Genomic DNA, 144,179 nt, shown 5'->3' with positions numbered 1-144,179 from the left:
ATTGTCTGAGACTCATCATTTATTCTAGGGAAAGAGGGCCCCTTCTCCCCAAAGAATTTGTCGATGGACCCCTACGCTTGACTGCTAGTTAGGCAGCCAAGTGCTCCCGGTAAGCCCGGGTGTGTCCATCATTCACTGGCATGTTTTCCTGAACCAAACCGAGCTCCCCGCCACTTCCCACTCGGTTTTGCAGCTCCAAGCCTTCGTTATTGGATGTTCTCGAAGCACTCACCCATTTATCGAGTCAGGCTGCACCCTCATTGCCTCCTGGCTTGAGTTTCGGAGCCCTGAGTTCCCCACTGCCACCTGGCCTTGTGCTGGCAGCCCAACAAACAGAGCAGTAATGCTTATTGAGGAAAAATCTTTTCTCCCCAACTTCTGGCTGAACTGAAGATCTACTGGCTTGAAGCTCGATTCGGTGTTCTATCCTTCTCAGTTCCTGGGAAAGGCAGAACCTTTGACCCTCAGCTTCACCTCTTTCCACCCGAAAGCCAGCAGCACTTGGACCTTCCTTGGTAGAAGCACACACCTCCAGTTGGGTGGTGCCAGGGCCTCCTCCCTGGAGACGCACAACCATAATTACATGTCTATTACATTCTACAAACTGGACCAATGGGACCTGACAACCATCTCCCAGAAACGGATCCAAATTTTCTAGAACAGCCTTCTTAGCCATGTAGTCAACAGATTTGTTTCACGTTACCTGCTTGCTGATTACTTTTTGTGTTTATGTATTTGTAATTCCAAGTCTAGGCTATAGATTTTTACTCCTGTCAATTTCTTCCTGCTGTCTGGCTCTGACATTTTTGCCTTGAATTTAAGCAGAGTTGCAAAATAAAGGTTTGAATCTTGAGTCTCCTTTTGCCAAGCTTTAAAGATCCAGTAATTTGAGGGTAAAGACATAATTTAATAGCGGAGTACTTAGGTAGCATATGTGAGGCCCTGGGCTTGACTCATGGTGTAATTTAAACCAAAATCAAATAAAGTTACTGTCTTAGTTAGGGTTACCATTGCTGTGATGAAACACCATGACCAAAAGCAACTGGGAAGGAGGGTGGTTCATTTCATTTACACTTCTAGGTAGTCCATTGTTGAAGTCAGAGCAGGAAACTGGAGGCCAGAGGTGATGCAGAGGCCATGGAGGGGTGCTGCTTACCGCCTTGTTCCTTGTGGCTTGATCATCTTGTTCCTTATAGAACCAATGACCATCAGCCCAAGGATGAGCTAGGCCCTCCCCCATCATTTCATAATTAATAAAATGCCTTACGGCCATATCTTATGGAGACATTTTCTCATTTGAAGTTCCCTCCTTTCAGATAACTGTAGCCTGTGTCAACTCAACATAAAACTAGCTAGCACACCGAGGAATGTAGTGCAGGTGGTACAGTACTTACCTAGCATGCATGAAGGCCCAAGTTCATTTTATACCATCACACAAAACTGGCCGTGGTGGTGTGTACCGGCACCTGAGATGTGGAGAAAAGTGGATCAAATATTGAAGGTCATACTTGGCGACATACCTAATTTTAGACCTTCCTCAAAAAGAAAAAAAATAGATATCAAACCCCAGATCTACTAATTGCATCTTTTACTTTCATTTATGTAACTGTTGATAAAAATAGATTCAGGGAGGTAACTTTTTAATCATCTGTGGTTGCTTGCATTGTAGATTGAAACAGAGATCTGGATAATATCCTTATCTTTCATTTTATGCCTGAATACTCATTTCAAAGCCTATCAAACAACTCTCTTATTTAAACCTCAAAACTACCTATGAGACTGACTTACAGTAACTGTTGTCTTTGTGTTATGGATGGTGATAATTGAAAGAGCATATAGATTTCCAGTGGTGCAGCTAAACCTAAATGTAGCCCCAACGGTCTCTTTGTATATTATTACACCTTCCAGTTAGGATTGTACTTGCTTTGAAGAAAAGATCACAGACACACTCAGTTGTTAATTCAATGTGTCATTGAGGGTCATGTAGTATTGGGAAGAAAGCAAGGTCCTCGAGGCCTTTCAATTGATGAATTTGTTTAAATCAATGCCTCTGTGTTTTCTTTTTTTAATTTTATTTACTTATTTATTATGTATACAGTGTTCTAACTACACGTACACCTGAACACCAGAAAAGGGCACCAGATCTCATTATAGATGGCTGTGAGCCACCATGTGGTTGCTGGGAATTGAACTCAGAACCTTTGGAAGAGCAGGCAATGCCCTTAACCACTGAGCCATCTCTACAGCCCCCTCTGTGTTCTCTTATTCTGTTAGATATTTCATTTATTCAAATATTTTAATAAATCTCTACCAGTAACTTTTTCAATCTCATGCCCTATCCCACTTTAGAACCCCTAAGTCACACGTATGTCTAGCTTTTCACAGAAATTTTTGGGATCTGCTTTACTACTTTATTACTTTCTTTTTATTTTCTAGCAAGAACAGGCCAGCCAAGAAAATGGACATAAATAGCACAAGCTATGGAAAAACAGTTGTGATGAATGAGGTTGACCAGATGTCTTCCTTTCTGATATAAGCAGGAAAAGTAGGAAACTATGTTTCTAACCCGCATATTTCTGATGGGTAAAGCATTGGAAGCTGGGATGGGAGAGGGATGGGCTTTCTAAAAGTAAAGCATTATTCAGTGAAGTGGGGTTACTACTATCCCTGACGTGTGTGCTACAGTGGTGGACATTTTGACGAGGTATATGCAAATGCCAAATTCTCATGATAGCTTTAGGTTAGCACGCCTTATATCTATCAACACGTATGTGACAGGGATTATAAGAAAACTGAAGCCTTACATGTAAACAATAAGCTCTTAGTTGGTCAACAATAACAGTGATTGCAAACAAGTGACAAAGTAGCCACAACAAAAGCCACTTTCCCCAGAGACACTTACATCAGTAGGAGTTAAAAGTAACTTGCCTCTTGGCAAGAGAAATTTTCTTTTTTGAGTCTATCTTTCTTTAATGTACACAGTGTGGTAATGTCGTATGAACATGTTAGAAGATTTTGATCCTTTCATTTGTTTCGTCACTCATTCTCTTCCCGAAATAGAATATTTTACTCACAAGAAAGTGGTTAGGAAAGCATCATATTGGAGTTTCATAATATCTCCTGTTATTTCTCATATTCTGGAATCAATATCTTGTGGGAAATGTGTATTACTAACACATCCTGGAGTGACAACAGCAACTTCAAAGACTATGTTTTCTCCTGTTGGTTTTATGACTCACCTTACATGTGTTATCTAATTCCACTCTCTCATAGCAATTGTGTGAGACAACTGATAAGAAAGATAAGAAAATTGGGGTTCTCAAAGAGTCAATTACTGCCGTAAGTGAAGAGACTGGGTAGAGACATCAGTGGTCACAGACATCACCAACACAGATCTTCCTCAACTCAGAACACTCTAGTCTTTTTACTGCATAACAGCCCTGAGGAAAATTATAGTTTCTCTAAAATTTCCATCAGAAGGATACAAAGGAGAATTAGAGGCAGAGGTTAATGATAGTATAAGTCTGAATAAGTGATGGTAGAAAGACCTAAATGACAAGGTCTTCCCCTGGAAAAATAGCTTACAGGACTGTTGTACAGAAGGCTTGGGACATAAGAACTCTCCAATAACAAGAATGTCAATGGACCAGCCTTCAAAAATTGCCCTTTCTCTCAATTGATATGGACCCTATGATGAATTTCATGGCCATATAGGACCTTTAGTTTCTCAGAAATATTTCAATGGCTACTGTAAGTCAAGTAGAAAGTGGCCTTAGGTAATGATAAAAAGGTTATTACCCAACCTTACTTCTTAAAGTCTTAAGAACACTACGTTTGTATTTGTCAAATCCCTACCATTGGAAAGATTACCCATCTCTTCCTGTTACACTTAAAAATCATGAGGCCTAGTTTGACCAAAGAGCAGAAGTGATTGCCTAAGCACTGGGCACGCATACTTTGTCTTCTCTCTCTCTCTCTCTCTCTCTCTCTCTCTCTCTCTCTCTCTCTCTCTCTCTCTCTCTCTCTCCAGAACAGAGCATGTTGAATGTATAAAGTTCCTTCAACCTGTTTACCTGAGATAAGAAAGCACTGGAAAGTGCTACTGCAAAACCTGTAGTAAGTATAAGCCATTGTGGGGGAAATGTGTGTGGTTTAAACCAACATGCTGGGTTGTTCTTGACTACAAAATAACATAACTCTCCCTTCTTCTATGTGCCTTCCCTATGGAACCAGAAAGATGCACACACGAACTCTTACAAAATTTCCCTTTTAAACGCAATACAGAAAAAATGAGGAGATGACTCCATGGGTGGTGTGCTCACTGGGCAAGAATAAGGGCCTGCGTTTGAACCCCAGGACTCATAAAGCACAGTACCCTACAGCTGTGTTCCTACACCTCTTTGTCTCTTTTCCCGCTGCTGTGATAAAGTGCTCTAACAAAATCACCTTGAGCAGAACAGGGTTTATTCGGTCTTACAGTCAAGGGCACAGTGCACTGTGGCGGAGATGTCACTGCAAGAAGAACCTAAAGCAATCACTCACCACACAGCCACAATCAAAAAGGAAAGAGCAGTGAATGCAGACAGGTTCTCAGCCATCTTCCTCCATTTACAAGGTCTGCGATCTCAGCTAGAGAAGGTCATTGGCTTGGTGTTTTTGTACAATTCCTGGCAGGGGCAGTGTGGGTGTCTCTAAGCTTTTTGCTTGCTCCTGGGACTGTTTACCTCCTACTGGGTTGCCTGGTCCATGTCTGATGTGAGGATTTGTGCCTGATATTGTTGTATCTTGTTGTGCTGTGTTCTCTTGATATCCTTGGGAGGTCTCCTCTTTTCTGGGTGAAGAGAAGAGTAGGAGTGGATCTGAGGGAGAGGAGGATGGAGCAGGGAACTGGGAGAGGAGTGGAAGAAGGGGAAATTGTGGTTGGAATGTATTTTATGAGAGAGAGAGAGAGAGAGAGAGAGAGAGAGAGAGAGAGAGAGAGAGAGAGAATGGTGCCACTCATAGTGGGTGGGTCTTCCTACCATAATTGACATAATCAAGATAATCCCCAGAGTCAGGCCCTGCCCGTCTCTTTTTTCCAGTGACTCTAAACTCTGAGAAGCTGACGAAAGACAGGGATTGTCACATACAGCAAGATACAAGGCAGAAATAGAACATTTAGAAGCTCATGAAGCAGGTGGCCTGACCCAAACACATGCAAACAACAGGATAGTCTGTGTTCAAGTGTAGGGCAAGATCAAACACCGATGTTGTCCACTGATTTCCACAAGCATTCCAAAGCATGCTCATGTCCACACTGACACATAAACACGCACACATGGTAAAGACATGTAAACCATTTAAAAGACAATGGTTTAATTTTAAGATTATATAGCAATACCTTGGAAACTAAGAACTTGAATGCTGAAATGGATTAAAAATAGTTACCTACATGTAGCACAAATAAGGATAAAATGTAATAGAAATTTGTACACATTTGATGCTTAATTATTACTGCCCAATACAGTAGCAATGGTATTCTCTGAGAACAAAGCATGCCACAAAGCAAGCACACATGGAAACATATATTCACACACACATACACACACACATATGTTTTAACTGAAATTGAATTTTTCCTTCCAATTTCCCTTAGTTCTAAGGATCTATAACTACTTCTATTACTTTGGAGAGTAGTTGAAGACTGACGAAGCTGTAGGCTTCCTGAGAGCTAATGAGCCTATTTCCCTTAAAATTTAATCTGTAATTTTTTTTGCAGGAAAAGTTTTTGTATGCCTAAGCAAATGCCTTTGCTAATGGTCATTAACTACAGCTCTGTACTTGAAGACATGCACATCTGTGTTCTCTGCTTAAGGAATAGCTTTTGGTATTTTAATCTTATTACTTCAATTGAAAACCTTCATTTCTTTACTTATGAATATGAGGCGAGGGGTTAGAGAGTTGGCTCAAAGATTGAGAACATTTGCTGCTCTTCCAGAGTACCCCAGTTGGGTTCCCAACAAGCACACTGGGGAGCTGACAACCAATTTGTACTCCAACTCTAGGCGACGCTCTTCTGACCTCTGCACGCATTCACAGGTATGTGGCATATGCACACACAAACACACAGACACACACACAGACACACACACACACACACACACACAAATAGAAATAAAAATAAATGTTAAGAAAAAATTACAAGATCACTAGACAGCACATATATCTCTTTTAGAACTAACTTCAGCAGTATGTATTTGGAGATTCTTAGACTTATCCATATACAGAAAATATGTGAATCAACCTGCATATTACAAACTACAAAACATGGTTTCCTCTAGTCTATCATGTCACTTTCTATAGTTTAAAAGTATTCCATTCTGGGCACTGCAGGGCTCCTGTCAAAATACTAATATTTCAGGCAATAGTCGATGCTATTAATACCAGGACGATTTAGTTTGCTATACAAAGTGTGTCCTGAAGGGGTAGTTTTCAAATGGCTAGACATGCAGAAAAAAGCAAACCAAACTAAGAACACGCCTGGTTGCTAGCTTATTGTACACATACACACACATACACTCACACACACACACATACACACTCACACACACATACACACACACTCACACACATACACACATACATATACACACTCACACACACATATACACACTCACACACATACACACACATATACACACACTCACAAACACATGCACACGCACATACACACACACACTCATACACACATACATATACACACTCACACACACATACACACTCACACACATACACACACATATACACACACTCACAAACACATGCACACGCACATACACACACACACACTCACACACACATACATATACACACTCACACACACATACACACACACTCACACACATACACACATACATATATACACTCACACACACATATACACATTCACACACATACACACACACATATACACACACTCACAAACACATGCACACGCACATACACACACACACACTCATACACACATACATATACACACTCACACACACATACACACTCACACACATACACACACATATACACACACTCACAAACACATGCACACGCACATACACACACACACTCATACACACATACATATACACACTCACACACACATACACACACACTCACACTCATACACACATACATATATACACTCACACACATACACACACATATACACACACTCACAAACACATGCACACATGCACACGCACATACACACACACACACACTCACACACACATACATATATACACTCACACACACATACACACTCACACACATATACACACACTCACAAACACATGCACACGCACATACACACACACACACTCACACACACATACATATACACACTCACACACACATACACACACACTCACACACATACACACACATATACACACACTCACAAACACATGCACACGCACATACACACACACACACTCACACACACATACATATACACACTCACACACACATACACACTCACACACATACACACACATATACACACACTCACAAACACATGCACACGCACATACACACACACACACACTCACACACACATACATATACACACTCACACACACAGACACACACACTCACACACACCACTCCTGAATCCTAAGAACCCCCATTACAAGATCATCTTCTAGAGTTCCTGGCAGGTCACCCCTGAGCCAGTCCTGGATTCCGTTCTTCTATAGCTGTAACCCACAGGTTGAATCATATCTCCTGATGACTTGCTAGGCAAAACCATTCTACCTCAAGGGTAGTGTTTATAAATGAGCAGTCCCTAGATATTTCTCTCCACTCCCATTTCTTCTCTAAACTCTAGGCTCTTACACTTAAATATGACACAAACTTACATAATTTTCCTCTCAGGAATTATCTTCCCCATCTCTTTTTTGTGTCTTGAAATAGCACTTCCCTTTCCTTCAATAAAAATGAGGTTCATAATAAAACCTCAAAAGTATCTGTGCCTCATCTCTGCCTCTCCTCTATTACACAAATGAGGTCTATCAGCTGTGACAACGTCACCTCCATCTTTATCTCTATGACCTAGATTACTCCCTTCTCTCACATGCATTGCTGCCACAGTCTCCTACTCAAACCCCTTCCTCTCCTGGCCTCGCCATACTTGTCTGCTCTGGACCTGGGAGCTAAATGGGATTTCAAAGTAGAAATCAATTCATCTCACTCATCGGATCCTCCTCAGTGCAGCCCTCGTGTCTTAGCTTGGCCAGAGCTCTTGCCCCTTCGCACCTTATCCTCCTTCTAAGGTCTTGTCTCTCAGTCACATTGCCCTCAGTCACTTCTCTCCACACAGGCTCCGCCTGGTCTCCAGTTAGTGAGCACACTGCTGTCTCAGGACATTCACTGTGCCTTTCTTGCCTCGAAGGGTCTGTTTTCTGAATCAATCTTCAAGTTTAAATCAGATTCCACTCCATAAGAATATCATACAAAAAGTCACCCAACTCTGCAGGATAAGCATGCCCACTTGCATCATGTGACATAGATTGGGCCATGTCACTACACAGTAAGCCTACGATGGCATAAAAACTGTCCTGCAGCTCCTATAGAAATCAGGAGTAGACAAATAGATGCAAAATACATCCCAGAGGTATCTACTCAGCCTCCTTGGTCATATATTAAGTTTTCCCAGTTAAATTAAAATAAAATCTAAACAAGAAAGCATTTAATTGATACTAAATAAAACAAACAAAACTGACAACATTTGAGACAATTATCACAGATTAGTGAGTTATAATACTAGATTTTGACTGATGTACAGAAATACTTAAAATGTTCACTTTATTTCTTATTCCAGCCACAAGTTGAAAAAATGGGTTAGTATATGCTAATTTTCATTGTCAACCTGACTGGAGACGTAACTGAGGATGAAAACCCACCCTGGTGTGAGCAGAATGTTCCCGTGGCCGTGGGCTCTGCATTAAACAAGAAGGAGACTAGGGGAAGACATGAGCATCAGTAGTTACCACTCTCTCCTTCTGGCCAGTGGGTGAAATGTGACCTCCATTTCTCCCATGCTGTGAGTAACTGAACCCCCTCAAACCATAAGCCAAGTATTTTTCCCACAGCAACAGTAAAATTGTATATTAAAGTATGAAAACTCCCAGAGTTTTAAATTTTTCTGCTTGATAAGTATTACCAAATGTCCATTAATTTTATCTTTCTTCTTGGAAAATACCCTATATATTAAACTTTCTTCCACACCAATGTAATAGACCATGGTATTCCATGGTATGTGTTCTCTAAGTATTATGCATTAGATTTCTTCATTTGTTCCTGATAAGTGGACAAAAAGCAGAATAATCTCTTGATTCCTGGGCTAAAAAAAGTAGAGTAAGATGGACCACCAAGATGGACCAGAAACTAGGAATGTGTTTTAAAGATGATTGGGAGAAATCAAAAGGACGTAGTTGCTAGCTTGCAAAAGGCCCCATAAGTACAGTTAGAGTACCCACACATGAAGAGTATTTCTTTGTTTTGTTTTGGGTTTTTTTTTCCTTGTTTGTTTTTGAGACAGGGTCTCTCTGTGTAGCCTTGGCTGTCCTGGACTCGTTTTGTAGACCAGGCTGGCCTTGAACTCACATTGATCCTCCTGCCTCTGCCTCCTAAGTGCTGGGATTAAAGGTGTGCACCACCATGCCCAGAAGAGTATTTCTTAATATAAATTATGTTGACAATATTGGATTTTAAGAAATATCTATACATATTATTTTATTGAGTAATATTAAATTTTATTATTGCATTCTGATATAAAAATAAATGAAGAATAAATTAAATTAAAACCTCTTCCAGACAGTGTAAAACAGACTAAGAGATGTGAAGAGATAATGAAATTAGAAAAATAATCACTTATTAAGCAACATTAAGAACTGATTTAGGGATCAGTCATTGTAGATGGGTCAAAAGTAAGGATTATCCAAATATTAGTGTAATACAAAAAAACATGCATTGAGAAAATACTTTCAAATTATAAAGAGAAAAATGACATTATTAGAAAACTTTAACCAGCTGATCAGATATGATGTTACCATTCAGGGGACAGGACTGCGTAAATAACCTGTGGCATGACGGACCGAGAAAGAATTCACGAGATCTTGGGGTGTTTCTGTAAACAGTATCTGTCATGAAAATAATTGTGAGACAGCACCAAGGTAACACAAATGGGGAGAATTCCACCTTGCCACCCCCAAAATGTAAACACCATAGAATCTACAGAAAGATAGAAAAGCTATTTCAAGACTGACCTAGAAGGACAAAATAATGAATATAACCAAAAACTTTATTTTTGCTATAAAACACATTATTGGTAACATTGACAAAATAGGAATAGTTCTCTCAACAATAGGACTTTCAATTTAATTTCTTAATTGTGACAAATATGTAGAAATTATACACACAATAAAGTTCTACTTTTTTGTAAATACAAAATGGTAAATTAAAGGATAAAGACATGCCTTGTTTTTTAATGGAATGTGTGTGGTAAGCAAACCAAATGTGATTAAATATTAATATTTAGAGAATCTAATTGAAGGTGTATCTGGGGTCAATTTAAAAATCCCATCCATGTCAGGTTAGATGAACAGTAGATTCATAAATCTGTAACATTCTAAATCTGTTATCACAAGGAGTAGAATCGACAAATCAAAGATACACAGTTTAGATTTTGAAAGGCGCTATTTTCTCTTTTATCCTCAGAAGCCATTGAGAGTCACAAATGACACAGGAGATGATGTGTTTCCTGACTCCTCAGCATCATTGCACACTGTTGCTTTTGACTATGACTGTGATTGTTTAAGAAATGAGATTTCACTGTTGTTCTGGTTTGCATTCCTTTGATTGGTTGGGAGGTTGAGCACCAATTTACAAAAAGCAATAGCCATTTGAATTTCATCCCTTTTAAATTTCCTGTTCATACACTTTGCTATTCCAAGCATTGTTTTTCTAAATAATTTACAACAGGTATTATGCAAAAGGCAGTGGCCAATGCCACAATCATTTTGAATATTGTTTTCAGCATCTTAGGTTTCCTCTTTAACTTTTGTTACATTTTACAATTTCAAGGATTCAAATAAGTTTTTGGTGTGAGTCAGGAGTCCATGTTATCCCTAAATGCTCCCCCACAGCCCAAGAATATAAAAGTTTTTCTTATGGCTTCCCCTCCCCCAAAAAAACTTTGACTGCCTAATGCAGAACCTTTAATTTCCCAAAGTTACTCTGCTTCTAAGACACTTAAGGAACCCCCTCCTTGGTGAGTGATGACATTACTAGGTTTAACTCTTTACTTAAAGGTGTTGCACAGAGATGAGGTCAGCTAAACATAACTTGTAAGACAAATGCTTGGCACAGTCTAGGCTCACAGTTATGTCCCACAATAGTTCAGTGCCTCTAGCTTTGACTGGTGTGAAACCCAGGAACAGGTTTGTAGAATCTCTCCCCATCCTGGTTCTGCTCTCTCGGATGCAGGAAAAAGGTGCTGTCATCTTCCCAAATGAGCTATCTTTTCCTAGAAATAATAATCTTAGAACACATATGTGCCTAGAGAAAAATCTGGCTGCTTTCCACTTAGCTGAGACTGCAAGCATGTCAGTCCCTCTGGTCCACTAAAACATGTGCGCCTGTGGGCTGTCATCCTACTGAAGAATCCTGCCACTCCTTGTCAGTCCACATTAGACAACGGTACTGTTTTGTAACAATTTGTCTCCTACAAGGTGATTTACTCATTTTCTGCTAAGATTATTCTAGAAGATGTCATTGCTTTTGTCCTGTAGATCTTGTTATATTTTTATTGCTAGAGAAGAGTGTCATTTATTTTCACTAATAATCCATCTCTCTGGGAAAAATTGTTTTAATGTTTTCATGCTGGGTAAAAGCATCGGTTTAGAATTAAAGAACACAGATGTAAGATTGCTGCCATAAATAAACAATCAGCCCTAAGAAGAAAGGATGACAAACTTAACACCACATTGTACATAGTATATTTTAAAAAGAAAAGGCTTAAGGATTTAATACCATGCAAACTGACACCTTTGGATCATAGAATACTGGCTAAGAGGGACACTTTGGGCTGAGACATTATCACATGGATGGTATTGGATGTGTGTTATATACTCCTGAGTGTCTCCTCTCTCATCTCTAAAGTAGAAAGAGTAACCTTACTAAATCTTAGCATTGCTATTATTTATTTACGTTAGACCCATATAAACAAGGTGAATGCTATTAGACACCGTTTAAGAATTCAAGAGGCATTAGCCACCACCATCACTACCATCAAGTAATAAGATTCTAAAATAACATACCATCTTTAGTCCTGAATGGCATCACATGCAATGCACAAACGCCCTTGACCTGAGTACTGAAAGATGTTTGCGGTACCAAACTCACAGTAGAGTTTCTCTGGTAATTTGGGGACAAATTATTTCACCAAAAATTGGTATATTTTCAGGATTTTTCCCCTACACTGTTGATCTGCCTGTCTTTGTTTTCACCAATACCATACTGGTGGGATCACTGCAGTGTCTTTACGTAAGTAAGCAGTCCTGGCATTCCCCTTTCTAGTCTTATTCTGGGTGTTGCGCTTCTTTGACTTTGTCATGTCCCTTTGTAAAATGATGTCTCGGTTTCTACCAATCCCTTGCAGCTATCTTTGCTGAGACAGAACTGCCTATACAGATCCAATTAGGAAGCATTTCCATCCTTCATTGAGTTTCCCTTCCAAAAACAAGGTGTCTGGGTTTTTTGTTTGTTTGTTTTTGTTTTTGTTTTTTTGTCCATTTGCTTTTAGTTGTCCTCAGCCACATTTAGCTGCTTTTCCTGTACCAGGCATTCCGTGAATTCATTTCTAGGGATTGTATGTTTCCAGGATGTTGATTTAAATGATTCTTTTTGTAAAGTTTCTTTTTGAGTTGTACATTGCTAGTGTAGAGGCAAGGTAGCTGCCTTTTATATGCTAACTTGAGGCTCTCTATTGATTACATTGCTTACCTATAGTATGTTTTGGGACTAATTTTGGATTTTCTGTATACAATTATATAACATGAAACCAGGTTTTAAAATATTTCCTCTCCAGCCTTAAGCTTTTGTTCCTCATTAAATAGGCTAGAATACCTTCCTACAACAATGCTGATCAAAAGGGGCTCTAATACTTCAGCACTAAGCAGTCACCTTCTACCTGCATCACGTCTATTGTTACAAGCAAGGGTTCATATATATCTAACTCAAATTCTCTAATTCTTGAAATCATTGTAGGTTTTCCTCCTTAGTTTGTTGCAATGCAATCTGAATTGTTTATTATTTATTGTTATTTATGGCGAAGCTAGAGATTGAACCTGTACGTGCTAGGCCAGCATTCTATCCCTGAGCGATAGCCTCGGCATATACTGATTTTTGATACTTGAGATGGTTTTGTTGGGCATCCTAGTGCATGCCTGTAGGCCCATCACTCTGCAGGTTGAGGCAAGAAAAGCTCACCTGGCTGCGGAGTGAGACCCGATGTCTATAAAACAAAACAATATTTTGCAGCTATGTCCTAAATGTAATGCAATTGAAATCTGGCATGGTTTTAATATATTACTCAATTTGATGTACCAATGTTTTGTTAAGATTGTTTGTATCTATGATTAGGAGATATAATTGGTTTACAATTTTTCTTTGTAATAATGTTGTCTAGTTTGGGTAATAGCATTATACTGATCTCATAAAATTAACTGTGACTTGTCTGTTCTCCTCTCCTGAAAGAGTTTCTGTAAGTCTCATCTTATTTCTTAATTACATATCTGATAAAAACTTACCTGTGGAACCATCTGGACTCCACAGTGTAGAATGTTCTTATTAAAACCTCAATCTCTGTTACAGTATTGGGAGTATCAGATTTCTATTGCTGAGTGAAAAATCATCTCAAAAAGTTAACATCTTAAGAGAACAAACATGTATTGACTCTTAATTTCTGTGAGTTGGGAATCTTGTAGTAGCTTCCCAGGTGCTGGATCTCCAAAGTGTCTTGGGAGGTTGTAGTCAAGCTGCCAGTAGAGGCTACAGTTCTTTTTTTGGGGGGGGGGAAGGGATCGAGACAGGGTTTCTCTGTGTAGCCTTGCCTGTCCTGGAGTCACTTTGTAGACTAGGCTGGCCTCGAACTCAGAGATGCGCCTGCCTCTGCCTCCCGAGTGCTGGGATTAAAGGCGTGCCCCACCACGCCCGGCGAGGCTACAGCTCTTTAAAGCTAAACTGGAAAGGAATCCACCTGAAACTTGTTCACACTGATCTTGGAAGTTCTTAGTAACTTTACTTGTTGACTAAAAACATTAATTCCTTTCCTGTAAATGATTGTCTTATAATATGGTAAATGGCTTCCAACAGAGTAGATGAGGTGAGAGAGAGGGGGACATCAGAAACCTCAATGTCGCTTCTACCAGACTCTCCAAAGTGGCAGGGTGTACTTCCTTGTTGTATTGTTCTGATCACTCAGATGACCTTTAGTGACAAAAGAAGTGACAACACACAGGTGTGACCCCCAGGATGGCTTAAGATGCTAACAGCACAATGTGAAGCAGTAAGCAAAGTTGGGGCAAACTTTGCTGCACGAAGAAACAAAACACTAACACCAGCAACATAGTCATGTGTATTAGGAATTCTATGTCTCTTCCTGCTAATCCTAAAGGATCCCAAGCAATGACGGGCAGATTAGCAGGAAGAAGCTCGGAGTGACCACTGACTGGCAAGCGAGGCATGGCTGAGAGTCCTGAAATCAACCGCACTGTTTGTCCTAAGCGTCTACCTTTACACATTTATCCTAAGAAAAACACCTGTATGAGGGAGTTATGTGTAAGAAAACTAACTCCTCATGCCTTGATGTTTCGTTCACTTGGGGCTGGTACAGAGAACAGCGCCTGTGTACACCATATTCTAAAGCCACGGCTTGCGTCCCCAGCAACACAAGAAGATGAAAACAGAAAACTGTTAAATGAAATGGGTACTTTGTGTCCATCAAAATGATTTCCTAAAGGAATAATCATTGGCATGGAAAGACTTTTAATGCTGGTTTTAGATAAATTGGGGGAAAGTTATAGGGTAGCTTTTGAGGAATAAAATCTATTCATGTAAAAAATGTTTAAAAAGTCAAAATATTGACAGACACTCAGGTGTGAACATAAGGCTTAACTCAGGCATGAGGCTGAGAGTCAAGTCTCAAACATTGGTTTGAATGAAACCTAGAGCTAAAATAGCCAGGTTACCAACACTGGAAAGGCTTAGAGGCCTGATGCCATAATGGGACACACACCTCCAACAGTCCAGAGTGTCCTCATATCACTTTCACACCCATACTGGGGCACGTGTGTCCACACCTCTCAACACACCTCTGTCTTTAGTAGCTTAATTCTGTAGCATTGGGGCTGAACTAAAGGAAAATACAGGAAGAGGAAAAGACAAGGAATTGATAGGTAAAAAGAAAGAAAGGTAAGCTCTCTTTCATTTTTTTTTTTTTTAAAGATAGATATGGGGTCTGGGAAGATGGCTCAGCAGACAAGAGTGCTTTATTATCCACAGATGGAGACCTGGCTTAAATCTGCAGAGCCCTCTTAGAATGCCAGGTGCAGTCCAATATGCCTATGACTCCAGGGCAGAAACAGGAAGATCGCTGGGGCTTGCTGGTTTCCAGTCCAGCTCCTGGTTCTGTGAGGTAGCCTATCTCAGGAGAATAAGGTGCAGAGCTATAGAGCATATCACATATGTGAATATCACACACACATGTACACACACACACACATACACACACACACACACACACACACACACACACACACACACAAATGGGTGGACTCTGCAGGAAATTAAGAAACGTTTGAACTAATCAAGACATAAAAAGGGAACTCCCGCTGTTTCCAATAGGTTAGGAAGTCACCTAGTAAAGGAAATGCTTTACATTCAATAGTGTGAATTAGGAAAAGGCATGGTTTTTCCCGATATAAGAAACATAGCATGTTAACAGCTCAAGGTGGATAAAAGTGAAATGGGATTCTTTGTGAGGTAGAGACTGTACTGGGAAACCGTCAGGCAGAGCTGTAAGGCACTCTCATTAGAAGAGACAGACCGACATGACAACTAAGTTCCTTAGCTCAGGTAGATAGCTAATTGGGAACCCTAAGCTTTATCTTATCATTTTATTTGTTAATATAATAACTTGGTTTTCATAAGTAATATCTTCTAATACAGTTTAGAAATATTCAAAAGAGAGGTTGGGTGAGAGGCTTTATTTATAATTTTCCCTACCCAAAATAATTAACTTCTGATCTTTCTATGACTCTGAATAACCCATAGTCAATATTTCACATAAAAGTAAGCTACCAGGATGAATAGCTCCCTCATGAAAAAAGAGACTTACTCTAAATTACAGACAAAGGAAAGATTTCCTATGGATAAAATGTAAAACATTACACAGTATAACAAAAAAGAAAAATACTGTTTCTATCAACATGGGACTTTTATACAAGCCTGACAATGTAAATAACCAAAGAAATATCAATAAATTTCTGAACATTTTAAATTCAGCTAATGGAGCAAAGTCCTATGTCCTTTTGAGAAAAAATAGACGTGCTCATTCCTTTAAATAAGAAAAATGTTCACATTTGCCACTTTCTTATCTGATTAAGCAGACACTATAAAATGATTTTTTTACTCACACAATTGTAATACAGTCAATTAAAGAGTCTTAAAGCTCATATGATTATCAATGGACACTCAAGCCCCATAGATGTCCTTGGTATCTGGAGAAGCACACATCCCAGGTGAGCATCCTCTTGGTGTGTTTTGAATAGCAGGCTTCTCTTCAGGTTTTTCTGTTTTGTTTTTGTAACTGTCAAACTCTAAGATACTTTTTCTCCTGACACTAAGTTTGCTGCCTTTGTTCTGTTGCCATTTCCCCCAGTCTCATTAAAACATAATTGAAAATTAAAATGTATATAATTAAGGTATGGAATGTGATATATTGCATTACAAAACAAAGTCAAACTCAGCAGCTTATGTGTCACTCACTTCATATAGTTTCCATTTGTTTGTCTGTGGAGGGCACTTACAATCTACTTGCAGCAACCTTCAAGTATATTAAATTCATATAGTTTTCAAAAAGGAGACATTTTTATTATTTGAACATTATGTTAAATGAAATAAGCTTGACACAGAAATAGAGGCATGGCATGATGTCACTTATATATGGAACCAAAGTTAAACTCATAGAACCGGAGATTAAAGTGTTTTTATCAGGGGCTAAAGGGCCAAGGAGGCTCACTCACGTTTTTGTAGTTTTGTTTTTAATGTAACGCTGCCTTCAATATTGTTTCTGTTGCTGTGATAAAACATCATGACCAAGGAAGAAATGGCTTTAGTTTGCTTTTAGTTTCAGTTCACAGTCCATCATAGAAGAATTAGGATAGGAAGTCAAGGCAGGAGCCTGGAAGCAGGAACTGAGGCAAGAGCCATGGAGGAGCTATGCTTCCTGGATTGCTCCCTGTGGCTCGCCCAGCCTGCCTTCTTACATGTGCTCAGGGGTGGCACCAGCTGCAGTGGATTGGCCTCCCACACAAGTCAGTAAGAGAACTCCCTACAGCCCTGCCCGCTGTCCGATAGAGCCATTTCTCAGTTGAGAGTCTTTCTTCTCAAATGACTCTACCTTGTGTTGTTGACATAAAACTTATGAGGACAGTTGGTTTTCATGTTCACAGCACCAAATATACTCAGGTGCGTTTCCTTCCCCGAGTGTTGGGGTCCAGCCTAGGCCCTCACTCATTGTAAACAGGTATTCCTGGTCCTGTTACATTGAGCTACGTTCCCAGTTTTTGAAACTTTCATTCATTTTATTAGCAATCCACTGGCAAAAACAGATACATAGCCTAGCTCAAATCGAAAGCACAAAAATAAACTACACTCCATTTTTTATGGGAAAAAAACTACAAAAGCCATACAGTTATTGTTTGCAGTTTACCAGACATGACTAGACTTCATCCATCTTCTATGTTTTGTATTCTAAGTGTTGTTTTTACTGCCAATGGTTCTTATTGGTTTTTTGTATCTATGTATTTTATACATATTTTGGTCCCTGTCATTGTATTCCTTATAATGAAAATCATGTTCGTTTCCTTTATTGAAAAAGAAAAAAAAACCCTACCTGGTACCTTAAAACTGATCTCATGTGGGGTGAATTTATATGGTTTGGTGACTTGATTAGTGTGGAAAGTGCTAAGGACACACTAATTGCTACAGTAATGCTTGTTATTATTATTTTATGTTCGTTACTGTCATTATTTTCCCCTAAGTTCTTTTTGCTCTCTTCAGTTAGCTGTAATTTCACCATTGCTTTTCACATAAAGTTCATTTAGAGATTGAGCCAGGTGTGGTGGCACATGTCTTTCATCTCAGCATTGGGAAGGCAGAGGCAGATCTGTGAGTTCGAGGCCAGCCTGGTGTACAGAACAAGTTCCTGAACAACCAGAGTCACACAGAGAAATCCTCTCTCAAAACGCTTCTAATCTGTCGGTCCCATACATTTCCCCAATGAGTGTCTACCATTTCTCCCCAGGACTTCAGTCTCTTGTCCTTGTCCTTCTCCCTTTAAAGCCTTTCCCTCACAACCCCCCCCCCCCACCTCACCCCTACCCTTGCCACTCACAGGCCTTCTTTTTGTCAGGCAGTGATTTCAGCTGGAACTTCCTGCCCCCAGGCAAGAGTGGAGCATTTTTTTACTGAAGCAAGAATGCCTTACCAGAGGCTACCCCAATGAAGAAAGTGACATCCTCCCTAGGCGACTATTAGCAGCTAGTGGGATTTAAAGATAGCTTCTAGTTTGACTGGCTTTTTTCTTTTTTTCAGTTCATGCTTCTGTTTGTTGAAATTACTGACTCCTTTCAGTTTTCAAGTCCAGAACCGAGTTTATGATGCATTTTAATATTTCCCATCGCCATGACCAGTGTGCTCATGAAGCACCTTGGGGCCTGAGAGCAGTCAGTCTCAGCCCCTCATGAGCCCTCTGGCTTCCTTCCCTCTCATCTTCCAGAGGGCCCCAGGCAGGAAGTCATCCGCGAAGAGGAAGGCTGCCAAAAGCTTTCTTTTTGGTGTCCTCAAGTGTCCATCACTAACAGGAGCAGGCGTCATAGTTTGGAGTTTTCAGGACAAAATGCTCTGATCATCAGCTTCACAGATTCGCTCACATTTCTGCCTGTCAATGAGCCGTGGAGATGCTTATGGTCTGTGCTCTACACGTATTATCCTTGTTTTGCCTGCGAATTTACACTAGAAGAAGTACATTATGCATGAATTTATCACCTGACTGACCAAAATCCCATACTAATTTAGCAAAGCATCTTATATTAAATCAGAAGTTCATGTTATAAATACACAAAAGAGGTTTAATCTCATCAGTCATTTGGGAAAATATAAGTTCAATTTATAACAAGATACAATGACAGGACTGTTAGATTAGTCAAATCAAAGCTGGCCCTAGGAAGAAAAGATGCTAACATGGAGCAGTTAGAGACCGTAACCTGATGGCAAGAGTGAAAAATGACACGGTTTGGAAACTAGACTGCCCATCTCCTGGAAACGTTAAAATATACCTACTTCTGAACCAGTAATTCCACTGCGCAAGCAAAATGAATGCATTTGGCTGTGCAGATACTTGTCTATGAACATTTATGATATCTTTACTTGTAACACTTAACAATGGAAAGTAGCCAAAATATCTAACAAGGGATAAATTGAAGAGAAGGGGCCTGTATAGAAACGGTAGAATTCTACTTTGCAGTAGGAAAGAGCAGAGTAGTAAGTGTTATCCAAAATAAATATAGCTCAGAATATTAGTGATGAATGAAATAAACCAGGCAAAAAAGATGTACACTGTATCCTCCATACACTTCCTAAAACCCCTAAGTTATAGGAATAAAATAGCTCTTGAGCTATGAGTACAAAAAATAGGGAGAGATCACAGCATCTTGGGAACTTTTAGGGGTGATGTGCCTGTTCATTATAGGCATGGTTTCACAATACATGTCTACAACTTCCCAAATAGTGTGCTGTACCAAATTTATTAGATGCCAGGTATACCTCAGTCTTGCTATATAAAGAAATAATTTGATGCTGTTACACACTTAGGAGCGGACTTCACTTTAACATACCAGTTTCATTTAAAAGACAATTGTAATATTGATAAAATGTTAATGATGACAATTAACATTTAATTGTCACTTTGCAAAGCCAGTGATTATGCAAAGCATCCTACTTAGGTCATCACATTCTATCCCCTTCAACAAGCACATCAATTTGGTACTACTAATGACCTCATTATACAGATAAATAAATTGAGGTTTGGAAAGACTAAATATAGCTTATTCAGAAGGCACACACAGGGTCAGCGACAAACGTGTTGTGGCTCTAGAGTCCAACCTCTCAACATCTTTCTGAGTGAGATGGGAAAGGATATTTTGCCTTGCTGGCTTTTCTTCATCCAGGTTTTGACCTTTCCAGTTTTTAACTGCTTCCTGTGGCAAAGGTCATTAAGCTAGTTCTCACATAAAGCCGGTTCTGAGCCTGGGGATTAGAAAAGTACACAACCTTTTGGTCATACTTTGCGAGGTTACAGAGATGGAAAAATTGTGAACAACTTTGGGATGCCCTGACTGAGTGAAAAAAAAATCTAAAAATCATATTTGCTATAGGAAATAAACAATAATGTAAGTGTCTCCTGTCTACATAACTATGCATTATCTTTGGTGGGATGTAGTTGGTCATTTCCCTACAAATAAAGGCATGCCCCCTTCCCCTGTCCTTTGACAGCTGTCCATCCACACATCTCTTGATATCAGCTTCTCTTATCTGGCTATAAGTTGTCTATGGAAATGGTTGTAACAACCACTGGCTCTCTCATAATGGGTTTTAAGTCCTTGAATTCTATATTTTATATTTTATGAGCACCATGATTTATCTTTTCATAGCAAGTTCTGCTCTTCAACATACGTACATTATAATATGATACAAATAAAATTTTAATAACTTGCTTTTTAGTGAACAGAGCAGTTTGTTCTTCCCAGCTTTGTCCCTTCTGTGTCTGTATAAAAATTTCATTAATAGAAGATAATGGCTTCCTTGTTGGATTTTATTAGAAAAAAAATAAAGTCCAGGGGTAAATACGGGTAAAGGTTTCTTTCTTTCTGTTTTTTTAAAGCAGTTCTTTTTCTCTAACCATAAACCTTTGTATGTTTAATAGAAGAACAGGAAAGACAGTGAGTGCAGGTCTTCGGTCTGCCTTCTCAGGACATCTGCCAAGAAAAAGAAAGGCAGCCAAATGTTCCCTGACTAAACTTACCATAGAAAGATCTGAGTTAGAATAATAGATACCTGCCTTTCCAGATCAGGTCTCCAAGTCTCCATCACAAACTAAGACAGTGGATTCCAAAAAGGAAAGCTAGGGGGGCTCCCAGTGGACATGCGGGTCACTGGAGATTGGAATTAAATAGCTTTGGACTCCAAACCAGAAAGGCTTTGATGGCGTGTGGTATTTTTACAGGGTTTCTCTTGTAGTCCTGGCTCTCCTAGACTCGCTTTGTAGACCAGGCTGGCTGGCCTCAAACTCACAGAGATCTGCCTGCCTCTGCCTCCCAAGTGCTAGGATTAAAGTTGTGTGCCACCACGCCTGGCCCCATAAAACAATATATATGTGTGAAGATTTTTATAATAAAAAGACGTAAGATTAAGCACTCAGTGTATATCGGAATAGTTACACTTATATGAAAGCACTGTTCATCTAAACAGATAGGGATACGCAGTTGGTAAGACTTGAGGTCACCATGATCATAGAAACAGCACAATAGAAAACTGCCATTGCAGCTTAAACATGGCAGGTGTTTTGTGTCCTGTGCACGTCAAAGTTTAGACAACTGCATGGTGACATCATCAAAGACCTAAGGTCCTTCCATCTGGAGCCATTTTTATTATGCTTTTCATCCTTGATTGTCAGGCAGTACTTGCAAGTGCTGCCCGCACAGTACATGTCTGAATGTTGGTAAAGGATGGAAGAAGAAAGGAGTTTGCGGCATCTTAGGACATCTAAAGATTTTGACAGTTAGGCCTCCAGTTGTCCCCTTTGTAGTCTGTGTTACGTTGCTAACTCAAATGGCAGGTAACATTAGGAAATAAGTATTTTCAATAATACTTTTCTTCCCTGAAGAAAATGAGAATTTGTTTGTAAAGGTGATGAAGAAAATAAAAATTTCTTGGGTGAAAGCAGTGAATGCTTGCCGAATATGTTACATTTGTGCTCCTATAAAAATCTTCTTTAGTCCTATTTTACTCAGTGTGTGTGTGTGTGTGTGTGTGTGTGTGTGTGTGTGTGTGTAGGTATGCTGTGGAGGTCAGAGAATAACTTTCAGCAGTTGCTTCTCTCCATCCACCATGGATTCTGGGCACTGAGCTCAGGTCATTAGGCTTGTGTGACTTAAGACTTTCACTTAAGCTGTCTTGTCAACCTCACCATGCCTACAATTCTTCTGCTGGAATTTACCTCCGTTCTGATAACCTTGATGAGGGATTTTTGGGAACTACAATCAATGCATTTGTATGAAAAGACCAAAAAGTGAGCCTGCTGTCTTTCTCCCATGGATGAGTCTAGGGAGAAGGCAACAGCCTGCAGCTTGGGAGAAGTTCATGGCTGAACCTGGCCCTGGACTCACAGAAGCCAGAACTCTGAGAGCAAATATCCGTGTTAGAAGTCACCAGGTTACATTGTTGTGTTACGGTAACCCAAACTGAGTCAGACAACACCACACTCAAAACTGACTTTACCATTGAGTGTTTAATCTTTATTTTTTTTAAAAAAAAATCCCAACAATCTTAAAATAGAAAAAATATAAGTTCAGTCTGCTTTGGGTTAAAATATAATTTTCTACATCTGCAAAGTTGTATGTAATCACAACCTCGTGTTTGAGAGGAAACCATTGTGCTACTTACAAACCATTTCCAAACATGTTTAACTAACAAAATCTCTAAGCCAAATTTTTCCATCAATGGAAAAATAAATAAATAAAAACACTTGTCATTGGTGATCACACAAAAGCTTCCCTGAAGGCAAAATTAGCTTTGGCAGCATTCAGAGAGAGGAAAAGGGCATGATTTTCTTCAAAACTTAAAACTATTTGGATGAGGCAAATATTATAAGGAGACTTTAACCTTAAAATTTTCACTTTTCTGTCACTTTAAGAATAGTCTTCTTTTTCTTCCTGAGTCTGCTTCTTTTCGAGGCAGTTTTCACCCTCCCTTCTGTCTTCATTATTTTTAGTCGTTGTTCCTTCTATCCAGAACACGGTTTTAATAAGGACTTCAGAGAGCTTGCCCTCTGTTCAGACTCCTATTCCAGAAGACGGGATACTCGGCAGTCTGAGGAGAGGCTTCTTGTAAGTTCCCATGCAACAAACGCAAAGCAATACACTCTGCTCCAGACTTAAACAAACAAAAAACCCCAGCTGTGCTGAAGCAATACGTAAGAGGTCACTGGGAACATCACTTGTGCATGTCATGCCTGCGCACTGGCTCGTTTCATCTGAATCCCAGGACTGGGAAAGAACCGCACGGAGCGTAGCTTCCTTGCGGTGACAGCTGCGGCCTCCGATTTTCTCGTCTCAGCGCTGCAGAGTGGAGAGGAACCAGGCAGAGACCACACAGCTGATGCACCCAGAGCACCCTAATGCCTCAACAAAAACAAAACAGTTCTCTGGCGAGGGGAGTGGGGGTGGGAGGATAACAAGGCAAATGTAGGGCGGATGAGAGTTCTATATTTAGGTGCTAACATGAGCTTTTCAGATGAACTCAGTGTAAGTAGACTGGAATGCTTAGTACACAAGTTTAAGTCCATATACCCTGCAATTTATGTCACTAATGACAGGTGTGTGGTCTCGACCTCTTTTCTTCTTTTCTCCAAATCAAGACAAATGCCTGTCTGATATTGATCAAACCCTGTAAGTCACATAGGTCTAATCTGAGATAGATTTAAAATTGGGCAAATTTGGTGATATTATAAAATGCTATGTCCTGCTAATGAGAATACAAATTGTTTTAACTGTGTGAAAGATCATTTGGGGCTGTATTAAGAACCTTACAAAAGCATAGCATTTCCAATCCATGCCTACATCTGATTACCCTGTTTGGATAAAGTAGCTTTATGTTGAGATATCTCATAGCATATTTATAAAAAATGAAAGTAACCTAATTAATGTATTTTGGGATATTGTGTAATATATGTTTAAGGTCAAAGATGGGGTACAAAAAAATAAATATAATGTTACCTGAGTTTTGAAATTATAAGATCCAACACAATAAATTCTACCACAAAGTAGTCATAGATACATAAAGAACAATACAGCCTTCTAAGCACACCCTGACCAAATCTCGGATTCCTCGCTTTGAATGCATTCCTAAGTACATGCATGATCCAGCACAAGGCATGTTGTGATTCTAGTGTTTTCTAACACATTTTCAAAGAGTCACCCAGCCAGGGGCTGTGACACATGCTTTAGTCCCAGATACTCAGAAGGCTGAAGCAGGAGGATCCCTCCAGGTCGGGAGTTCAGGAACATCCTGAACAATATACAGAGTCCCTGTCTCAAAGAAACAAACTAAGCCAAGCAAAGCCAAGCAAATAGTCACCCAGGAGCAGTGCATGAATCCGTCAGCCGCGAAATGACTTCTCCCCTGTGTACACCTCGCTTGCTAAGTCTTCTTTATGTTTCCATCCAAATAGATACATTATATGTGAGTATTATAAAACTAAACATGTATGTTGAGTGTCTGAATATAGAGTATCAGCAATGCTAGCACATAACATGAGTCATCCCTTCCCTCAACAGGGAAGTTTCTAGAACCAATGTGAGAGGTGAGACGTATCCCATACACAAAGAAGTGCTGCTGCTTGCCCTCCCTTCGGCTGATTGGAAGATGTTTCTAAGTGTGGCAGCATCTACCTCACAGGAGAAGTGCCCTGAATCCTAGTCGCTCTCGTTCATCATTTCTCCTGGGGATCGAAATCTTTCCTCACACTTGAGACCCCTTGGCCCATCTCTGGAAGGCTCCTTTCTTGAGCACCGCATTAGGTCCCCTCAGTTTGTCCTCATGTTTCCACTCCTACAGCTCTCACCCTAGTGTGGGATTTTACTTGCCTCTTATTTAACATACATACTTTTCTGCCCAAAGCGTCGCATTATGATCATGGTATTAGAAAGATGCTATCTGATCATCATGAAGTTGGGAGTCTAAAAAGGCCGACGGAGAGCACATGACAGATTGTGTGGTTAATCACGTAATGACAGCTACCATGAAGTTTCACACTTGCACGACTAAGAGCTGTTACAGAAAATACCTGGAGAGACAGATCTAGTCTAGAGAGCTCAAGTGAAGGGTTTATTAAGCACATTTACCTGGAGCTCGGAATCTGTGGCATTAGCTAAAGGGGAGCAGGTGGGGTGGGGTGGAGAAATCTAGACACAAAGAGCAATATGTTTATAGAAACAGAAGAAGATAAAAAATTGGGCATTTAAGACACTGAGGCAAAACCAGATTGGCTACAAGGCAGAAAATGATAGTGGTTTCTCTGGAGCCGGCAAGGCAGGTCTGACCAAGCACCTCTTACAGCACTAGACTACAGCCCACAGCTAATGTGAAATTGGCTTTTGCAGCTCTAGGGCATGCCCTCCCGTCTCTCTTACTTGCTCCAAGGGGATTTATTTTTTCTGAAAGAACTGATGGTAAACATTGGCTTCCTGGCTAAAAGAAAATGGGTAACAGCAACAAAACCCAAAACTGACCTCATGGTATTAACGGCTGCCTGTGAAGCCAAGGAGCCTCCTTGAGCTTTGAAACAGACTGAGTTATGTCCCCCCCTCAGTCCCCACCAAATTTATATGTTGAAGTTCATATTATGTACTGATCTCAAATTGTGGCCATATTTGGGAACAGAGTTGATGAAATCACGCTGTGAGAGGACAGACAGCTAGTCCAGATGTCTGTGTCCTTAGCATGAGAAATCTGAATATACACACAGAGGAAGCCAGATGAATATGGATTTTATCACATGGCTGAGAAATACATCAGCTTAGAAAGAAGCTAGAAACAGATTATTTCCCCTTCAATACCACCTGTAACTGTCACAACATGTGATACCTCTCTCCAATGGTGTCAATGCTTTAATCAATACAGACCTCCCTTGTAGAATTGGAAAACTTAGGCCTGAGATTGATACATTTAACTGGTACTCAGTATAAAATATAGGTAATTCAAGTATCTGAGAAAGTTTTGTAACTCATAAAATGTGTAAGGTTGAATATTTTATAAAGAATAAGTTCACTGCACTTTCTGTGGTAGGAAAGTCCAGCTTTTAGGATACTGGATTCTAATAATTGAGCGTCTGACTATGTGTCATAACATGGAGCATAGACAGAAAGTGAAATAGAAGGGGCCAACATCCAACACATAGACTGTCCTTGCTTTGTAACAGCTCTTCTGGCTAGGCCTGGCCACACAGGCCTTAGGCTGGCGCAGGAGAACCAGGAGTTCAAGGCTAGCCTGGATGACATGAAATCCTATCTTAAAACTAAACTAAAATAGTAAATAAGTGAAAAGAGGTCTAGAGGTATAATTCATTGCCAGAGTCCTTTACACTAACATGAGTTTAATCCTTAGAAACTCAAAAAACAAACAAACAAAAAAAAAACAAATAACACACACACACACACACACACACACACAAAGCAAGCAAGCTTCTTCTAGGAAAATTGGTTGAGGCACACAAGAACCACCCCCTCCTCAAAAAATGGCCATCCCAAAACCCTTCAAAGTAAGGGCAGGGCCACCATGACTTACTCATCTTCCTCTAGGCCATCATGTCATGTCTCCACTATCTGAAAAAGAAAGGCTTTAAAAACCATGCAACAAACAATGAACATGTGCCCTTCAGATAACAAGTCAAGTCCTACTATTAAATCTGATGAAAGAAAGTGGAGATAATAACATACATTGGTTTCCAAACAGTGTTGAAATACGTGTCATTGCCCAACCTGGGCAGGAATATGGTACTTGTTCTGTGCCTGTATCTGAAATACAGAAACTATTCTTGATTGATACTTCATAAGGAAGGAGCTCTCTGATGAGCCCTGCACCTTCTGTCCACACCCAAATACCAGTCACTTCCCCTACCTGTACACTGGCCATAGTGAGTCACTTTTAAAAAATACAGTAGGACAAAAGTAATCTTACATTGCTGCCAATAACATGGTACAAAACCAAAACAAAACAAAAAACCAATTGTTCTGTCTTGGACACTCTGGCTTAGTCTCTTGCTCTTCCTTGCTTGTCTTGCTTTGGGGTGCCAGCAGCCACACTGTGAGGCGGTCCTGTGAAAAAGAACATGTGGGTGATGCTGGAGATAGATGTAAGGATTTCTAAGGTTTCTCCAAATGAGACTACAGCTCCACTTAGCAGTAATCTCCAGCCAGAGATCCAGCCAAGTCACTTCCCAGTTCCTACCCCACAGACACTGTGTGAGGTGATAAATATTCTTAGCTTTAACCACCAAGCTTTGAGATAATTTGTTACAATGTGATAAACAAGTATTTATTATAGCATTCTATTAATCAGCTTTCTTTCCATATTAAATTTGCTCTAATTTTAATTTTGAGGTTGGGAATGGGATTGCTAACTGTACTGAGTTTGATGTTCTGAGGGGAAAAACCATCATAACATTTTTGTTTGTTTGTTTGTTTGGTGGAGAATTCCATAATCAACTTTAGAAAGCTACCACACCCATTACGTTTCTGTGATGTGTGTACGCTTATTTTTTTAAATCTTGGGGAAATTCCTAATAATGAAAACTAAGTATATAATAAAAAGCACCTAGTAGGTAGTAGCCATGACATTAGGCCTAGATGCACATATCATGAGACGCCAAGAATTCCATGTGTTTGGATATCTTCTGTAATTCACTCAGTTTCTCACTCACCCACCTGAACCCCGCCATCTGCTGAGCCCCTGTTATGGCCAGGCACAGGAAATAAGATGCACCTCATCAACTAGTGCTAATCTTGCCCTCCCAAACTTGTCTAACAGGGCAGACAAGCCAATAGCCATTCTGACAGCCAGCAAAAAGTGACGGAAATAGTAGCTGGCCCTGGGCACTGTTAGCACCAAGGAGAGGCCCAGAAGGGTGACAGCAGAAGGTTCTCCTTGAAGCCCTTTGGAAGGATAAGTAGGATTTAGTCAAACCTAAGACAACTTGGTGGAAGTATTTCAAGTAGGAGGCAAGCATGTGTCAACGCACAGAGGAGAAAAGGAGTTCAGAACTTGGAGGGCACTTGAAGCTGCCTATTAAGGTTGTAAGGGAATAACAGGGGTACAGCAGGAAGGTACGAAGCTGGGAATCCTACGAGGCAGATCTTTCCAGGGCAGCTGAGCCCATGAAGAGTCCACGTTTGTTTCTAGCCAACACGTTACATTCACATCACCTGAAGCAGGAAATGATAGATTCCCACTGGCACTGGAGATTACCCAGTCCAATAAGCATCTCAGGTCACTGTTTGCAAAACTTGTTTTAATACATGGACCATTTTAAGGGGAGAGCAAAACACATCTGACTAGCACTAGCCTGAAAAATGAAAATTGAAAACCAGTGAAGTTTAAACCTGGTGACATTAATTTAAGGTGCAGTATGGTGTTGCTTGCTGGGCTAAGGCTTTGCTTCTGAAGTGAATATGAGCCCACCTGCTGCTGTGGAGCTACACCTCAGAGGGCAGACTGTCTTCACACTGTGTGCCGCAGGGTGGCTTGGCTCATCCGCTATTTTTTCCTATTTAAACTGCTGTAACAATCTAATGTATATGGTCTATTTGTTGTCATTTGACCTTCAGTTAAGATTCTGGGAGTCTTAGGTCCCTGGGATAGTTAGGATGGGATTCAGGTAAAGTAGCAGAAAGCCAACCAACATGATTACGCAGAACAGATGCTTATGACTATCTCATCAAGGACTGGAAGGGTGACACTGGCCTGGTATAGGCCACACTGTGCCAGGCACTCCGGCTTCCCCTGTGCTTTCTCACCACTTTGCCTAAACTGGACCCCCACGAGTTGTCTAAATATCTTGTGAAAGAAAAAGGCCACAGTTTGCCGAAGCATGAGACTGTATTCCACAGGGCAACGGAAATGCCTTTTTAAAAAAGCATCCTTTCTCTTTGTAAGGACATTCTATAGAGACCACAATCACACTTTTGCTTATTTTTTTATTTATCTTTTGAGGCAAGTTTTCATGTAGCTTAGGCTGACAACAACCCCTTAATTCTCCTGCCTTGGAATGTTTGAAACTACATGTGTCACAATACCTCCAAGCCACATGTATGTATCCCCATGGCCACATTAAGCTGCAAGAGATCCTGAGAAATGGAGGTTTCATCCTAAGAAAGTCAAAGTACAGGCAGATTACTTATTCCGTTTTGTTTTGTTTTTTCTCATTAGAGCACACAGCGCATGCACACACACACACACACACACACACACACACACACACACACACACACCAAAATACTGTTGCTATGTCATAAACATAGAGTGAACAGGGATATTGAACGCGCTGGTTCGGGACACTCCCATTTTAACTGTTTTAGATGAGTGTCTAAGAGCGTGAAATAAAACTGTGGACTTTTTAACTGAATCGAAGGAGCCATGAAAAACAGTCTCTGGTTCAAGCAAACCTGCGGAGGTGTACACACAGCACGCTCAGACTTGGAAACCAATGACAGAAAGAGTTGATTCATCGTGCACCTTCTAAGCACACTTACGGTAAGAGTAATAGTCGTTCTTGGTGTAAGAGAGACTATGCTAAAATCTTAGAGAGTCTCCTCGGCGATAGAGTCAGCAGAAAGCAAAGTTTGACGAGTTCTTTGGGGAGCAGAGCAGAAGGAAAGGAGTGAAAACATTGGAAAGTCTGACTTAAACAGTCTGAGAAGTCCGATTTCAGAAAGGCTGTGCCGGCAGAACGGTATGGCAGCGCCTAAGTAGGAAACCAGAGCATGGACGGCAGTAAGTACTGAGACCGCCAAGGAAAGAGCTCTGTCGAGCTAAGTGCAGAAGGAGCGAGGCTTGATTGCTTTTCCTTAGCAGGTGAGGACCTTAGGGCGGGTCTTAGGGGTGCCTTAGGGGTGTTTTGCTGTTTATTGGCCGGGTAGGTGAACGCAGGGAGAGCTACCGGTCTCACCTACTCTTCCCACTCCTTGCTCACCGACAGAGGTTTTTTTTTTTGGTTTTTTTTGTTTGTTTGTTTTTTATTTTAGTCTCAAGTCACATTGTTCTAGAGGTAGAGTGTGAAAGGAATAAACGTGATTGATGCCCTGTTTTTACTAACCCTTTAGAGATGGAGAAAAATGCACGAGGCCAGAAAGATTGGATTATCAGTTGCACTAAATTGGGCTGCAAATTGTGACAAAGAGAATGAAGGGGAAAAGTAGAGTGTGACATATGAGATTGTAAAGGGATTTGTATGTAATGTTGGAGGAAAAGGTTTTCATTTTAGACTTCTTAATAAGCCTGCTATGCCCCCTTAGAAAGGTAGCTGCAGTTCAGTTGTATAAAGAGAAAGGTTTGCTGGCATTGCAGCTGAGGATTTGGAGTTCGTCGGCATAGAATTGTTAGCTACGACCATGCGCCTCCATTATCACACAAAGAGAAAACATGTAAAGTCACCAAATTGCTAATTATGTCAGAGTGCTCTTTGAGGCCGATTCTCAAGGCGTCTACACTGATTAATTTTATTTCAAAAAAAAATCTGTTACATTTTAACATCAGGACAGGATTCAAAATTTTTCAAGTAATTTTCTTTAGATCATAATATTAATAACCTCAACAATTGTCCCTAATGGAGTCCTGTGTGCTTTCAGAAGTTCTAATTCGGAAAGTGTGTGAGTCAGAGGCCCAGGGCTGGGCTTCATGCCCACTGACCATTGCATGGTACAATGGCTGCCCGCTTCAAAGGTGAGCGTTAGCACATTCTGTAGTCTGCAGGCTGACCAATTTGCATCTTTCATCTAGTTTTCTTCTCTGTGAAATGGTAATAAGCTATGCATCTGTACAGTAGGGGGTGGAGCAGGGAGAGTATGAAGCTTGCAGTACGTTGTGTGTGACTGCAGAAAAGGATGGGCTTCTGGAAGCCGGAGTCTTATTTTTGTTACCCTGAGGATCACGGGTGGGTTGTAGGAGTCATTACCACTCATGAAAAGCAATGGGATCTTCTGGGATAGGAGGATCACTAGTGAGGCACGCTTCAAGGCACTGCTGTTTCTGTCAGCTCTGCAAGAAAGAGAGTTACTTTTCCCCTGTGTCTGACTGCAAGAACAAGGGAAGAAGAAAAAGTCTGGAAACACAAGTGTGCACGTGCACGTGCACGCACGCACATGCGCGCGCCCACACACACATACACACAGGTACACAAAGTCAAACAATTTAAGATATGATCTCTGCATAGAAACTCAAAATTCTGGAATTATCCAAAATCCTATTTGTTTCTACGCCTTCTGATACCTGATAATACTAAGAAATCTGATCACCATTTACAATGACTAATATTTTTATTTTATTGCATCGTTTTAATATGAGAGTGATTTTAATTTTCTAAATTACTTGGGTTCATTTGGTAAGTTGAAATAACAATTCCAACTCGTGTTTACCTTTACGCCTACTATTGAAGTATTTCAAGCTTAAGCATATCAATGCTATCATAATTTTAAAATAAGTAGTGTAAATGTGTTAAGTTATAACAGAAAGCTATGGAGCAAACCAACGAACAAACAAAATAGACCTCACTAAAGAACACATTTTTAACTGACTCACGGAAGTGTTACGTGATGAAGAGTCTGAGGAGAGCGCCCTCCCTGCTTTAACACAGGAGGGATATGGTATACAAATGACATTTGCAGCACCAACTGAGCGTAGTTGGTTATGAATTACATTAGCGTCAGGTGTGGTGGTGAACAGCCTGTGATCCCAGCATTCCTAGAGTGAGACAAGATGATCGAACAGCCAAAGGCAGCCTGGGCTACAGAGGGCAACCTTGCCTCCAACAAACAAACAGACATTAAAGGAAATAGAAAGTTGGCTAGGTTGGGTCTGGAGAGATGACTCAGTTCTTGCAGAGGACCCTAGCTTGGATCCCAGCACCCAGGCCGGATGCTCCCAGCCACCTGTAACTCTAGCTCCAGGGGATCCTATGCCTCTAGACCCCCCAGGACAGCTGCATGCATACACATGTAAACAATGTAAAATGAACCTTTTAAAAATTTTTTACCAAAATTGTTTTATTATAAGAAAAGTTGTACAAGTGCAGCAGGGAAGGTTAGAGACTGAGCAGAGCCAGTATTCTGTGTCCTTCATTGATGGCTTTTTTCCCACGGACTTCCTGCTAGCCACAGTGAAGATGCTTCTGGGTGCACACAAGACTCACTCCTTTAAGATAAAGCCAAAGATCAGCTTCATTTCTGATGTGATGTGGACAAAGCAAGTGGTTTTACGGAGCCCTTGTAAGTCTCTACGGTGTTTTCCCATCCGTTTCTCACCTTCTTCGGCACCTTCCATGGAACAGGAAAAGTGGACCAGACTGTACCATGCTTTCATGCTGGGTTGTGTCCTTTAACTGACCTGGTGGAAACCCATTCTTCAGCGTTAATAGCCATGGACCACCCTCCGTGACGTGGACGTGACTGTCTTCATGAGTTGCTTGCTTTTCCTTCTAGCCGTTGCCTCTTGAGTCCTTATTTCCTTGATGAAGATCACAGTGGAACCCGGGTGCTGTGGATAATAACATATCATAGACACCTTCCTCGGGTGCTGTGGATAATAACATATCATAGACACCTTCCTCGTGGTTTTCACCCACCCGCTCAGTTTATCATGTGAAGAGAGTTCTAAATGTTTTTTTTTTCCAACAAATGTCAGAATTTTGTTTCCCATACATAGTCTTTAATCCCCTCAAAGCTTAGTTTTGCACAGAAGGTGATGGAGGAGTCTCATATTGTCCCCAGGTGTATAATATGCCCATGCTCTGAAGTGTTCCTGCTCAGCAAAGGTGCCTGGCTGGCTACTGTGCTTGGGGGCTGAGCCTCTTTACTGAGTGGGATTTGGATGTATTTACTAAAGTCTGATTTCCCCCACTGGCATGAAGAGCTAGCTTGTTCTCTTTTACGCTGTTTATATCAAACACTTCCTACCCTGGCACCACGTTGACCTAATGTAGCTTTCTGTCTTCATATTTGGTAGAACTCATTTTTTTTCCAATTTGTTCCTCTTCAAAATTGTTTGGCTACTTTTAGCCTAGTCCCTTTCTAGATGTATCTTATAGCTCACGTGTCAAGCTGCATACCAGGATTGTCAGGATTTTATTGGAACTGCAAAAAAATTTTTATAGGATAATTTGCAGTGAGTTGATATTTTATACTATTGAATCTATAATTCACACATATGGTAACACTGCTTTATTTTGGATCTTATTTGTTATTTCTAAACTAAGTAATATTTCCATAAATATCTTGCACATGTTTTGTTTAACTTCTAATGTTTCTTTCAATTCTTTCAAAAAATTTGCAATTGTTAAATTATAGCTTTTGATTCATAGTGGCATGGACCATTAATAATTTTGATTATTCTATGCTCAACTCCAATAATTTGGCTGAAAAGCTAACAATTAAATTAAACACTTACACAATGTTTATTCTTATATATATACATAGGTACAATCTCTACAATTACTTAGAGACCACAACGTGCTACTACTATTATTGTTATTTTATATGTGAAGACTGAGGCGTAGCAAATATTTTTAAGCAAACTTGCCCAGATCAAACAAGGAGAGTCAGTATTTGAAGCCGAACTAGCTGGCTATGTGCTCTGCAGAGGTGTCTGGCCATTTTCATGTCAATAATGACCTATGAATAATGATAGTGTTTACTGTCCCTTTCTTAGCTCTGTACCCTGTACTGCTTTTGTCCATACTGCTATATTGTCCAACTCAATACAGAACACAGGCCACAGTGGGGCGTCATGCTGTCCTGCTTCTGATTTTAAGTGGGCCAAGATTTAACTATATTTCAATTTTCAAAAAAAAAAAAAAAACAGCTGTGAGAAATCAGGCACTCATAGTTCTCACACTGCACACATGCGGGGACCAGCCTCTCTGTACCTGAGAGCTGGGATGAGCAGGCTCAGTAGCACACAACAGAAACTTTAGAGATGGTGTTTTTCATCTGGGTTGATGGATTCTAAAGCCGGCGTTCTTACCCACAGTTTATCCAGTATGCAGTTGCTGCACACATGAGTACATGTATTTAAAAACAAAAAAAGTGCCATAATTCATGTTCCATTAGAACTGCTTTTACTTTAAAAAAAAAAATGGCCGAGTCAGGTTTTTTTTTTTGTTTTTTGTTTGTTTGTTTTTTGACTGACCCTGTCTTAATTACTGTTCTATTGCAGAGAAGAGACCCAATGACCAAAGTTGGCCCGTGATCAGCATGGCAGAGACATGGTGGCAGGCAGGCCTGGCGCTGGAGCAGCAGCTGAGAGCTTACATCCTCATCTGTAGGGAGCAGGCTCTGGGCCTGGAGCCAGGGCTGCATCTCCTCCAACAAGGCCACACCTCCTAATCCTTCCAAAATGGTCCCACTAACTGGGAACCAAGTACTCAAACACTCAAGCCTATAGATGCCATCTCATTCAAGCCACCGCAGACCCTAACCATTTATATTGTTAATAAAAGTAAGATTGCTGAGAGCACAGCTGGGGTGAGTGGCACAGAGCAGGTCTTTGTACGTATATTTTATCTATCTTGGAAGCTCCTTGGGGTGCCTAGGAACACTGTGGTGCCTGTAACAGAATAAAGAAAGACAGTAAATCATTCCAGAGTATACAAATTGCTTTATCTCATCTGCTAAGAACTGATGATTATGGACTCTTCCGTTTACACACATACCCAGCAGTTACCTGGGCTTTGGGTGGGTCAGGGGCCACTCAGTCTAGGACGGCTCATGTCAGTCACAAAGACTGTTTCGTAATGTCTTTGTCCTCAGGACAAATGATCCTCCAGCTCCCTGGCAGCAGACCTTTAGAAGAGGAGAAACTCTTCCTTACATTACAATACATTTTTACTCATAAATAAATTACATTTTTATGTTCTGGTGACAGTGCACCTAAGGAATTAGCTGCTGACCAAGGAATGCCTGCACATTTGTTTAGAGACTCTCAGCTGGTTGTTCTGCACTAGCAGGCTGGGTGTCACTTTTACACTAGGGTTATCAGAGTTTTCCCACACAGTTTAAAGTTTCTTTTTCTGGAAGAGGGTCTTCTCTAAAAGACATTGCATGGTAAAAATTATCATTCATCAAAATGCTTAATTGAGTTGACTACTCTTTTCTGGTAGTTAAGGCACAGTCTTCTAAAATCTTCACATCTTAGAACAAATTACAACTTCAATATATAAGTCAGAATTCTAAGAAAGAAAATAACCTTACTAAAATTTAAAATAAGCATAATGGCAAATAAGAATATAAACAAAACATTGACAAAGGCGACAATGCTGAATAATCACCCTGAAGAAACATAGATCCTGATGAATGTTATCTATATGGCAAATGAGAACTTGGAAAAGTAGTTAAGTTATGGATCTGGAAATCAGGAGATATCCTAAATTATCCGAGTGGACTCTGCTGGTGCCTCAGCTATCTTTGGAAGAGAGAGGTAGAGGTCAATCTCTGCAGGGACAAGCCACGGCACTGTCTCTCGGAGAGATATGAAGATGCTATGCTCTGAGATTTGCATGAGAAGGAAGGGGCCATGGGTGTTGGAGGGCCAGGCTGCATCTGCAGAGCTGGCACTGACATGGGAGCAACTTCTCAACAGAGCCTCTGTCCACTCCCCAGTCAACCCTTACCCTGACTTCATCCTATGGAAGTGACTTCAGCCAGAACATCTGTAGAGGAATATGCTTGTTGCTTTAAGATGCAGTATGTATGGTGATTTGTTGTGGCAGCTATACAAAACTCATAACCCATGTTCAGTTAAGTGTAAGAGAAGTTAAGAGGAGTCAAACATTGAAACAAAAACTGGCGCATGCCTTTAATCCAGGAATTGGGAAGCTGAGGGCAGAGGACTGCATGTCTGATAACAGCTAGCAAGACCATTGACTCAAAAAAAAAAAAAAAAAAAAAAAAATCACAGAATGAAGTTTCAAACCCCCAGGAACATCACAGAAATTTATAAGCTGAGGATCTTGTTGTTGATTTTATACCAATCTCCCTCTTTCTAGGGGACTCCAAAGCTCATGTACGGGAATTGGTCTACGCACGGAAGCTCATACATGTTAGGCAGCATGGTGAAAGTAGTCCTAAATGCTCTTTACCAGTCCTTGGATAAAGTCAAGACAATAAATATAGTATAATTTGTTTTCTCAAAATTAATTTTAGTTTCTTCTTCTATGCTAGGTTTGTATTATCTTTCCTGTGAATATAATCTGTTAATTCTTTCCCTTCAATTTTAAATAGCAATTATTAAAATAAGACAGGAAATCCCACAGCTGGCATTTAGCACTAACATATTGTTTGGAAATTCCATGGGTCCATGAAATTCTCGAGCTCACAAACCACTTACACATAGCAGTCATGAAACTCAACTGTGTTATCTATTCAACACTATTGTACCACACTACCACACATTTAGGGTGATGACTTATCCCGTCATTCTGCAGTCTAGTAGTCTGCTGTGGGTCTTTCTGAAGGACTAGCTTCTCTCTGGCACCTCTAAGGAGAAAGTCTCTCCTTGCCCTTTCCAGCTTCAGCCTCGCTGGTCTGTGGCCCAATAGCAAACCGGAGTTCCACTCACACTGAATCTCCTCCTCTACCCTGACTCCACTACTCTGACATGCTCCATTGTGATTAATTGGCCCTACCTCAGGAATCCAGGATCCTCTCCTCTCTCTATTTGAAGATCATTTATTTCCCCTAATGCCACCGAGAGCCTTTAATTTCTCTTTGCGGTGTAGCCTAAAATGTTCACAGTTTCCAAAGAGTAGAACATCAACATCTGTGGGGGACAAGAGGTCTGTACCATGCTCCAGCGCGTTCATAGACATATCTCTGAAGGCATAGGATGCAGAACTATTAGAGGTAAAGTATTTTTGTTTTCATTATTTCCTTAGAATGAAGTATGGTCATTCCAGTGCTGAGCAAATGAAGTTTGTCCACTGTAAAGGTTTTTGAAACACATTGCCAAACGTACACACACACACACACACACACACACACACACACACACACAATCAAGCCATCATTCTCCCTTCAACAATTACCTTTCCTTACTCTTCTTTATATGAAAAGGCAAAGTGAAAACAGCTAAGTACTAAGCACTCCTTAAAAAATGACTCAGCAAACTCCCTGCCCATTGATGAACTCAGGGTTACCAAGACACACATCACTTTTACAGTATGTTATGCAAAGTACCTTAAATGGTTATCTTCCTACATAGCTCTTGTCTTCTGGCTCTAACTCCATTATGGCAACTGCTTTATTTTATTTTTATTATGTGCTTATCCTAAGATTTATCTCTTCTCCTAAGATTTAGGGTGATCGTTTATCATTATGGCACCTTCAATCAAGGGCTCTAAAGTCAAACGACCCAAGTTTACAATCGGCTCCACACTTACTGTATGTTTTTTGTGTCCTGAACTGTAACCTGGTGACAGCTGTGTTAGTTACTTTCTAAGGCTAACTGAGAGTCAGCTTTCAGAACATGAGGAGATCTGGGAATAACGTTTGATATATAACGAGCACCTGGTAATCAGTAGCTATAAATACTTTCTAAATCTATTATTATATCATTGTGCCTAAAACACTGGCTAATAGGCCAACATTTAAATATTTAAGTAAATCAATAATTTTGCATCCTTTGATAATTATGTTCAAAATTCAGGTAAGAATGAGTAACCTTTATTAACCTCAAATTTTCATTTTGTCACTACAGAAGCTTAAAACTTTGATTCTAAAACTCTACCAGTATTTTATGAGCCTACAAGAAAACTGATGACTAAACAAAAGACTAAACAAAAGCATAAAATCCAAGACGCTGTTCTAGAATTACATCCCGATTTTGTGATCCAGAGTGGAGGGAAAAATCGCTGCCAATTGCTTTCGGTTATGTGAATTATGTTCTTAATTAAACTAACTTGGGGTTGGGTTTTTATCACACATGACAACAGTATAAAGAGCAACAGATGACTTCACACAGTCCAGGGCGGGAGCTGCATCAGAAGCGGTGTCTGGCTGAGAGTGATTTAAGATACCATCGATTAGAAGGAACATTTTTATCTCAGAGGTGTTAGAACTCGCAGATTAGAATCAATGGATGGTATATGCCAGCAATAAGGAGGCTACTCGAATACGGCCATTTGGGGCTCTTACCCTTCGGCGGCTGACGCAATGGGCTGCGATGGGAGAGGACTGAGGTTTTTCTGAAACACATATTGCCCGCGTCTCAGGTCTAGTGCGCAGGACACGGTTGCTCAGTTACCTAATGAGCTTGGTGGCTTAAGCGCTTAGCTCCACAGCCTTGAGAGTAACCCATGCAGAAACTCACTTTCCTTGTCACTCTATGCCAAAGGTTAAGATTATGTGAAGGTTTTCTGTAGCTCTTGGCAGTGTCAAGCTCATACATTCTGCAAGCAAACGAATACTGTTTGAGCAACTAAAAAACACCTAGCACTCCTTCAGGGCCGACTACGTCCAAGCACTATGATAAGGGCTTTCTCAAAGCTTCCCCCATTCAATCTCCCACAAGCAACAACTTTACATAGACTGTTGCACCAATTACCTTGCGTGCTGGTGTGACAAATATCTGAAAGCTTGAGAGAACCGTGTGTTTTGGCTCATGGTTTAAGTGTGGGTATAGAGTTGATCAGGCAGGAAGCGACACTCAAAGGAGCTTGAAGCATCTGGTCACATTGCCTCTGCAGTCAGGACTCAGGGTACAAAGGATATTGGAAGTCAGCAGGTTCCTCCCGGCCCCCACCCCTTTTTTTCTTTTTCTTTTTCTTTTTCTTTCTTTCTTTCTTTTTCTTCTTTCTTTTTTTTTTTAGACGAGGTTTCTCTGTTTAGCCTTTATTGACCCAGATTCGATTTGTAGACCAGGCTGGCCTCGGACTCACAAAGATCCGCCTGCCTCTGCCTCTGCCTCCTCTCTCTTCTCCCCGTTTTTTTTATTTAACCTGGGATCCCTGTCCAGGGACTGTTGCTGCCCGTTTTTAGGGTGGGTCTTCCCTCTTCAGTTAAGAGTCTTTGGAAATGCTCACCCAGATGGATGGGTTCACAGTTGTGTCTGGTGGGTCATTCCAAATCCAGCCAAAGTGACAAGGAAGAGTAATCGCTGCAAAGATCTGACAACGATAGATAGTCCCTGGGCTAGGTAAACGAGGCTCCAGGAACTGTGGCTCTGCAAGGCCAAGCCTGTTTTAAAGCCTGGTTTATTTGACTCTAATTACTGGACTGGATTCACATCTATATAATTATCAAGCCGACAAATAACTGCTTCCAGTCACCTGAAAGTAAGTCAGAGGGAAATTTTTTATTGATTAAGTTTGTTCTTTGACAGTTCCGTCCATGTGTATGGCACCTTCTGTTTGCTCTCACTGCCCCCTCCATCACCTTCTGTTTGTTTGCTCTCACTGCCCCCTCCATCACCTTCTGTTTGTTTGCTCTCACTGTCCCCTCCATCACCTTCTGTTTGTTTGCTCTCACTGCCCCCTCCATCACCTTCTGTTTGTTTGCTCTCACTGCCCCCTCCATCACCTTCTGTTTGTTTGCTCTCACTGCCCCCTCCATCACCTTCTGTTTGTTTGCTCTCACTGCCCCCTCCATCACCTTCTGTTTGCTCCCACTGCCCCCTCCATCACCTTCTTTTGTGTCCCCTCCCGTCCCTGCTTTCCCTCACCTTCTCACAGGTCACTTTTCCACATTCATGGATTTTGTTTTGCTGGGTTGGTGATTGTCTTCTGAGGAGATTTGTGCATGTGAGTGTGTATGCTGTAGTCTGTATTCTTACCATATAATTCTCATGAAGGAAATACATTTTGTTAAAATGAGCATAATTTGAAGAGTACTAGCGTAAAATATAGATACACTGTTTTTTCTCTAAATGGATAAAATCAGCTTCAGATTGGAGGCCTGTACGTAACCCCCCACTTACCACTTGAAAATTCCATTCTGTATTATAATTAACAGCATATGCATATATTAAAAACAATTTTTTATAAAAAGGCCCATAAAGTAAAAATAGTTGTTGAGATAGCTATGCAAATTTAAAGTAATTATTATAGATTGAGATATTTGGGTTGACTCACTGGACTATTTCAGCATTAATAAACATATACTTATATAATCTAGAAATACGCTCTTCTATAATAGATAAAGTTGAAATCATGATTTTTGAATGATTCATGGAAAACAGCCCAGCAATCACTATACACACCATCAGTCTCCGGTAACTTGAACCACCTCTAACATTCTCTCTTAATCTAGTCCCCGGACAGTCTGTTCTCACTGCTCTTCCCTTCAGTGACTGCTGGCTCCTCTACCAGGAAGTTGGAAAAAGCAGCCATCCTCAAACTTGACCATCTTATTGAATCTTTTAAAGCTGGAAGAGCTTTAAAAAGGAAACACCAAACTGACTCCTGGCCAGCTCTCCCCACAGCTTACGATTTCAGAGAGGTCAACCGTGGCCTGGGCATCAGGACTGTTTTAAAAGCTCCCAAATCATCGCCAGATGCTTGTCCTGTGCAGCCTAAGCTGAGAAGCATTGACTAAAGAGTTCAGTAATAGAAAACACACCTGGGAGTTTGAGAAGGAAGGCTGACGCAAGTAGCTTAGCAGTAATACTTCTGAAGTAGCTACAGATTTTGATGTATGCATGCTATCTGTTCTGAAAACACCATGGAGAATGGAGACTTAGGTATGTTACTAACTACACTAGTATTTCATGAGCCTCAGATTATAACCATACCATTATCTCGTTATAACACCGTTGTTAAAATTATCGTATTTGTTTCTGGAGTTCTGTAACAAATCTGCATTTGGACCTTAGCACCCAGAAACCCAGAAGTTCTACAACTGTCTTGAGGGAGGGGAGTAGGAGTGAGCAGTAACAAGGTTTGAAATTTATAACTTGCCATCTTGGGCAGTTATCCCAGCCAACTCTGTTAAAAGACAATTTGACACACTAATACAACTTCTGCCAAAATAATCCTTTACAGAGCCAAAGTAACTTTAGGTATGATAAACTGTCTGCAATATATGAACTTATGAAAAAAAAAACAACTGTAACAGGCTATCTGAATTTCTAACATTACTGTTTGCTGGAAGAACACCCACAAAAGAAAGCAAGATTCTATACAGCAAGTGGAAGTGATATATCTAGGTCTCCAAATAATAATAATAATTTATGTCCATCAAAATTTAGTAATTGCTGAAGATGATGCTCCAACATTATAGAGAGGTTTGGGTTCAGGCAGTAAACTGTCTCTGTCACTTTTTTTCATTTTCGAAGCTGCTAACTTGCATTTCCTGTTCACTCAGGTAATTAAGTTTTATTCCTTCTCTGTCTCTGATGGGGTTGAACCCAGACAGTTATGTCTTACAATTAAACTTAGCTGGTTAAGGATTAAGATGCTTTTAGATCTAGATAGATGTTTTAAGTTAATAGAGATTAGATATGATAGATATTGCTTTTCATTCAAAATTTTAGACTCAACAAGATAGAAAAGATGTTTACTTCAAATGTGTCAAATACAAATAGCCAAATCACTATGAATGTAACATTTATATAATTCCTGATTGTTTTGTAGTTCTTCCTGTTGTATGTAGTTTATTTTATTTATGTGTAATAATATAAATGTATATGTTAAAAAACAAACATAATTTTAAAATGGAAAAAAAGAAAAAATCTGGTAATTAAAATAATCCTCACAATAAAATTTTGTATTTGGTTTCTATGGTGATTTAAAGTCACCTTCGGTTCTTGATAATGTTCTTTGTTAAACAAATGTTTTTAGAGCTCAATCAGTGTGCTAAAAGGTAATTTAAAAGACAGTACAGAATTGATTGACATGAAGGGTTCCTGATGGCGTCAGTCACGGCAGAGAAGGGAAGCCAGGCTATGATGTTTACATCCAGCACTATAGCTGTTTCTAATTAGCATATTTACCTCTGGTTCCGACTCTACATCATCACCCATCAATACCCCACTTTAAACAGCTCCTTAATGTTATGTCTTCTAAATAGACAATTGGCAACTGCAAGAGCAAACACTGTATAAGAGGAAAATATGACCTCTTAAGAGGAAAGTGTCATCTACTGGGACTTGATAGCAGTGAATGAATATTCATTCAAATAAACATCTGCTACTTCCACAAGCCACAGCAGTAAATCAGTTTTAAGGAGCTGAACAGAGATGAATATCATACCCCCTTCCCTCACCTCAAATCAATCCCTGTACAACGGCATCATTTGGCTTAGGTTTTACATCACACATAAGATACTGAAACATACTGTAGTCACATGACTCAGGCTCTAGAGCTCCTGGTGTCAATCTCTCTTCCTGGCTTTAGTTGTTTAGTATTCACAATAGTCACTTGTATATTTATGAAGTTATATGGCTGTGAACGTTGCAATGCTGATCAGCCATTGTAGCGCCTTTAACAGACACATGCCTGTTCTTGTAACATTATCTGTGTACATACACACACATGCACATGCATACAAGTACATCTTACACATGCATATGTGTCTAAGAAAGTATACTGAGATCTAGTCATCAATCTGAACAGTGTTTGTACTAGACCGGGCATGGGTTGTCTAATGATGTTGGGGACTTCCTGCACCCAACACCTTCAACGACTGTTACTCTTATGTGGACCCATAGTTCAATTCGCAAGCAGTGTTTTAGTTTTCTTTACACAGAATAAGAAACTTCAGTATTCTATAAACAGTTTCTCAGTCCATATCAGGTATACATGAACTTCTTGCTCCCTTTATGAAATGAAGGTTCAACTTAATATTAAGATGTTCCCAAATCTGATTTGAGGGATTGTCTTAAAGCATTAAAGAAACTTTTAAATTCAGCAATAAATGTTTTGTATTTAACCTTTGGCCCTGTCTTCTAATATTCAATTTGTACAATAAGCACTTTGTAATCAACACAGGGGGCCTTTTTTTTTTTTCTGTTAAAAGTCATTGACCCTCATGTACCTCCCCAGAAAGTCAAGTTTTTGAAGTAACTTCAGCTGTTTTCTCTTCATGGCAGTGGAAAACAGAGCAGTATGATTTGTACATCTCGCTTAACAAACAGAATGATTTACAATTTAGGTCAACCTTATCACAGGCTAAAGGGAGGTGGAGACAAAGAAATGGCATAAAAGAGCAAATTGCAGAGGCATTGGTAGAAAATGTGTCCAGGACTGCAGTCATTTCTGATGTTTTTCAAGAGCTTACTTACACATTTCTTTCTCATTGAACAGTATTTATTGAATTCACAATACAAAGACAATCCAAAAGCAACTCCCTTAGGCTCCTGAAGACACAGCATTTTCACTCTTTCCACCAGCATCTCCAGGGGATCCTGGAGGGGTCAACCTTTTATTGTTAATTGTGGGGCCAAGAACACTATTGAGTGCTTCTCCACCATCTTATGGGTCTCCCTCATTGGCACTATTGTTTCTCTCTTTGGAAGTGACAGCGTATAGAAACCAAAGTATGGCTTCATGTGTCAGAAGCCATCCTGTAATAGTCATGTGACCAGAGCAAGTCATTCCCCCCTCCATCGCTCTCTCTCTCTCTCTCTGTGTGTGTGTGTGTGTGTGTGTGTGTGTGTGTGTGCATGCGCGCACGCGCGCGTGTGTGAATTTCCTCATTTGCAACAGTATCTGCTCTAATACTGGCCTCACTGAGTCACTGAAAGTATCTCATAGGTCAGTATGTGGAATCAGCCTTGAAAAGGTAGTCCCTACCACACGTGTCTGCAATATTTATTCAAGAAATGCTTACTGAGAACCAACAGAACGCAGGGCACTGGTGCTAAAACTGTGACAGCAGGGAGTTGGTGATAGCCCAGCATCTGAACCGTCTTGCTAGAAGGTTGCTCTCTCTCCTTTAAAAACAAAGGTAACTTACCACAATGAAAAAAAAATTCACAGACTGCTTTTTAATCATATAATTATCCTAAGATAGAACTTGTTTGTTTGTTTTAATTTACTCCACAATGCTCGGCTCATTGGTGCTCATTCTCTGTGTGTATGCAGTGCGTAGTGTGCGTATGTGTCTGTGTGAGTGTCTCTGTGTTGAAGGACTTGTCACCTGCATACAAAATTACTGTTTTCTCATTTGAACACTCAGTATTTGTTGAATAAGCATGTAAAATTGACTTTTACATTTTATGCACTTCAGGGCAGTAAAACCAGAGTCCTTGGAGGCTGCTTATTTCATACTGCACAGATAAATGAAACTGCCACTGCTTGTGATGCAAGAAGCTCTTGTTTGGGGATATTGAGGACCTCCCTTTAAATCAACCTTTTATATTGTAAACCCTTAGAACAGAGGTGAGAGTATCATTTTTGTTTGGTGCATATTTAGCACTGTCTTTTGTGCTTTAAAATAAAAGGCCAGTATTAAGCTCGTTAAATGAATTCAGTCTTAGATATGCTAATATATTTTCTAAACACACTTTGAGGGGATTTCTGTGTGTGTGGAAGGAAAGGCCGTAAGGTAAGCCATAGTCTTCTTGTGTGCTCTGTTTTTTGAGACAAGCTCTCACTGTGTAGCCCAGACTGTCCTCAGATGCTGAGCAAGTCGCTTTATCTCGTTATCATTACAGTGGTAAATTACCCTGCCTGGGCATCACAGGCTTTTAAAAGATGCATTTCTAATAACAATGGGGAAAAAGCAAATCATGCAGATACATATGTTCTTAAATCATTGCTGTCCTAATTTTTAAAAGCACTGTGTGTGCACGACACACACACACACACACGTTAAGACTAAAAACCATATGGATTAATTCAGTTTGTTCAACATGGCTTTATTTAAGCAAGAGCATAAATCACTGGTTTTCCAGAACTGAAAACGACTTCCCTTCTCATGTCTCTGTGTCCCAATTTTGGGTACAGCACCTACAAAAGAAGGAGGGCTGGCTAGAGGGTTCAGGCTTCTGAGAGAGCTCAGCTTTGAGTGTCAGAGGCCCTCAAACAGGCTTTCTGCTCCCCACCTCACCCCTCCCTGCACCCCCTGTCCCGCCATCCGCCCTGGCCTCATCAAAATGTTTCCAAGAGACCTCTGAGCCTTCCTCGGATCTTTTGTATGACGCCAGGGGCTCCTGAGAGACTTATGGAGCAAGTGGCTTCTTCCTTTGAAAGTCAGGGCTCCTATCTATAAGCTTATTAGTGGGAACTAGAACCCATGCCACGGCTTTCTGCAAAAGCATGACGCTGAGTAAGCGGTAGAGACACTTAGACCAAATAAATACAAGTTCTCTTTCCATTAATCTTTTAAAAAGCCTCTTCAATGAGCCTCAGATTGATTGATTTTAACCTTAATTGCCAGTATTTAAGCCTTATGATACACTAAACTTAATTTCACCCACAAAGAAATCGTATTAAGAGGGCTAGGGAAGTTTTGTAGCCCTATTGTTTTTGGAAATGAAAGCAAACCTGGAGTTCAGTGTGCAAGCTCTGACTACGGCTCTATTGGAAGTGTCGTGAGAAAAGGGGACCGCACACATTATTTAGGAGGTTGCAAGGTCACATACTAAATACCCTGAACTTATGTGGGTGTACAAACCCACTGTCCTTTAATTTTCCTAGGTACTTCCATCCTCTGTGTGCTTGGCCTATGCTACTTTTTGTGAAAATGATTTTAGGCTTTGGGAGAATATTGCTTTCCTTATTACGCCACAGTGTTTCGTTCAGTTGGCTTTGAGCATGAAGGTAGCCTGCTCACTCTTCAGGGATTTATTTACTAGCTGCTACATGCCAAGCACATATATGACTCCTATGCTTACATTAGTGGGGGAAATAGTAAAGAAATAATTATACAAATAAACTATGATAAAATTATGAAAAGAGTCTGTTTTCAGTGATTGTACCAGGACTGAACTATGCCACCATAACAGAGAACGCGTCTCCTGTTACAGTGGAAGGTGAATACAAACTGTTGGAAGAAATTGATGATGCCTTGGGGGCTAGGAGAGCTATAACGGAATGGGAGAGGGAAATTGATGATGCCTTGGGGCTATGAGAAGTGTAACAGAATGAGGATAGAATTCTGAAGTCTTTGTATTTGAAACATTTATCACATTTGGGTTAGGCTAACTTGAAACTATGTCACCCAGGCAGGCCTTGAACTCACGGCAATTCTCCTGTCTCAGCATTCCAAGTGCTGGAATTAATGCCATGAACCACCAGGCCTGGTTTGTCAAGTTCTCTCTACTGTTCTGTTGGGAGCTACCTTCTGGGATCTGGGACAGTCATGTAGGGTCTCAGATCCAAACTCGGTCCGTCCTCCCCCCCCCCCCCCCCCCGCTGGAACATCCTCACTTAAATGGCATTTTCTTATTCTGCCTCAGTTGTAAAGATGCTCCTGAGGATGTAAGCAGGCTTATTGTGGCAGATTAAACTAATTTATTTACAAATGAAAGTATATTGCTTCATACTGAGTCTTTTCCTATTAGAAATCATTTGTGCAAAATAGACAAGTTAGGCAGGACCACAAGTAAGCAAGCACCTTCATCCAAAATGATTCCTTGTATGTTTCCTTCTGCATCTTTTTATACGTTTCCCCAGGTGATTGCTGCACACAGTTGTTTACTGAAGAAGAGATATACATCTATTCTGATTTTACATATGAGATACTGTAAAGCATCCCAGAAAAGTCTACATGACAGTGCTAAGACCTCAGTTAAAAAAAGGGGTGCCCAACATGTTTGGTTAGTCATTAACTGAGTAGTCTATGAACAGACCTTAGAAAAACTGCCTTGGCCACAAATAGGGATTGGTAACAATCATAGTTAGACTCCGCATCATTTTACACTCACAAGTCATTTTCTATCAAGTGAGTGAACCATATTTTACTAAAGCCTAGCCCTTATGTTGGACAGTTTCAGCGGTTTTCATTTTTGTAGAAAGCAAATTACATGGGAACAGACATTGTTAGGCATATGGCATTTAAAAATATTTTGTACTGTTTCATTAGGATATATTCCCAGAAGCAAAATCACTGGGTTAAAGGGTATGAACGTTTTTATGGCTTTAAAACCTACTGCCAAATGGCTTTCCAAAAAAGGTTCTATCAATTTACCAAGTCCTAAGTAATACAGAGGAGGGCCCGACTCACAGGGTCCTCGTGAGTATTTGGCATGACAGCTTCTAGATGTGGGATGCAAAAACGTAAAACCTCATTTTAATATACACTTCAAATATTTAAGGCAAAGATGAATATTTTTATATTCAGTTAAATAGATCTTGTTTCTAGTTTTCCTTTAATTGTATGATATTCTTACACATTTATAAAGCTACTCAGAACTATGTGGGACATGTACAAATACCGTTTCTCAGGGAAAACCGTTTTTGTAGTTTATTGTTTAAATTTTGTACGGCCATGCATAGGAAGGCACAGTGAGGACTCAGTATTTACCTGGAAGAATAGACATTTTCTCCTGTGGTGTTTGTGGCTCTATTGCTCCCGGGTCACAACTCCTCTCTTCCTATGCTAAGAATTCAATTATTCTGATTTTTTCAGAAAGTAAAGTGTTAGGAACTTTTTAAGTTTTCTGTTCAAGACAAAGGGTGACTTTGTAGCTCAGGCTGGCCTGGTAACATGGCTCCTCTTGTTTCAGTATCCAATTATAAGCTTAATCTAGAGATATGTCTGCATCATACATATAGCAACATAAATTATAGACACGCGATACAGACATATCTCTAAGTAGTCTGCTATCACATTGGTGAATAATTACTTCAACTTACTTTTAGTTAGTTACACAACCCCTTTTGCTGTGATTTTAAGCAAAGTCTCAATAGTACTTTAGTTACTCGGTTTTTTCATGATCAAAAAATGGTCTTTCATTTTTTTTCTTATATCAACTTTACTATTATGACAGTTTCTAAGACAGCCTGCCTGAATCTTCACGTTTTAATTTACATCAGAGGAGAACTAGAGACTTGTTAAAACAGCATCTGTTTTCCTAAGTTCCTGCCTGTGTCTTTATTTACACCTTGCCCCTCCCTTCTGTAAAGGGAGCAGGCACTCATTAAAGTAAAATAACAGTGAATAGTGGGGGGAAAGGTTATCTACCTCCAGCCCCAAAGGCTTAGCGCTGTGGAATACCCTTGGACATTTCTTTGTCTCGGAAGTTGTAAAAGTACAGCCCATATCCACTGAACAATAGTTGTTGTTTTTGTGCTAGTGTGCTGCTGGGCTCTGTCATGGTAAATAAGATGGACAAAAGACGGCCTGCGTTAACACTGGTTTGAAATCTGCTAATGTGTTTGTATCCACTAGCCATGTGCATCAGCGACAGCAGCAAGTTGCACGGTGTGGGTGAACCAGTTGTGTGATTGTGTTCCTGTACAATTCGTTGTGGGTCTCCCGCCTTTTCAGCGATGTTTCCCCCTTATACTCATTAGTAGATGTTTAGTAGATGCTTCCTTTCATTGCATCTCTTCTTCCTCTTTCTTTTCCTTCCTTCTTCTTCTGAGACAGTCTTGCTATGCCGTCCAGGCTAGCCATGAACTTTCTTAGTCACCAGGTCTGGCAAGATGCATTTCTTAAAACGGAGAGAGCGGTTGAAAGGTAGGACTATATTTAAGGTTTCTGTCAAAATCCCAATATTCAGCTACAGATGGTGGTACTGACCTCTCCACTCCAGGGCTCAGGAGGCGGAAGCAGGTGGAGCTCTGTAAGTTCCAGGCCAGCCAGGGCTGTATACTGAGGCCTGGTAAAATCAAACCCACCTAGAAACTCCAAACTGTTTTTTCTAAAGGGCTCATCAACTTTTATCACCTCTGAAAATGGACAAAGGGAATTTAAAAAGCCAACTTGCCAGGACTTAATCATTAGCTTTTTTCTTTTTTAAAAAGAGAGGTATCTTAGCTTAGGATTGTTGTCTGTTTTGTTTTCTTGAGAAAGGCTCTCACGGTGTCTACAGGCCTTACTGTTTCCTAAATACATACCACCATGTCCTGGATGGAATATTTCCTTCCCCTTCCCTATCTTTTATTTTCCCCCATTCTATTTCATTTTTTTCTCTTCCTGTTTTTCTTCCCTTTTCTTTCCTTTGTCCTTATCTTTTCTCCTACTTGCAAGTTTCATTTTTTTTTCTTAATAACTAAAATACATTTTTAAACCTTTTCCTGTTCCTGTCTTGAGGTGCTTACTATTTCACTGATTTGAATTCCTTAAAGAGTCCTTTTGGTACTTAACAGTGCTCAGAGTTGTCTCAAAGAAACAAAAGCAAGGCATGATCACTGTGCTCGAAACCCATGAGGCGAAGGCCAGGCTTACTGACATTCCGCCAGAGATTTCAGCTCCTCAGCAGGTTCCACACAGTATGTCCTACAGAGGCCCCAGATGCCAAGCCCTTCATTGGACCTCGGGAGGCCAAAGGCTGTGGTTGATAGAGCCTTGTGAAGCACAGCTGGGCTTGACCTGGCTTCCCAGTAAACAAGTTCGGTTCACTGACTAAGGGTAGCAGGAAAAAAGTTTACAGCCTGAAGGATACAAGTGATTGCAAAGTACTAGAAAGAGCAGGGAGTGGGGTGGAGGTGGGGGCAGGGGTGGGGTGGAGGTGGGGGCAGGGGTGGGGAAGAAAGAAAGAATGAAAAAGAAAAGATAAAGGTGAAAGAAACATTGAGAAAAGTTATAGGGTAAAAGAAACAAAAACCCATAAATCCACAGAATAGATTAGTAAGTTTGCATTTTATATTTATTGTGAGCGGTAGGTTGCCATGAGTTGAGCTTACACAATAACCCAACTCAGAAACTTTTTAAGCAACTAAAAAAATGACGGGTGTATGGGTATTTAATTAGGTAACACTGAGATCCACTGGAAGGCTGGTGGAAAGGCGTCTCCTAGAGATGTGATGTGAGCCTTACCTGCTGTCATAATTAATAACCGTATCGTTGGGTTACAATGTCTGGTGAACGAGGAGAGGGCGTGGTTGTGGTGATGGCCATTGCTCTGGATGCAGTCCTTGTTCTTCTATCTGATCCTCTTAGGATGGTGAAAGGCTGGCAGGACCCCTTATTAATTGGGGGGGGGGGGAAGGGAGGGAGGGAGGGTGAGAGACTGAGACAGAGAGAAGCAGAGAGATACAAAGAAAAACACAGAGAGAGAACACTCATCACGTAGCTGATGTCTGCTTCTTGGTTCTCTTTCGAGGCACCGTGAGGGAAAGTCATTATGTACATATTTAGGGGATGATTTGCATTAGTTTAGATCTACATACTAGCTGAAGTGGTTATGCATCATGATGATCCCTAATTTCAAACACAGACAAGAAATGACCAAGTAAGTACAAGCAGGGTGTCTTGAGAGAAAGGACAAGTCATAACTTAAGAGCTGCTCCTGGGTCAGGGAGGTGACATCATGGTACTTTGAAAGACAGCTAAAAATAGCCCTTGGACATCCCTGTTGGTAGCTGAGTACAAGGCTCTGTGGCACCGGCGCTTCTCTCTCTAACCTTGCATATCCCTCCAGTGTCTTCCTTTTGACACTTCCTTTTGACAACGTGGAAAGTATTACATGTCTATTACATTGTTCTGTTTCTTGCTTTCTTTTCTTTCGGCTGGTGCTAGCGATCCAATCCAGGCCCTTGAGCATGTGAGCAGGCACTGTATTACTATTTCTGAGCTAGATTTCTCCAACCAGCTTCCAGATATTTCGCCAAGAACGCTGTCTTTACTGTGTGTTATCTTCTCCCGGCCTACTGATGCCTCCAGGCTCAGTCCAGTATAACTTCTCTTGGTTCAAGGCCATCGTCACAACTTCCAAACCACATTAATAACCCCAGTTGTTAGGGGTTTTAGTTTTTAGCTTTAAACAAGCCCCTAGTACACACAAGGTTGTCATGTAACTGGATACAACTCTACTTTGTACACAGTAATTCCCGTGCTATAGAAAGGCTGCTTCGGAACCAGTTAGTTTTGAACTGGCAGCTAATACTGCTCCAGTGTCATTTTCTATCTCCCGCAATACAGTGCTCAGTCTTTATCTATTTTCTCTCTGCCCAGCTACAAACTGAGCAGTCAGTACAAGTGCTCTGCCAACCGCTTACGGATTTGGTAGTTCCCAAATATTCTGAGGGCCTGGACTCCAGGAATCCAAATTCACCTAGTTTTTGCCAACTATTACCCTTTAGGCCTTCAGGCAATTTCTAGAGGATTGAATCTCCCTCAGAACCTCACCTTTTCCACACAGCCCAGGAGGCTGCAACCCCAGCAACGCCCAAACTCCCAGCTGGCTGGCTGCTCTAGTGTCTGCCACATGCTGTAAATTTGGGAACTTTCTGACTCAGGCCCTGTGCACGCTTTCAGTCTAATCCAAGTGTTGGTGCGTTGATGTACACACAGATCACGAGCTCACACTTGGTTCTAAGTGGAACAGCCTTTCTTCTTCCCATCAGGGTGAAAGTTAGTAATGGGGTCTGCTTCCCCACACGGAGCTCCTGCAGGGAAGGAGGCCAGAGGAGGCTTGCGTCTCGACACACAGATTGTGAAAGAAATCTGTGTGTCCAGCATATAGCCGCTTTGGGTAAGTTCACTGAATATGTGTCTTTGGAAAGCTACAGACGTGATTTACAGTTTTGACTAGCTTTTTACCCAAGCTTTTCTATTTTCAGGAAAAATGTATTGGCTCCTCTTTTCTCTCTCTCTCTCTCTCTCTCTTGAACACTGGCTCATCTCTCATGGCCCCACCATTCCAGCGCCTTCCGTGAACTCACCCTCCCAGCACCCCTGCCCCTGGACACTTGTGGGAGAGGAAGGCACAAATTCCTGTGAGGTTCCATCACTGCAACACGTTCTCAGGAGCCGCAAACAGGAAGTTTCTGTACTTCTGTCTAGTTTGTGCTTGGGGCAAAACTGGCCTCCACTCGAAGATGCCGCAAAAAGAAAGGCAGGAGTAAAGCAACCTTCGTTACCCCTATCGAAAACTTTTTATGAAGACACTGTCACAGATCCATCCTGGGCTCCCCTACCCAGAACAGGAGGCTCATCAAGCTCAAGAACAGGGCAGAGGCGGCCGCCAGCCAGGGATGTCAGGTTCTAGCCCCTCAGACTTCCTTACTCCACGGTCCACATCTTGAGCGGGACATTTAAAAAAAAAAACCAAAAAAAAAAAAAAAAAACCGGTTCCGGACTTTTAAGTTTCTAAAGCGTCCGGAGGGCAGTCCCCTTTGGCCGTGACATTGCAGGATGGGAGACAGAGATTAGCTGAGGTTGCCTCCGCCCCCCCCATCCCCAGCCCCCCCACCTCAAAATCCTCTCCACCTCCCCTCAGAGCCTAGGACTTCACCTTGCCACTTCCTTCAGCTCACAGAGGGGCCAGGAGCAGCTTTGCTTTGCCTGCGTGCTTGGCCTCCTCAATAACACTATTCATCTCCTGCCTCCCGGGGCACCGGGGGAAGCCCCAGCCACGCGCCCAGGGCTCTCCGCTCAGGTACGGGATCTCCCCGGGTAACCGCGGGAGCGCCCTCGCCCCCCTCCCGGATCTCAGGGGCGGGTAATCCAATGGGCAGCGTCGCCCGGGGGGAGGCGGGCTCAGGCCGGAAGCCACCCGCGGCCCCGCGAGACCGCGCCCCCCACCGCCTCCTCCTCCCTCCAGGACGAGCTCGGCGGCTAAGGGCGCAGGGGCCAGCCCGCCGGTCCCCGCCGCGCTCTTTGTCCCGGCCGCGCGCGGGCGGGCGGACGCGTGCGCATCTACCATCCGACACCCCCTCTTTCCCTCCCCAGTGCCCCCCCCTCCTCCCCGCGCAAACCCGGTGGAAGGGAGGCTCAGCGGGGGCGCGCGCACGCGGGGGCGCGCGCGAGCAGCTCGCACTCCCCCCTCCCCCCTCCACCAGGCAAGCGGCGAGCACGCGCGCCGCCGCGCCCGCCCCTCCCCCGCTCGCTCGCTCGCTCGGAACTTGCTGACTGCGCGGCCGGGAGGAGCCGAGCCGAGCCGAGCGGGGCGGCGGGAGGCTGAGCGCGCGGGGGGCTCCCGCGTCCCTGCGCCTCGGCCGGCGGAGCGCCCACCCCACCGTGGCTCCCGGAGCGCGGGGCGGCGCCACCCTCCGGCCGCAGCGCGGCACTGCACGGCCGCCTGCGACTTTCGATGTTCCACACTCCCCGGCCGGAGCCTCGGCGCTCGGCGGCGGCTTTTTTTTTTCCCCTCCCTGTTTTCTCCCCCCCACCCCCTCCCGTGGTTCTCTCTCTCCCCCCCTCAGCCCCCCCACCCCAGGCTGCCTCCATTTCCTCAAGGAAGGTTCCTCGGCGCTCTCCCTCCCCCACAGCGTAGCGGCGCACGAGCGGGCCGGGCGGGCGGCCGAGGTAAGGCGGCGGCGGGGCCGGGGCCCGCGTGGGGGGCGGCGGGGGCGGGGGCGGCAGCTTTGTTCGCGCCGGGCGCCGCGCTCCTCAGTCAGCCGCGCTCGTCAGCCAGCCGGCGGCGCGGGGCGGCGGGTCCCGCATCCCCCGGCGGGCGGGCGCAGTGGCGCGGTCCCCTGCGCGGCCCTCCCCACAAAGGACCGCGGAGCTGCGTGGCCCCGCGCTCGCCCCGGGGCTGGTCGCGCCAATTTGTTGCACTTCTTGGGGTGTGGGTGGTGGTGGTGGTGTGTATGGGGGAGGGCTTTTGTTTGTTTGTTTGTTTGTTTTGCCCTCGGGCTTTTTGGCCGCTTTGCGGATTTTTTTTTTTTTTTTTTTTTTTGGACAAAATGTCGGTCGGTGAGCGAGGAGGAATTGAGCGGGGAACGTCGGTGGCACCGGGAGCTTTGCAGAAGGTGCAGTTCGGATCCTGCCCTTCTTCGGGTGGCAGCTCGGGCTTGGCCGGGTGAATCCTCGCCGCCGGCTGTGGGGCGGCTGCCAGTTGATTTTTTTTTTTTTTTAAATTTGAGTGCTGTGTTCAAAGGCTTTCGGTGCGCACGGGAGGACCCGCCACTGTAAATGAGCATATGGGCGACTAACAGGGTATGTTTCCCTCTGGGAAGGAGGATTTGGTGGCTCAGACCCCGTGTCAGCCTGTAAATATTTAGACGATTTTAGTGACTTTCGAACATTCTCAGCGAGATCTGTTATTTACAGTTGTCATATGTTATTAATGCCCGTTGCCCAAGTTCCCTGGCAAATCTGTTTCATGCCTTCTGAGAAAGTAGACAATTGATAGATTGTCTGAGGGATGGGGGAAAAATGTGAGTGGGTTTCCTAACTTGACTTCTCTAAATCCCTCAACGCCTGCGGTACACAACCCATCAGCCTCCCCTCCCTGTAACCTTGCTGTACCATAAATACAGGGACTTTTGAATCCTTTTACAAAAATACTCTCGTAGGTGCTTATTGAGAGAGCAGCATGCTGCAGGGTTATTTTTTAAGATCTAACATTTCTCTGCCGGTCCCTTCTCTCCTTAGGAGTTTTCCCAGAGATAACTTCACCAAGATGTCCAGTGATAGGCAAAGGTCGGATGATGAGAGCCCCAGCACCAGCAGTGGCAGTTCAGATGCGGACCAGCGAGACCCTGCCGCTCCAGAGCCCGAGGAACAGGAAGAAAGAAAACCTTCTGCCACCCAGCAAAAGAAAAACACCAAACTCTCTAGCAAAACGACTGCTAAGTTATCCACTAGTGCTAAAAGGTAACGCCTGCAAGGGAGGACTCACGTTGAGAAGCTGCCTCCTTGTCCCATTGGGTGCTTTTGTTGGCTTAATGTCCATGGCAGCTGTTCAGAAATACTTCCCCGTCAAATGTATGTGACCGTGAAGGAGCTGTCATTCTGTGCGTGGTGCATAGGCAACCTTCCTACGACTGCTGACTTGAAAGCACGTGCACTTGGTTCTGTATATGGTAACTTGAGTCACCTCAAGGAGAGCTGGGGGGTGCATTCTGACAGTTGAATGGGTTGGCAAGGAAAATTTGGTGAACCCAAATTAGATGGTACATCGGAGAGGTTTCCTTTAGTGAGTCATGCTTGAGTGGAAGGGACAGTTCTAGAGACCAGCAGTGCCTCTCTCCGCAAAACGGAATGGTGAGAGATGGTAATGTTTACTAGAGAGTTGGTAGCTGCCAGGCTTGGCTGTGTTGGAAAGCACATCTTCTAGTGTGCTTTTTAAACTGGATCACAGTTTGTGTGAAGAAGGCTTTGAATCTTGCAGCGCAGTTGTTACTGTGGGTAAAATTACTGTCACCCCACCTTCTTGTGAGGCCAGATAAGACTCCAAAGTAGCCAGTTGTAGTTTTAGGTGTTGCTCAGTCACAGAAGATGTCACTGTCCTTCGTTCTCTTCACTCTGTAACTTGTGGATAAGTACGACAGGCCAACAGCAGGGGAAATGTCACTAAGGCGAACTTAGAGATCAGCCGTTTTCTGTTGGCTTCTATTTTCTGTGGTGACAGAAAAAAATTCTGCCAGTAGGACTCTTGAGTCGTGGTAATGTTGGAATAGCTAGAAAAACTAGTGATTAAAATGAAATGTAGCCACAGCATTATCCAGTATAGGTGCTTTGTTGATTTTTTTTATTGGTCAGAACTGAAGAAAGAAAAGTGTAAAAACTGATCAAATGTTATATTTTTATTGAGACTCAAACTCTTTTTGTTTGGGTTTTAACTATCAATCAAATGCTAGCAGCTTCACAGTATTTTTTTGGACCAGGAACAGTCTTTGAAATAATCTAAAGTGCCCAATTTGTTAGAATCCTGTGGAGGAGCATATTAAATGTGCCCTAAGTTTTGAAAATGTCCTAAATTTGGAGAATATCGGAGTTGCCTTTTGCTTATAACTTGAGCTTATATATTTATATTCTTCCTCTGCAAATTTATTAAATCTTAAAAGGTCCACCTTAAGATGCACTGAGAGAAGGCAGCCGTAGTTAATGTGAATGCCAGTTTGAAATTTTCATTGGCAAAGATGTTTATAAATTTTAAACTTCTCCGACAGTTAAAATATTGCCAAAACTGTGAATGTGCTCTTGTGGCAAGCTATTAATTTTTAGCTCAGTAGAAAGTGACTTGAAGTCATTGTCAAATTCTCTGGTGTTTTCCCTCCTCCCTTTCTGTCTCATTTGCATATAAGCTTGAAAAGAGAATTTCTTTGCTAAAAACTGTTTTTTAATGGATTATATATCCTTCCCGTAGTGGTCAGTGAGGGCTAGTTCTCAAATCAGGTGTAAATGACACGCTTGGTAACTGTAGCACGTGAGAAAAAGAGCTGCAAAGTTTCTGCTAAGGGATTTGGTTCTGCCTCTGAGAACAAAGAGGAAGCAGCCATGTTAGCCTTACTGAAGGAGAGCCAGCCTTGCATTTAACTGCACAGTGGTAGAGGGCAGTGTGATTCCTGGCTGTTCTGGAGGCTACCTCAGATCGGTTTTTGTTTGGTCTCATTTCACTAACAGAATTCAGAAGGAGCTAGCTGAAATCACCCTTGATCCTCCTCCCAACTGCAGGTAAGAAACAGATTTTGTTGTTTGGATTTTGAGTTGTGGAGAAATGATTGGAGATTAATGATCTTGCCTGGATATATGTGCAGCCTAAGAAGCGGGCTTCCTTGGCTTCCTTTCTTCCTTTCCTCCTTTCCTTTTTTTTTTTTTTCCCCTTTTTCTTTTCTTTTGAAGTGCACTAAACTAAAATTATCTAGATTAATGAAATAATAACAGGAGAACAGGTACTCTTTAGCATACACAGTTGAACTTACGAACGTAGGATTTTGTGCCTCTGAAGTCAGTGTGGACGGTGCTGACTGTGCCTGGATGTCTGTAGAGCCTTTCTGTTTACCACTGTATTTCAGTGATTTCTAAAAATTTCAGATTCAAAGAACTGTTTGTGTGCAGTCTGGACTAACCTTCCAGATGTAGAGCTTGCCGAATGCAGTGTTAGAAAATGTAAATGCAGTAAACAAGAGTAGTCATTTCTGTCTGATTTCCAGTAATATGCCTTAAGGAACAAATTTTATGTGCTAAATAATGGTTTCAGTTATTTCCGGAGGATGAGTTGCTGGAATTATTTACATTTTAAGCAATTACCCTAATTGCTTGAGAAAATTCTTAGTAAGTTGTAATCGTGGAAAGGATTTCACTGAAACCCAGGTAGAATAATTTAAGATTGTTGTGTCTAATAATGTTAATATGCATCAAAAGTAGCCAATGGGTACATTTTTTTCATAATTTTTGGTTTCATCTTATATACTACTTTTATTTTTGAAGAGTGATTATATAGCATTATTTCATAATGTATCACATTTGGAGATAAATATAAATAATTTGCACAGAGATACTCATGATTGAGAGTTGCTGGTACAGTTGAGGCGATGTTACAGTTTGGTAGAAAGGCGCCTTAGCATTTAATCTCTTTCAGCTACAAATTCTGTGTTTGCCTGTGTTGATCAGACAGATCTCTGAAGTCAGCTATATACACAAGTGTAATCCATTCACCTCTTACTATGTATGTTAATCAGGTCTGTGATAAGGTGGTCTGATTCTGAATTTTCCACTGAATTAAATAGTTTTGCTTATTAAAAGTAGGCATGTCCAACCTCAAAGTATTTAGGAGCCATGCTATCCAATACTGTAGCCACTAACCACATGCAGCTATTGATGGCTTTACTTGTGGCTGGTTCAAAATGACACCTTAAAAGTGTGATGTATGCATTGAATTTTAAAAGCTTAACAGAGCATAAAAATTTGCTGTTATGTGTTGAATGATAATATTGTGGCTATGTTTAGTAAGTGTTACTAAAATTGTTTTCACTCTTTTTAGCTAGAAAATTTGCAACTAATTGTGAGACTAATGCTGTATTTGTGCTGTCCTTAAAATAAGTAAATTGATTAAATATAAGTATTTCTGTCCAGCCTCCCAAATGGTATGTCAAAGCTATGTTCATTTCAGAAGATCAAGTTAAGTTTGTACTCTGGAAGAATCTATACTCATTTGCATCATGCATACTTACTTCTGTCAGTATGAGAAACCCAAAGATCAGTACAGAACCCTCTGCTATTTAAAAACTGTGTGTACGACCGAACATTTGAAAAGGTAGATTTTTATGAAGATAGCACAGCCCAGGGGACAAGAGTAATCTACAGAAGGAGTTAGGTGTGTGTTGGATGCCCCCCACTCATAGCAGTGCTGTGGTGCTTTAGGAACCGGCTTCCATGTTACACCCAGGGTGTTTCCACAAGGTCACCAGGAATTATTTTAGAGGAAACAGACGCTTTCTATGGGCAGAATGTTCTGAATTTTTCCTTTGTGGACCAGTCTGTGAGCTGGCGCTTTCAGCATTTGGCAGTTAGGCTAGCGGCAGACTGAGGCTTTGCTCCTGTGTGTGCACAGCAGCTTCGGTCTGCTCTGCCCCTCGGTGCACTTGATGAACTGTCAACTACTGCAGGTGGCATCTTCCAGTTTTCTGTGTCTTTACTGTCTGAGTTACTTTGCCACTGCATGAGTAATTAGAGAAGAGTGGGCATTATAAATTGCTTTTAGCACTTTGAAGTTAAGGCTTTTTTCTCGTATATACCTTGCATGTAAAAAGGCCAGGTACTTGGGTATGTCTAATGCTGTGTGAAAGGTCCACTACTTCTCCTGGGTAGGAACTTTGTAGATTGTTTTAGCGCAGGCAGTGTTGAATTTTGAAGGACAAGCCTAAATTTGTATTATATACTTACTGCCTTCATGTTAGATCTGGGAAAGAGCATCACAGTGTTCTTAAATTCATAGATGTTTAAATGTTTATTGTAAGGCTTATGGAGATTGTATGCTTTAAATTCACTCCTTATTTAGGCTAAGGTTAAAAATGAAATTTTGTATTTATAAGTACATTTAAGATATGTGGGTTTATATTGTCTGCAATGTAAGCAACCTAATAGTATGGTTTTGAATGTGTGTGGAGTTTTGCTTTTCTTTCTTTTTTCTTTTCTTTTTCTTTCTTTCTTTCTTTTTTTTTTTAATACAAGCTTTCAAAGTATGTGACAGATGTAATTCTTCCTCAGGGCAGACATGTAAAGTATATCTGTGTATCTCAGAAAAAGAGGCGATTGAAATCTAAGAAAATTCAGGAAAAAAAAAAGCCAAATTATTCAGACTAGGAAGATTTTTATTAAATTTCTTTCTTTAATTAGCATTCTTTAGTTAGGTCTAATCACCCAGAGTGATCAAGTACTGATTTAATTGTTGAATTGTGCTCCCTTAAGTCAGCTTGATGGTACTTAGGTGGATTCCTTCTTTTTTCTGGTACCAAGCACATTGGTAAAGATGAGGTTGCCAGTGACTTGAATGTATTTCAGTTTTGGAATTACAAGAGGTACTGCTGCTCACAGGCAGGGTAGGACCCCCTTCTCAGTGAGTTCTCTTTGGAAGCACCCTCACGGGCATGCCCAGAGGGGTGTCTCCTAGGTGATCTCAGATCTAGCAGTTTGCCCATGAGGGTTCACCTGTTGATGCACACCTTTTGCTTATTGGTTTAAATGTAGTCTTGCCATGCAGGCTTCGGATTAGGCTGTAAATAACCGATATGCTAGCAAGGTTGGAAGAAAATTGTGTGTGCATTGCTCTGCTTTTAGAGAAACCTGTTGACGTGACTGGAGTGCTGTGCTAAGGGGTGGCCTTGTCTTGTAGGCAGGCTTACAGAAACTGCACATTTAGAAAGGTGCTATGCTTCTAACTTAGCCCCTAATTTCTCTGTATATATATAAATAAATACAATGCATGCTTCTAAAATACTCTTTAGCATCTTTAGATAGAATCTATTATAATGCAGATGTTTTGGATATTGGTATAGTTTTTTGATATGGGAAATGCCTATTTGGGGTAGGCATTACAGATTTAAGTTTATAATGACATTTTCTGGTAAGACCTAAAAGTAAGTGCTTAGAAATTTTGACATATTATTCTTGAAGAAAACTAAACCTGGAAACCTAAGTTCTGAATGAGAAGCTGGTAACTCCTCACTGAGCTCAATCAAGGGTCTTTTGGAGGTTGCTTAAATTGCTTTTTAGGTAGACCAGACTGTTGTTGCTGATAGGGTGAGCTGTGTATCATGGGGAAAATTGTGAGAAGCGCAGAGTGCTGCGTCCTCCTCCCTTTGCCCTCCTCCACCCTCAGTCACAGGCGTAGAATCAGAAATGTGAAGTTAACAAGATTTGAAGATTTGTGTGTTAAGGTTTGAAAAGTCCTAGTATAGAAGTCAGGCTACCTGGGTTCAGACCCTGCTCTGCTGCTCAGGAGCATGTCACTACTAACTAGTTACACTATATCTCCATCCTTCTCTTTTCCCAGAATGGAATTCCAGGAAAATGATTTTTTTTGAATTGGAGAAAATATTAAATAGCATATATATTTGTTCTTATTTCAGTTGTTTAAGATGATTATCCTAATATAATTCTAAGCTAACATTTTTATTTGATTATTAGAAGAAGCTTATATTCACAGTAATCTTACTTTTTTCATATAAACCACTATAGGAGGACTTGGACAGTTGGAAGACTAAAGGCATTTCCCCCCGTACCGCTCCAGGGGGGTAACTGAAAACGGTACCCCTGGGAGGTCATAGTTTTATTAGTATTTGTTAGTGCCCATTTCAAATAATGTCAGAAAGTAGGTGGGAACAGTAAGAGCGTCTGAAAAGTTACATGCTGCCAATGCTGCTCTCTGTGCTCGGCAGTTCTGTACCTCATACTGTATTCTCACCTTGAGTGTGAAGCTGTAACAGCAGATGCATTGTGTGTGGTTATCAGGAAAGTCAGATTTGCTTGGGTGTTCAGATTGAGAAGGCAGAACATGGTTTGTTATTTTAATGTGAGAGAAAGACAAAACTAGGCACAAGTTTAAGGAATAGAATATGATTATTTTCTTTCTTCTCGTGTCTTTCAATAGACACATGTTCGGGCATTTTGCTAGAGGCTTAGATTCTAGATGATGTGCTACTGTATTAAGCTTTTGATAATTTTCTTTTGCTTTGTGATCAGTGGTTTTGTATTAGGGTATTGCCCTAGGTGCCCCCCCCCCCCATCTTGGGGACAGTTGCCAAAGCCTAGAGACATCATGTTCTTGAGAATTGGGTAGAAGGTAGAGATCAAAGGTGCTGCTGTGCGCCTGCAAAGCGTAAGACAGCCTCCTCCTTCCAGGAGTTACCAGAACAGAAGCATCAGTTAAGCTGGGAGGGAGGAGCATCACAGACACCTGCTCCGGGAGGGACTCTGCCTTCTCAGTCAGTGGACAGTTGGCTTTAATGCATCCACCTACAACGATGCCTCCATCTCTTACCAGTTCTGTATTAGGAGTTTACGTGTGTCTTACAGTATGATGTATGAAGCCACAGGAATGGGTACCATTGAACCTGCTAAATTACAGCCTTTTCACTCAGAAATGCTTTCTGTCTACTGCTGGCATGCTATGGCTGTAGGCTGACTATATCTAAGGAATATTAATGGAACTTAAGGGAGACGTATGCAGGGCTAGTGCTAGTGGTCAGTGGTAGGGTGCTTACTGGCTTAGCATGTGTAAGGCCGTAAGTTTAATTCCCAGTGCCACAAAACAAACCAAAACAAGAGGAAAAAAAAATACATTGAAGAATCATCAAAGTTCAGCTTTAAACTAACTGAATTGCACGTGAGTTTAAGTCATTTAAGATCAGCTCATAATTTGGTTTTGCTACCAAATCATTTTGTGCCATCCTTACTGAAAACTTGGTCTTCACAGCTCTTGGGACCCAGCATGTGGATTGGCAGGTGCAGCTCCATCCAGTTTCAGCTCTGGCTGGTAATCACAGTCATGTGCTGTGAAAGGCTTTGTAGTCTCTCCTTGCTTCCCTGCTACCTGTTCCCTAGTAGTGGATTACAGTTTCTCAGTTGGTAGTTTTGGATCATTGGGTTTTTTTGTTTGTTTGTTTTGTTTTATAGCTTGTGTGGTTACTAGAAAAAAGTTAGATTGTTGGCTTTAGAGTTTTTACTCTTACAGTGAAATTATAAGTATCTGTTTCTTTTTAAAGTTCTGTATAGGATTGTTTTCCCACTTTGCTTTCAAAATTCGATCTTTTAATTTTTCTATTTATTTTACATATACAAAAGTACACAGAAAAGATCTCCTTTAGCATACACAAGGTGTGCCATTTTCAAATGTGTATTGTCTCGAAGTGTTTAGGTACAATTAGGCTGTAAGAAACACCAAATTCTGCTAGCTGTGCTGTGATTATTGAGGAGCGTAGAATGACTGGCTCAGCATATTAAGGTGTGTTTCTTATTTGCAAGGCTTCCTGTGTGGGTCCAGGCGCACGTCTGTGTTGCTCTTCTCATGCAGATGCAGGTCCCTGCCTCCATCCTTAGCTCCTCCACTTGGAACACGTGTCTAGTCAAGAGAACTGAAGGAGTCATGCGCCGGATTTAAGTGCTTTGGTTTGGAAATAAGACACAAATTGGTTTCACAGCTGTGACTAACCACAAGGTGACTGAAGTGAGAGGGAGTTCATGGGTATTCCATGAGAAACCAATTTCTCTGCCACAGAAACATACATGCCATGGATAGATGACTCTCTAAGAGTAATGAGTAAATAGTTGAGTAGCAGCCTGGCACTGCAGGATGCCTTGCAGTTCAGTAACATGAATACAGTGTTTTGCTAAATCCTAAGTGAAATAATATCTATTTTGATTTAAATGTAAAAACTAGTCTAAGAGTTGTTGTGAACTCTAAAAGTTGTAATACCATGTTCATGAGAGAATCAAGCATAAATCTCAGCTTACTGCAGATTTGAAAGCTTGTTTTTCTTCTCTCTCTTTCAAACAGTGTTGTTTGAAAAACCCGATGAAAAGAACTCAGAGCTTGTGTATGTGTTTAGTGTAAGTGTATTCCTCTGTCTTGTTCCTCTATGAAATCATCCAAGATGTTGGTACTGTCTGGTTTTAAAATCTGGGCCACAGTAAGGCTCAGGTGTTTAGGTTGGCTGAGTGAGGCTGGCCTTCTCTTTAGGGAGGGAGGTGTCATTCCGAAGGACTTTGTCAGGAAGCGTTGCCACGATTTCGAGCTTTCTTCTCTCCTTGTAAGGACAGATGTGAAGAAAGGATTGACTGTGTTCATAATGGATAAGACAAAGCTTTGTTTTCTGTTTTGTAGTCTTCTGTGTATGGCTTTCTTGTGGACAAATGAAAAATCTACATTTTTCTCTGGGTAACTGAAAGCAGTCCATTTTTATGAGTTTGATAAAAAGCGTTAAGCAATCAAGGATTTCTGTGCTTTACTAGGGAAAGCTGCCAGGCACACCAGATGTTAAGGGAAGTGTAAAGCTGATAGCACATACATGCATGGGCATCTTCTAATACTGGTACCAGATTCAGGTTTTTGTAGGTGCTGGCTTTATGTTTGATTCCTCATAATTTTGTTTTGTTTTTAATAGTGTCACCATTTATTTAAAATTTGTTTTATCTAAACATGATTTTATACAAAAATTGCTGTCAGAAACTGTTATGGGGATTTTCTTTCCTAGTATGTCTCTAGGAACTGGTCTTTTAGCAAAATTGATAGACTGTTCTCAGTGACAGGCCAGGGTTATAGAGTTTTATCGCTCAGATGTGCACCTCACATTTTGTTTAGATTCCCGACTTAAAATTATATTCTAGACTTTGAGGTCTTACCTCTTAATGTTGTGGCAGCTTATGGGGGTCTATAAGGAAGCAGCTGAGGCTTATGTAAGGCACCGGTGACACTGAGTTATGATTAAATGTGGTGTTACTAATACCAGGTAAGCAGTGCTCCTAAACCTTAAAGATCTGGCCCACTGCTTGGCTTTTATTGTGTATAATGGTTGTTTCACTTTTATGGCTTTTTGTAACAGAACTTTGGAGAGAGTTGGAAGGAGTCACAGTGTTGCTTACTGTCACAGGCTTAGTCAGCATGTTGGGGGATTTTGACCAGTTTTATGTCACTTACAAAGGGTTTTTCTTCTCAGTTTCTTTTTTGCCTCTTCAGTGTCCCAGAGCAAATATACTTTGTCATTTTTCTTTAACATCCAGTTTATCTGGGGAAAAATAAAGACATCTAGTCTGAAATTGCTTTTGGGAATGTAGCTCCACATTTTTTGGGCTGAATGAAAGAAAGGCCTCGGGAAACATGGATTTTGTTACCTTTTCATTTTATTTTTCTTTACTTACAAATCATCATGATGATCCTCCCTTTACATCCCTGTTTTATTTTTTAAAACACTTTTTATTTCCCTTCTAAAGATGATTATCTCTAGGTAGTTTTGCTATTTAAAATTGTATAGGTCTCTTAAAAACATATAATTTTTTATCACATTAAATTTTAGTAGGTTGAGAATCCATTTATTCAGAGTCCCCAAGAGAGTGCATTTCAGAAGTGTGTGGTTGCATATTTTTATGACGTCTGATGCTTTCTGTAGTTTTCTAAATTTGAAAAGTGGTAACAGCGGGCTGGAGAGATGGCTCAGTGGTTAAGAGCACTAACTGCTCTTCCAGAGGTCATGAGTTCAATTCCCAGCAACCACATGGTGGCTCACAACCATCTATAATGTGATTTAATACCCCCCTCTGGCCTGCAGGTGTACATGCAGGCAGAGCTCTGTATACATAATAATAAATAAATAAATCTTAAAAAAAAAAAAAAAAGTAGTGACAGCACAATGTAGAAGACACAGCAAGGCATTGGGTCAGTGATTCTATTCCTGCTTCCTACTAGAACACTTGACTGTTGGATTTGTGGTGTACATGTTTTTACTGTTTGCCTAGTATCACAATAAGGTAAAATGTCCCATTTTACACAAACACAATTTGAGGCATGCATGTGATTTATGGAGTAGGCTTTCTTTGTTTTATTTACATACTGTCTTTGAAAAAATTTAGAAGTCATTTTTGTTGCCTTTGCACATGCTTGCTATCAGTACTTCTGTTAAAGGGCTTTGTTTAAACTGTGGTCATTTTGCTCTTGTCTGTGAACTCTGAAATTTATTGTAAAAGAACAGTTCCTTGCTGAAGTGTTTTAATTTTTTAAATTATCTTTTTATGGAAATAGCAAACATGAGGAAAAAAAAAAAAAAAAAAAAAGAACAAGCCAGCATAATAAACTCTCCGTGCAGCTTTCGTCCGGCTGGAGTAGTCACCAGCCCCTGCCTCTTCTTGTTTCACCTACACAGGCCATTTCTTTAACTTTCCACAGTATGACTCAAAGCAGATCCCAACATTGTTTCATCTCTTCCCCCTTTAAAACAGATATTGTAGTACTCTTTTTTCAAAAGATATAGACTACTTTTAACTTAGCTATGAGGTTGTAGTTCCTTAGTCATTATTCAAAATTAAAAATGTGCTATAAATGGCTTGGCTTCTCCCAGTCTTAACTTGAACCAGAATCCAAGTGAAGCATGTAAGTCAAGATTGGTTGGTGAGACTTGACTGCAGTGGCTCTCAGTGCCTCCCTCCCTTGGGGACTGGGGTCAAACGACCCTTTCCCAGTGCTTCCTTGTCAGATGTCAGATACTTACATCACAATTCACAACAGCAACAGAATTACAGTCACGAAGTTGCAGTGAAAGTGATTGTGTGGCTGGGGTCACCACGACACGGGGAACTGTATGAAAGGGTCACAGCGTTAGGAAGGTGGAGAACCGCTGTTGTACTTTGTTCTGAGCTCAGGATCTCTCCGTCTCTTTTCGTTTTGTAGAGAAACTGAGCTGAATTTCCTGTGGTCTGTATCTTGCTTATTAGACTCCTATTAGTATCTTTCATTTCGTTGGTATATTTGGGCATTAGGTCAAGAGTCTTGATCAGAGACAAACTGAATTCTAGCCCCCTCTCCACTTTTCCCATTGCGCTGGCTAGTCATGTCACCTTGACACAAGCTAGAGCTATCTGAAAGGAGGGAACTTCAATTGAGGAAACGACTCCATAAGATCCGGCTGTGGGGCATTTTCTATTTTAATGATTGATGGGGGAGGGTCCAGCCCACTGTGGGTAGAGCCTTGCCTGGACTGGTGGTCCTGGTTCTGTCAGAAGGCAGGCTGAGCAAGCCGTGTGAAGCCAGCCAGGCAGCAGCACTCCTCCATGGCCTCTGCATCAGCTCCTGCCTCCAGGCTCCTGCCCCATTTGAGTTCCTGTTCTGACTTCCTTCAGTGATGGGCAGAATATGGAGGTGTAAGCCAAATAAGCCCTGCCCTCCCAGCTTGCTTTTTGGTCATGGTGTTTCCACGCAGCAGTAGAATCCTAAGATACCTCAATAACCTATTGACTCTTTTCTCCTTTTCCTTTTTTTAATTTTAATTTTTTTTTAAGCAAGATTGTTTCATAGTCAGAATGCTTTTCTATCAGTAGACATTCAGGACTTGACAGCCTTTTCTGATGTTACCTGATTGAACAGCCTCCCACAGGCTTATGTTTCTGAGCCTTTGGTCCCAGGTGGTGACAGTATTTAGGGATATTATGTAACTTACAGGAGATAGGGCCTGGCTGACAGATGTTTTCCCTAAGGGGCCCCTCTTTGAGGATAGGCAGTAAGGCCCTGCTTCTGGTCCTGTTTTTTTTTTTTATTCTGTTTTCTATACAGCCATGTGCTTTCACGGGCAGTGATGCTTCCCCCAGTTACAATTTTCTGCCCTGATGGACTCTAAAACCGTAAGCCAAAAATAAGACCCTCAAGTTGCTTATGCCAAATGTTTTGCAGCAGCTGTAGGAGAAGGTGTTATACACCAGTGGTGTATGTATGTGGCAAAAGCAGGGTGAATGGCTAAGTTCCTGGGTAGCAGTGTGTTTCTCTTTTCTTATCAGATAAGTCTGTTTTCTACTCTCCTTTTTTTGGAATCATTAACTCCTATTTGTCTTAATGAATAGCAGTGCTTTAGAATATTACTGTTACTATCCTTATATAACTTAATAAGTTATTTTTCTTGTGTTTATATACATCTATATACATAAGTAGGGCGTGCTTGCCTGTGCGTGTGCATGTGGAGGTCACATATTGGTTTGGATATTTTTTATTGCTCTCCATTTTATTTTTTAATATATTAATTATAGTCTCAAATATAAAAGATGATTTAAAAATTGTTATTTTTATTTGTGTGTAGATGACTGACTGCGTGTGTACAGATATTTGTATGTATATACATATATATCCATGTGTTGTTTCCTGAAGAGCCAGAAGAAGGCGTCAGGTCCTCTGGAACTGGAGTTACAGGCAGTTGTGAACTGGCCCATGAGGGTTCTGGGAACCAAATTTAGGTCCTTTCCAAGAGCAGCAAATGTTCTTACTGCTGAGCCACCTCTCTATTTAGTCACTTAATTATTTTTATAGTCTAATTTAACTTTTGTGACATTGTATTAATTTTAAAGTTTTTCATATATTTTGGTCATATTGTTTCCCATCCCCTCCACAAGTCCTTGTGCACATACTTACGAAAGTTGTCATTAGGTGTCTTTCTTTTACTCTGTCCTGAGACAGTGTCTCTAGCTGAACCTGACACTCTAGTTTAGGTGGCTGGTCTACCTGCCCTGCTTGCCCATGGGAACCCTTTGTATCTTTTTACAGAATGATGGGACCAGGCTAGGCTGCTGCTGGGGCCGCCTGGCTTTCTTATTCAGGCCCTGGCATCTGAGCTCCTATTCTCATACTTGTGTGCTGTATTCTCCGGGCCTGAGGCCCAAATTGACAGGATTTTTATTGTATGTATGTATCTATTATGAAAAAACCGCTTTCTTCTCCTCAGGTCCAAATTTATGTGATTTTTATTGTATATATAAGTGTCCGTTAGGAAAAAATACTTTCTTCCCTCAACTTTTCACTTTCTAGAACCTCTTCCATTTTGACATCTTATAGCTAATTTGAGTTCTGTGGAATTGTTATGCACTCTTGCATACCCCCCCCCCCCCCCCGCCCCGAACTCCTGCATATGTGCGCGCGCGCTCTCTCTCTCTCTCCTCTCTCTCTCCTCTCTCTCCCTTCCCTCCCCCCTCTTTCTCATACACACACACACACACGCACGCACGCACGCACGCACGCATACTACAAATACCACTTTGTGAACTCATTTGATTTTTTTTTTTTCCTTATTAGTGAGTTTTATTTACAGGCAAACCTGTGTTAATAGGATTTTCATGTATTACCTGAGATGAGCCTTTTTAATCTCTTCTATTAGCTTTTTTCTTATTCTAAGAAAGTCTTTTTGTCTCTCTTTTTTCATAATGTTATCAACTTTAGGTCAAGTATTCAAATATCTGAGCCTTTGGGGGGCCGTTCTCATTCAAAGCACTACAGATACAGTTATTGTGAGTGCGCATTGGATGTTTATGTGAAGTTGGGGTTAGGCTTAAAGGATGATTAGTACTGTGAGCTTCACCAAGTTTAACACGGTGCTTTCCTTTCCCCCACTTCCCTTTTAAAGTAGAATAACTTGTACAGTTAAGGATTGAAAGAGAGAAACAGGGCAGGGGTGGGGAGTGTTTAGTTATAAAAATGAATGTCAGAAATCTAAATCGGTGTGTTTAGCTGTAAAAATGAATGTTAATATTTTAATTCTCCTTTACTCATACATGTGTTAAGACTTGAAGACTTATTAAGAATAACATCAACAACGTCAGTAATACGAGTTTACATTGATTGTATTCTCAAGTTTAGGGCTTTAAAGAGGAAATTGTTTAGTCCTCATGCTGGGGATTTGGATGAGAGTAGCCCCACTGACCCCCACGTAGGGGAGCTGTTTGAGAAAGGCTGGGAGCTATCCAGTAGGAGGTGTGTGTCACCTGGGGATGAGTTTTGAGCTTTCAAAAGCCCACACCAGGTTCAACCTGGTGGATCAGGATGTTAAACTCTGAGCTCCAGTGCAATCCCCTCCTGCTTCCCTCTGTCATGATCACTGTAGGCGAGCCCCTAATTAAATGCTTTCTTTCCTAAGAGTTGCTTCAGTCATGGCGTCTCTTCACAGCAATAATACATTAAAAACAACTGTGAGAAGAATATACTAAGAGACACTGCTGGCCTTTTGTCAAACCTCAATTTGAAAACTAGTGCTAAGTCTAGAGGAGCATGCTTTACAAAGAAAATATTTTAAATAATTCTTCAAAATTCTGTGCATTCAGGCTTTAATTCAGTCACATGAAGTGACTGTGTGTGTGTGTGTGTGTGTGTGTGTGTGTGTGTGTTACATGTGCCCCACTCCAGCATGCTTGTGGAATCAGTTGTCTGCTTCCACCATCACATGGGTTGTTCCAAGGTTTGAGCTCAGGTTGCCGATCTTACTTACGCAGCATATACTTTACCTGGCAAGCTGTTTTACCAGTCCCATCAAATGATTTTAAATGAATCAAAGTTTGTATTCGTGTGTAGTTTGCATTCTGGCAGTTTATGGGACAAATTTAGCACTATGTTTTTTGTGTGAGTGGCTTTTAAAAATAGTGTGTTTGTATCACAAGTCTCACTGTTGCAGACAGGACTTGAGAACAGACTGACTGGCCCACACAATTAAAAGCTCAGGGTCTGTTTGGCCATCAATATCTCATCACCTTCACACTGTCCTGACTGCTTCCTCCCAGTTATCCCCAGTGTACGCATACTGTTTTATGCTCATACAGTACTGGTAATCCTTCCAGCTCCCTCCCTCAGATGGAGTTAGCATTTCACACAGTGTGATTCTCCACCCTAGGCTCTTTTTCAGAAGTCTTTTTTTTGTTTTGACTTACTTAGTATTATTTATTGTTGTTTATCTTTGTAAGTTAAATTTTACCACCGTTATGTGTTCATTGGAAAAACACAGTGTGTATAGGCCAGTTACTTACTAGCAGTCTTTAAGTCTTTTTTTTTAAACAAATGTTTTTATGATTTTTATTCTTTTTTTATCTTGTGACTCTGTGCACTGTCTTCCCTTGCTTCCTTCTGTCTAGTGTACCTGGGTCACTTGCCATATGCTCCCTTGTGTGGTCCAGCTCCTCCCCACCCAGGCCTCTTCATTATTCTAGTGTATATGTGTAGGTGGTTCACCTACATGTATGGCTCCTTTTCTTCTATTTAAAGCTATTATCAAGTCATTCTGTTACAGTGCTACTTAATATGTAAACTGCTTTGCTCTATGTAAAGCATACTTTTGGAAAATTAAAACAGATGCTGGAGAGATGGCATGTTGTTCGTGGGTCAGTGTGACAGATGATGTGTAGATGGCATGTTGTGCGTGGGTTAGTGTGACAGATGTGTAGATGGCATGTTGTGCGTGGGTCAGTGTGACAGATGTGTAGATGGCATGTTGTATGTGGGTCAGTGTGACAGATGATGTGTAGATGGCATGTTGTGCGTGGGTTAGTGTGACAGATGTGTAGATGGCATGTTGTGCGTGGGTCAGTGTGACAGATGTGTAGATGGCATGTTGTGCGTGGGTCAGTGTGACAGATGTGTAGATGGCATGTTGTGCGTGGGTCAGTGTGACAGATGTGTTGTTCCATGACAGGTTATGTCTAATTTGTTTTTTTGTTAATAGTCAATCAAAGTAAAAAGGCAGTCAAACGTTTACCATCAGTAGTACCTCAAAGGAGTAACATGTTATATATTTTTGGAATTCAAAAAGTTGATTTTGCTGCTTCAGAAAGTTGAGTTTTGTATATCTACCCCCCAAAAAGAAAAAAGCGGTTCTTTCTCATTATCCTCCCTTGGCCTTCTTTCTAAATTTTAGATTGTATCTACTCTTATGCCTAGTTTTACATGTTCATACATGCATTGTAGGCTAGGTTTACGTATATGAGAGAGAAGGTGCACATGTGTTTTCATTCCTAGCTTGGCTCCATTCTCTTAAGCATGCTTTGCAAGTGCATCCTTTTTTTCTGAAAATTTCATGATTTCCTTCCCTGACCCCAGTTGAATCATATTTCATGTTGATTGAGTATGTGCACCATTTTCCCTATCCAGTCATCTGCTGGTAGACATTCAAGCTGGTCCATTCTTTACTCGTGTATACAGGGCAGGGACAAACATGGTGTGCAGATAGATGCCTTTGTGGTGTAGGGTATGGAACCTTCTGGCAGCTGCCTAGGAATGGCACGGCTATATCATATAGTAGTTTCATTTCTAATTTTTTAAGGAATCTTCAAACTTACTTCCTAATGAGCATGTTAATTTATTCTCCTGTAAGTGGTGACTAAGGGTTTCTCTCTCCCCACATCCTTCCCAGCGTGAGTTGTCAGGTTTCTTGGTGATAGCCATTTTTCTTGGGGTGAGGTAGCTTCTCAAAACTAATTTTAATATTCATTTTCCTGATGACTAAAAATGTTGACCACTTTTAACAATAGTTACTTTTCTTTTTTAGAGAACTGCTTATTTCATTTGTTGATTTGCTGTTTGTTTTGTTGCTAATTTAAGTTTTGGATTTATTTTTAAATTCTGGGTGCTTTTTGTAGTATAATTTGAGGTCAAATTTCGTGTCACCTCAGTTGGATTCTTACCCCTTAGGATTGCTTTGGTTGATGTAGTTCTTTTGTTTCGTTTAGTTTGTGGTTTCATTTAACATTCTTGAATTCTGTTTTTTACACCCATCAAGGGCGACATCAGAATTTAGAAGGTTATACCATTTAGTCTATAGATTAATTTTTTTCTCTGAAATACAACTGCTAAAGATCTTTCCTACTCAGGCCTGCTAGTGTGCACTCAGCTGGTAGCTCTTTGTCTTGTTGTTCAGAAACTTTAGTTTTTATAGAGTTCTGTCCATTGACTCTTGAGTCTTGTTCCTGGGCTCCTGCTTAGAGAATTCTTGCTTGCCTCCAAAAATCCCAGCATTTTCTCTAGGACTTTCAGGGTCTTAATTCTCATCTCCAATCCAATTCTACTTCCTTATTGTCTAAGGTGAAGGCTACGGATCTCTTTTACTTTTCTGCAGGTGCTATATCCAGTTTTGTCTGCTACATTTGTTGAATAGGCTGTGTTTTTTTGCAGTGTAGTGTTTGTTACCTTTGTCAAAGATTAAGTGACCATAGTTTTGTCTGTTTATTGCCAATTCCTCTTATTTTGCTCCATTAGTGTGTTTGATTTTATGCCAATACCAGGATATCTTTGTCACCGTAGCTTATTGTAGTATAATTTGAGGTCAAATGTCGTGTCACCTCAGTTGGATTCTTACTCCTTAGGATTGCTTTGGGTGATGTGGTTTTTTGTTTTGTTTTGTTTGTAGTTTGGTATAACATTCTTGAATTGTGTTTTCTAGACCCACCAAGGGTGACATCAGAATTTAAAAGGTTATATCATTTAGTCTATAGATTAATTTTTTTGTAGTAAAACTAATTTCACAATATTAATTCACAAGTCCAGGCATGTGAAATGTTTTTTTGTCTTCTCATGTCACCTTTGATTTTCTTTTTCAGTGTCTTGAGGTTTTCATCATAGAGGACTTTTACTTTGGCTAGGTACATTTTTAGGTTCATTTAGGCTATCTTTCTTTCTTGTTTGTGAGTTAATATGCCTGAGTTTTTTTCTCCTAATTTCCTTCTCTGAGGGTTCATTACTATATGAAGGCTACTCTTAAATTTTTTCTTTTTTCAATACAAGGTTTCTGTGTGGCTTTGGCTGTCCTGGACTTGCTTTGTAGACCAGACTGGCCTCTAACTTATGGATTCATCTAAAATTTTATATCCTGTACCTACTATGTTTTTTAGTAGATTCTATAAAGTCTTTGTTTGGTAGTTTCTAGAGTCCTTTAAGTATAGAATTACCTCATCTGCTAGTGAGAACAATTTGACTTTTTTTTTTTTTTCCTATTTTTAAAACCTTTCTCCCTTGGCTAATTTTTCTAGCTAATATTTAAAGTACTATATTGAATTAAAAATGGCATAGAGGCATTGAACTCAGTTTGTTTCTGTTTGGTATAATATTTGCTCTAGGCTTGTAGTATATAGCCATTATTATTATTATTATTATTATTATTATTATTATTATTATTATTATTATTGCTCTAGGCTTGTAGTATATAGCCATTATTATTATTATTATTATTATTATTATTATTATTGTTGTTGTTGTTGTTGTTATTATTTTTAGTTTTCTTTTTTAAAATATATTTTATGAGTTTTTATTACTTTGATTTATGCATCATGGGTTCCTAATGTCATCAGTTCTTGTGTTACAACTTAAACTTTGTCAAATGCTATTTATCATTGAGAATGATTACATAGTTTCTGTCCTTAAGTTTATTTATGTAGTGTATAACTTTTATGCCTTAATTTTGATAATTCATTCAACTTACTATTTGCTTTTGGGGGGGCAGTGATGCTGGCCTGTGAGTATGGCTGTCCCTGGGTTTGAGGTCACACACTTGAGACGGCTACCACAAGTTTAATGACGGAAATAGCTTGGCAGAGTCAGCATTTGCCTGAGTGACGAGCATTAGACATCTCATCTCACCTTTCCCTCTTATATTCGCTTAATTTATATCATTGTTTTCATACCATAGAGACATTTGGGTATGAATCCCTGCATTATAGCTATTGTCAGAACCGTGGAAGAGTCTGTTATGGCTGTGTAATTATACATCTTTTTTCCATTTAATGTAAAGCTCTACTTTTATGCTTTTAATAATTAGGATATCAGTGTCTTACTATGTTTTTGTGAGTGTGAAGTTAGTTATTTGTTTTAGTTAACGAAATAGTAAAAATGCTTATAACAGTTTGAGTTAATTGGTTTTATTTTTCAAATGACAGCACCAAAACTAGTTTCTCCCAGAATTGGTTAACTTCAGCTGGATGTCACAAATTGCTGTAGAACAGCCTGAGATCAAGATTTTGGCTAAGTTACAGACAAGCCAAGAGCACTGACCTAAACACCAGTGGGTGGCTTAGGATTGTTGTAGGAGCCTGCTACAGCTGCCACAGACACAGAAGGAGCTAGAATTGAGCATTGCTGTTGGACAAGTTTCTCTAAGAAGATTCTCTTATCCAATTCACAGGCATAAAGTTGACTTATATACACATGACTTCACTTCTCCAGCTAAGATACATTCTCTCCTTAGGGCTTAGGCTTTCTGATTTTGTCTCCATTCCTAAGTTGCATGAAGGCTACTACTGAGTCCAGGGTGGCAAGATAAATGAGTTTCTAATTAAAATTAAATTCAGATCAACAATGAATTATTACACACATACACACACACACATACACACACACCCCAGATATATTTGAGGGTGTACGACATAGTTATATACAATCTAAATATTAGAGCATACTCAATATCCCTAGGTATTTATGGGCTGGTTTTCTATATCTTTATAGTTAAAGTTTGTTTAGGATATATGACATGTATCTAGGGTTACATGTATTTTTTTTTCTAATTTGTTAGCATTTAATTATTGAGAGTAGCTCATAAGTTATCTTTCTATGGTGTTTCTTGTACTATGTTCTATTTCCTTTTTGCATCTAGTTAACATATTTTTTCCAATTGTGTTTATCTTTTGAAAAGGAACTTTTTTTGTTTCTTTCATCGTTCTCATTATTCTATTTTAGTTATCTTATCTCTGATCTTGTTATATCTGTCTTCGCATTACCTTTTGGATTTGGTTTGTGCTTGCTTTTGTTCCCTAAATTGTATCTTCAAGTTGTTAATCTGAACACACCTCCCTGCTACTCCTCATCTCCTTAGCATACGTACACATTACGGCAAACATTACTCTTCAGTAGTATGTTTTTGTGTGCTATTTTTATTTTCATTTGTTACCAATAATTTTTTTTTAAATTTCCCAAGTGTCTCTATTCATTAAATAGCATGTTTAGTTCTTTGTACAACTTCTGAAGATTTTTGACTTTCTATTTTTATTCTATTATGGTTAAAAGCATACGTATGTGTGTACACGCGCGCACACACACACACACACACACACACACACATACACACCATGGCTTCTTTAGAATCTGGTTAATAATTGCCACCATTTATTAGACTAGACCTGAAAATATAGTGTTGTATCAGTCACTCATCTTGTTGTGACAGAATACCTGAGTAGAAGCAGCTTATTCTGGAAAGAAGGGTGTAGGTTCCTTTAGGCTCACAAGTTGAGGATTCAGTCCATTGTGGAGGACAAGCCATGACAGCAGGGTCTTTTCACATGGCATCAACACTCAGGAAACAGAATGGGGAATGCTCTTGCTCAGTTTACTTTCTCCTTTTTAAACAGTCTGGAGTTCCCAGCCTGTGGATGGTGCTTCATGTCATGTGCCGTGTACAGTTAAGTTGGTGTTGTGACCCCAGTGAACCTAATCTAGACAATCTTTCCAGCCATGCCCAGAACATAGCCTCCTGGGTGATCCCACATCGACACAACTGATATTACTCATCACAATATTTATAATATCAAACTACGAGTTCATTTTTGATGTTTATATGTGTGTATGTGGGTGTTGATTCACATGTGCACATGTATGTGTGTGCATATGGAGGATAGGGACAGCCTTGGTTAACTACCCTAAGGAACACTTTGCACCTTCTTTTGAGATGGGTCTCACTGGCCTGGGAGTAAAGTCTGAGCTGGCTGGCCAGGGAGCCTCACAGATCAGTCTGTCTCTCCAGTCCTTGGATTACAAGTGTGTGTGTGTGCCATTATGTCCCTGTTTTTTGTTTTTTGTTTTTTGTTTTTTTTCATGGTTTCTTGAGATTGAACTCAAGTCTGTAGATAAGCACTTTACCTCTGGGCTACCTCCTAGCCCCTATAGATACATTCGAGAGTAATTAGTGAAGAGTGAAAAATGTGTTAGTTACACTGGAAGTATGTGGTTTATCCTGTAGCATGTTCTATAAACTATGAGAATGTGTATTTTGTAGCACTTTTATGACATTGTGTTATATCCAGTTGTTCTTTAACTGTTTCTTTGGTGGTTTTTCTTTCTGTTTTTAGTATAGGGGTGTGTATGTTCTCCTCACGGATGAATCTAGGGTAGTGAGCGTCTCAGTTATTTGAGTGTTGAGTGGGTATCTCCCCTCCCCTCTCCTTTTCAATCCTGCAGTGTTTGCTTTGTGTGATTGGGTGCTCTAATATTGCATGCCTATGGGTATTTAAAAGCATCTCCTCCTATTATATAGATTGCTTTATGATGCATACTGGGTGCCTCTGATTTGAGGAGGGTCTTGCTTTGTAACCCTGTGAGTGTTGAGTTAGTGACCCCCTGTCTTACCTACCCTCCTAAGGGCTGTAGGGATAGTTTCGTACTGCTACAGCTCACCTTTAGCTTTTGTGCATATTTTTATTTTTATTTAAAATTTTTTACATTATATGTAACTAGTAGTACTTCTGGCTCTTGGCTTTTGTGTGCGTGTGTTACATCTGTTCTCATTCTTTTTCAGTTTGTGTGTATCTTCACTGGTAAGCGAAGTCCTTACAGGTAGTATATCTTTTCATTTAGTTAGTTTTTAGCTATTGAACCCATCTGATTGTATCTCATCTTTCTGCTTTGGGGATCTTCTGCAGCAAGGTTTGATCTTCCTTTTTTATGTGTATTTGCTGTTTGTTGAATGTTGCACTTCAGTTTTTATATTTTCTATCAGTCATTTGTTCTAGTATAAGTTTCCCTTAAGTGTATCTTGGAGGTAAGTCTTGTATTGCTTCCATCAGCTTTCTACCTGTCATGAAGCGTCTCTTCGTTTGTGAGAGCTGGCTTTGTTGAGTATAGTATGTCTTAGACTGGAATATGTAACATTAAGTGAAGTAACGGTCTCGGAAAAAAAAAGAACACATTCTCCCTCCTGTGGATCCATGTTTACGTGTACATGCATATGTGTACATGTATGCATATGTATATTATATAAGCAATGTATGTTTGTGGTGTAAGTTGTAGAAAAGCGAACAAGAAAGGTTAAACTTTAGGTGACAAGGACTGAATAGAGAAGGAACATGAACCATCACAAATGAGATTACAAATTTTCTAGTTTTAACTTTTATGGCTTTTGTTTGTTTTCTGGTTATAGATAAGTGCTTACAAATCTGTTTGATAGTGAAAGTGTAAAGAGAAATGCCGTGGGTTCAGAATGGCTTTTCTAACTGTACAGACGTTCGTTGTAATACATAGGTGTTGTTTCTGGTTAAGCATGATCTTTTTTATTATTTGTAAATTCTTTATAATAAGGCTAAAACTTTTTGATGACTTGTCAGCTTCAACTTGGCATATTATATCTAATCATGGGAATTTAATCCAAGCTTCTCAGTATAATTAAGCAGAGATTCCCTGACTTGGATACACAGTCAAGTGCCCTAACTCTCTGGAAAAAGTCTAGATCTCTGCATTCCAGTTCTGTGTTACTCAGTTTTATGTCACTTAAAACTGATACCTGAGATGAGGTTATTTATCCAAGTGGATTACTTGGGTCAGTTTTGGAAGTAGGTAAGTCCAATATGGCACTCATGATCTCGTGAGCATCTGTCCTGTTAATTCTTCTCATGGAACAGGAAGGAAAGGTGATAGAGATACAAAGTAGTGTAGAGCAGAGGGCAGAGCTGACTGGAGCCCGGCAGCCCATCCCCTCGCGTGGCCACCTTCCGATGGCCACACTGGTAATTACACTTAAGCGTGAGTTCTTCAGGAGTATTCACACCACAGCAAGCCCAGTGCTTTCTATGGCTTTTCACTATCAAATGGGCAACATTTTCTTTTAGAAAACTGGCTCTGGCTACAGAAGAGCTAAGGGATGAGAAGTCTTATTTAGAACTTAATTTGCAGCTCGAGTCCTTCCTGTTGGTCATCTCTGCTCTCAGTGGCAACCTTACATGAGCTGTAACAGTTGGATCACTGAGTTGGCAACTAGTTGTACAAAAATGGTTTGCGCCATTACTTTTTGGCTTATTTTGAATTTTAAAACTAGTCACTTCTTGTTCTAACTGCTTTTAGAAAGGAGCAAATGCTATGGCTTCTTTTTTTTTTTTCAGTTAGCTTAACATGAGCATTATTTTTATTTATTTGATTAAAAATTCTGTTTATGAGGTTTATTAAACAAAATAGATTTTATAGACTACATTGTGTTTTCCAGTGTCAGAATTAAGTTGTCCTTTTATGTAGAAGGGTAACTTTACTTTGTGAATTGCAAAGTGGAAGAGAGTTAGTTACTGGTCTCCTGAGAAAGCAAATATTGTCTTGCAGAGGAAGCTGCAGTGGTTTGGTTCTATGGTTCTTGGGATCAAGTGCAGCGCTGTGCTTATACTGGGCTAGCTCACTGCTACTGCCAGCTGCACACTTTGCACCTGCAGAAACTGACAGTTTTGAATAGTGCACATTTGTTCCTGTCTTGCAGCTCCACAGGCTAGATTGGTAACTGTGCTTTAGTTAGATTGAGTGGTTTTGGTTGGTTGTTTGGCTCAGCACTTGTTGCTCTCCAGGAAGACCAACGTCCATTCTCCAGCTCCCACATGATGCCTCACAACTCTCTAATTCCAGTTTCAGGGGATCTGCTGTCCTAGCCTCTGCAGGCACCAAGCATGGATGTGCACATACATACATGTATGGGTGTAAAACACCTATGTACATAAGGGGGACCTAGGGTCCCAGAAACTGTTGCATGTAATACTATGTACTGTATATTTTAAGAATAACTTAAATATATATTAGATTGGCAGCACTGAATTGGTTAGTTTTCGTGACTCAGTGGATACTGTAAATTTTCATATAACATATATATTGTTGAGTTGTCAAGGTACTTACCAGTTACAATTACCATTTTAGTGTTGCCTTGTTATATTCATTATTTACTACTTAATTTTTCTATGTAGTTTAGAGTGTGTGTGTGTGTGTGTGTGTGTGTGTGAGAGAGAGAGAGAGAGAGAGAGAGAGAGAGAGAGAGACAGAGAGAGAGAGAGAGAGAGACAGAGAGAGAGAGACAGAGAGAGAGAGACAGAGACAGAGAAGAGAGGGGTGTCTTAGGACAGTATGTAAGAGTCACTTCTCCCCCACTGTGTGCGGTCCAGGGATAGAACTGAGGTGATTGGGCTGAGTTTAGGCCCTAGTTTTAGTACTTCTAAATAAATTACAATTTTGAAAATCAAGTTGTCTCTGTGGTTGGGGTTGCACATGCATGAATATGAGAACGTATGTAATCTGAAGTCACTTAGCTGGCAGCCACACAGAGATTTGACATGTAGTAATCACAGCTATCACATTGTTATACCCAAAGCTAATTTTGAGACATTGCTAAATGACTACTGTAGTCTGTGTGTACTAGCAGTTGTAGATATACACCCAACTTGGTTTGGTTGTCTATATATGTATTATATATTTTAACATTTAAAACCTAGGGTTTGAATTGAGCTATTAAGTCCTTGGATGGCATAATATATTCAAGTTGCACCATTATCTGTCATTTTTGTTAAATCCTGAATTTAGGAAACTATACAATTTCCTTCTATATTCAGTGAGCCCCTACTTCATCTAACAAGAGTACAGTTATGAATAGCTGGCCTTCTCTAGCCCATGTCAGACTCGGGTAGAAACAAATGGATAATATTGGTATTGTGCAAAGGGAAGGTAGCTCTGCTGAGCAGTTGTTTTTGTAAAAAACTGTTCTCCAGGACCCAAACCAGACCAGCAAACACAGTTGGTCAAGATGGGTTTGGTTCTGAATGGAATTATCTTTTTCTACTTATCAGATGCTATATTTTACCGCTACAGTGTTATTTAAGTGAAAAACAGTAATGAAACGTCCATGAGATATGTCATCTTAAAGACAAAAAGTTTAAGGATGGGCATAGACTTAGCTTAGTTGGCAGAGTGCTAGACAAAGGTCCTGGATTGGATCCCCCAGCACCGCATAAAACCAGGCACCGTAGTGAACATCTTAGGTGGTGGAGACAGGATGATCAGATGCTCAAAGTTATCTTTAGCTGTCTAAGTTCAAAGGGGAGCCTGGCTGCATGAGAGTTTGTCTGAAAGGGGGGCGGGGTACAAAACAAAAACAAAAGGTTATAGGATTGTATCACTGTTTAAATCCCCAAGATAGGAAGCCCACTTAGGAATTTATGGTCCTAAACAGTAGGATCAGTAAAACACAGGAATAAAATTTCCTTCCTTCCTTCCTTCCTTCCTTCCTTCCTTCCTTCCTTCCTTCCTTCCTTCCTTCCGATCTACATAGCAGAGTGGGTATAGCTGTACACGATGATGCAATTTATAGTACAAATCACAGCTCTGCCTGTGTTTGCTGTGGCATTTCCAGAGATGATGAGATCATGAGTCTCTGGCCTAATAGGTGGCTTAATTCACTTATCCTTCTCCCCTCCACCCCATAAAGATCAGAATACTTGGGAGGTCGTAAAACTAGGCAAAGTAGGGACTGTTTGGAGGAAACACGCCCCTGAGTTTATCTTTGAGCAACTGACTTGCGCTGTGCAGGCCCTACTTTCTGGCCGTTGTGTGGAGGAGGTAACTCATGCCCCTGCCTGCTGCGTACCTCCCGTAATTTTTTTTTAACATAGGAGATTGCTGCTCAAATGATTATTCATTGCTACTAAATGAAACTGTGGCTCTGGGGGATATTAATAGCCAATACTATGATTTGAATGCAAAATAATTACATTAGCCCTTCACTTCTCACTTCTATGACAAAGTTGGTAGTCACGGAAATGCTGGAAAAGATGACATGGATTTAACCACTGTAATTAGATATTTTAAACAATTGTAAAAAGAAACAAACCCAAGTGACTTATGTCCTAGGAAGCTGGATGTTTTCATGATAAGTGAAGAAGGAAAATCAGTTACCTAACAAAACTAAGTTTATTTTAATATCTCACATTTGAAAATAGGTAATATTTTCAGTGACAAAATCAATATTAGACCCTGGATGTAATATTTGCAAATTAAATACTGGAAAGACATAAAAGTAGTTCTAGAAAGCAAGCCACATCACTGTCACCCTCCACATTCATGACTCTAGGCTTCCTAAGAGTCACATTTCCAGTTAAGAATTTAATATGTTGGTCAAAATATTTGGTTTCTAAACAAATTCCAGACCCACTGTAAGTTAAGACCCATGCTTAGAACACTAGTGTCGTTACTTGATGTTTTTAATGCAGCAGCACAGACAAGGAACTTTGATTTAAAAAGCTTGGGCTAAGTATTTCAGAATTAAGATATTTTCATATACCCAACAGGATATACTGGGAATGAGACCCAAGCAGAAACACAAGCTCGTTTATGGTATGGATACAATTTATAAATCTAGCCAGAAGGCAATTTTGTAAATATTTTTAGTTCATCTGAGTTTCAAATACAACTGTCTCAGAGGTCAAGATGTGGAGTTTTCACACATGAAACTGTAGTGGGACTCAAAAGTTTTACATTTTGAAATTGATGAATTATGGGCTTTTGAGATTAGGAACATTCAGATTTAGTTCTATCTCTGGTCCCAACAACAAAGGACTGAAGCCACAAGAATTCTTTTTTTTTTTTTTAATTAATTTATTCTTGTTACATCTCAATGGTTATCCCATCCCTTGTATCCTCCCATTCTTCCCTCCCTCCCATTTTCCCCTTATTCCCCTCCCCTATGACTGTTCCTGAGGGGGACTTCCTCCCCCTGTATATGCTCATAGGGTATCAAGTCTCTTCTTGGTAGCCTGCTATCCTTCCTCTGAGTGCCACCGGGCCTCCCCCTCCAGGAGACATTCTTAAAATAAAAAAATAACAAAATGGCTACCCTCATAAGCTTTTAATAAAACTAAAGTGGAGCACAATAATAATCACAAAACCCTATTTACTACAGTTGAAATGTTATAATTCATAATTACCTAGTAACAAATTATATTACTTCATTTCCTAGAATATATGGCTTTTTATTAAAACTGCCTGTATACAAATAATTGTTGATAGAATGACAGAATATGGGTAGTGGGCATATAGGTAGCCACTAAATACTTTTCAGGTATTTATTTAAATACATTCAGAATAAGATGTTTAAAAAGTAGGCCACAATAACAATTCACATACATAGTAAGGCATCCTGGTTACAGCTGTCACATACATCACTTGTCAAATTTGAAAGAAACTTAGAAAAACATTTGAGGATGAATGTATAACACTATTAAAGATCTATTCCATTAGAGCAAACTACAAAATACTTAAAACTTGGGAATTGAAAGCTTTTTTGGATTGTTCTTCATATGAGGTAAATAGATGACAAATATGGAGTATTTTTTTCTAATCTAAGTTAAGCATATATATTCAGTCATATAATAGCTGAAAGAATAATTTTAGGTAAAGCCAGATGAATATATTGTGTACTTTTAAAAAGAAATAAATCTTTGTTGACTCACCGTTTTAACATTTGGTTCACAGACAGAGGCTATCGCCTTCCCTCCTTGACCATTTACAGTGATAGTAGCAACAGCAAATGTGGGTGTTGCGTGAAGTAACAAATAGGAGAATCACAGAAGCTTGTCAGTCACTCGTTACTTCCACTGTACAGTAAGAGGTGTGGAGGATCAAGAAAAGTACACATAAGGTTAGACCTAAAATAGTAATGATGATGAATGGCATTTCTTGAGCACTAACTTTCAAGTAGCAGATACTGCTTTAAGCACTTTCTGCAAAGTGATGTAATTCTCAACTAAACTCAAAAAGTAGTTACTATTAATATTTTCACTGTCAAAGGATACTGAGGAACAGAGAGGTGACATAAACATCACACATCTAGAAAGTAAGTGATGGCTTCAAGAGAAAGGTCATCAGCTGTTCTGCATACTGGACAGTTTTGATTTTTATGCTATGCAATGCATGGGTATTGCTGAGTCTAGAAGCTGTGTTCAGAAGGTTAAAGGATGCCTCACGCTGTCTTAAGTCATCTGTCTTCTGGGGTCACAGCAATTCATGATTCCTTTATATAGCAAACATCATCCTCTGGTTAAAAGGCAAAAGCATTAATGTGGTGTCTGGGGACCTTATATCCTATAGGAAATCAGAAGACAGATACAAAGCATATATATCTGAATGTAATGAATCAGTAATATGTAATAAATAGATATTTTTATATAGAACAAAATTATGTACTGTTGGTAGATTTTGAATATAGGCACAGAGAACCAAACTATCTCTCCCAGGAGTTGTGGCTTAGTCTTCAGTAATTTGAAGTTTGTAAAAACTTTATTGAACAGTACCACTTAATCTCTTTTCTTTATTTAAGCATCTATACATCTTCCTGACGTGGATAGAGTTATCACTATCAAATAACTTAAATATTCATAAAAGAGTACTTGACTCCTGGAACTATGGTAATTAATTATAATAATATTAGTGACATATGATATGATACTTAAATTCTGTTTTTTAAATAGCCCCCTACTGTATCTGACCTGCATTTCATTAATTTCTGAATTGTTATATACAGAGACTAGAGAGGTGACTCAGCCAGTCAAATCAAAGTCCTGTGTTGTAGACGTGAGGACCAGAATTTGGATCCTAGCGCCCATATAAAAGCCAGGTACCAGGCATGCACCATGTTCTGTAGTAGTAGTGCTGACAGGAGGATCCCTGTGGTTCACTGCTTACTCTGTCAGAATTGGTGAGCTCCAAGTTCAGTGACATACCATGTGTCAGTAAGTAAGGCAGAGAGCTGGAGGAACATGCATGAACTAGGTCTCTGGCCAACAAACATGTGTACTCTCATGTATGTGCATCATGTGGACACATAACGCTACATATATTTTTATTTTTATTTGCACAAATTGTAAGGCTGACTATTAAAAGTAGAGGTAGATTCACATATTAAGGATGACTAAAGTCATGGAGTCTCATGTCTTTATGTCAAACCTCCAGGTGCACACAGAATCAAATTTCAGGAACCAGAAACATTTTCCAACCTATGTGTCATTTTTAAAAACAAAACAAAACAAAACAAAAAAAAGGAATGAAAACTAGTAAAAACAAAACTGTCTTGTAGTTATGGTTACAAATACCACCATACATTATCTGCCAAACACAAAGGAACTGTACTTGAGTCCATAATCACTGATGTTAAATTTAAGTCAGAGGGTGGGAGAGATTCAGTGTTTGGATACTTTTTCATCTTCTATAAGAAGAGGGGGCAAAATCTAACTTAGACGAGTCATTTAAAGATGTCAAACAGCAACAATTAATACCTTTTGTTTGTAGTAAAACTATCACAATCGTGATAAATCTCATGATTTTTTATCTTTTAGTCAGAAGTAAATTATATGTACTAGTCACAGTAATTGGTTTATCTCTCTACAAATGATCTCCACTACTGTTTCCAGAAAACACCTTTCCTGAAGTAATTATTGCCTTCCCTATATTTTACTGAATACTTTGAGACAGAAACTTACTAAGAACACACTTGAATTGAAAAGCTTGTGCAGCTACATACGTGCATTTTAAAACCACTACAGATAAACTGCATGGTGAATAGTCACCTTCATTTTGCATCAACTACATTTGTGTGTCTATCTGAGAATGTTAACCACACGTCTAAGCATACGGGTGTGTATATATGTATAATCACCACAACACATTTTTCCATGAAGGACAGAAGGTCTGTAGTATTATTTAGATTTTTGTTGGCATCAATTGCTCTTGTAATACAACCCTTTTTATTAGTTGTTTGAGACTTTACATGATATGGCCAGAAATTTACTAAAAAGACCACAGGAAGTGAAAACCCAACAGAATACTCTTTAAGCTCAAGTTTTTTGACTTTTAATTCATACCAGTGGGGTTTTTATTATCTTCGTTGGACCTGAAATTTAGCTTTTGTGTTTGAGAACCAAATGAATAAAAGAAATGTACAAGTCTCTCTTTTTTTTTTAACAAAAAAATTTCAAGGAAAAATGACAATATTAAATAATGAGATAAATGAACTCAAGCAACTCCAGTTTCATATAACATGGAGACAGACGGAAATGTAACAAAATTGACGTAAGGGGATGGTGGCAGGGAAGGAACTGTGAGGAGGGAGGTATGAAGCACGGCACCTCCGGACTGAGGTGACAGCTTGCATAGGAACCACAAAACCTGCTTAACCCACCATACTACACTTAACCCTCTATACTGCAGTCATCAAAAGCACATTTCAGTTTGGAGCCAAAAGTCACAGCGAATCAACAGTATTGTTGGGCATGTTAACTTTATTTATTTATTTATTTTAAAGTTTAATAACCTTGTGAGTTTTTATTTAAGAGTTGAACTCAGTTTCTGACAATGTTCATCTTACCCTTGAAACTCTAGTTTCTTACTTGGAGATAGAATGTAATTACAGACGCAGTCACAATAATCCGTATGTTGCGTGTTTCCACTGATAGTTTCAGAGAGCAGGCTAGTTGGTGTTTCTGGGAGCGTGTGATAGGAAGAAAAGGTTGACTCCGGTTCTTGAATTGGTAAGAATGTTCTACGTCTTGATTTTCTGAATGTTACAGAGCTGTATGCATGTGTCAGAACTTACACATTGTGTACTTTAACGGCAACTTTTAAGTAAATCAAACTAATACAAAGCCAGTTAAAATGTTTTAAAACACAAGTAAATGTTTATTTGCATAGAAAATAGAATGAGAATCCATTTTTTAGATTGTATTGGTACAAATTTTGGAGGTCATCAAATTTCGTAATGTTTATTGTAAAATCGAAAGGGCTGCATTTTAGTAATGACAGACTAACTGGATTTTTGTGAAACATGAAAATGGATAAAAAGTAGTTATAAAATAATCTGTTGTTTTACTTGGTGATTTTGAGCAGTCTGTAGCCAAACCAATAGCTGTTTTAATGGATTTGTCAGTTCCCTCTACTCTCCCTGGTAACCACCCTGTGTTTGGCACTACAGTTGGCCTCCTCTAGGATGTCCTATAAGAGAAGTCCATATGGCTGTGTAAGTGCAGTGACTGGGCTTCCTTATTTAGTGGAATGCCTTGTCTAGACACATCTGTATTATTTTCTTGACATTTCTAATAATTTATATGACACTGAGAATGGTGCTTTTAAAAACATATTCTTTGTGGGAGACATTCATAAATTTCAATATGTGTTCTCAACCTCCCCAGGCTGTGACCCTTTAACACAGTTCCTCATATTGTGGGGACCCCAACCACAAAATTATTTTTGTTGTACTTTATAGCTATTTTTGTTACTGTTGTAAATCATAAGGTAAAATCTGTATTTTCCGAAGGTGTTAGGTGACACTGGTGAAAGAAAGGGTCATTCAAACCCTCATAGGTCACAACCCACAGGTTGAGAACCACTGTGCTAAGTCACAGTGACACAAACTCCTTCATACTCCAGTGAGATGTTAGCTGTGTTTGATTCCACTTGTTTTACTGTATTACATTTGGCTGTTTTTTATGTCTGCAAATTTAATCAGTTGACATTCTTTTATATCTGTCACAGCTAAAATTTCTGGCTTCAGATGTATATGTAATAAATAGTTGATAGGAAACGTTTTTTTCTGTTGTTGTTGTTGTTAGTTTTGGGTCATGAAGCATTTTTATTATGTTTGATATTTATTTATTCAACAAGCACTTATTTAATAACTTGTTAACTGGCAAACCTTTTATAAGCTGTTTGTGTAAGTTGCTGTACCATATGCATATTTAAGTCAGAACACAATGCTATTTTCATTTAATACAAGGTGTGATGTGAAGGGTGTGGTGGGCAGTCCCCAGAGCTTTTAGGGTTAGGGTCACAGGTTAAAAGCAGAAAAACTGTTCAGTCTCATGACAAAGAAAGTCACTGTGATACTGAAAAACAACCATCATTTAAAATGTCACATAAAAAATGACTTGAGATCTTTGTGCTTCTCCTATTCCCTGGGGGCCTGTTGGTCACCAGCCCACGGCAGGAAGAGCAGAAGGCGAGCTGCAGAGCTTGGAAGGCGGCAAACACAACGGAGATCGAACACTCAGGGAGCTAGTTCAACTTTACTTGGCGAGAAGAAAGATATGTAGTCCTTGGGGAGTGGGTGGGGGCCTTCCAGGATAGGTGTACATAATTGGTTGAAATTAGGTACTTTTCCAGGCTTAGAGTTCTGTGTGAAACAGTGTGAAATGCTGGACCAGTTGGGACAGGAAGCTTTCTTCAGAGCTGTCTTGAGAGCTGTGCTGCTATGAGGAACAGCAACTGAAGCACTTGGTGCTGGAAAATGAAGGATGCAGGATGTCAGTGTCCAGCATGCTGAGGGGAATGAATCCTGTCAGGTCTGATCCAGCATCAGTGTCCGGTTCTTTTAGTCTGAGAACATATTAATTTCTCATAAGCATTATAGAGTCCTAAAATTATAAATATATGAGGTGTACGTGATACACAGGAAAATTAAGGCTGGTTCTCTGCTCTTCGTATGAACAGAAAAAAAGACATCTGTGAATCTTCATTTATTCCATTCGAAGAGTCACATCTGATAAATGACAGGGATTCTGTAGCCAACAAGAAGCCTTGTCTATGCCTAGACATCCATGTCCCAGCCAGGCTCAGAGCTATTCCCATGTAGTGAGATTAGCAATATAAGTTACTCGCTTGTTCTGCAGTTTGAATTCTTCACATCCCAGTTGTAGCTCCCACCCTCGTTGCCTCCTGGTCCCCGTCCCTCTTTCATTCCCTCTCCCTCCCCTAGTCCTCAGAAAGTCCCCTCACATCTGACCTCAGCCTATCAAGTCTCATCTGTACTACCTGTAACCTCTTCCTCTGTGGCCTGGCACTGTGCCAGGGGAAGTGATCAATGTTGGAGGTCCAGAGTCCATGTCAGAAGTAGTCTCTACTCCTAATAGTGTGGGATTCACAAGGAGACTGTGCTGCCTATCTACTCCGTCTGAGCAGAGGGTCTAGGTCCACATCATACATGGTCCATGGTTGGTCCATCAGTTTCTGTATGGTAGTGTGGTTATCCTGTACTGTGGCTAATACCTGCTTATGAGTGAGTACCATGTGTGTGTTTTTGGGTCTGGGTTACCTCACTCAGGATGAACTTTTCTAGTTCCATCTATTTTCCTTCAAATTTCAAGATTTCCTTGTTTTTAATAGCTGAGTAGTATTCCATAATGTAAATGTACCACAGTTTCTTTATCCATTCTTCAGTTGAGGGATAATTAGGTTGTTTGCAGATTCTGGCTATTATGAATAACGCTGCTATGATCATAGTTGAGCAAATGTCTTTGCTGTGTGGAGCATCTTTCAGGTATATACTCAGGAATGGTATGGCTGGGTCTTGAGTTAGAATTATTCCCTATTTCCCGAGGAAGTGCCACATTAATTTCCAAAGTGGTTGTACAAGTTTGCACTCCCACCAACAATGGAAGAGTGTTCCCCTTTCTCCACATCCTCACCAGTTATGCTATCACTTGAGTTTTTGATCTTAGCCATTCTGATGAGTGTAAGGTGGAATCTTAGAGTTGTTTTGATTTGAATTTCCCTGATGACCACGAATGTTGAGCATTTCTTTAAGTGTTTCTCATCCATTTGATATTCCTCTGTTGAGAATTCTGTTTAGTTCTGTACCCCATTTTTAAATTGGGTTATTTGGTTTGGTGGTGTTTAATTTCTTGAGTTCTTTATACATTTTGGATATTAGCTCTTGGTCGGATGTAGGGTTCGTGAGATCTCTTCCCAGTCTGTAGGCTGTTGTTTTGTTGACAGTGTCCTTTGCCTTGCAGAAGCTTTTCAGTTTCATGAGGTCCCATTTATTAATTGTTGATCTTAGAGCCTGAGCTGTTGGTATTCTGTTCAGGAAATTGTCTTCTGTGCCAATGAGCTTAAGGCTCTTCCCCACTTTTCTAACAGATTTAGTGTGTCTGGTTTTATGTTGATGTCTTTAATCCATTTGGACTTCAATTTTGTGCAGGGTGATAGATATGGATCTATTTGCATTTTTCTACATGTAGTCTTCCAGTTAGACCAGCACCAATTGTTGAAGATGCTATCTTTTCCCCATTGTATGGATTTGGCTTCTTTGTCAAAAATCGTGTCCATAGGTGTGTGGGTTTATTTTTGTATCTTCAATTCAATTCCATTGATCTACCAGCCTATTTCTATGCCAGTACTATGCCAGATTTTACTACTGTTGCTCTATAGTACAGTTTCAGATCCGGGATGGAGATTCCTCCAGAAGATCTTTTATTGTGTGGGATTGTTTGAGCTATTATGGGTTTTTAGTTTTTCTATATGAAGTTGAGAATTGGTCTTTCAAGATCTGTAAAGAATTGTGTAGGTATTTTAATGGGAATTGCATTGAATCTGTAGATTGCTTTTGATAAGATAGCCATTTTTACTATGTTGATTCTCCCGATCCATGAGCATGGGAGATCTTTCCATCTTCTGAAATCTTCCTCAAATCTTTCTTGAGAGATTTGAAGTTATTTTCATACAAGTCTTTCACTTCCTTTGTTATGAGTTACTCCAAGCTACTTTGTATTACTACTGTACCACAAATGCTATTCCTTGCCTGTTTAACCATTTTTCCCAATTTTATTTGGGCCCCTACAAATATATTATTTGTCCCAAATAAGCCTGAAGAAACCTTTAGAAAATGATGCCCTGTTTCCCTTAAGGGGGGTTGGGTAGGTTTTTGGTTGCTTTCTTGGGCGATAGATGTTTATTTTCATTGGGAGTTGGTTATAAGTTATTATTGGTCTTATTTAGAGAGAAAACAAGGTTGGACTCAGGGATGCCTCTCCTTTTCTTTATCTTTCATTCTTAGGTTTGGAGATAGGGATTGAAAAGAAAGGAGGAGGACTATATAGGGAGGATAGGACAGAAGGTAGATCAGTGAATCTGCTCCTCAACTTACTGCTTTAATTGTGACTCACAAGGTTATTTTTAATTCACTGATAAAGAATTTTGTATATAGATGCAAAATAAGGGTTTTTTTTGATACATTGGTATAGGATTCAAATTTATGATTAATCTTCACACACATTATATATATTTCTACTCTAATATGAGGTATTGTACCCATACAACTCAAGTAGAATACAAGGTTTACTTCTAATACTTTGAAAGTGCAATTGCAGGCTGTTTAGGATGAATAAGTTATACAAGTTAATTGTTAGTTGATCAAATCATGGTCATATCAATTACTAGTCTACTTTTATCACAAGAATAAACATCCTAGGTGTAACAGATACATAGGATTTCATAGAAAGATAAGGTCTTCAAAAACCTCAGAGACCTACAGAATATGGCATTTAAAATGTTTTTATTATTTTAAAGATTCACTGACAATGAGACAGGTTAACTCCTGGCAACACCCAGCCTACCTCAAAGAAGACGATGAGCATCCAAGAAACTCCTTATGGAGGTGGCTTCAAATGTGGCAAACAAGCCACTGGGAAAAATGTCCTTGTTTCTACCACAGACAGAATTCTGCCTTAAAACGGGCAAGCTTGGATGCAGACAGAGTCGACAGCCAAACTCTGCCAAGACAGGGTAAGCAAGTCTTCAATAGTTGCTGTCTCACAAATATGTCTGTCAGATATATTGGGCCAGAAGGCTGAAGATGCTCCAACACTATAGAGAGTTTTGGGTGACTATTCAGGTAGCAAACTCTGTAAATCCCCCCACCCCCCCATTGTGGAAGCTGCTATCCTGCACTTCTTGTCTACTCAGGTAATTTATTTTATTCCTTCTCAAGTCTCTGATGGGGTTTGAAGACCAGATAGTTTAGTTTTACAATTAAGCTTAGTTTTTAGGAGTTCCAAGATGTTTTTAGGTCTAGATAGATATTTTAAGTTGATAGTGACGAGTTATGATAGATATTGATTTACATTCAGAATTTTAAGATGCACCAAGATAGGAAAGATGTTTTCTTCAAGGCTGACAAATACAAATATCCAAAACACTGTGAATGTAACATTTATATAATTCCTGTTGTGTTCTTCTTGCTGTATTGTATATATGTGTAATAATATATAATGTATGTGTGAAAAAATTAAAATAAAAAAGGTGAATCCAGGTTAAAAAATAAATTAGGCAGTATAATGGTATTTGATTTGCATTTGGCAGCGTGCTTCTACCATATGAATGGGAACATAATACCCAATTTTTCTATAAATGCAGGGAGGAGAGACCTAGCAGGCGCTGTGTCAAAGGCCATATAGCAGATGTGGTTGGGTCATCTTTGTCTAAACACACTCTGCAGATGAGGTCAGGCAGAGAGTAGGAGGCCCTGCTGCGGAGAGGGCTTCCTCCATCTAATGACCTCAGAATGGCCATCTGGACAGGGGGACTGCAACCGCAAACAGCAGAGTTCTTCCAATAATTTGTAAAACTAAAATCTTTCCCCTTCTGTCATATTGTTAGTGAGGTTATGCAGTTAGTGCACCGACTACCAAGAGGGACAGGAGACTTGGAGTTTTCCTAAGTATATGCTGAAAGCTATTCTCTGATGCTTCAGCACTTTTTTCCCCAGTCTCTAAAGGCTTGTATTGAAGAGTGATGCCTCTCAAATTCATAGTAGCTTTTCCTTTTCATATGAAATGTCCACACTTGAGCCAGAATCCTTCCTCTCTCCTCACAAAGGTAATGTATGGGTGGTAATACAGCTTTTACAGATGGTCACCGTGCTGCTTCTAATTGTTAAAATGGGTGTTGAGATTCTAAGACTGCTGTGTCACATAAGCATTTTCTTAAAAGCACAGACTGCAGACTTACATCAATGGTAGATTGACAGCCAAGACCCCTTGCCGCATCTAGCATGATTTGAAAGAGCATTGGAATGTGAAAATGACTTATGCCCATCACAGGGTGATCTGAGGAAACCTTACATTTGCAGATCTACAGAGTGGAAATATTCTAGTGTTACTTGCCCAAGACATTTAGGAAGCCAGTGAGTGGGGAAAGAGTAGAGATGTTATCCCTGCTCTTAGGTTTGCTAATACGTCAATATTGGTACGTTATAATTAAAGTCTGGGACATACTCAGATTATTTTCTAGGTTTTTCAGCTTTTATTATGAGATCTATTAACCATCTTAGGTCTTATCTCTTCTTTAGTGTAGCCCATCAACTGTCAGTCATATTCTAAGCTTCCAGGTTATTTGGAGATTGATAGATTTGCCTCTGCGGGGAAACAAAGATACAGTGACTATTGAATTGCTTAGTCTTTTCTTAGCCTTGAAGCTGCTGTGGAATTTCAGTTGCTCCTCTGGGTCTTCAGCAGCTGTTTACACTCTTCATATTGTCTAACTTGCCTATATGCTGTTATGTTTTGGTTTTTCATCAGTGAGGTCTAACTAAAAAGTCCGATAGTGGTATATCTAGATAAATTGAGAACGAGGGAAAAGTCAATCTTGGTAGTGTCCAGGACCTTCTATTTATTCCCTTGAATTCAAATAAAGACTATTAAAAGAGGCAGGAATGACTGAGGAGGTCATTTAAAAACTTGTGACAAAGACCTAAGAAATTCCAAAAATGCTGATAAAATAATACTGAACTTGGCTGTAAGAAATGGTAGAATTCAGATTCTGACATGTACCAGCTGTGTGGCTTTGAGCAAGGCATTTGGTTCAGTTTCTCCATTTATAAAACAAGTGGTGGGCACTGTTTTCTGAAATTACCTTTCGGTTCTACATATTTTTAATTTATTCCCAGATTTGATACTTAAAGAAGAACATGCCTAAAATTCACCATCTTTAAGTTAGCCAGAGATAGGTACTGCCACATACCGCTGGGCCACAGTGGATTACTTGCCTGTTATGTCTGTTAAATACTACCAGATTGGGGACATCTGTCTTTTCTAAGCTTACCAGTGTACTTCTGTATTTCTTCTTTCATGTTACTCCTTCCCCTCACTCAAAAATTAGTCAGGACTAGCTGACCAATTTGTTATCACAGGGCTGGTGAAGAAAAGAGGGTTGGTACTTAAAGCTAGACAGCTAGAGAGTAAAAACTGCTGTTAAAAAATCTGAGGCCTTTTGGCTGGCATGATGGAAGGAAAGACTCAATTCTAGAAGGGTGCCCCCACCTCTCTCAGAGATCCCTCGCCACACACCTGCATCTATATCCATGGATCGTAATATGTAACAATTTAAAAGATAGTTTTTAAAATAATGTATAGCAGCTATAGAATATTGGTAAGATACAAAACTAAACATGAAAACTGAAGCACATCAATGTAGATATAACCACTAATAGTTCCATTTTAAAATATACACGTATTTCCACAGCTTAATTAGTGGTATATACAGGTCTATACTTCTCTATTCTCCCTTAGTCTGCCACTGACTTTCTCTAAAATCATTAGTTTTTCAAAGTCTTGATTCCTAGTAGATACAACATGGTTGATTAAAAAGTAGCTGTTATCATTTTGGTGGACATTGAAATTATTTTGAGTTTTTAAATTTATTTTGCTTTTGGCCTTTACCTATACCTCTGTTTATTATTGTAGAACTCTTTCCTGAAAATGGTACTTGATCAAATGACTCTTGATGCATATGACGAGGAGTCCTAAAGCGGTTGTAGTACTTTATCCCCCATCACTGTTGCCTAAGCACTGTTGTGCCTCTGTGCACTCGGCATCATTATGTGCTACAACTGCTGGGCACAGGAGAGCTGTTTGTTAGTAAGAGGCTTGGGCTCTGTAAGGCCTTGGATTGAGAAATATCCAGCTTACTATAGCACCCACTTCTACAATTTTAACATTTTCTGCCCTAATTTCACTCACTACTATGCCAGTAGGACTTTTTATGTCACATGGGCTATTCTTGATTTTCTTAATGAACTTTTTAAATTATCTGCTTGTAGATGATGACGTATTACTGAAGTACTTAAATAGTTTTATCTTAACCAGTATGTTCTGATACTGTTTTGCTCTATCCTTCAAGCCTTTGTTATGTTCCATTTAAAGTATTTCTAATATATTAGTTAGTATATAATCTGCTTGTGTGTATTGGTTAATGTTTTAGAATTAATTGTACATGGTTAAGCTATCTTGTAATTCCCCACTGTGAATTTTCTAAATATTAGAATTTAAGGTCAGGTGTTAAAGGTCTTTAGTTGAAGTGCTTACATGTATCATCCAGCAGCGATAACTAATATTTAGGCTTTTTAGTCTGTTTTGGACTTATAAACAAAGAAGAAAGCACAATGTATGAAAGCAGAAAAAGCAAACACCCTGAAATGTCCTGCCATTGTGCTTTAAAGACAAATGTATGCAGCAAAACTCATGTATTGGGTAAACAAGAGCATTGTGAACATTTTCATGTCTGATCACTTTAAAGAAAGGGTCCTAAGGTAGTTCTTACCGTAGCTTCTGAGGTGATGACAGGGAAGTTTTCTAGGATGGCTGTAATGCCTCTGGCTGAGAATTAACAGAACAATTTTAACTTGATAAATGCACCACAATTCACAGATGTAAAGACTTTTGGCAAAAACCATCATAGCACGTTACACCTATCTGCACAGTAGGAGGAACAGTTACAGCTAGACACTGTTAGAATTTGTTAAGGCTTTTTATTAGTTATTTTTCTGTTGTGGTGATAAAGCACAATAATCAAGGCAACTTATAGATGTATGGGTTGGTTTGCCTTATGGTTCCAAAGTGCTAAGAGCTTGTCACAGAGGGAGAGTGTGGGCAGCAGGTAGCAGCACAGCTGCGGGAGCAGCAGCAGAGAGTTCACATCTTGAACTGCAAGCAGGAAGTAAGAACAAACTTGAAATGGCTTGGGTCTTTAAACTCTCAGAACTCACCTCCAATGATATTCTTTCTCCAAGGAGTCCACACCTCCTAGGCCTCCCAGTCAGTGCCATGGGCTGGGGACCACGTGTTCAAATACATAGGACAGTGGGGCCATCTCAGTCACACTCCACCGACTTGCCTTACAAGCAACACTTGAGCTTGGCATGCTTACAGCTGTTGGTTGTATTTTATCCAACATGGCTTGTCTCAGAATAGAAACTGGAAAATGTAAATGATACACCTGTCAAGTATGATTGATTGACTTGTGTTAAAAATAAGTTAGTTTAAAGTTTGGGATAGACCCTTAGTGGATTAAACGGATTGAAGGAAGATGCATAAGAAGACATCATTGGTAGCCAAGATGCCTAAAAACTCTTAGCAACCTGAAGTCTTTACTGTTAGAGAATCTTTTCTCAGATTTAGGACTAAGGGTTTTTTGTTTGTTTTGTTGTTGTTTTGAGACAGGGTCTCTCTGTGTAGCCTTGACTGTTCTGGACTCACTTTGTAGACTAGGCTGGCCTTGAACTCACAGCGATCCACCTGTCTCTGCTTCCCGAGTGCTGAGATTAAAGGCATACGCCACCACCACCTGGCTTTAGGACTAAGGATTTTAACGTATGCCATAGAAGTTAATTCTACTTGATATATTTATGGCTTAATCTTTCCTTCTGCAGTGTTCCTTTAACCCTGAGTGAACACTATATGAGACAGTTCAGGGTAGATGAACAGGAAAAAGTGGATTTCCTTCGTACTGTAGAACAGCTGGTTCCTCTGTAAGATGCCCTCTGTGAACGTTTCCTCCTCCCCTCTTAACCCACGGCTAAAGATGGCACCGGAGCGCTCTTATTTCTTCGCTTAGCTCCCTTTCTGACCTTCATGCAGTTGACATTTCCTTGGATTTGCTCTCGTCTTTTTAGGCTAGGTGGTGGCAGTACTCCCTCTGTTACATACCTGCCGTGAGCCTGCTATGTAGTCTCTTATTTGGGATGTTTCCCAAGGCTATCTCATTCCACCTTTAGGACTTTTATTTAGCTACCCTGTACCAAGGTCTCAAATTTTTTGAAGTGTGCTGCTGTTGAGGCTCCAAAGATACATACGGCCTAGTTATATGTGTATATCTTTTTGACATGTGGATTTCTTAGACATTTCGAAAGCTTTTTAGCACATTATTTCCAAACTAACTTCTATATTATGGTGAATGGCATTTGTATCATCTTAGTTGTATACTTCACTAAGTTACAAACTACTCCTGATATTCCTTTCTTGTTATCCACATCTGAAAAAACAGTTACGTTGATTGGTGTGCAGATTTGCCTGTGTGCACGCAAGTGGAGCTTCCAGGAGGCTAAAGTGTGTCTTCCTCTAAGGCTCTGCCCCTTATTTCCTTTGACACCACTCCTCACTGAACCTGAAGCTTGCAGTTTTGAACTAGGTTGACTCTGAGTTCTTGGGGTAAATTTGCCTACCTTTGCCCTGACCCACACCACCCCCAAATTTGGGGTTATAGATACACAGGACCATGCCTGCATTTTTTATGTAGGTGTGATAATTTGAACATCAGTCCTCATGCGTGAATAGTCATCTTACCAAACCTGTATTTTAAAACCTAAGTCCTTTAAATTCCGTTGTGTTCTCCATATTTCTTACACCGTAGTCTAACCTGCTGACTTCTTTCACTGAGATTATTGCAGCAATCCACAGCAAGCATGAGAGAGAGAGAATCATGGGTTTGGGCCTTGGATGCACTGCTGAGAAGTGTAAGGAGGTTGTGAAATCACTGTCTTGTCTTTATCCTGCGTCTGTTCCTATCTGCTTAGGTGAGCCATTTACTGTGTCATATGTTCTCTGCCACAGCCTAATGGCGTGCCAGTAGTCAAGTCTTGGACTAAAATCTTCAAAAGTGATTCAAAATTTACTTTGTAAGTTAATTATCTGAGATACTTTGCTTACATGACATGATGCTGACCAATACCAGGTACAGACACAGGTCCACTGGAAACACTCGTTACATTCTTATGGGCTCTTCCCTTATTGTGCTCTTGTGCTTTCATGGATTCTGCCATATCATCCTGATTTCCAGGTTCTGTAGTTCATTTTACCTGCATGTTGCCCCAGTATATTTGCATATGCCACTCAGTCTTTTGAAGTTTTTATTTGTTGCCAACTAACATGTTGGTCTCAAGTATCTCTCCCACCCACTGCTCCCTCCTGATCCAGTCATTTCTCATTTTCTCAACAAGTTCATCTGCCCCTAGCACTCAGCCAGGCAAGCTTCTCCTGTGTAATACATACCACATTTCTGTTTTGTTTGCTGTGGATTAAGGTTTTTATCCTCAGGCTACAGTCTTGACATCAGGGGCCTTTGTATCATTCTTAGTGCAGGTAGCAGTAATAAAACAGTAGAACTCAATAAATCTCTAATGAAATGATACACTTATTTCTCTTTCCTCCAGTGAATCTAAGTATGAATTACAATATTTTATAATTATAAAGATTAAATTCATTGTGGGTTCATTTTTAAAAATCACAATGTGGATGAATATGCTCTCCTCTGGTCTGGTTAGTTGTAGTAGAAGCTGATAACTCTTTTCACCAAAATTTACAAGTCCATTTTTTAAGGCATTAATGTAGAACAGTAGAAATTGAAAGTGACTACAAACAAGTAGCAGATCTCTAGGTCTTCACTTATCTATTCTTAATAAAGAATAAAGATTTGATTCATTGTCAACCTAGAGAAAGACAGCTTTTCCTACAGTCCCCTACAGTAGCAACTGTTCACTTAAAAAAAAAAAAAATTAAAGTTTGGGAAGAAATAGAGAGAGACATGGTTTTCCTTAGGAAATTTGGGAGGAAGTTTTTCTAGGTTTCCAGTAGAGGTCACTCATGTCCACATAAGCATCTGATGTAGTGAGGGGTTGGTCTTGAAAAAGTTGTTTCACCTCTTACATAAGACTAGTTCTAGAAGTATTTTAGCTGACTTGTGCAAGGGTGCTGTGTAGTGAGTTGTGTCTGGACTAGCGTTCTTATCTCTCTTCTAAAGCATTTCTCATTACTATGTACAACTGTATTTGGATGGTGAGTGTCAAAGTAGACAAAGCGTGAGCTTTGTAGTAGTTTAGAACAAAGACTATATGGTAATGCCGCTCAGGAAGAAAGGCTTGCGTTGCTTGGAGCATCTCTAGGCACGGTCCATAAGAACGTTTGAGTCCATCAGTCTTTATATGTACACCTGACTGCCACAAATATTCCTTCATAAACATGATCCAGCAGATGGAGCACGTTTGTGCATGCGCCTGTATTTAAAACATGTTGACTCTAATCCCCTCAAGAAAAAAGTTATGAAAGTAAATACTTTTCCTCTTGTAAACCACTATATAACATTGTCAGGGCTGGAAGAAAGAAGAAAGCAGTGTATACAGTATCTATGCCTCCTTCTCGATACGTGGCGTAAAGACTAGGTCCCAAAAAACATAACTACTTTTCATGTGTCACAATACTTTACAAAAGAGCCAGGAGGATACATAGCATTTGGCAGTAGTTTGTGTAAAACTTGTTGCTGGTACAGGACGGCTCATAGTTCCAGAAAGTCTGTGCTTATGTGCTGACATACAACAGTGTTTAGATGGTGCCTACCATAGGGAAGTGTCCACTCTAACTACAGGACAGTGTATTAAGTTATAGTTTCTGGAATTGAAAACATGTTTCAGAAGAGAGTTACATGTGTAGGCTTGCAGTGTAGATGAATTACATTTTTTTGAAGGTGATGCTCTTTGAATTTTTTCAATTTATTGAATAGGGCATAGCTGTTGGGGTCCACCATCATCATTTAAATGTGTATTTGTGTATGCATGTGTTGTGTGTAACATTTTTTTCAGTTTCCATGAGTGTGTAGGTTTTTAAAAATATATTTTATTAATATATTCATATTACATCTCAGTTGTTATCCCATCCTTGCATCCTCCCATTCCTCCCTCCCTCCCATTTTCCCCTTACTCCCTTCCCCTATGACTGTGACTGAAGGGGACCTCTTCCCCCTGTATATGCTCATAGGGTATCAAGTCTCTTCTTGGTAGGCTGCTATCCTTCCTCTGAGTGCCACCAGGCCTCCCCATCCAGGGCACACGGTCAAATATGGGGCACGCGAGTTCATGTGAAAGTCAGACCCCATTCTCCACTCAACTGTGAGGAATGTCCTGTTCATTGACTAGATCTGGGTAGGGGTTTAAAGTTTACTGCCTGTATTGTCCTTGGCTGGTGCCATAGTTTGAGCAGGACCCCTGGGCCCAGATCCGCCCATCATAATGGTCTACTTGTAGGTTTCTAGGACCCTCTGGGTCCTTCTATTTCCCCATTCTCCCTTGATTCTCTCACCTAGAGTCCCAATATAGGAAGTCTACCGCTCTGTCCTACTTTCCTTGTAAGCGAAGACTTTCTTGGGACATGCCCCTTGGGCTAGTGTGCAGATATAAGTGAGTATATACCATTTGATTCTTTCTGCTTCTGGGTTAACTGACTCATTATGATCATTTCTAGCTCAATCCATTTGTCTACAAATTTCGGGAATTCCTTGTTTTTAATAGCTGAGTAGTATTCCATAGTGTATATGTACCACAGTTTCTTTATCCATTCTTCTACTGAGGGACACTTAGGCTGTTTCCATGTTCTGGCTATTAAGAATAAGGCTGCTATGAACATGGTTGAGCAAATTTTCTTGTTGTGTGCTGGAGCATCTTCTGGGAATATTCCAAGGAGTGGAATAGCTGGGTCTTGAGGAAGCCCTATTCCCAATTTTCTGATATAGTACCAGATAGATTTCCAAAGTGGCTGTACTAGTTTGTATTCCTTTCTCTCCACATCCTTGCCAGCATGTGGTGTCGCTTGAATTTTTGATCTTAGCCATTCTGATAGGTATAAGATGACATCTCAGAGTTATTTTGATTTGCATTTCCTTGATGACTAAGGAGGTTGAGCATTTCTTTAAGTGTTTCTCAGCCATTCGATATTCCTCTGTTGAGAATTCTCTGTTTAGTTCTGAGCCCCATTTCTCAATTGGGTTATTTGGTTTGGTGGTGTTTAATTTCTTGAGTTCTTTATATATTTTGGATATTAGACCTTTGTCACATGTAGGGTTGGTGAAGATCTTTTCTCAGTCTGTAGGCTGTCGCTTCATTCTCTTGACAGTGTCTCCAGCCTTACAGAAGCTTCTCAGCCTTATGAGGTCCCATTTATTAATTGTTGACCTTAAGGCCTGGGCTGTTGGTGTTCTGTTAAGGAAGTTGTCTCCTGTGCCAGTGTGTTCCAGGCTCTTCCCCACTTTCTATTCTAACTGACTTAGTGTCTCTGGTTTTATGTTGAGGTCTTTGATCTACTTGGATTTGAGTTTTGTGCATGGTGACAAATATGGGTCCAATTGCATTTTTTTACATGTAGACATCGAGTTAGACCCGCACCATTTGTTGAAGATGCTATCCTTTTTCCATTGAATGGATTTGGCTTCTTTGTCAAAAATCAAGTGACAATATGTGTGTGGATTCCTGTCTGGGTCTTCGATTTGATTCCACTGATCAACCAGCCTGTTGCTGTGCCAGTACCATGCTGTTTTAATTACTGTCGCTTTATAGTACAGCTTGAGATCAGGTATGGAGATTCCTCTGGCTGATCTTTTATTGTACACGATTGTTTTAGCTATTCTGGGTTTTCTGTTTTTCCAAATGAAGTTGAGAATTGAACTTTCAATGTCTTTAAAAAATTGTGTAGGTATTTTGACAGGGATTGCATTGAATCTGTAGATTGCTTTTGGTAGGATGGCCATTTTTACTATGTTAATTCTCCTGATGCATGAGCAAGGAAGATCATTCCATCTTCTGATGTCATCTTCAGTTTCTTTCTTCAGAGTTGAAAATTTTTTCAAACAAGTCTTCACTTGCTTGGTTAGAGTAACTTCTAAATATTTTCTATTGCTTGTGGCTATCGTGAAGGGTGTGGTTTTCCTAATTTCTTCCTCTGCATGATTGTCATTTGTATATAGGAAGGCTACTTACTTTGTAACATTTTAAATTTTTATTTATACATGTGAGTACTTGGCTTACATGTATGCCTGCAATGACAGAAGAGAGCGTCAGATCCCATTATACATTGTTGTGAGCCACCATGTAGTTGCTGGGAATTGAACCCAGGTCCTCTGGAAGAGCAGCTAGTGCTCTCAACCCCTGAGCCATCTCTCCAGTCCCCATGTGTGACATACTTTAGAACAAGCTTGCAAAATGTTTTCTATGGCATCTCATTTTTTTATTCTATGTTATGGAGAGGTTTATTTTAGTGGGAGGGGTACCCCAGAGAGGAAGAGAGAGAAGTACAGAGATGGAAAGTTAGAGACAGCAAGAGAAGTGGTTCAGAGAGTGAGAGGAGGTGCGTTTGTCTTTTTATCTACTCCTGGGCAGGGGCATGCCTAGTGGCAGGTAGGTAATGATGTCATAGGTTGCTAGGCTGACTGGGGGCAATATGCTAACATTCCTCCCATTTCCCGTAGGTTCATTGGAAACAGCTCTTGGCTGCCATGCAAGGGGGAAAAGAAAGACAAAAAAATGCAAAAGCCACAAAATGTTCAGATTGAAAAGCTCTGTCCTGGGAAGTGCAGGGTAGAGGGCAGGGTATGTCAGCCATGTCCTGCAGATAGGGACCGAGGAGTGCTGGGGAACCTGGAGCTGTTTCTCCTGGGTCTGAAGCACACTATCTCAGCCTTTTGTAAATGAACGAGGGATGAAGAAATAAATGTCTATGGCTCCTTCCTGCTGACAGTAGGGCAGTGACAGGGGGTTAAAAGGCTGAAAGGTTGGCCAGGTCCCAGAAGATCAGGCTGTTGCATTTGCTGCCCAGGGTTGGAGAACATCTGTGGCTAGGAGGGCAGTGCAAGAGCAGCTGGCACGATCTGTGAGGCTGGACTGGAGCACCTGTAGGTAGCTGCTTTGACACTGTCCTGGGTGTAGGGGATCGGGCAGGATACTAGAACATACTTGCTGATATTTATCTCTCCTTCCTCATCCCTTTATCACCCTTCCTACTACTCTTCAGTTTTTAATCTTCCCCACATTTTTTCCATTGCCTGTTTGTTTATTTCTCCTCAAGACAGGGTTTCTCTGTGTTACATTCATAGTGTTTTGGCTGTTTGTGTTCGGCAGCCTTGAAGAAACCATCTTTCCTATCTTGGTGAGTCTAAAGTTCTGAATGTAACTATTATCTATTTTGAGGGTTATACATCTTCGAAGTAAAACTATTTTTGTAGTAATTTTACAGGTATTAGGTATATTTTCACATCGCTAATGTATTTCTGTGCAATTGTGGACAGTGTACAAATTATGTGATTTTTAACCCCATTTAAGGCTGATTCATAGTTGTGAAATGCTTGTTTCCTTAACTGTTTATGATTATTACTAAATTATACCCTGTTATTAAGATGTATAAAAGTAGTTGAACTAGGCACATTCCTCGTGAAAATGAATGTAATACTCAAAAGTATAATTTAATCATTGGGATAACTAAGTCTGAAATTGAAATGCCTGTTGAAACTTGATCTTTAACATGACATGAGCAGGATCTTGGTGATGTTAAGAACAGATTAAGCTAGAAGTGGTGACACCTCGTTACAGTCCTGTCACAGAGTTGAGGCAAAATTGCTGTAGATTTGGGGCCAGTCTAGGCTGCTGTCAAGGTCTAGTCACATAGAAAAATAAGGCCTTGCTGGTGTGGCAGTACCCTCCTGCAAAGGCAGGCCTTGTGTGAGGCTGAGGCCTGACTAAACTGCCAGGATACTTGCTAACTTATATCTAGAAAGTTTATTTTAAAAATATCTAGAAATGGCCTGAGGGCTTTTGAAATAGTTACCAGTGAGAATATATTTTATTTCCACACATTTTATTAACACCAACACTAGAGTTCACTGACTTGTCCTTTTTACTGGTTGGCTGATTGCTGTGGATGTTTCCTTCTGCTGTGTAGCACAGCTCTTGGTTTCCGGTCTTCCCAGGACCCGGGCCTCCTCAGGGTTACAGGGATGTTCCCTCTTTGCTGTCCTGCTGCCTTAGTCTCTTCTGTCCAGAAGGAACTCCTTCGCCGTCTCATCCTTGCTGTGACACGTTTGCTGGTCAGTGCCCTAACTTTCTGACCTTTTCCTGACTTCTTTCCTGTCAGGCTTATTGACAGGCTGTCTATTTCCCCCCTGTTCACAGCTCACCTGTCCATCAGTATTGTGTCCTCTGTCTTAAATTTTCTAATCATTAAACAAGAAGAATCTTTTCTTTTGGCCTTCCATTCTTTGCGAATAGAGTTTTATTTTTTGTCTGTTTTGCCCTGGCTATGAAGTTGTGTTGGGAAGAGTAGGAAAGCTCAGAGGCCAGAGTGAATACCTACCAACTGCATGAACTTGATGCCATGCTTGTTAAATTGGGGTAGTGTGGGTAATGTAGTTTTAAATGCTTAACCTGATAGCACAATAAACATTGATTTTTAGTATTGCTTACTAAAAAAGTTTATATGCATTTATTCCTTTACTGTTATAGGGGAAAGCTGGTTACATTAATGTTGATAGGCAGGTATGGAAAGTTTCATTTATAGTCGTATGCTTAGAATGCTTCCAGAGTCCAACATACCTGCTTTTAAGACTTAACTTTAGAGTACATCTGTTTGTAATTCAGAATCTTTTTTTAAACAAATCAAGACATGTAAAATATTTATAACATTTTACATTAGCATGCAAATTCTATATATTCTACAATTTTTCTCAATGTTTTACAGTATTCTGACAGCAATTCTAGATTCATAGCAAAATTCAGTAGAAATTACAGCATTACCATGTACCCCTTTGCTTCTTGCCTCCATCATATTACCTTCACTGGCATCCATACAATGGTGTGGGTGTTGTCTATTACACTCCGTGAACTTGCTTTGGACATACATTGCCATACAAGGTCCCTAGCTTACAGCATAATTTGTTCTAGGGCCCTTCAGCTTATGGATTTTGACAAATACGTACTGATACATTTATCCAGCTTGGCTCTATGTTCCCTCCAGTATCTGCTGATGACAGTTTTACTTCCGTCATAGTTTCACCTGGTATGTTTGGAATCTTATAGTATGGAGCAGTGTATAGACTTTCATATTGTCTTCTTAGACCAAGTAATGTGGATTTAAGATACATCTACGTCTTTTTGTGGCTTGAGCTCTTTGCATTGAGTACTATTTCATCATCTTGATATTTCAGCTTCTCGTTCTGTTAATATGCCTTGCTTGCTTTCCAGTTTACATGATTATGAATATTCCTGCTATGCACAGTTTTTTTTTTTTTTAAATTGAGTTTTCAGTTTCCTGGCTAAATAACAACAAATGTGAATGCTGGATCATATAGTAAGGTGTGCTTAGAAATGGCCAAAGTATCTTTCAGAGTGAATTATCCACAGGCAAAAATGGGGAAATGTAGACATTTTTCATTGCCTCTCTCATTTTCCTTTACTGCAGTAGTTTTGTAGCCTTTGTTGAAGAGCTGCTCTGTTGTTAGCCTTGCACCTACAGAGACTAGCTGTGGTTAGGCAACCCTCGGGGTCTGCTCTTTTCTTTCATTGTTCTTTTTCACTTGTACACACTGATGTCCTTTCTTTGTAGTTGTGTTACAAGTCTTCAGCGTGGAGTAGTGCCTGCCTGCCTGCCTTCCTTCCTGCCTGCCTTCCTTCCTTCCTTCCTGCCTTCCTGCCTGCCTGCCTTCGTTCCTGCCTGCCTGCCTTCCTTCCTTTGTAAATGTTCTTGTTCTTCTCTACATAAACTTTAGAATCAATTTGTTGGTAACCACAGAAAAATTTGTTGTGATTTGGAGGGGAGAGCATTGATAAACAGATGAAGTTAGAAGAATTGACATTTTGATGCTAGTCTCTCTATGAATTTGATGTGCAGATTATCTGTTTAATTAGTTTCATGGTTTTATCTTTTTAAACATTTACTTATTTTTATCTTATGTGCAAGTGTTTCTCCTGCATATATGTACATGCACTCTGCATGCATGCAGTGCCTACTGAGGCTAGAAGAGGGCATTGACACTTGTGAAACTAGAGTTAGAAATGGTGATGAGCCACCATGTGGGTGCTAGGAACAGAGCCTGGGTCTTCTCCAGGGGAGCCACTGCTCTCAGCTGCTGAGTCAGCACTCATTTGACTTTCTGCTTTAACATTAGTTAGTTGGTGGATGAAAAATTACCACTGGGCCCATCAGCAATGCCATTGCTGACCTTAGATAAGATTCTCAGTTTGAAACTATTTTCAAAACAGGAGGAGAGAAATTAGAGATAACAAGGAAAGAGGCCACTCTCAAGGAGTTTTCTGTTACAGGAACACTAAATTGAGATACAAGCTGGAAAGGACAGAGAAGCAGTTCTTTCGCTAACTTTGGGGAAATAGCATTGCTGTATTCTTGTGAATGTCACTCACCTGAGAAGGAAAAGGAGGTGGTGGAAGGCAAAGTGGAAGGAGGTTGTGGAGTTCCCCCCTGTGGAAGGGAGAGAAATAGAAAGCACCGAGATCAGAGTAAAGATACAGGGAATGGTTGGCCATTTTCACCCGTTCTTTCCCACTCAGCCGTGAGGCCTCAGGGGCAGACCTGCTGCCAGCCAATGGGATGCTCAGCCCTGAAGCGCTCTCCTTTCCCGTGCCTCTTGGTGGGTCTGTCCCAGCCTCTCTTATTTATTCCAAGTGTTGCCTTGAAGGAAATGAAAACAGACTCCGTAGGTTAGGTGCTTCTGTTGAATTTAATGTCCTCATGTAATAGGGTTAAATGAAGGCTTTTTCATGCAAACTTGAGAATAAGTTTCACGGTGGGAACTCTCAACGTTCCTACCGTGCAGTGGGATTAGAGATGGCTTCTTCGCCCTCTCCATCTTCATTTCTTCAAGGCTTAGTAGATTTGTCCAAAGTACCTGCTTTCTGTCTACAATTCTACAATCTCAACTTACCTTCTGTTCAGTCACCTGACGCAATTTGGTTGCTTGGAAGTTGGTTATCTTGGTGTACATATGTCAGTGCACATTTTCAGTCTGTCAGGAGAGCCAGAGTGAAGTTAGGGAAGCACATCGAAACCCTGTGGGGACTGTAGAGCAGCCCCTCTGTTCACGTGCTGTCATTCGAAGTTTGTAGCTTCACAGTGTCGGCTTTGCAGAACGAAGACCATGTGCTTCAACTGATGCCATATTACTAATATGGTTGCAGTGCTGTTTTGCACTTATTATTTAAATAGGGCCTCCAGATCATTTCTAAATCAATGGGTAGTTTAAAGAGCAAAAGCTTATGCATACTTATGTTTAGAAGGCCAGGATAATTAATGTAGAAACCTAGAGGAAAATAGGTGGGAGAAATGTCTCAGTCATTAAGAACACCTGCTGCCTTTGTAGAAGGCCTGGGTTTGATTCCCAGCACTCACATCAAATGGCCCAAAGCTTAGAGAAGATACCACTGTCTCTCTCCTAGACTATGTGAGTACCTTCACTCATGTGCACACTTCCTCCCTGCCCACGCCCACCCACATGTACACAGGATTAAAGAGAAAATGAAGTTCTAAACAAATAGAAGAAAATGCCGTTTTGTCAGGTGTGTTTGAACAATGTCAGAGGAATCATAGAGTTCCATCACTAATCAGACATTTGTGAGTTTTGATTATATTGGACTGTTAACATTTTTATTTCATAAATGATACTGATGTTGAGGACATTGCATTAAAATGTTTCTGTGATTCAGTAGAATTCAAGTCTTGATTTCTTAACATTCCTCTACAAGAACCCAGGCTTCTTGAAGCTGGTTTCAGGACCAGAAGGCTAAAGCATCTTCTCGTGCCTGGAAAAATGTACTTCAAAATGCATGGTAGAAGCATGTTGGAGCTGTCAGTAGGCTTTCCCATTGGGAAAATCTATGATGATTCATGCACCAAAGTCATTAAAAGCAATAATAAATTATAAATCATTGGAAAGAAATAGTACTTTATGAGACAGTATCAATAACATAGCATTTATATAGAGACATAAGGGTGTTTGTTAAATGTGGAGGGAGAACTGGAGTTGGAAAATCATGCTTATGCCAATGTCATAGGAAAGTTAGAGGATTCTGAATGAGTGTTAGATCTAGAGGAGAAAGGTGGATGAAGAGAAGCATGTTTGCATGTTGGTACTGTAACCCAAGGTGACTTACTGGTGCAGAACTGATAGTAACTAAGCAGTGGGAACCTTAGAAAGTGTCGTCAGAGGGTGCAGCTCAGGACCACCAGTGAGGGGCAGGACATCAAGATGCTATGACCACACATGACGCGCCACTTACTTCTTTGATTCAGAGTATCTTACTTGAGTCTCATTATGAGAGAACCACGAACACACTCAAGAGATGCTGCCCCACTTTTTAATGGACTATATTCTGCCCCCCCCAAAAAAAATCAGAAAAATTAAATTTTGATAGAACCATGATGTTAAAGGAAAGTGAAGACGTAAATGAGTGTAGTGAGGTGCACATGGTGGATTTTTCCTGGAATTACAGCACTCCAGATGGGAAGGCAAGATGATTACAAGTTCTAGGCCAGCCTGCGGCTGCATTGTCTTGGAATAGATTAAACGTATAAGATTAAGATAAGGTTTTCTTGACTCTATGCCTATATCTTTTATGTGAGAGGAAAAATTAAGTATATTACAGAATTGACAATTATATCATGCAAATTATAGATTAGTATGGTTGACATAGTTTCCCAAATTGTACCTGTTGACTTGTAAATTATTTTTTGTGAGAGTACATGAAAGTATTTACATGGAAAGGGCCACAATGTGAGTGTTGATGTGTGTGTGTGGAGGGCATAGTGAGAGCAGGTGGGAGGAGAGTGAGTAGGCAAACAGCAACACTAGCAGGAAGTATCACATTTACATGGTCTTTGTATTTTCATTGTAATTCTTCTGTTCATTTGGAATACTTCAAAGTTTATGTGTGTGGGCACGAGCACATCTGGTTTGTCTTATTTCTTTAGCTTGCTTTTTAAACTTCTAGTTTTGCATTCATCTTAAGGTGTTAACCTACATTTTTTCTAGATGTGTATATTGATTTTTAATTTCTTTTAAATAGTGCTGGGCCTAAAGGAGATAACATTTATGAATGGAGGTCAACTATACTTGGTCCACCAGGTTCTGTATATGAAGGTGGTGTTTTTTTTCTGGATATCACATTTTCTTCAGATTATCCATTTAAGCCACCAAAGGTAAGAACCTAGATTAATTGATTAATATTAACCTTCTCCAAAATCCAGGTATCCTAGAATTTATATGTATATTAATGTAATTTTTATTTCATTGTTGTTCATGAATTAATATGGAAATTAAGAACCAAGTATTTTAAATCCAAAAAGTCACTGACTTCTGCCTTCGAAAAATAATTGTATATTCAACATGGTTTGTAAATAGTAAACAAAACTATACATTGAGTAAAACATAAATGTGAACTTATACAAAGCTCTCTTTGTACCTGATTGACAACTTTCAGTAGTAGGTTAATACTAAACATTTTGTCTTTATTCATAGATAAGGAAACACTGGAAAACGAACAAAGGAAAAACCAGTACTTACATACTCCTTTTGTGCCCTCTGCGAATGTAATACAAAATAGTGGCAGGCTCACCTCCACCTTCTCAATTCATTTAAATGGAGTGTTCACCTGGGTAGCAGACAGGAAACTGGCACTGCCAAGTTGAAACATGATGCTTAGGTGAAGACTGCTTCCTCCGACTTTTCATTATAACACAGTCAAACAATAACCCTAGTGAAGATTGTTACAAAAGTAACAATGCTAGTACAATGCTTTTCTTTTCATTTATTTTTCTTTAAATTGCACACAATTTTTTAATGCAACATATTCTGATTATGGTTTTCTCTCTTCCCAAATCTGCCCTACTTCCCCTCACCCAAACTTTTCTCTTTGTCCTTAGGATAAAAACAGGCATCTTTTTAAAAAAATCATAAAAATAAAATTAGATAAAAACAAACCAAAATAGGGTAAAACAAACAAACAAATACCAGAAAAAGAGACAAAGTTTCTGATTTTTCTGTGTGAAATGCTTTTCTTTTTAAATCCTGGAACTCTTTTAAATATGTCAGGTGGGGCGGTGGTGGCGCAGGCCATTAATCCTAGCACTTGGGAGGCAGAGGCAGGCAGATTGCTGTGAGTTCAAGACCAGCCAGCTAGAACAGAGAAAGAGAAACCCTGTCTGGATAAAACAAAAAACAAAACAAAACAAACAAACAAACAAAAGTAATGATTCAGTGTGTTTCTGTGTGTATCTTTATCTATCTTACCTATCTATCCTTCCATTATATCTGTCTTACCTTTTTCAGTTCTGTGTGTGTGTGTGTGTGTGTGTATGTATGTGTATGCGTGTGTCTGTAAAGGCTTACTTGATTTTGTTGTTGTTTTCAAGACAGCGATGGCTGCCCTGGAACTGTCCCTGTAGACTAGGCTTGAACTCACAGAGTTCCTCTGCCTCTGCCTCCCAAGTGCTGGGGTTAAAGGCGTGCAGCACACCTAGTGACGGACTTGATTTTTAGAAAGGACACTTTAGGGAGTGTGTTCTCTAACACAGTGTAACAATAGTCCCACCTAGTGGTGACTACCTGAAATTACACACAGGGTCGTGCTTCTCTCTCTCAAATAGAATTTTCATGTCATCCTGATCAGTTTCCCCTCCTTCTACTTCTCCCAGCCTTAGCACCTCCCATACAAAACAAGGTTCAATAAAACAAGGGGGAAAGCTTTCATGGAGGCTGTGGAAGGCAACCGAATTGGAGGAAAAGAAAAACAGGAGAAAAGAGTCAAAGGTGCACCCACTCCCACTGCTAGGACTCTCACAAAAACACTACAGCCATGACATACACAGAGGACTTGGTACAGACGATGCCAGCCCTGTGCTTGCTGCTTCAGTCTCTGTGAGAGGGGAGGGACCTTTTGAAACCTCCAGTTTAGACACTCCACATACCTGGCTTTAGGTCTCTGTACCTAACTCCCATCTGCTGCTGGAGGAGGGTTCTCTGGTGACAAGTGGACAAGGCACTAACCTGAGTGTAGCAGAATATCATTGCCAATCGTCTGATCAATTTTTGTTTGCTAGTTGTGTTTGGTTCTACTCAGGTCTCTGAGCTACCCCGTCTGCGGTTCCTGGCCAACCAGGCAGTGTAGGGCGTGCACTCCCACCGTGAGCTGATTGTTGGCCACTCGCACATGTTCTGCGCTACCATAGCCCCAGCACATCTTGCAGGCAGGATAAATTGATTGTAGGTCAAAGTTTTTGTGTCTGGGTTAGTGCCCAGGTTCTGTAGCCTATAGAGAATCTTCCTGCACCACAGAGAACATAGGCGTGAAGGCCCATGCCGGCAAGGCTCGACCTCTACATTCAGTGAGTTACATGCATGTTGTCCTTAACAGCCCCCTTTCCCCCCCACCCTCACCCCCACCCCGCCCACCCTGCCTCCAGTCAGTTAGCAGAGAACTGCAGTGAACTTCCTAAAGGCCCTTTGTCCTTGCATCAGCCTGGGTTGTTTGGTCTGTTAGAATCTAAGATCCTAAAAGTTACCTTTAAAAGCTCTTACCGTCTGTCTACAGGACTCGCTAAGTCAAATAGAGGGTTGTTAAGTCAAGTAAAGGGTCAGAACACTCATGTTATAGTGCCACAAATTGGATCCTTATTGAGAATGATACATGTTTAATGTCAGCTAATTGTCAGCTGCTCAATTTTAACTCTTTGGGTGTTCTCTGTATAATAAAGCTTTCGTAAGCCTTATGTCTACTTTATAAATACTGAGATTTCCATGTGTGTAGGTTTTCATGTTGGAAATTGGTCTTAACACTTTAGAAAAGTAGGGGGAGAAAGTTAACAGGACATGTTTGTATGATACTATTTTTGTGTTTGAGAGGAAAATAATGTAATTTAAAAGGTGCTTACATTTTTCTTAGTATCATTAGTGGAATTGTCTAGCACAAGGGGTTTGACTTGCCATTTTTATTAGTATATGGCTATTTATAGATTAGTATGCTATGAAGTTACAGTGTGTTACATTTATAATTTACTAATGTTGTCTTCTTGTTAAAATAAATGTTTTTTCATTTTGAAACCCTATTCCTAAATAAAATAAATAAAATTTGTGGTTTCTTGGTATTAAAATTAGCTATTTCTCTCTCTCTCTCTCTCTCTCTCTCTCTCTCTCTCTCTCTCTCTCATTTTTGTTTGTTTGTTTTGTTTTTATTTGTTTGTTTGTTTGCCTGGTTTTGGTTTTTGGAAACAGAGTTTCTTTGTGTATCTCTGGCTGTCCTTGCTCTGTAGACCAAGTTGGCCCTGAACTCACAGATCTACCCGCCTCTGCCTCCCAAATGCTGGGATTAAAGATGTCTACCACCACTGCCTGGCTTCTCTATAGTATTTTTGAAGTTCAAATAAAGTGTTGAACTTTTTAAAGAATAACAGAAAATTTGTTAATGGCTACTAATTTTAGTTACTATTGATAGCCGAAAGAATTTAATATCTCAATTGTATTTGAAAATAGTTTCTATATCTCTTAAGTAATCAGCTGTCAGTCATCTGGACATGCATGTATTACTTCCATATTCTTGAACAGCATTGTCTAATAGAAGCTTAGTAGCATAGTGCAAAATACATGAATAATTTTAAGTTTCCATAGCCACATTAAAACAGTAAAAGGGCCAGGTGTGGTGGTGCACACCTTTAATCCCAGCACTTGGGGGGCAGAGGCAGGTGGATTGATGTGAGTTTGAGGCCAGCCTGGTCTACAGAGTGAGTCTAGGACAGCCATGGCTACACAGAGAGACCCTGTCTCGAAAAAGCAAAAAAAAAAAAAAAAAAAAGTAGAAGGAACTAACCGTGAATTAATTTTAATAATATATTTAAACCTATATATCCAGAGTATTACCATCTCAGTATATAATAAGTAATATACTTAAAAATATTATTAACCGGCTATTTTACATTCTGTTCTGTTTTTGGTACCAAGTCTTTGAAACCTGGTATGTTGATTGTGTACAATTCAGATCTCCGCATTTGCACATAGCTGCTTTGCAGTGTGTCCTGACTTCCTCTGTAACCCCGCTTAAGCCATCATTCGGTAGTATGTTTGTATGTGTGTTCCTCCACTCTTCCTACCTTTTCTTTTTTCTTTTTCTTTTTAAATTTAATCCCACCACTCAAAAGGCACTTGGGTGTTCTTCCTGTTACCAGGTACACTCCTAATTCTAAGATTGGGAATTCTTATTTTCTTCACATGTCCGAATGATCAGTTTACCTTTCAACTACTTTTTGCATTTTTTAAGAAACATGCAAGTATTTATTTCTGAGGACAAGGGGTTAGTTTCTTTGATCCAGTAGCTGAAAACCTTGCTTTTTTTTTTGCCAATGTCTAGACAGACACTGAAGCAGCTGTAGAAGTGACCAAGAGAAGGGAAGGGAAGGCGGACACTACTGCCGCCTCCTCTCAGGCCTTCATTTTGTTCTGACATAGCAAGACGTTTGACTGAGTTGGTGATCCTTATTAGAAGCTGACCTACCCTTTAAAGCCTTGTTCATCTTTTCTTCCTACCGTTGAATGCCAAAACGTTTCTCTTCTCCACTTTCCATGCTCATGCATGTCCACGACGGTGTATCTGCTATGTGGCTGCACATGTACGTGCACATGTAATGTCATTCATATAGGTGAATGGGTCAGCTGCTCACCTGCTCACTTTGTTCTTAAGACAGGGTAGTTCTGGTTCTTTATGCCGTACAAGCTTGTAACTCCAGTCCTCAGGAAACAAAGGCAGGAGAATTGCTTTGAGTTTGAAGCCAGTGCAGTCTGCGCGGCAAGTTCGGGTCAACCAGACTTACATACCTTGGGACCGGGTGTAAAAAACAAAACAACAACAAGAAAACAAAATGTTAACAAATGTTAACTTTTTAAATATTTTAAAATAATTTTCAGACTTAAAAAAATATTTAAGAATAGTTTTAAATATAACTGTTTAACTTTGTTGTCACGCCCAATGTAAGAGTAGCACTGGTTAATTATTTGCTGTCACATCATCTGTGATGTGTCACTGCTGAGGTGAAGTAGTGACATAGCCTGTTTTCCTCTTGTGTCCACTGTGACCGTATGTAGGTTACCTTCCGCACCAGAATCTACCACTGCAACATCAACAGCCAGGGAGTCATCTGCCTGGATATTCTGAAAGACAACTGGAGTCCTGCTCTGACGATTTCAAAGGTTTTGCTCTCTATTTGTTCCCTTCTGACAGACTGCAACCCTGGTAAGCAAATCTTTATAAATCTACAAATAAGGCTTCTTTGTTTAATGCTTATCAAGTTGTAATTGTTATTATTAGGAAGATCAGCATAAGATTTTTTGAGAGATGGTCATGGAGGTTGAGTCAGCCGAATACTAAGTCTGAGGCTGATGTCTGACATGTAGACTTCTGAGTTAGCTCAGGCTACTTGGTGAGAGCTTCTCTCAAAAAAATCAAAGGCAATGGTGAAACCAATGCCAATACAATTAGACACTGGGCCAGAAGTTTCTCAATATCCATTTAGTTTACTGATGTCCTACTATGAAACCTCTGCTTTCAAACTGTAGGGCTGTGCAGACGATTTCTGCCAGAGAGGAGCAGTGTCTTTGATTCCCTTTCCCTCCTTCCATGCTGCCATGCGCTTTATTGTACTCACCCAGTAACTAAGCGTTTCTCCTCTTTTGTATTAAATAGAGTGGTGATGGATAATACGGTGGCAGCTCATGAATCAGTCTAGTTAGTTACTGTATGAGCTCAAAATGACTAGTGTATAATTCTGTGACTTCTGAAATACAGTAAGAAATTGAACATCGGTAGCAGACTTGTTAGAGTCATGTTTAGACCTAGAGCTTCACATCTTATTATGGTGTACACTTGGCTGTTAGACATGAGAGAGGGTTCAGGGAAGGAGAGGTGAGTAATAATGCATTTGTTTAGGCAGAAAATTAGAAATAACCGGAGTGTCCATCAGGCGACTAGCTGTTAAAGCATGAAACAACTCTGAACTCACAGGGAGCCAGTCCTTCTAAGTTCTAGTATGTCAAGATACAGGGACTTGGAAAAGACACATAAGGCATATATAGAATACCTGAGAAAAATGACTGGAAGGTGTTAGCAATTGTTTGCCAGGGAGAGGATCCCGAGTCTTTGGAGTCCAGGAGGGAAAGCTTTTATGGTGTCTGTATTGGCTTTGTCTGGAACAATTTCTATACCATGTACACATACTTTTACTTAGGAAGTATTTTTCAACTTTTATTTCAAAATTTTACTTAAAATGAAATGATAGTTTTTTAGTGCCTTATGTTTACAATTGTAGACATTATTGCATGACCAGCAGGGAACATTTCATTCTGAGTAGCACTGTAAGATGGAAACTTTTCTATAAAACTTATGTTAACATGATGCGTAACAAAACAAAAATGTAGCCTCTATCTACCACATTTTCATAGTTTAACAAAATGTCAAGAATAACACATCAGGGAAGCTGCATCCATGATACTTCAAAAGATATCTTAGGCACGATGACATTCACAATTGGATGCCAGTGTGTTTCTGGGGAGGGGAATCTGACAAGTCCCAACCCCTAAGTGAAGAGCTACAGACAAACAGCAGCTGATGAGCCCATAACAGGTTATGTAGTCCTAAGTGATGAGCCCTAAATACATGGATGAAGAGAGAGGGCGGGAAGGAGGAATGTACATATATGTACATATATGTAGCGGTGACAGAGGGAGCTCATGAACTCGGGGAGAGATGTGAGTAGAAGGAATGGCAATATAGCAGCCATGTGATTCTCAAAAAATAAAATTAAGTTTTAAATATTTCTTATAAATGAATACACCTCTTAAAAGTCATTAAGTTACAGCTGATGTTTTTACTGAAAGGGGTTTCTTTGGAAAAATCTAAACATTCTGAATTAAAATAAAAATGCTGCTGAAATATAATTTTTAATTAATGCCTTGTTAGAGTGGTATGTTTAAATCACATCTGATATCTTAATATCATTTTCACTTTTCCAGCGGATCCTCTGGTTGGAAGCATAGCCACTCAGTATTTGACCAACAGAGCAGAACATGACAGGATAGCCAGACAGTGGACCAAGAGATACGCAACATAATTCACATAATTTGTATGCAGTGTGAAGGAGCAGAAGGCCTCTTCCCACTGCACTGCGGATCTTTATAGCCTTTACAATACGGACTTGTGTGTATATGTTATACTGATTCTACTCCCTGCCTTTACCCTGGAGCCTGGAGACTCCCCCCCAGGAGGTAAATGCTCTCGGGAGTAGAACTTTGTAGCTGTAGATTAGTTACGTTTAAAATGCCTACTTGCAAGTCTTGCTTCTTTGGGATATCAAAATGTATTTTGTGATGTACTAAGGATACTGGTCCTGAAGTCTACCAAATATTATAGTGCATTTTAGCCTAATTCATTATCTGTATGAAGTTATAAAAGTAGCTGTAGATGACTAGGAATTATGTCATTTGTATTAAGCCCAGATCTATTTCTGAGTATGTGGTTCATGCTGTTGTGAAAATGTTTTACCTTTGTCAGTTTGTAAGGAGAGGATTTCCTTCTACCCTTTGTAGCTCAGAGAGCACTGATGTGTCATCTCAAACACAATAAACATGCTCCTGAAGGCATAGTGTCCTGTCGTCATGTTGAAAGTCTTGTCAGAAGGTGTGTCTGAGGTGATTGTGATGAAATAAAGATGTGGCACTGAAGATTGATTATTAAGGACTAAGACAAATGATGAATTATTAAATTGAAAACATTTAAAAATCCTAAGTCTGTAGAGTTTTTCCTTTAAGGATAGAATACAGCGGGCTTAAATATGAAGCTGGATTTAAACCATTGGTCTTAAAAAAAAAAACCACATGAATTCTACATTGATGATGTCGCATTTGAATTGAAAACAAAGTCCTGGGTTGTTCAGGACTCTCTCCATGTCTTTCAGACATTTTGTTTCCAAATTGGTGATTTCTGTTCAAAGCTGGGCAATATTGTCAGATAATTGCTATGCTGTGATTGCTTTTCTATGGTGCTTTTCCCTTTGATCTTGATCTTGAATTTTTATGGTGCATTATTGTTACTGTGATACATGGCCAGCAAGTATAGCCGGAGGCTCAAGAGCCGTTTTTCCTGAAGGCAAAAGGCGTGTTAGTATGCAGGAGTGGTGCTCTCAGTTAAAGACATACTAAGTTGTAAGGGTTTAGAGGTTACATTACTTCTAAGTATAATTACTAAGTATACATTTAAGATTGTAATTATTAAACTTTCTTAAGAGAATTGTAAACAATATAATTGTACTATTTTTCCCTGTGCCTGGAATAAACTATCTGTGGTCAGTGTCTTTTCCGGTCCTAAATATGGTAATATATTACCATAATAAAATTTATGGAAATTAAGCAAGCATTGCTTTGGACTAGGAATGTTAGCTCAGTGGTAGAGTCTGGCTTATCATCTTCAGCAACACACACACACGAAAGTGAACCATATAGTTACGTAGACTACTACTATAAAATAAGAGGGTTTCTGTTCAAGTATTTGATGATAGAAGTCTTAAATCAGAGGGAAGCTTAGTGGTTACCTTTCTCCTGCAAGTACGACACACCCACATATCCAATACCCTTTTAAAAGGGAACAGCTAACAACACGTTAATGTTTAGAATATTTAAGCTTTATCTTTGGAAACTTCATCTTATTTTAAACAGAAATAAAAAATTCACAGTTCTAAGTCAGTGTGATGAGAGTGGAGGTCTTGTATAGAAACCAAAAGGATTTTAATGAACCATGGTAAACTGTAGAAAGCACTTTTTCCCACTGCTGAGCTTGGCCATTCTATCCCCTAAAGCAATGGCTTCTTTTGGTGCTAGCAAGCTTTCCTTTTGAATACGAGGCTCTTGTTGCATCGACAGTCCAATTGTAACTTGTAAGTGTGCGGATATGACCAGGCCACCACACATCCCATCAGAACTGTGGTGTTTTAATGATCACCTTCTGAGGAGCTGGGCAATGCACCAAATAGTGTTGAATATACATACTGGCTATATCTGTTGCCTGTAACAGGATTTTTCATGGATTAACTGCAATTTCTCCAATTAAATAAAGAATATTTGAATAAATCTTTAAGAATCTATTTTAGTTTCAGATTTATTTCTAATGAATATTGGGTAGTTCATTAATACTTACTATAGGAACACTTACATAGTTCCTCTTGTTTAACCCCTTGAAAATGAGACAAGTAATACTAAAGCCAAAAACATCTTACATAACCACATCAAAAGTTTGAATTGCCAAAAATATCAAGTATATTATTTTAATTATCTGGATATGACCTTTTCTTTTGCAGTAGGAGTCTTAACTAATTGTGAGCGTGAAAATGTGTAGTTTTGACCCATGCTACCTTTTCTCAGAAGAGTTCTGCTCTCTGATGGGTAAAGAACTTGAGCCAGTCTCCTGGTATTCAGTAGTGTACAAGTAATACTAGAACTGGTGCAAACACGGGGCAGTTCCACTTCTGAAACTTGAGTTGTCATCATGTTAATGCACACGTCAACACACTGCTAGTCACAGTCTACCTTGTGGACTTTGAACAGACCGTTTTAAGTATGAGCTGAAACAGCACTTATTTTTTGTTAGACTACTTTAAGAGACTAATCTTACAGCAACTACATCATGGTTATATTTCAGTGACTGTTCCTTAAGTACGTAAATGTATAAGCCTCTTTGTTTTATAGCTAGCCAGGTTAGTTTTTCCAAGTAATACCGAAATAAAATATAATTACATTTTAGTAGATGTATACTGTTTGCATATCAAAGTAAACAGCTTGGCATGAAGACACAGCGATCACCTTATCCTCGAAGCTTCGGCTCATGCAAGTCACTAAAGTTTCCCCCCTCAGATCCCCGCAGTTTATCTCCAGTCCACCCCTTCGATAAACATTTCTGTCGCACAACTCTCGTTTACCTGTTAGTTTGTCAGTGTTTTCCTGAGACATCACCTACACAGGCATCACAAAGAATCAAGCATATGTTTATTTTCCATTCTCAGCAACAAGCCAGCACTCTCCCTCAAAGCCAAGAGCTCCTTTCTATCTCTTTGGAAAAGACAGGGAGTGGGTGGCTGGGTGGGTGGTGGTTAGAAGATGTGTGCACTGTATAGCCCCTTAACTTACATTGTGAGTTTGTTCTACAAAGTTTAAGTGCTTACTAATTGATGGTTTATTTATAGAGTATGAAACAGAAATGAACACATTTTAACATCCTTATTAGCTAATATATCACTTTTCCCAGTCCAGACAGGTTTTTCTCCTTCGCAAAAGAAAATACATCTTTGGTTTAAAAGAAAAAAAAAAAAAATCATTTTCTCCTAAATGAGAAGTTGAACAGATGTCCCTGCTGATATAACAGTAAAAACATTGGTATAGTGTTTAGTAAATTTACTCAATCTATATAATATTCAATATACTGAACACTGACATTTTCAGAACATTCCTGGGCTAGCAAGAAGGCTCATGAGAAAGGTGCTTGACATGCAAGTGTGACAACCAGAGCCGGCCTGAACCCACATCAAAGTGGAAGGAGAAAACAGATCCTGTATCCTTGTCTCCCTCTTAGACAAAAGTGGAAGGAGAAAACATCCTGTATCCTTGCCTTCCTCCAAGACAAAATGGAAGGAGAAAACACATCCTGTATCCTTGCCTCCCTCTTAGGCATTGTACATACACATGAAATGAGGAAAATATTATTTAGAATTACTCTTAATATTTGCTGTCTTGAGTCTTGTAATTTGGTGTTTTTCTTTGTTCAGTTGATATCATGTCCCTGGTTGCCTAGTGAGCCCTGGGAAAATGCTCTGTATCCTTCTCTGTCTCAGAAGCTAACGTGTAGCTGCCAACAATTATTACTTACCATGGAAGTAAACGTCCAGCTTAAGGCTGTACCACACCTTGTGACATTTGTCTGCGTAAAGAAGCATCTCTTCCTCGATTCCTCAGCACACTGACTGCAGTACTTTGTACATGGCAGATGCTGCTCAGATTATTCCTGTTAAAAATATGTGAAGTAATAGCACTTCATTTTCTTGGAATGAAGAATGAAGTCATCTTATAATTTTAAAAGTTCATCAGTCCACCAGAAATGGTTCTGTCTTATGACTGTACAGTTTCCCATTATCGTTGGTATCTTCTTAATCTTTTATTGGTAAAAAGTAAAAGAAGCGTATGTAGACTTGTGTCTTATGTGCCAGCACTTTGATGGGTGGATCACACAAATGGTTTGTGTGTGTGTGTGTGTGTGTGTGTGTGTGTGTGTGTGTGTGTGTGTTATCCGTAGCCTAGAGTAGCTGCCCAAACTTGTGTCCATGTACTCTGATGGTCTTACAGTGGTGAAGAGCTGTGCCCACATTCTCAGAGTGTATTATTGCCTTGTTAAGAGACTTGTGACTGTACCTGTATTTTAAGAAAGTAGGAAACTGAAAAGGATGATGATCTTTGGGGGAATTAACTTAGGAAAAGAACTACATAGAAGTTTATGATACACTGTGTGCTGCTATGTATTAGGGAGTTACCCTTGACTGATAAAAGTTGTTAGTGACACTTCCTATTTGCATGGTCTGCTAGAAGGGGAAATGGAATAACGTGCAAATCAAAGGGCTGCTTTTTTCCGTGTTGTCCGATGTTTGTGTAAGTCTAATTGGAAGGTGACTCCTTCTAGTTATCTCACTTATGACATCAGAGTTTAAATCTGCGAGCAAACTGGGCCCACCTGGATGCAGTAGGGGTAGACAGTAAACCCACTGAAAAGTGCCGGCATCAGAAGCCTGATGGACAAGGACCCAAAGGTGTAAGGGAAGTTTAGCATTTTCTAGTGATTTTAGAGTGGGAGACTTACATCAAGTTATTATCTATGAAGTGATGAAGAGTAACTTGTGTGGAGTATAAAGGACTAAGGGAGTAAAGAGAGCGATCTACTTGTTCCCCTTAGCTGCTTCCTTCTTCATGGTCAGTGGAACACTGCCCTTCTGAGCTTGTCCGGACCAATCAGTGAAGGTTATAATATATATTATACGTTTATATTATATATGAGAAAGTTTTCTATAGGTTTTTAGTTGATACATTTAGAAATGCATATTACTTTCTACTTGTGTGTGTATCATCTATGATTTATTCCGTCAATACATTTTTATTTGTATACTTGGGGAAATTAATATTGTCCTGAGACTATAGCTTAAAAAAAAAAAAAGAAAGAAAGAAAAAGAAAGGACCTTATTCTTAAATACTTTAAAACAGGGAGTCCTAATGAAAAGTTGTGCTTGTTAGAAATAAGTGGTATGTAGAAAACTGAAGTAAGAAAAGGAATTAAGGAGTGGGTGTTAGGAGGGAAAAGGGAAATCCTTGTTCACTTATAAAACGGGTAGTATATAAATCAGGGTCCCAAGTCTTCAAAAACATGGATATTGGAGTTTTCAGATCATTGTACAACTTAGTTGTTTAAGATAGTATGTTTCCCTCATTTTCCCAATAAAACCACTTCCTTAGAAACCAACAGCACAGTTGAGGTTAGCCAGGAAAGACATGGACAGAAAAGTAAGAGCTAACAGAGCTGAACTTGAAGAATAAGCTGGATAAGAGTGCCCCAGGGGCAGTAGCAGGTGAAAGGACTCTGGCGTGAGCTCACTCGAGTTCAAGAAGAGTAAGTGTGTGAGGCCAGAGCGTGCTGAGCACTGAGGGGAGGGAGAGTGGCCTAGGTCGTGATGAGGTAGATGAACAGATTTGGAGTCTTGCATGAGCTTCGGCTATCATAAATTAGAAGCTCTTGGTGGGTATTTATACCCCAAAGGTACAAGAGATCATTTAGGGTTTTGTTTTGTTGTTTATGGTTTTTTTGAGACAGGGGTTCTCTCTATAGCCCTGGCTGTCCTGGACTCACTGGTATATCGGGCTGACCTTGAACTCACAGAGATCCTCCAGCCTCTGCCTCCCAAGTGCTGGGATTAGAGGTGTGTGCCACCACACCAGGCTATTATTTAGGTTTGGTTAGGCTCTCAGATCACTGTTAGGGGAAAGAAAAGGGGCTGAGAGGGTGAGGACATAAATAAAGAGGAGGACACGTGAGCTGAAACTCGAGAGGGTGATCAGTTGGGAGACAGGTAGCAATCCAGATCAGTGCTATCAATGTCCTTGACCTGGGTGACAGTGTTATTGATAGGAAATGCCTGGGTCTGCATTCAAGATAGAGCTAACAATACTTAATAAAGTTTGTGTGATGTGGGAAAGGAACCAATGCGTGGGACTCAAGCAGAGCAGCGGATGTAGTTGTGAGGGAGTCGGGAGCAGGGTTGGGAGGGAGGCTAAGAGCGTCTGGGTTTGAAGTGTCTGGCTAGACACTGCAGTGGGCGTATTGGGACAGTGGATGTACAAATCTGGGTTGCAATCTAATCTGGACTAGGCATGTGCATTTGGGACTTGAAAGTGAAGGTGCGGCATCTCCTCTATGAAAATGCCCAAGCTCTCCTGCCAGGGAGTGCTGCCAGGGCAAGAAAAGAGGGCTCAGTTCTGTCACAAAGAAGGTGAGACGAACCCAGGAGTGGAAGGAGCTGGACAGGAAGTGAAGTGTTCTAGGGATGTCAGGAATCAAGAAGGGCTCAATTGCCCATCTTCACTAGCTAGCTAGGGGTGCTTTGCATTGATGACTTACAAGTGTGGCTTTGTTCCAGTCTCTGGCTACGTCCAAGCTTGATTGTAGATGGCACCAAAGGAGAAGAAAAGATAGATACTATTTGCTGTAGTGGTTCATGTTTAATTAAGCTCATGTAAATATTTTGTATGAACTTAAATATTTACTAGGCTATGCCTACTTTCCTAAGTTAATTGTAATATTATTTAGTGTGCTTCATTTAGAAACAACTTGATAATTGTTTTATTTTCCTTACTTTTGAAGGACTTGGGGTCTTTAGCTTATTTTCCTTTCTAGCCCTATTTAAATCCAGTGCTTGGTTATCCCTTATCTAAAGAACCTTGTAAAAGAATACTGTCTTGTCTGTATGCAGACTCCACCCCATTCTCCACACTACTGGCACATAAACCTCCCCCATACAAGCTCCAGCTTGCAGGCCCTGCTCATGTGACTTCAGTGGTTGCCTATTGCTAAACAGATGACATCTGCATTCTGGAGAAGCCTTGCTTTCCATCACCTTTCCATTCTGTAATGAGACAGCATCCATATCAACAGCAGTTCCAGATGTTTGCTTTGCAGTGAACTTCAAGGGTCAACCTTGCTAACTGCGACATTCCCGTGTATCCATTGCAAATACTGCTCAGAGAACGCATGATAGTGATGCACTGTGAATCCTTAGTCTCCCAGCTCTTCTTTAGGGCTTCCTTCTGCTCAGAACGCTGCAGGTCTCCGATGCATCGGCATCTTTATACTCTCCTGGGAGTACTTAAAAGTTGATACATGTAGCTCTGTGGACGCTACCATGTTTTAAGTTTCAGTAAAACACCAACACATGTGTTACTTAACATCCTTTGCTAGGCACATTCATAGCTTAAATGTGGACTTGGTGCTTCGAGGCAGATGGTGAGGTGGCACATTACTCTCTGTACCTAAGAGCATTTGACTGTGCTAAAATTGAGCTTTCTGTTTAGTTCAAAATAATTCAGTGATGAGTGGGCTACTTTGTACTTTTCTTTCCTCAGAATTTGAGTATTTGGAAGTGCTAGCTTCCAGAGACTCAAACTGCATATAACCGTATATAACTATGTGCAAGCACCTTCATAAAATGAGACTTTACGAGTAGACAAGTACGTAGTCAGTGGCTAAGCCCTATGTATCAGTTTGGCACGTGTCACTTACCATCATAAGGATGCTTCAAGTGCTTGGTTATATTTAATTGTGCACACAAAACCTCCCAGGCTTAAATTAACCATTCACTAAGCTAAATGTTAAAATGATATGACACAAAGAAACGGACTAGTCACTCCTCTTAGACACTTTACTTGAACAGCACTCTCCGTATATTCCTGTCCTGGGGGATTGTAGCTAGTAGAACCTCCCGAGTCTGTATTATAGAAGAGCATGTCACAAATCCATTAACATTTCTGAAGTCTTGTAACTTGGTAGCTAAAATTGGAAATTGTTTTGTATTTTGACTTACAGCTTGTTATATCCTTCTCGATGTATTTTTTCCCTCATGTATTTTCAAAGTAGGATTAAGGTAGCTGTATTTATCATTCAGGAATACCAGCTATAAATTATCACGGGATCCCGTAAGCTCACAGGAAGTGCTCCAGTAGGAATCCTGCTGAGAAAGTACAGATGCATTCCCTTTGGCACGGAGGTGTAGGCATTGCCTGTGGTGGCGATGGTGGACCAGGAGGTGTGATTTTGGAAGCCGCTACACTGGGGAAACCACCTCACCCATTTAAATTATGGAAAAAGATGTACTCTCAAGCTTGGATTAAAAATATTGTCTTGCTTGCTCTCATTGCTGGAAGCATAAGGAGTCAATAAAGTTTCCTCTGCCTCTCTAAGTCAGACTTGTCTGTATTTTCTTAATGTTCAAGGGGAGCCAAGGTCACAAGGGTGGTGGGTGGGTTCTCATGGGAGAAATGGTGGTTATGGATTCTGTGCTGTTACTGTGTTCTGAGATTAGCTACATTGTACACGGATGCTCAGACCACATGTAGGTTCACCTACAACCTGCCATAGACTGGTCCTTTAACAGTCGCCTTCTCTTTAGCATCTACAGCTTTGAAGACATCTGGAAAACTATTCTATAATGCGGTATCCTCAGAGAATGAAGCTAGAACAACTTAGTGGGACATGTACACACACACACACACACACACACACACACACACACACACACACACACACACACACACACACACACACACACACACACACACACCCCAATGGTGAATGGCTCCTGAAAATGAACAGAATCCACGTAATTTTACAAAGTAGGGAGAGAAGCCTTGGTTCCTTACCTGGGGTCTGCCCATGACCCTATGTAGCTGTCAAAAACTACCATCCAATAAAATCACAGAACACATTTATGGGAACATGACCAAGGTTGCAGTCTGCCACACTCTTGACACTTTACTTCTGGAGGAACAGACATGGAGATCACAACTGAGTTTCACTGTCTGCTCAGTAAGCTGGGGAATTAATGCATCATAAAAGCTGGTGACTAAAATATTCTAAAGATGATTAATATTTAAGTTCTGATTTCTGCGTCTTTAGTAAACTGAACTTTAAGAGCAAAACAGTTTCACCACAGGTTTTATTTACTGTATTATTCTGTAACTAGGATTTTTTTTCTCTGTCTTGGAATCTGAATCCTTTTCAATTATATAACTGAGCTAAAGCCAATGAACAGTGCTGCAAAAAGTGTAGTGAGGGAGAAAATTATTTAGTGGCAACACAATGGGCATTACAAGTTATTTGGAGAGCAAATGTAAGAAAATATCATTAAGTTGTATGCAGCGTAACACCTCACTGTAGAACACGCTTTTGCTTGATCTCCAACTGTGTCCTATCTTTTTTGTTGTTTTTGTCTCAGCTTTAAAGATTGGAATTCAATATTAATTGCTGAGGACAGATGTGAGTGTTATTTCTTTTACATTTAAGAATTATGTTTATTTAAGGATAGACAATTTATCTGAGCAATGTGGTGACTGTGAGGCTCACTGATGTCCACACTCCAGGACTGGCCTTGCCAACCATTACTAGGTAATTCAGATTCCTGGAAGCAATAGAAGAGGGAGCGCTTTTTACTGATGAGGGTTATTTTGGGTGTAGTAGCAACAAACTCATACACATTCTTCTCAGGAGGAAATCATGCTGTGCCTCATTTTGGGGGCATTTCTTTTATTACTGTTCCAGACCAAAGGGAAGAGGTTTGCACTTTTCTGCTTGTTGTTTATTGTTGTTGTTGTTTTCCCAGAAGTGATGTGATGGAAGGTTTGCTATGAGCAGAAACTAAGCACACAGCCATACATATAGGAGGAAGCCCGTCCTGTGGTTGGAACTACCAGAGAACAAGGACGGAGCCTGATACAGATCAGACCATCCAGTCTTGAGTCCTTCCCAGCTTCACTAAAGCAGTGGATCGGGCATGGCTTAAATTCATGTTACAGCAATGTGATTTTGCCAACATTCAAATATTATTTTTGCTTGATTTGAATGCTTGTATAGTAAATAAAATATGAACGTGTTATATTGACTTTCTGGAGATGGAGAAATGCCATGCTTTTATTGATAGTGCTGCACACTTTGGGAAGCTTGGGAAAATAGAACATTTTGCATATTTTATTCCAGCGTGTTAAGTAAATAGGCTTAGATAAATGCTTAGTGACATGACATAAAATATACACATAACATGTTTGTCTGGGATTAATAAAATGATAGCCATAGATAATATTCAAGTCATAGGTATAAGGTAGAAAACCCAGGAAGTGCTTCTCACCTTTCCATTTCCTTTTGTATTTTTTAAGAAAAGGTGTGTACCTGTTTACTCTGAAAAGAACAAGTCAGTATAGTCATGTGTCCTTTAGAGTTGTAAGTTGAAGGGATGTTTGGGGGAAATCTCCAGCATCACAGTACCAAACAGCTCTTCACCCCTCGCACTTCCACACTTGCCTAACTACTTCCTGCCTTGTGCACTGGGCAATGCTAAAAGCAAGACTTAACACAAGATGCAGCCCTGATTAATCTTTTTATATCTGTTCTTGATGCTTTGAATAAAAGTGGGTGGTGGTTTTGTTTTTGTGTGCATTATCAGAATGGGTTCTTTCAGGGCAGCGGTTCTCAGCCTGTGGGCCACAGACCCTTCAGCAGGGGTCACATCAGATATCCTCCATATCAGATATTTGCATTATAATTCATAGCGGCAGTTATGAAGTAGCAGTGGAAATAAATTTATGGTTGGTGGTTCCCACAAGACGAGGGATTGTACTAAAGGGTTGAAGTGTTGGGAAGGCTGAGGAACACTGTTTTAGGGTGGAAGGAAGGTGTCCCACAACTCACTATAAATCTCCACTAGATGTCAGTGTGTGACTGAGGGAATCCAGTCCAGCCTTCCAGAACTGTTGGGGAAACCTGCAAGAGGGGTGAATTCACTTATTCAGAGTGTTAGAGGAACATTTTACTGGTGCTGGCTAGTAAGTGCTACTTTTCCAAAAATTGTTACTCTATTTTCAAACAAGGAATCCTCCGCCTTTCATCTGAAAACTAAAGATGCTTGCACACACTCATTGTCTCTATAATAATACCACAGGAACTATAGCTAGAGTTGCATGGGGACACTGACTGGCCTGAGGCTGCCAAGTTGCCATGCAGCAGAACGAGGCTGGTCCCCTAAGTCTCTCTCTCTCTCTCTCTCTCTCTCTCTCTCTCTCTCTCTCTCTCTCTCTCTCTCTCTCTCTCTCCCTGTATTGTCTCCAGCCTTAGTCTTTTGAACTACCTTTCCTTTAGCATGTTTACTAAGACCTGCATGAGATGCCTTTCCTTTAGCATGTTCACTAAGATTGGCATGAGAAGAATCAGTCAGATAGAGGACAACATGAAAATGTTTAAACTAGAAACTTAAAATGTTAACTGCGACCCCACACAATGCAAAACAACCATGAAAATAACTTCTGTAGAGTGTTTTCATAGATGGCAAACTCAGATTAACGAGCGCCTCATCTTAATTCATTTACTTAACGGGGCTGTGAAAGGGAATTGTAGCTTGGGATGAAGGCTCAAACTGGTAGGTATTTGATGGATTATTATGTTTATTTCATATTGTATGTTTACACTAGCTTCCTAAAAGAGAAATCACATTTCTATAGTGATTTTTTTCTTTGCTTGAATAACATAGCTTGCACCTATGTTTTAATTTTGCATATAAAAAGGTACACATAAGAATGAAGTTAGGTTGAAAATATGATTGGAAAAATTATTTCTCCTTTATGTATTAATAATGTTTTATAACATAAACACAAAAATGTGCTCCTTTTTTGTGTATATCATAGAAATTGGGCACAACCTCAGCCTTGAAAAGTCTTATACTCAGTTGCTTTGGATAGGATTATAGTTCAAATAGATAGGATTAATGTAATTTGTCTACTTTAAATAATTGTAATCAAGGTTACACAGACTTAGGTACAGGGTCAGGTTTTCAAACAATGTAAATTTCAAATAGAAGTAAATGCTTGTCTGAATCCAGGAAATCATTTTGATAATATTTAGTAATGTTCATTAATATTCTTGGGATTGTGTAAATATTGGTGCTGTGTTTAAAGTGTAAGATGGTTTATGACTAACAGTTGAAGTTATCAAACTTGAAATCACTATTGACTTTCACATATAGATAGATTTTCATTCAGAAGTTGAATGTAAGCAAACACTGCATTCATCAAAGCGACACATAACATTTTATAGCATGAAAGGAAACTTTGATGGTGTGTCTCGTTCAAGTCATGATAGTGTAGCAGCCACGGCTTGTGTGTAAAAGTCTTCATGGGCGATAAACTTGTCAGTTGGGCATGTGAATCAGAATTGGCTAGAAAAATGTAAAGCTATGTCTCTGTGCTTGACCAGTACCTCTATCCTGTAATGGTGTTTGTAATCCTGGGTTCCCAGGCCTGTACGTGTGGGTGTTGGAGTTAGAATGGTAGAATTCCAGGAGTGTTAGAGGCATATATAAGGTGGATATAAGACCCCTTGACACCAATTCCTAACCCTAGCCCACCAGGTATATACTTAGTTGAAGATAATTCTTACACAACTCAAGCCATTGAGATATGACGGAAATCTGACCTCATGGTAGTCTGCAGGTGCCTTGTTGAAGCCAATCTAAGTCATAGGTCATCCTAGGTGAATTCTTTAGTCAATTCTCGTTAAATCTGAGGGAAAGGAATTCAGTGCAAGACCAGACAAAACCTGCATTTCTGATTGTGATTTGTTCCTACTCTAAATCCAAACCCTCACAAACCTTTGTTTACTTCTGTCATTGTTCCTAGAAGTTCATTCATCATTAGAGATTTTATAGCTTCAAAAAAACAGTCATTGCCCAAAGTCTTTTTAATGTGGCTGTGACAGGAATTGGTCACACTTGAATTTTTATTAGTGACTGTGTAGCTCATTAGCTCCACAAAACTCACTGCCCATATCTGTGTGAAAAGATGCCCAAAGCATTCCGGCTACTGCCTGATACAACAAGCCCCCGAGGAACTGATTGCTCATGGGAAAATCCTCCAGGAGAACAGAGAATGTCAGCCTCTTTCAGCTTCCGACATGAACTTGCGAAGGAATCCCCTGGGGACCTTTGTAAAACATACATTGATCTGCGGAGCCTGCACAGGAAAGTCTGCTTGTCCGATAAGCTGCCTCGTGATCCATGCTTCTGCTGTGCAGGGCCAGGTGCCTCTTGTCTATGGTAAGTCCTGTACTCGGTGCCTAGGGATCATCAGAAGTTGTGGGACATGACTTAGGCTGGCTGTTAAAACAGATACCAATTTGGCGTCGTTGGAAAGGCTTGCGAATTTGTATTCCTTCCCAAGCTAGGGCCTGACTGAGTAACAACGCGTTGGACAGCACAGCCCTAGGCAGCTGCAGTCCTGAGAGTGCCTGGAGAGCTGCAGATACCTGTCTTTTGAATTTAGAGTTCCTGACAAGCTGTAAAGGTAAGCCAGCGTTTTCCCTTTTGGACAAAAGTGTTTAGGCAGACAAGCCCCATTCAAGCTCTCAAGCTGGCTTCTCGTCTTTGCAAGCTTAGGAGCTCCGGCTTTGATGCCCATCACTCATAATACTGTCAAGAGGATAAAAAAATAAAAAAGTAAAAACAATTCAGTAGGCACAGGGCCTTAAAATTATTTGGATCTTCATTTCCTTGCTATAGTGGGTTGTATTGTTAGCAACCGACACTTAAGGGTGTTCAGCAACAGATAGCATTGGCGCTGAACATTGCAGGGTTTTCTTTACTAAATCTTTTCAAAGCTTGCTTTCAGATACAGTAAGAACTTGAAAATGCATTGATTGGACAAACATCCTGAGACAGTAAAGAGAAACTTGTTAACACCTGAGTAAACCTCTAGTGGTAACACCTGAGTAATCCTCTCCTGTGTGACTGTGCCACGGGTCATCATTCATCCGTTGATAGACGCCGAGGCTGTTTCTAATTGGCCTGGTTTTGGTTTTGTTTCTGTTATGTGGAAAGAGAGAAAGACCATGAGGTTGGGAGGGTGAGGAGGTGGGGAGAACCTAGAGGGGTTGCAGGAGGCAGAAATGTGACCAAAATACATTTTATGAAAAAAAAATAATTTAAGAAATCAGTAAGTTTATTCCTCTAAAGCATAATGGGTATTTTTACAAACGTCCTTAATAAGGCTCTGCGCCCCCTGCCCCCGTCCTGAAAAAGGTTAAAGCCATTTTACCCTTCAGATTGAAAAAAAAAAAAAAAAAAAGAAAAGAAAAAAGAAAACTGCAATATAATTAATTAAATACTCACCACTGGTGACTAGTGTGCTTGTCAGAAGATCTGCCCATGCATAGGTCCTTTCACACTGCAGAGAGTTCTTACTGCAGTGGAGGATTTCTCAGCTAATCAAGCTTTAGCAGTTTAGCGACAGAAGACACTGATCTGTCACCATCAAGGATATTTAACAGGGAAACTGCTTCTGTCACCTCACCCAATTAGGTCAATTTCCTTATTTAAAATACAGCCACAGACCCTCGTGTGATTGGGTTGGCCTTATGAATTATCTTCCTGGCCACGTTTGTAATGTGTATGAGCACAAGAGCCAGGGGTCTTTCACTTTTCACACCTGGAACTCGGCAAGCGTGTTAGGCATTTGGTATCAAGGATTTCTCTATGCGCCTATATGACAGTAGCACTATCCTAGGGGCCAATCGGGGGTGGGGGGAAATGCACCAATAGCTTTCTTCTACTTCAGGCCCTCAAAATTGCTTTCTCTTACCTTTTCCATTGCACTCTTGATACCTTGACTGACTCTCTCTCTCTGTCTCTTTATCTCTCTCTCTCTCTCTCTCTCTCTCTCTCTCTCTCTGTCTCTCTCTCTGTCTGTCTCTGTCTCTCTCTCTCCCTCCCCCTCTCTCTCCCCCTCTCTTCCCCGCCCCTCAGGTAGCCCTGAGAACTGTGTGTAGTGTCGCAGTTGCTGCCTCCCAGCTCAGCCCTCTGCCTTCCTCCCTGAACACAAGGGCTGCCTGGCTAGGGAGACTGGTGCCCCTGAATGGCAGCATGCTTTTTCTCTGTTCACTGAAACACTCCTGCCTCCATCCCCCATGAACCCAGGAACCACTGTCCTTTTGGGACTGCTGCAGACCCTTCTGTTTGTCTACCATAGATGTTGAGTAAAAAATAAGATTGTCATTTTCATGTGTCTAACCTGGTGACTGACACGCTCTTTATAAACTCTTTCTGACGAAGTATGTTTGAAAGATGTTATTTTGTTTTTGAGCCGAGAATTTGAGGGTTCCAGTTTGGTTGGTTGGTTTTCTCTTATTTAAGCAAGCTTGAGGACCACCTAGGAGCTCCTGCACAGGAAGCTATGCTCTGAGGTCTTTCTTTCTGCTCTCCATCTGACCCCGATAGGATTAGAATTCTCTGTCCTGTTCAGGTGTTCTGAGTCCTATGCATTCCTTGACATAGGTTCTTGCAAAAGCATCAATTCATATGTTAAAGTGGGACATCAAGAGGACATATAGGAGCAAATGTTTTGCACCAAACTTGTTTCTGCATCTAGTGCTATAGCTATAAAATACATGGTTTGGCGAGTTTAACACAAAAAGATTTATTAAGCAGGTTTTGTGTTCAGACCACCTTGAATCATCTGTACAATGTGGTTTTTTTGTTTTGTTTTGAACAAATAAGCCTGATATTATACACTAAGAACCAGTATTTTATATCATGCAGTGCTTTTTACAAATCACCCCCTTGCCTGGACTCATTCTTCAATTTTATGCTCAACAGCGAGGAAGAATATTTTTTTTATAGTTATCTCGAACTGTGTAAGAGCTGGGTTTTGGTTTATCACAAACAGACCATATTTGCTTAGGTGGAATTTCTGACAGGGGGGTCAGCATTCAGTGTGCTGGTTACCACCATGAGCTTGTCAGCCACACCAGCTCTTTAGCTATGGCTACTTTGCTTAGCTCTATAATTTAAATTTCTATTTGTAAAATGCAAGCGCCAATAGTCCCTGCCCTGTAGGGTTGAATGAGATAATGGTTGTACAAAACATAACCGATTGCTAACAGTTCCTTGCAGTCTTTATTTTCAGCAGAATCTCCTCCTCCTCGGGCTGTCTACCTCACCTACTTCCTTCCATTGGTCTAGCCTCAAGCTTAGCTGAGGCTAAAGCTGGTGCCTTCTGCTTATTTGGCCAATGGGTTTCAGACACAGAAGGGCCTTTGAAGAAGTGCAATATGCAAGCAGGTAGAGGATGGCTCGATCTTGAAGAGCCTCCATGCTGTTCTTCCAGCACGTCTCCATCTGAGTCTCAGAGATCACATGTAATAAATCAAATCAATGTTAAGTCCTAAACACACGTGGCTTTTTTTTTCCAGATGTTAATTCTCTCCCTCTTCTTTTTTAAAAAATGGGTTGTATAAATTTATTGTGCATAGTAATTGAGTTACACAGGGATATTTTAATGTAAGTATATATGGAATGTTGAGCATCACCTGCCCCCATCACTCTTTTGAGAACAGACACCAGCCTTTAGCCTTGCCATTCCTACTTTGTACTGTACCTGTGGTAATAGTGGCCGAACCTTTGAATTTTGTCCTTGCAACTAGCAACAGAAAAATAAAGCAACAAGATCCTTGCTTATGATCATTATTTTATATTTTGCATAATTGTGCTCTATTTTTAGGTCGACCATTTACAACAGTACTGCAAGTTATGAAAATCATTTAATGAGTATTACTAATTTCCTAGGTTTCAAAAATAATTTGGATGAATTGGTGTGAGAAGAAAAGGCAGCTGTTCCTTTGAAAATGTATGTTTAAGTATGTAAATGTCTGCGTGTGTGTGTGTGTGTGTGTGTATGTGTGTGTGTGTGTGTGTGTGTGTGTACTTCATATGTTCGTGCTGCTGAACGGGGTATGAAACATTTTTGTGCAAAAATATTTTAATTTTTTCCCTAGGGAAGAGTCAAAATTGGCTGTTGCTTCTCAGCTACCATGTACCTTGGAATGTTTGGGGAGGGGGTTGTCTGTTTTTTCTTTCTGAGATAGGGAAGTCTCTCTTTCTAGCCTTGGCTAGCCTAGAACTCTAAGTAGAGCAGGCTGACCTCAAACTCATAAGATATGTGCCCACCTCTGCCTTCTGAGTCCTAGCATTTTGAGACAGAGTTCCTCCATGGCTTGGAATTAAAAGCACACTTCACCATGTCTGCCTCCTCTCTGTGGTTTTTAGGGTTCATACTTGTTTTCATGCATGCTTGACCAGCATTTTACTGAATGACCCACCTCCCTGGCCACATTTCTTCTTTTTTAAATTTTTTATTCTTCTTGGTTTTCACAGCATACACTACAGGCCCACTCATCTCCCTTCGTATCTGCCCTCTGCCCTTGCAACCTCCCCTCTGCAAAATAAAATAAAATAAGATAGATTAAAAAAAAAATCTTGCCATGTAAGCTATAGTATGTCCCACAGCATACCCCTTTGTCCACACATCTTAATTTACAAATGCTCATTGCAATGAGTCATTGGCCACATTTCTAACTAACAAAGCTCATCTTCTTATCTGGATTATTGTTCTGAATGTGCTGAAATTCATTAAAACAATGATTCCTTCTATGTATGCTGTCTGTAAAAGAGATAATTGTGATCTCTGAGGAATAATTACCAGTGGGCATTCGTCTTTCTTTCTTTCTTTCTTTCTTTCTTTCTTCCTTCCTTTCTTTCTTTCTTTCTTCTTAAGGATATATATGGTCTTAGTGGACAAGGGGTTATTGATTTCCATCCTAGAGCACAAGGGATATGAAGGAACATGGCCATTTCCTGGATTTTCACATATGTCAGTTAGCTAGTCTGTTCCCACAGGGAAGTGTGCAGAATCAAAGGCTTTGTGATCTGTCCAAAATATGGAAGGCATTTTAATTCAGAGATGTGCCAAGCCTGAGAAGGTGGAAGGCACGGAGGGAGGCTTGCAGGAACAGAATGTAGAGACTTGGTATTTAGTGAACTAGGGGACATGGAGATGGGATGAGTCTCAAAGTTATTTTGAATAATATGACCATGGAGGACCCTGTGAAGCTAGCAAGAAACAGACAGGGAGAACTCACACCGCTGTGTCTTACCATCTACATGTGTGGTTGCTTTGGGTCCTTTCAAAGTCCCAATGCAGAAAGATTTGACACTGTAAGTTATAGAACTAAAATGACAAAGTGAGTTTAAGACCTGGACCATAACTGCAAAGGCTAACCAAAAGCCTTGTTAAAGCATTCTGGTGACCAGGCTTTTTGTGGGTGCTCTCACAATAAGGACACGGTTTGCATTGCCAGTGCTGTACCTGGAAGGTGAAACCAGTTGGAATCACCTAGATGCAACTTCATCGGAACTGAACAATTATTACTATAAAGAACCCATGTCTGCAGCAACTGACACAGACACATTTGACCAAATGCTGAGTATTTAAAGAGGAACTTAGGGCCATCATTCACCCCACGCTGAAAATACAACACTGAAGTGATTTGGTGTCTTGTTAATTTTAACTTTAATCACACAGAAGCAAAATATCAACCTTTCCTAATACCATGGTAAGTGCCAGGTGTAACCCACCGTGTTGGGATACTTAAATTGTAAGTCCCTTTTAACCTAGACAGTTTCTGATGCTTAACTGTCATTGAGCCAGGTTAGCTCAGGTCCCATGGGGAAAAGCTCATCAGCATCTTTTCTACTTTTCACTGCAGAGACAATGGGACCTACACTCATAAAAGACCAAGGAAGTGTTTCTTACAACACGACCCAACAACTCATCATTTGAATTGCTAGCTAATATATGACTGTCTGGGCCCTAACTCAAAAATACACTATAACAGCATTACAAAATGATTCCGTAGTCTACTTCTTGCATGTGGTTGTGCCTGCGTATACACACATTTGTCTGTGTGAATACAGGTGTGCACATGCGACGACATGCATATGGAGGCAGGGGATAGCCTCAGGTGTCAGTCTTCACTTTCCACCTGGTCGAAAATGGTCTCCTCATTACTCTTCCGATGCATGCGCACCAGACGAACTGGCCCATACGTTTCCAAGGATTCTCCTGCCCCTCTCTCCCATCTCCCGTAGGAATTCTGAAGTTATACATGCTCAGACTGTCCATCCTTCTTTTACATGAGTTCTGAGGAGTCACATTCAGATCCTCCCTCTTGTATGGTAAGTATTTTCTATGCCCTGAGCCGTCTTTCCTACCGCAGTAGCCCACTTTTCATAAACACCCATTACGATTTCCATAGTCACCAACACTCAAAACAGTTGGCTCACATACAGACAGGTCGTTTTCCTGCAGTACATGGCGACTCAACTTTAGTTAGAGTCTTTCCTTCTAGGGAGTCAGACCAGAACCACCCTTAGGGGTTTTCCCCACCATTGGTGGTTTATTTTTACTCTTTGTATTTTATGATCAGGATAAAAAAAGAAGAGAATCACCATTTTCATTTAGTAGGAACCGAGCTGTAGTTAATGCTCCTATATTATAGTGACAGGAATCCTCACAAATGGATTCCTTTTGGGGCTTAGACAGTCACTAAGAGTTATTTCACAAAACACCAAGGCTCAAATCCTCATGGCTCATCCTTTTTGAATTTTTGTAGTGATAATCTGCAGTAATTTTTGATGGACTTAGCCAAGAGTATTTTTCTCCTAGTGTCCTGTTCTACTGATGGTTAATGTCACCCTCGATACACGAATCAATGAAAACAGAAGAGTGTCTTATAGGAAACACATGAGCAATGGAAACTCTGGTTTCTTGACCAGAAATTATTGGAATCAGAAAGTGAGTGGATCATTTGTAGGGATGGTTTGTTGGCTCCAATGCACTTACTGTTTGTAGAAATTAACATGATCATTGATTTATTTTATGGAGTTAAAGGGCAGGCTGATGATAATTGGAGAACCCTTTTAAAAATACATTGTTTCCAGGAAAATGGAAATGGTCTGATAAACAGGCACAATATGCAGTTGTACTCACTGGTGGAGGCTACCATTAGTCCTCTATTGTTAAATTGTAGTGTATAATGAAATTCAAATAGTATTTATTATATACTGTGGCTCACAATTAGTATATGATTTCAAAGACATAACCATGCTTTATGATTTTCAGTAAAAATTTCTCTGCTTTAAATATAGAAAGGTGAAGCCCTAGTCACGTTCCTTGCTATTCATCTCTGCCACATCAGACAGCAACGCCGTCATTCGTTTCCATTAACTAGTAAACTACTGAATTAATTATTCCCTTCCCTGAAAAAGTTTAGACTCTTTTTTGGGGGGATCAAAAGTTGCATATACTATATCACAGCCCTTTTCTGTAGATGCCTGTCCTGGCTCTGTGTAAAACATTCAGATATGCATGAAAGAGAAGCTCAGAGGGCCTGTCCCTCACTGCTGAACCGTTTGCTACTCAGATTCAAGGAGGGAAAGCCATTGCCTTTAGGTCTGTGACTCTACTGGGTTCTGGTAGGTTCTATGCACTGTCGCACAGATGGCCCCAGTTAAGCTAAATGGAGCACACACACAAAAAAACAAACAAACAACAACAACAACAACAACAAAAAAAAACCAAACAAACCAGGATTCAGGAATCTGGGAAAAGGATTGGTCGGGGTCAGGGTGGCTGTGGGTTGATAGGGATGGGATAGGGATGAGAGGGTGCTAGGGAGAGGGCGATCAGAACAAATTGTTTACATGTGTAAAATTGTCACATAACACAACGGGTAAAATTGATTCATATGAGAAGATGAAAAATGCCATCAAATTAATGATATATGTGCATCTGAAACATTGACATTTGAGGTTGGAAGAGTAGCCTTGGGCTGGGATACTCAAAGGTGACTTCCTGGAAGAAGGAGGCCTGAGCCAAATGTTGATATGATTTAATTAAGAAGTAGGAGGTGGAAGGAGATGGTGGCTGTGCCTCTGATGGCAATGATGAGTGTATTTGGCAGATGTACTTAAAATGATGCCGGGGAATGTATGTTTTAGGAAGAAATAAGATTGATGGCAAAGCGCACTAAAACTTGTAAATTCCTTGGGACTTGTAGATGACACCTCTTTCCGAGGGACTTAAACTATATGATCCTAGCTGGGCATGGTGGTGCACGTCTTTAATCCCAGCACTCAGGAGGCAGAGGCAGGCAGATCTCTGAGTTCTAGGTCAGCCTGGTCTACAGAGTGAGTTCCAGAACAGACAGGGGTACACAGGGAAACCCTGTCTTGCCCCTCCCACCCCTTGAAAGAAAGTCCATGTGTACGTAGGAGAGCCCTTCCACCTGCACAGACTTGCTCACCCGGGATGAAGTTTCTGAACACCAGCATCCTGTTCCTTCATCACCTTGAAACCCAAGGGTTTGCTGGTTCTTCAGCTGCCCTCTTTCCAGGTTGCTTTTGTTTTTCTGTTTTCTTTCTCTTTTTTCTCTCTTTCTTCTACCTTTAGTCATTTTTGCCTCTTTTATCCTTAAGTTAAAGAAAGAATTAAGCTCAATCCATTTATCCACAAATTTCGGGAATTCCTTGTTTTAATAGCTGAGTAGTATTCCATAGTGTATATGTACCACAGTTTTCTTTATCCATTCTTCTACTGAGGGACACTTAGGCTGTCTCCATGTTCTGGCTATTATGAATAAGGCTGCTATGAACATGGTTGAGCAAATCTTCTTGTTGTGTGCTGGAGCATCTTCTGGGTATATTCCAAGGAGTGGAATAGCTGGGTCTTGAGGAAGCCCTATTCCCAGTTTTCTGAGATAGCACCAGATAGATTTCCAAAGTGGCTGTACTAGTTTGCATTCCCACCAGCAATGAAGGAGTGTTCCTCCTTTCCCACATCTTTGCCAGCATGTGTGTCGCTTGTTGCTTGAATTTTTGATCTTAGCCATTCTGATGGTGTAGATGGAATCTCAGAGTTGTTTTGATTTGCATTTCCCTGATGACTAAGGAGGTTGAGCATTCTTTAAGTGTTTTTCTCAGCCATTAGAGATTCCTCTATTGAGAATTCTCTGTTTAGTTCCAAGCCCCATTTCTCAGTTGGGTTATTTGGTTTGGTGGTGTTTAATTTCTTGAGTTCTTGAGCTAGAAATGATCATAATGAGTTAGTTAACCAGAAGCAGAAAGACTCAAATGGTATATACTCATTTATATCTGCATACTAGCCCAAGGGGCATGTCCCACGAAAGCCTTCACTTACCAGGAAACTGGGACAGAGGAAAGGACATCCTATTGGGACTCTAAATGAGAGAAACATGGGAGAATAGCAAAGTAGAAGGATCCAGAGGGTCCTAGAAACCTACAAGTAGAACATTATGATAGGGCAGATTTGGCCCAGGGGCCCGCTCAAACTAAGGCGCCAGCCAAGGACAATACAGGCGGTAAACTTTAAACCCCTACCCAGATCTAGCAATGGTCAGAACATTCTCCACAGTTGAGTGGAGAGTGGGATATGACTTTCTCACGTACTCTGGTGCCTCATATTTGACCCTGTGTCCTGGAGGGGGAGACCTGGTGGCACTCAGAGGAAGGACAGCAGGTTACCAAGAAGAGACTTGATACCCTATGAGCATATACAGGGGGAGGTAATCCCCCTCAGGAACAGTCATAAGGGAGGAGAATAATGAGAAAATGGGAGGGAGGGAAGAATGGGAGGATACAAGGGATGGGCTAACCATTGAGATGTAACAAGAATAAATTAATAAAAAAAAAGAAAGAAAGAAAGAAAGAAAGAAAAAGAAAAGAAAGCAGGCTGACAAGAAATCCTTCCCTTGTGGAAAGCAGCTCTTCGTCTTTATGATGCCGTGTTTGTCACTGACCTCTATGCTCTGCACCATGATGGGGAAAGTGAGAAAGCGTGCTCCTTAATGAAGATAATTCTCTTCCTCAGAGAAATTCTGGTGTCAGGTATTAAAATCTTAGACACTTAGCCCTGTTACCAATTCAGTGGAAAGCAAATATACATTTCCAGCCCCCTTATTGTCCTCCTGTAGATGACGTTTGCACTAACGAGAACCCTCCAGCTACATTCTCACCCTCTACGGTGATTGCTTTGTTTCTCAGAGATCAGCATCTGTCTTTCTTCCTCCTTCCTCCCCTTGCCTTCTCTGAGACAGGAAGAGAGATATTAAATTCACTCTGTCAGGAGGAGTCACTCTAAAACCTGATGTCCTTTAAACTGCTCCCGGGAAGCAACTAGTACGTGTTACCCTTTACTGGCTTCTTGTCCAGTGTGATGTGGGTTTATATAAACATCTTATTTAATTGTCCCCATGACCGTAAGAGAAGCACAATTGTCCCCACTGAGGTAGGGGTAGGAAGACAAGATTAGAGGAATGAAATAAGGAATCCAAGACAAGACAACAAATTCAAAACAGTAGGGATCTGAAGCTATGTTTTCCAGTGTGTAAAAGTAGGTTAGTCTGACTATTTTCTATAGCTTAAGCTTCTTCTTAACATTTTATTTTTGGCCTTTGATCCAATTAAAAGATTTACCATTAGATTATTATGAAAAATTTTAGCGGTATAGCATCTCTCATGATTGAATTGAAATTTAAATCTTTCAACAAGCATGCCTAGTAAATTAACCCTTATACACCTGTGCTCATGGAAACCACCTTGACAGGGGACTTTTCAATTTCCTAAGGCCATCTGATCAGCATGGCCCATTTTTCTTACTTTATTTTTAAAGTCCCAGTCCAATCTCTGTATGTCCTTACAGGTGGGGAAGAGAAATTGAATGCTACCCCATCTCTCTTGTCTCTTCTTTCCATACCCATGATGTGTGTCTTAGAATTTAATTTTAAGTCATTGCCTTGCGTGATTATGGAGCTGGCACATCCAAACTGAGGTACATACTGGCTGGCTGGACACCCAGAGAAGAGTTATGGCTTGAGTTTGAGGACACTTTGGAAGCATAATTCCTTCTCCCTCAGGGACCCATCAGTCTGTTGTGTCTTACTGTGTTGAGCTGATGAGAGAGGCTTACAATGCAGGGTAATCTATCTGCCTTACTCAGAATCTCTGGATTTAAATGTTAAGCCCATCAAAAAATATCTTCGCAGAGCATCTCAGCTCACATGTGCTTGACTTTCTGGGAAGAGTAATCTAACCTTATTGCTGCACAAATTCAACCATCATAGCTTCTTACTGTTGAACTTTTTCCTGCCCTTAAATGGCTACCTGTGTGTGCAGACAAATACCTGCAAGTGTACACATTAGACTCATGACTGGGGAGGGTCTATTGGTTTCCTTAGCTTGTGAGGAAGCAGGAGACTCTTGTATTTTGAGCAGCATTGCTCTTTATGGGGCAAATATCTCCAGAAAGAATTGTAATCCTCATTACTTGTATTTTTAAGTTAGTTTCTAGATAACACCATTGTTTGGTTAGAGTAATCTAGAACTGCCAAGCTTGTGATACATTTCCCAGGCCTCTGTTGTGCCCCTACCTTCCCTCTCCTATTTCTCCTCATTGCGTTCCCCTCAAATCATGTCACATTTGGTGAGAGAAATATACTCAATGTTGCATTATTATGATACCTTAGAAATCTTTTAAAGCAAAGCAACATAGAATAGAATACTAATTGCATTTCTTTTCCTCTCTAACTTTGTCCTTCTAAATTTTGCTTATTTTCTTTTGATTTTACTTTTCTATGTTTTTATTGAGAACACATTTCCAAGCTATTTGCTAGAGCTCTAAACTTCTCTTTGGGTAGGTGTGTGTGTGTGTGTGTGTGTGTGTGTGTGTGTGTGTGTGTGTGTGTTGTATGCATGTTCATGTATGTTGCACATGTAGACAGGCAGGTGTGTATACAATGCAGTCTCTGGCTGAGCCTGGAGTCCATTGATTCAGCTAGGCTGGATGACCAATGAACTCCCGGATTCAGCCTGTCTCGGTGCCACTCCCTACCCCAGCACCAGGGTTACAGATAACTGTGTCGGTAATGTACGTGCTGCACACGCGTGAAGCCTAGTATTTGTGAGTGTTTATCTCTAGCACCCACAAAAGCAGTATCTTCTCTTTGAAATGTTCTCGTTGCCTGGTTACATTTCTACAATTTTTATTTTTCTATTTCAGGAAGCTAGAAAGGGGCCATTGGTGGAGAAAGGGAAGAAAGACCTTATGGTGAGGATGGTGGAGCACAAATGACATGAAGGAGAAAGGAGGGGGTCATTGGGGAGGTTTGAGTAGGGAGCAGATGGAAGGGTTCATCAAAGGTGGGGGTGGAGGGAATGGTAACTAACATTAACATGTTTGAGAAAAACACATGTAAACCTGCTTCTTCTAAGAGGCATTAAAATCTCAGTAGAGGAAACAGACCCCTAAGGTGAACCTTGAAAGACTGGAAAGACCAAAAAAAAAAAAAAAAAAAAAATTATAAAAGAGACCAGCTGCATTTTTTCCTGAACATTGGACAATGCTCCTTGCAGAAGGCATAGATTGCCAGTGTTGGGTGTGGCTATCTCCCCTCAAGTTGTTAGTAAGGGGTGTTTCAGAAATAAAAGTGGTTATTTCCGGTAAGACCCTTTTCCTGGTGACACCACACACTTTGGTCACAGAATATGGAGAACTAGAGTCGGTGCTGACTTAGATGTTTCTTTCCTGCTGTCTTCCATAGTGGCAGAAGGATGCTGAGCTGGGAAAGAAATCAGGGTTCTTACCCAGCTCGTAATGCTCCGAACTACAACAGTAACTACGGATATGCCCATGGGTGCAATAGTGCCATGGGTGTTATGAGAGTAACCAACTCTTCCCTGATTGGATTTAAGGGCCAGTGACCCATGGCTGGAGAGTTTATAGAGCCAGGAGGGAACCTATTACTACTATTTTGCTAAATGTTTCAAAATTTGTATCTCTATACACATAGATTAGTGCAGGTTTCAGATCTCAGCAGAGATCTCTCTTTGTGCAGTAAATGGTGGTTAACTCAGAGACTCACAACTGGCCAAAGTGCAGGAAATAAGTGTCGGTGAATGATCAGCCGTAAGTGGAACATCTAGTTTATCACCAATTCCCTGCAAGGCTCGAGAGCCATTTCAGAAGAGAAGGCAGAAAGATTGGAAGAGCCAGAAGTCTGGAGGGCCACTCCAAAGCAGTATCCTCTGGCCATGAGAGGATCACAGCATCTGTGGCCGCTTGTATAAGATCAGGTGTCCAAATATGGTGAGTGGCGGACCTCATGAACCCAACTCCTAGCTGAGGAGCTATTGGCAGTTGATGGCTTCTAGGGAGGGCGAGTCAGTGTATCTTAGAGGAGAGATGAAAAATTACCTTAAGTCATTAGTATAAACCTGATAACAAAAACCAAAGATATAACAAAAATGTGCAGCTATCCCATACAGATAAAAGCCTCAAAAATGGTAATAAAATACTAAATGAAAGAATTTACCAAGTCTCCCTCTGATACGGAGAATGAAAAATGTGGTCTATTGTATTAAACAGGATAAGAATGTCTAAGCTGTAGATAATCTACAGACTGGGAAAAAGCAGTTACAAACATATCTGATAATTATTTTTTTTCCATTTTTTTTTATTAATTTATTCTTGTTACATCTCAATGTTTATCCCATCCCTTGTATCCTCCCATTCCTCCCCCCCCCCCCATTTTCCCATTATTCCCCTCCCCTATGACTGTTCCTGAGGGGGATTACGTCCCCCTATATATTCTCATAGGGTATCAAGTCTTTTCTTGGCTACTTGCTGTCCTTCCTCTGAGTGCCACCAGGTCTCCCCCTTCAGGGGACATGGTCAAATGTGAGGCACCAGAGTACGTGAGAAAGTCGTATCACACTCTCCACTCAACTGTGGAGAATATTCTGACCATTGGCTAGATCTGGGAAGGGGTTTAAAGTTTACCTCCTGTATTGTTCTTGGCTGGTGCCTTAGTTTGAGCGGGACCCCTGGGCCCAAATCTGCCTATCATATTGTTCTACTTGTAGATTTCTAGGACCCTCTGTATCCTTTTATTTTGCTATTCTCCCATGCGTCTCTCATTTAGAGTCCCAATAGGATGCCTTCCCCTCTCTCCCAGTTTCCTGGTAAGTGAAGGCTTTCGTGGGACATGCCCCTTGGGCTAGTATGCAGATATAAGTGAGTATATACCATTTGATTCTTTCTGCTTCTGGGTTAACTCACTCATTATGATCATTTCTAGCTCAATCCATTTATCCACAAAAAAATATGGAACGCTTCACGAATTTGCGTGTCATCCTTGCGCAGGGGCCATGCTAATCTTCTCTGTATTGTTCCAATTTTAGTATATGTGCTGCCGAAGCGAGCACCATATCTGATAATTATGTGTTCTTCATATAACTACATGTGAAGAACCCTAAGTCAACATTTTAAAGAAAATCGCAAAGCTGGGAGTGTGACACACACCTGTTATCCTAGCACTCCTAGGCTGAATATCAAAACTTCATAAAATAGATTGTAAGAAAATGTACAGAAGAGACAAAGCATCCCAAGTAGTGGAGCAATTTAGAAAATGCAAATTAAGATCTCAAATATTACTACATACCTATTAGAAAAACAAACAAACAAAAGATAACATGAATGATGGCAAGGATTCAGAGAAACGGAATCATCCATTGTAAGCTGGTTCTGCCACTCTGGCAAGCAGTATGGCAGACGCTTTAAAGACGCAGCCCGCACTTATCGTATGTTCTCACGATCACACTCCTTGGAATTTACTCAAAGAAGACGAAAACTTACTTCCACACAGAAATGTACACACGAGTGTTTATAAAACTTCTCTCATAATTGCCAGACCTTGGGAGCAACTGGCATTCAGTATGAAAAAGGATGAGTGAACTGGTTTATGCAGACAACGAAGTATCATTCATCCCTAAAAAGAAATGGGCTATGAAGTGTGGACAGCATGGAGGGAACTTAAACACCCGTTGCTAAGTGAAAGAGGCCAATATGAAAAGGCTCCAAAAAAAAAAAAAAAAAAAAAAAAACAGAAATAAAAGCTACCCAGCTACTATATAGCATGGCAACAGCAGGAATTATCTTCCTTCAAAAACCTTTCCAAAGTCACCACATCTTCCTCATGGTAAAAGCAACCTTAGATACCCCGCAATGTGTAAGCGGTTAGACAAACTATGTTACAACATATGGCTCATGTGATGGAGAGGTTTTGCCAAGTCACAGGGAGAAGGAATGAACTATCGGCACAGGCAACAAGCCAAGTATCTTTCCCTGGAAGTAAGCTGTGAGTGAAGGCAAGTAAACCCCAAGGTTATGTCTGAATCACTCTGCTTGTACTACGTTCTTGAAGTTCTAAAATTATAGTGTTGGTGAACAATTCATGGTCAGTGGGTATCACATAGAAGGTGGGATGGGTGAGAGCTGACAAAATTTAAAAGGGGCAACCTGAGTGATGGGTGAGAGCTGAGCATCTATCTGTATCATGTTCTCTGCCAGTTTCCTAGTGGTGAGGTTGCACTATAATTTTGTTAAGATTTTTTTTTTAAAGAGAAAGTGGGTGAGGTATTTACAGAATCTTTTTTCTTACAATTGAATGCAAATAGATTAAAGGATCTTGAAAGTGAAAGGTTTGATTGAAAAAAAAAATCCTATTTGAGCATGGTGTATAAAGTTGATGCAGAAATGTGCCAGTTCTTCTGCTAATGAGTACCAATGAAGTGCTGCGCATAGCTGTGCAGCTGGACCGTCCTCCTGCAGCAAAGACTCGCCTGCTGTCCTGCTCGCATGCCCTCCCTTTCCGCTGTGCCCAAAGAGAACCCACTCACTCTGATACATCCTAAGGGCTTCGATGATTCGAAGTTAGTTTTCAATATTCCGAATATTAGGTTTGTAGCCTGTGCTAACAATGGATCCCTTTAACTCTGATGCCAAATATCCAACAAGTCTCTTTTTGTAAGTTCTGAGATCACCTTACATATTTACTTGAGAAATATTTTACAGAA

At 40.3% G+C, this 144,179-nt stretch overlaps 1 protein-coding gene and 1 non-coding gene across 4 annotated transcripts; one reads left to right on the top strand and one right to left on the bottom strand.

Moving 5' to 3' along the window:
• Nucleotides 1-52,700: 52,700 nt before the first annotated feature.
• Nucleotides 52,701-115,807, top strand: Ube2e3 (ubiquitin conjugating enzyme E2 E3). 3 transcript variants are annotated; one of them, XM_051167124.1, is made up of 6 exons: nucleotides 52,701-52,848; nucleotides 54,789-55,010; nucleotides 56,763-56,813; nucleotides 108,056-108,188; nucleotides 113,119-113,266; nucleotides 115,042-115,807. In XM_051167124.1, exons 2-6 carry the CDS (start codon nucleotides 54,817-54,819, stop codon nucleotides 115,137-115,139), a joined length of 624 nt encoding a protein of 207 aa, XP_051023081.1. In that variant the 5' UTR covers nucleotides 52,701-52,848; nucleotides 54,789-54,816; the 3' UTR covers nucleotides 115,140-115,807. The 3 variants fall into 3 exon arrangements, with proteins under 3 accessions (XP_051023081.1, XP_051023079.1, XP_051023080.1); XM_051167122.1 differs by lacking the exon at nucleotides 52,701-52,848 and adding an exon at nucleotides 53,615-53,717; XM_051167123.1 differs by lacking the exon at nucleotides 52,701-52,848 and adding an exon at nucleotides 54,084-54,350.
• Nucleotides 115,808-142,422: 26,615 nt separating this feature from the next.
• On the bottom strand, nucleotides 142,423-142,529 carry LOC127207788 (U6 spliceosomal RNA). Its single transcript, XR_007832989.1, has one exon. It is a non-coding gene; the product is annotated as a U6 spliceosomal RNA (small nuclear RNA).
• Between the last annotated feature and the right edge of the window lie 1,650 nt (nucleotides 142,530-144,179).

Source organism: Acomys russatus, chromosome 24, assembly GCF_903995435.1.
Source record: "Acomys russatus chromosome 24, mAcoRus1.1, whole genome shotgun sequence".
In the NCBI taxonomy this organism is placed as follows: Eukaryota; Metazoa; Chordata; class Mammalia; order Rodentia; family Muridae; genus Acomys; species Acomys russatus.
The sequence above is the reverse complement of the archived record's forward strand: the minus strand, read 5'-3'. Positions and strand labels throughout refer to the sequence as shown.

What these genes read in the sequence shown, in the direction of transcription:
- Ube2e3 (XM_051167124.1), top strand. Translation starts at nt 54,817, where the DNA reads ATGTCCAGTGATAGGCAAAGGTCGGATGATGAGAGCCCCAGCACCAGC. An exon ending in GATCCTCCTCCCAACTGCAG is followed by an intron (nt 56,814 to 108,055) that starts GTAAGAAACAGA and finishes TCTTTTAAATAG; the next exon opens with TGCTGGGCCTAAAGGAGATA. An exon ending in TCTGACAGACTGCAACCCTG is followed by an intron (nt 113,267 to 115,041) that starts GTAAGCAAATCT and finishes TCACTTTTCCAG; the next exon opens with CGGATCCTCTGGTTGGAAGC.